General features: G+C 36.2%; 17 protein-coding genes and 1 non-coding gene across 31 annotated transcripts in view; 7 read left to right on the top strand and 11 right to left on the bottom strand.

Annotated features, from left to right (window-relative positions):
- The window catches only part of LOC130992058 (cation/H(+) antiporter 24), a 3,026-nt gene extending 540 nt beyond the window's left edge, over positions 1–2,486 (bottom strand). The window contains exons 1-4 of one of the 5 annotated variants that reach the window (XM_057916528.1): positions 2,063–2,486; positions 931–1,935; positions 365–821; positions 1–289 (exon numbers count right to left, since the gene is read on the bottom strand). The exon at positions 1–289 is cut by the window's left edge and continues 540 nt beyond it. In XM_057916528.1, coding sequence (XP_057772511.1) covers positions 1–289; positions 365–821; positions 931–1,935; positions 2,063–2,353 — 2,042 coding nt within the window. In that variant the 5' untranslated portion in view covers positions 2,354–2,486. Of the gene's footprint in view, positions 822–930; positions 1,936–2,062 lie in introns of all 5 variants that reach the window. The other 4 variants (XM_057916530.1, XM_057916527.1, XM_057916529.1 and 1 more) reach the window with 4 other exon arrangements.
- A 20,419-nt stretch (positions 2,487–22,905) lies between these two features.
- On the top strand, positions 22,906–26,852 carry LOC130992057 (uncharacterized). The gene is made up of 10 exons (XM_057916526.1): positions 22,906–23,325; positions 23,983–24,068; positions 24,564–24,630; positions 24,980–25,122; positions 25,275–25,323; positions 25,412–25,549; positions 25,874–25,954; positions 26,030–26,206; positions 26,299–26,385; positions 26,479–26,852. The coding sequence occupies exons 1-10, from the start codon at positions 22,993–22,995 to the stop codon at positions 26,539–26,541; spliced, it is 1,224 nt and encodes a 407-aa protein (XP_057772509.1). The 5' UTR covers positions 22,906–22,992; the 3' UTR covers positions 26,542–26,852.
- Positions 26,853–27,074: 222 nt separating this feature from the next.
- Positions 27,075–27,584, bottom strand: LOC130993758 (uncharacterized). The gene has a single exon (XM_057918795.1). The coding sequence runs from the start codon at positions 27,582–27,584 to the stop codon at positions 27,075–27,077; it is 510 nt and encodes a 169-aa protein (XP_057774778.1).
- Positions 27,585–45,454: 17,870 nt separating this feature from the next.
- TRNAG-GCC (transfer RNA glycine (anticodon GCC)) lies at positions 45,455–45,525 on the bottom strand. Its single transcript has one exon. It is a non-coding gene; the product is annotated as a tRNA-Gly (tRNA).
- A 103-nt stretch (positions 45,526–45,628) lies between these two features.
- Positions 45,629–47,751, bottom strand: LOC130992056 (uncharacterized). Its single transcript, XM_057916525.1, has 2 exons — positions 46,712–47,751; positions 45,629–45,931 (listed from the first exon to the last, which is right to left on the bottom strand). The coding sequence occupies exons 1-2, from the start codon at positions 47,477–47,479 to the stop codon at positions 45,728–45,730; spliced, it is 972 nt and encodes a 323-aa protein (XP_057772508.1). The 5' UTR covers positions 47,480–47,751; the 3' UTR covers positions 45,629–45,727.
- Positions 47,752–49,330: 1,579 nt separating this feature from the next.
- On the bottom strand, positions 49,331–52,998 carry LOC130992055 (DNA-directed RNA polymerase II subunit RPB7). Of its 2 annotated transcripts, XM_057916522.1 has the most exons (8): positions 52,607–52,966; positions 51,656–51,697; positions 51,425–51,569; positions 51,169–51,334; positions 51,028–51,078; positions 50,243–50,308; positions 50,056–50,124; positions 49,331–49,643 (listed from the first exon to the last, which is right to left on the bottom strand). In XM_057916522.1, the coding sequence occupies exons 3-8, from the start codon at positions 51,538–51,540 to the stop codon at positions 49,578–49,580; spliced, it is 534 nt and encodes a 177-aa protein (XP_057772505.1). In that variant the 5' UTR covers positions 51,541–51,569; positions 51,656–51,697; positions 52,607–52,966; the 3' UTR covers positions 49,331–49,577. The 2 variants fall into 2 exon arrangements, with proteins under 2 accessions (XP_057772505.1, XP_057772506.1); XM_057916523.1 differs by lacking the exon at positions 51,656–51,697 and having other exon boundaries at positions 52,607–52,998.
- A 7,523-nt stretch (positions 52,999–60,521) lies between these two features.
- LOC130992054 (LOB domain-containing protein 12) lies at positions 60,522–61,561 on the bottom strand. Its single transcript, XM_057916521.1, has 2 exons — positions 61,126–61,561; positions 60,522–61,024 (listed from the first exon to the last, which is right to left on the bottom strand). Exons 1-2 carry the CDS (start codon positions 61,282–61,284, stop codon positions 60,671–60,673), a joined length of 513 nt encoding a protein of 170 aa, XP_057772504.1. The 5' UTR covers positions 61,285–61,561; the 3' UTR covers positions 60,522–60,670.
- Positions 61,562–66,037: 4,476 nt separating this feature from the next.
- Positions 66,038–70,049, bottom strand: LOC130992052 (protein DOUBLE-STRAND BREAK FORMATION). Of its 3 annotated transcripts, none has more exons than XM_057916518.1 (6): positions 69,956–70,049; positions 69,648–69,855; positions 69,032–69,175; positions 68,147–68,279; positions 67,132–67,306; positions 66,038–66,345 (listed from the first exon to the last, which is right to left on the bottom strand). In XM_057916518.1, exons 1-5 carry the CDS (start codon positions 70,018–70,020, stop codon positions 67,134–67,136), a joined length of 723 nt encoding a protein of 240 aa, XP_057772501.1. In that variant the 5' UTR covers positions 70,021–70,049; the 3' UTR covers positions 66,038–66,345; positions 67,132–67,133. The 3 variants fall into 3 exon arrangements, with proteins under 3 accessions (XP_057772501.1, XP_057772502.1, XP_057772503.1); XM_057916519.1 differs by having other exon boundaries at positions 69,925–70,041; XM_057916520.1 differs by lacking the exon at positions 67,132–67,306.
- A 2,749-nt stretch (positions 70,050–72,798) lies between these two features.
- LOC130992051 (transcription initiation factor TFIID subunit 15b) lies at positions 72,799–77,228 on the top strand. 5 transcript variants are annotated; one of them, XR_009091238.1, is made up of 8 exons: positions 72,799–73,187; positions 73,303–73,444; positions 74,223–74,871; positions 75,174–75,324; positions 75,414–75,492; positions 75,797–76,011; positions 76,121–76,172; positions 76,748–77,228. XR_009091238.1 is itself a non-coding variant. In XM_057916517.1 (6 exons), exons 1-6 carry the CDS (start codon positions 72,974–72,976, stop codon positions 75,912–75,914), a joined length of 1,344 nt encoding a protein of 447 aa, XP_057772500.1. In that variant the 5' UTR covers positions 72,799–72,973; the 3' UTR covers positions 75,915–76,323. The 5 variants fall into 5 exon arrangements, 2 of the variants coding, with proteins under 2 accessions (XP_057772500.1, XP_057772499.1); XR_009091239.1 differs by having other exon boundaries at positions 75,797–76,172; XR_009091237.1 differs by lacking the exon at positions 76,748–77,228 and having other exon boundaries at positions 76,121–76,323.
- Positions 77,229–77,701: 473 nt separating this feature from the next.
- On the bottom strand, positions 77,702–80,222 carry LOC130992050 (glucan endo-1,3-beta-glucosidase 9). The gene is made up of 2 exons (XM_057916515.1): positions 79,634–80,222; positions 77,702–79,107 (listed from the first exon to the last, which is right to left on the bottom strand). The coding sequence occupies exons 1-2, from the start codon at positions 79,990–79,992 to the stop codon at positions 77,991–77,993; spliced, it is 1,476 nt and encodes a 491-aa protein (XP_057772498.1). The 5' UTR covers positions 79,993–80,222; the 3' UTR covers positions 77,702–77,990.
- Positions 80,223–81,357: 1,135 nt separating this feature from the next.
- On the top strand, positions 81,358–87,611 carry LOC130992049 (ubiquitin-activating enzyme E1 1). Of its 3 annotated transcripts, none has more exons than XM_057916513.1 (7): positions 81,358–81,538; positions 81,811–82,148; positions 82,678–82,895; positions 83,938–84,732; positions 85,254–86,122; positions 86,225–86,657; positions 86,743–87,611. In XM_057916513.1, exons 2-7 carry the CDS (start codon positions 81,824–81,826, stop codon positions 87,337–87,339), a joined length of 3,237 nt encoding a protein of 1,078 aa, XP_057772496.1. In that variant the 5' UTR covers positions 81,358–81,538; positions 81,811–81,823; the 3' UTR covers positions 87,340–87,611. The 3 variants fall into 3 exon arrangements, with proteins under 3 accessions (XP_057772496.1, XP_057772497.1, XP_057772494.1); XM_057916514.1 differs by having other exon boundaries at positions 81,369–81,538; positions 81,808–82,148; XM_057916511.1 differs by lacking the exon at positions 81,358–81,538 and having other exon boundaries at positions 81,564–82,148.
- Positions 87,612–89,792: 2,181 nt separating this feature from the next.
- On the top strand, positions 89,793–90,809 carry LOC130992048 (uncharacterized protein At5g39865). The gene has a single exon (XM_057916510.1). It carries the CDS (start codon positions 90,118–90,120, stop codon positions 90,799–90,801), a length of 684 nt encoding a protein of 227 aa, XP_057772493.1. The 5' UTR covers positions 89,793–90,117; the 3' UTR covers positions 90,802–90,809.
- A 3,426-nt stretch (positions 90,810–94,235) lies between these two features.
- Positions 94,236–97,237, bottom strand: LOC130992047 (uncharacterized). The gene is made up of 3 exons (XM_057916509.1): positions 96,546–97,237; positions 95,355–96,429; positions 94,236–94,668 (listed from the first exon to the last, which is right to left on the bottom strand). The coding sequence occupies exons 1-3, from the start codon at positions 96,968–96,970 to the stop codon at positions 94,366–94,368; spliced, it is 1,803 nt and encodes a 600-aa protein (XP_057772492.1). The 5' UTR covers positions 96,971–97,237; the 3' UTR covers positions 94,236–94,365.
- A 743-nt stretch (positions 97,238–97,980) lies between these two features.
- On the top strand, positions 97,981–101,710 carry LOC130992045 (pentatricopeptide repeat-containing protein At2g30100, chloroplastic). Its single transcript, XM_057916508.1, has 2 exons — positions 97,981–99,171; positions 100,683–101,710. The coding sequence occupies exons 1-2, from the start codon at positions 98,455–98,457 to the stop codon at positions 101,454–101,456; spliced, it is 1,491 nt and encodes a 496-aa protein (XP_057772491.1). The 5' UTR covers positions 97,981–98,454; the 3' UTR covers positions 101,457–101,710.
- A 1,960-nt stretch (positions 101,711–103,670) lies between these two features.
- Positions 103,671–104,971, bottom strand: LOC130993757 (uncharacterized). Its single transcript, XM_057918794.1, has 2 exons — positions 104,648–104,971; positions 103,671–104,420 (listed from the first exon to the last, which is right to left on the bottom strand). The coding sequence occupies exons 1-2, from the start codon at positions 104,969–104,971 to the stop codon at positions 103,671–103,673; spliced, it is 1,074 nt and encodes a 357-aa protein (XP_057774777.1).
- A 7,616-nt stretch (positions 104,972–112,587) lies between these two features.
- LOC130993756 (cytochrome P450 711A1-like) lies at positions 112,588–113,226 on the top strand. The gene is made up of 2 exons (XM_057918792.1): positions 112,588–112,614; positions 112,945–113,226. Exons 1-2 carry the CDS (start codon positions 112,588–112,590, stop codon positions 113,224–113,226), a joined length of 309 nt encoding a protein of 102 aa, XP_057774775.1.
- A 5,518-nt stretch (positions 113,227–118,744) lies between these two features.
- Positions 118,745–120,207, top strand: LOC130992044 (F-box/kelch-repeat protein At3g23880-like). Its single transcript, XM_057916507.1, has one exon. It carries the CDS (start codon positions 118,881–118,883, stop codon positions 119,982–119,984), a length of 1,104 nt encoding a protein of 367 aa, XP_057772490.1. The 5' UTR covers positions 118,745–118,880; the 3' UTR covers positions 119,985–120,207.
- Positions 120,208–126,755: 6,548 nt separating this feature from the next.
- Positions 126,756–128,303, bottom strand: LOC130993755 (probable disease resistance protein At4g27220). The gene has a single exon (XM_057918791.1). The coding sequence runs from the start codon at positions 128,301–128,303 to the stop codon at positions 126,756–126,758; it is 1,548 nt and encodes a 515-aa protein (XP_057774774.1).
- Between the last annotated feature and the right edge of the window lie 13,164 nt (positions 128,304–141,467).

Genomic DNA, 141,467 nt, shown 5'->3' with positions numbered 1-141,467 from the left:
TCATCAAGCTTCTTTTCCATCTCGATATCACCCTCATTTTCATGTGAAAGAAACCTGACGACAGTGAGTGATGTATCCGGACATCCAGCAGCACGGTCTGCATAAGAAAGCGCCTCTCTAGAATCCGCTCCACCCAAGAATAGAAGGATAAAGTGATGCATTGAGCTTCTCAAACCAGAAACAAGATTTGGGTACTCCTTCTTGCTCACTAGAACTCCTACCGAGCAAGGCGCATGTTTCAACACGTTAGAACTCAGGGATTGAGAGGCTGACTTCCTAGCCGGCGTCCCTGCCATGTTATCCATTATTCTCTGTGGAATTGGTACTATGATCAAACAAGCTTGCTTAGAAAGAGCTAGCTCACAGATGTCTTGATGCATGCTTCTCTTAGGGGTGATTGCTGTATATGAAAGTATCCTTACGTAATCACCTCTAGCCTCAGCAAAAATCTTTAGAGCATTATGTAACGAACTGAATCTGCATCCTTCAGCTCCCTTATCTTCTTCAGTTTCATGGTCAATGAACACCGGGTTGGCACGACCAACGAGCTCAATTAGGCGTAAAGCATGAACAGAGATAGGAGTGCTAGCAGTTGGATTAAAGAGCTCAAGTAATTTCATTAGTCCATACAAATTCTCTTCCTCATCGATACATGCTACAATATGGAGCTCATTGTTAGGAGCGGTGTGTTGAATTGTGCGTCTCGTGTTCAGCATATAAGGCCTCGTAGGATCATGGAGTATGCTGATCAAGGGCGCAGCTACAGCAGTCACAGAAACTGTCAACAGGACCAGCAATGTGAATTCCGGTACTCCCACCATCTGCATATGCCACAAGAGAGATCGTATGCATCATGAGAGAGAGGGGGAGGGAGCAAATTTGCACCAAAAATTGATAAGTGATAACACCATATTAAAGACAGGAAGTTACCTTAAAATCTACCCAATGGATAAACAACAAAAACTCTATTTCACCCCTCAAGCTCATTATCAGGCTGAGAGTGAGGCTATCTCTAATGGTCATGTCTAAGAAACGGGCAGCAATGAGAGTGAAAACCATTTTCATGATGTATCCGGTTAAAACCACATAAAGCAGCGGCTGCAAATGATACCAATGGCCGCTCATGGATGATAGATCCGTAATCATGCCTACATACATATACGAGAATGGCATGAAAATGTTGGTAATAATGGTCTCACTTTTCTCCACAAGAATGGCTCCTAATGGAGGGCCATCTGGCACGGCCAACCCAAGCCACAACGGCCCGTTGGCAACAGCAAGGCCCAACATGTCAGCAACAAAAGCAACAACAAAAACACCCAACAACAAGGCAATCACATAAACTTGATCCACCGGCTTCCCTACAGGGGTTGTCCGGATAATCCATATCATGAACTGTCTTACACCACCAAATATAGATGCTAGAACCACAGTCAACGAGACAATGTACCACAAAGCAGCTATAGGCTTCCCTTCGCCTTGCTTGGAGGCCTCGAATATAACCACACCGTTCATTCCTATCACATCACCGATTACTGCAATGGATAGGGCCACCCTCCCAATTTCAGAGCTAAGTAAGTTGAGCTCCTTCATGATTGGATAAAGAACAGGGAAAGCCGTCATTGCCAGAGACGAGGTTATCCCCCAAATCGAAGAAGCCTTCACCATCTTCGTATCCATAGACTTCCTCCAAGAAAATGCAACAGCTATGCTACAACAGAGTGGCCCCATCACCCCGACTAGCGCAATGTACCAATGCTTTTTGTCCGCTTTCCTTACTGCAAATATGTCCATTTTCACACCAGATATGAAGAGAAAATACATGAATCCTATTAGCCCCATATTCTGGATCACATAAAACGCATTATCAGGGAACATATACATACGAAACTTCTCGCTACGGCATAACACAGATGGCCCAAGTATAATGCCACCCTACACATCAATCACAAGAAAAACAACATATATTAAAAAAAAAACGATTCAATAGCTCACACAAACATTTCTACAAACAATAATCTGCAACCAATAAAACACAAAATGAATGCCAGAATTAACTCACGATGATCTCCGAGATAACTTTAGGCTGCCCGAAGGGCTTGAGGAGAAGCCGGACGACGCGAGAAACACATATGAGAAACGTCAACTCCAACAGAACAAGGGGAAAAGATGATTTTAATGGATTTTGGCCAAAGAAAACGCCGAAGAGATTATCGTTAAATTTCTTCCGACATATAAAAAGTCCGTTCTCCATCGACATTTTGAAGGTTTCTTGCCTTTTACAATTCTTCCATAGATTTACAGTAAAGGAATTTCTTTTACTGCACAATGAGGATTGAGGGGGATCATGCATGGACGTTGCAAGAAACTAATTAACGGTCTGCCGTAACTTCAGTTTTGTTGTTTGGAAAAGCTGCAAATGTCACCTTTCGTTTATGCTCAAGTGTAAATATGTGTGTATAATTTGACACTTGATCAATATATATATAAATTATGTGTATGACATGAAATGATTATTAATTATGTGAAATATAAATATATTAAGTATTATAAAGAGGCCAAATACAAAGTACTAAAAAATAAGAAAACACAGCAAAGATATTACTATGATTTTGTGGTTTAATTTAAATGCATGATGTATTTTTTTTTTTAAACGGTAAATGCATGATGTAATTAGTGTTATTATACATACGACATTCATAAAACTAGAACTAGGGAGTTATAATTGGTTACAAAATGTCACAATATCATTGATCTTTACGTAAATTTTTTAACATATTTTTACTAGAAGTCAATATTTTTACATGTGCATTATTAAATGAGCATCTTAATTTTCATCCGTACGTAACTCTATACTCCAGCTGCAAAATAGAGAGCGATTGGAGGGCATTATCTCATATACTCTAGTTTAGAATAAAATTGTAGTCCTTCTGTAATACTATTCCATTTGGTATAGTTTTTTTTATACCTTTATTTAAAAGAAAAAGATTCCAATGTAAAGTGTGTGTGGTCATATTTATTATAATGAAAATTAATTATTCAAAAAAAAAAATAGATCAAATCAAATGAGATAATCCAAAAAAAAAAATATAGGTAGAATCAAATGGAAAGAGAAATATTACCTCCGTCCACATAAAATTAATGATTATTATATTAGTATTTATAATGATAATTAATTATATTGTGAGTGGAAAATAAGGCTCATCATATCATAAATAGTTTTCAAAAATGGAAAAAAACAAATTTTTGCAGACATCTCAAAATGACAAAAATGAATTATTTTTTGTAGAGAGACTGAGTAGAATATACTTTCCAATTACATATGCAAACCAAAAAGTAAATTTAATTACAAGCATAAAGGTACTTTAATGAAGCCGCGCCACTGTGTGAGACTAGTCTCAGTGTCTCACCATGCGGTCACCTTAATTATTTGATAGTAATATAAGTATAATTTCAATAATGAACTAATATATTGTAATCGTATATTTACTATAAATTCTAGCTAATTTATATCCCAAATATTCTTAAATTGGTCTTAATTAATCAAGTTAAACATATTTAAAATGCCAATTAACCAGCCGGTAGAGTATTTATTAGGTAGGTGTTTATGTGGAAGTGGAAGCACATTGTGCACCAACCAGCAAAATAAATCCCCATTACACAAACACAAAATTTTGCTGTCGCCTGCAAATAAAACACTATTAGTTGGTTTCTTTATTCCCTAGCTCACGCCAATACGCAGATGAGATGAGATGTCACTTCTCTATAAACTCTAGTCCTCACCATCGCCAGGTTAATTACACGTGGCATTTTGGGCCCATTCTTCCCCGTCTCCTACCTCCGCTGGCTATGCATTGTTGAGTGTACGTATTTAAATAAGCGATGAATGACTCAAACCCAAGACCTCAAGTCTTGGACATTAATCTCTGTACCACTAGCTAGGTCAACATATATGTACCATTGTCGAGTGTCGGGTGTATTATTTGTAGAGTGCATGCATCAAGTGTAGCATCTACCAAAATAATATAGATATGTATAGCTACAAATTTATTTTAAAATAGAGACTATAAAGTCCGGACTAGGACATGCATTACGACGAATTTCGTGAGTAATACACCATCCGTCTCACAAAAACATGAACATTTCTATTTTGGTACATTACTCTACCACAATTCCTTTACTTTTTATCTCTACTTTTCATAAAGTGAGACTCATTTCCAACTCATAAGAGCATCTCCAGTGGGGTGTGTCTTAGGGGTGTCTTAGATGGTGGTCCCCACCTAAGACACACTCCTCTCCAGTGCATCGTGTCTTAAAGAGTGTCTTAGATCTCCATTTCCACAAAATTCATATTTCTACACTTTTATTTTTAAATTTCCAATTTCATTGAAAATAAAATTAAACAGTACAATAATTAAAATAAAATTTAAAAAAAATAAAATACGATAATAAAATAAAAAATAACAATAATTGAATAATTTAAATAAGCCCTCGACGCTTGAGCACTTCTTGGACTAGGTGGTTGTGCAAGGCCAATTGTGCCTCCGTCATACCCGTCGTGTCCTTGTTCAAGAGTTTCATATCCATATCCTCCTGTTTCATCTCGGTTTGCATTTTTTTGACCTCGGTGATTTCTCCCGTTTTGAGAGCATGCTCCCTCATGCTTTCGACCACCTTCTCGAGGGCGTTGGCTTTCGGCTTCACCGCCTCCGGCTCTTCTTAGACATTGGCGTTCGCTGCCGGCGTGGGAAGATTTCCCGTAGCCAAGACATTGGAGGCTTGTGAAAATGGAGCAAACCCCATCATTGGAAGCCTCGAACCGCCTTGTTGCTCGAGGTATTCATCGAATTCACGATCCATTTAAAAATGTAGAAGAGAGAATTATTGTTGGGAAAAATTTTAAAGAGAGAATTGTAGTTGAGAAAGTGGTGAATTTGATATTGTGGAAGAGTGGTATTTATAGAAGGGAAAAAAGAAAAAAAAAATGATTTCCGATTTTTTTTTAATTGGGCGCGTCCGAAGGACGCGCCATACACCATCGCCGCTCGCCCCGGGTCGCTGCTTCGCCACGGCCTCGCATCAAATCGCGTCTCCAGTGCGGCGCCCCCTCCTCGACACCAGCGCTGGAGGTGCTCCAATACATTTTTATCTAATATTTCTTAAAACTCGTGCCACTTACAATTGTTCATATTTTTGTGAGACGGAGGGAGTATAATAAATTCGCTGAATTCAAAAAAAAAAAAAGGCCGCCTCGTAAACTATTTGAATTCATAATTATGAAACTGTTTAACAAAATAATAAATCAATTGTAGATCTTCACGATTAAGGCCTGAAAATAATTTTTAATTTGTATATATATTTTAATATAAATTTTAATTTAACCTAACCCAAATAGAGAGTGTAACTTCAACATATTTGAGATTTTCATATTATTGTGCGGGAGAATCAGTTATCAAATAGCTCATTTTATACGAGAGTTTAACTTCAATATATTTGAGATTTTCATATTATAAGTACGGTGTGCTGGTGCAGAACATATATTATAGTACAATAAAATAATTAAACACAAATACATATCTATTATTTTGAATATACTAATTAATAATTAACTATAGATGTTGCTGGTGAAAAGTAGGAAGATGTGACCTAAATGAAATTAATTGGAAAAAGGAGTCAACATCCACAGCTATAGAAATTCATGGGGGGCCATTATTAAAAAGCCTGCAAAGAATTTAAGTCAAAAGGCCTAACAATATAAACCCTAACCCATAACTCCTTAAATTCTCCTCTGTACAGAAACAAATGGCTGAGCACTGCATTAATTTTCTCTCTCTCTCTCCACACACACACACACACATCAAATGCCTCACCTGCAAATTCAATTTCTTCTCTCATCATATATTCCTCAGATTTCTGCATAGAAATTAATGCAGTTGTCTATAAAAAGAATAGAAGAAATTTAATTCTCTGTGAGGAATTTATGGATACATGTACAAAAATCCCCAATTCATGATGATCAAGAACATGCATATCTCAGTTAGTAGTTAATACAAGAGGGAGAGAGAAAGGAAGACAATCATGAGTTTCTTGCTATGTACATTTTTGTCATTTTAACGTGAATAGTTAAATATATATACATAGGATATATCTATATGTGTGTGTGTGTGTGGAATAACATTATTTGATCAAATTTGTGGGGAAAAAATCCAATAATTTTTTAGATTATGGTAGTAGTGGAAGATGAAAATATATTAAAGGCTCCAATGTAATATATATATATATATATATATATATATATATATATATTTAAATTTACATCTATATATAGTATATAATCGGTGTCAAAATTTGCCGTCGAATCGGCGACTCGATCTATACGAATTAAAATAAAACTAAAAATGGGAACTTCACCCCACCCTTCACTATGGTGGTGATAGTAGTAATTATTCATCAAACCTAATTAAGAAATACAAAACATAAATGGAGATCGATTGGAGAAAACCAAAAGTTTCACAAACAATCTCCAAAATCATAATCATAGACCACCAGAATAACTATTTAAATTATTCACTACATGATATGAATATATATGTGTGTGTTTTCTGCAGCTGTAATCTCTAGATTCTTGCAACTTATAAATCCCAGCAAAAACACCCACGCATTATGCTTACACAGAGGGAAGAAAAAGTGAGTGAGAGAACATGAAATAGGCATAGAAAAGGAAATATATCTTAATTTTGTTTGATTTTTGGCAAAATATAATGTAGAAAAATCCAAAGAGAAAAAGAAAGTGCAGAGAAACGTGCAAAAGGCCCTCATCTCTTGTCTGGACTGGTCACCCCACAATGATCACAAAAAGGCTGCAAACAAAGTAGGAAGAAATTAAATAAAATCAGTATTAATTAGAAATTAACAAATTAAAGAGAGATGGAGAGACCTGAGTTTTTCTTGAATTTGATCCATAATAAAGGCTTGTTAGTTTTGACGAAACTTGTAGGTAGAAGGAACCATGAAACTCAGGATGGATAGCGCCATCACCTACTCCACCCCGCCCGGCCGGCTACGGCGCTATCCCTCCTGAGCTTTACAGTTTCCTCCTCTACTCATAAACAAATTTCTCTCTCTCTCTCATAAGTTTTTGGTCGTTTTCAGCATTTACATATGGATGGTATAACTGAGAGAGTGTTAGCTGTTAGGAAGTGTATTTATAGGAGGAAAGCTCTTCTTTTTTGAAAAAAAAAACTGTTTTTTTTTTTCAAAATTTAATTAGGTATTAGTATTATCCTCATCATACATTCCATTGTATTGATTTCCTTTTTATTTTAAGAAATAATTGCATAAAAAATAACTATTTTACCTTTACGTATACGTTGACTTGACACTACTTTCTTCATAAACTAGTATACACCCATTCGTGCGATGCACGACAGACATTGAAATTAAACGCTAAATTTAAATAAATAAATATAAATAATAAAAAATCATAATATAAACAAATACAAAATATGTTCTAATAAAATATAATAATTCACATCAATTACTCAATAAAATCCTGAATTTAAAAATATAAATTTTCAATTTATACAAAGTGTAATGATAATTATAGTTATTAAATAAATTTAAAAATTATTTGATAATGAAAATATTCACTATGCATTTATTATTCATCATAATAAATATTTTTATACACAAACATAAATAAAAAGTTATAAATTTTTAATGAAGAGAAAGAAAATAAAATAATTTAAATGTTTCATAACTTATTTATTTTATATGATTTTTATACTATATTAAATTTAAGATGCATATTGATTATTTTTTCATGAACAAATTTGATGACGTTTAGAAATTAATTACAATATAAAAAAAAGTAAAAAGAAAAAAAATAGTGAAAATTTTGGTGGAAGATTAGAGAGAAAAAGAAAGGGAAAAAACTCATCTTTTATATATTATATAGATAAGCATGATCATTTTCTTCATTGGCATAATTTGTAGTATTAAGTTGTATATTAATTAATTGAATTTTTGTTTTAAAAATTTTCAATCTACCCCATATTTGCATGCCATTATTGACTAGGCGAAAGGTTTTTCAAGGACAAATTCATATTTTGTCTTACAATTAAACTCACAAATATGTAGTTATATGCTAATTAATATCATTTGATTAATTATTTGTAATTATTAATTAATAAAGTTACATATTCCGCTGTACATTACTTAGTCATCGATCGTATGATTCAATGCTGCTTAATAGTATTTGTGCACAATATAATATACTTGAATGTGAGATATTTGGTGAAATATAGCGTACATGTCACGTACAATTTAATTGACTACTTAGCATATTTATTTGTATATATATTCATTCTTTATTAGTATGATTTTTACATATTAGTTGTTGGCTATTTGACCATCGAATTGTTGAAGTCGCTAGATTTGTCGTTAATCGTCTATCTTTTTTTATGTGTACGACCTATAAACTAAAGTATTAATTGAAGTGGATTATATAATTTTCTTTATTGTTGGATCGAATTGTGAGAATTATTCTACTTTCATGATGATGGTTACGCATTCTTTTTGGCTCAACCAATTGGAAGTAGGGAAATGAGAAGCTTCTTATTTAAGTCCCATCTATCATGTTAACATGTTTGTTAGGTTCATTATTATCGTATTAATATTGTTGTCTTGTCTGAGAATTAGAAGTTAACGAGAATAGTTTATATCACTTGTTTAAGATATGTCTACTTTAATCTTGACGAAAGATTGGTTTGTTATAATTAAATACTAGATTAATTAATTAAGAGTTTTTAATAGTAATAATGATGATTAGTGAATCTAATTTACCGTATTTAGACAAGGTGATCAAAGTAGCAATAAAGATAAAACAATAGTAATTAGAGTCTATATATCTCGTCTAGAAAGAAGAATAGCTAGTCTATGTGTCTTGGTATCTCAAAAATGAATAAAAGGAAAAACAATACTAGTAGAAAAGTAATTAATATAGTGCTATATATGTAGTCTTTGTTTAACATTTTTTTTATAATTTTCTTTTATCTCATAAATTACAACTAAAATCATCAAATTTATGAGTTATACGAATATTCAAAATAATTTCATGAACTATATATCAACTATGGAATAAACCATATTAATTAAATACAATTACGATTTTGCATGCAAGACACGAATTCTTTGAAGTAATCATTCTAACCTTATTAATTTCTCACTATTCCAACATATCACTTTATTTTGGAACTCTAATATACTTCAAGCTAGGAGTAATCATGCTAACCTTATTACTCCGAAATTATGTTGTTTCCTACTCCTAGCTAATCTTGACTATACTTATACATACGCACATATGATATATTCAATTGGAATATGACTTTTATTATGAACGAATGCAATTACATTACCATATTTTAGTTTTTTTGCATACACGGTATCTTCATTTTGAATTAAGACGATGTTTGTCTGATATAAACTACTAATGTCGTTCTATTGATAAAATGATGTAGTTTTACAATTTAAAAAAAAATGAGATATCCTAATTATAATTTCAAATTTTCAAAATTGCAATATGTATAGAGAGAGAACCTGCTGATGAACGTTGAGAGGGCAGACGCCGGCGTAGTGCGACTCCGGCAGGAGGCGAGCGGCGACAGACTTTAACTAGGGCTTATAATTTTAGGGCAATTGATTTTGGGGAGGAGATAGATCTACAAATAATCGAAGATTAATGATGGCGTGTTGACGGAGAAGCCCATCGGTAGTTCAAACTAACAATTGTTGACAGATTGACTATGGAAAATAAATATTAAAAATAATTACTTTTATAATTTACATTTCTTGACGGGCTAATGACGGGAATTGTTTTTTTTTTTAATATTTTTACGACGAGTTAGTACTATCGGAGTGAACAAAATAAAAATAATGTTTTAATAATTTAAAATTTAACAGTGGAGTATTGACGGATTGTCAATTGGAGTAAGATTGTCGTCGTTAACGCTGCAATTTTATCGACGGGAAAGTTACGTCCGCCATTGTTCACGTCATTTTTTATAGTGATAATTACACATTAGAGTACTTTTTGTGTTAATTTTTACAATTATCTCTTTGAATTAGCGTGTGATCATTTATAATTCTTGAAATCGAACTTCACCCTCAAAATTGAGACTAAGATCTCCCCAAGCAACAATTAGGCAAAAAAAAAATTAAAATCTGTCGACATTAGTTGATCATTCGTATTCGTCAGATTGTATTAGCTGTCAACATCATTGTGTCCCCATCCTAATTCCTGCAAAATAAATAAAATATAAGAGCTGTAAAACGTGATTAATTGAACTTTATGTTTTGAAGCTTGAGCAAAAATGGTCAAGCCATGATTCCTCTTTGCATGATCGAGGCGTGAGGCTTTTCCTCGATTTAGATCATTTAATTAAGTTATAGGAGTAGCTCTCAAAAAAAATTAAGTTACAAGAATATTTTTTTTCCTCTAAACAAATAAAATATACTAAGAAGGAAGAAGCTATAACTTTTTTTGGGAGTTTTGTCTGGCCTAACTACAGTTGAACTCAAGCGGGCCCAGTCCGGCCCGGCCCGATCCTTCACTCTAAGCTTCTTCCCGTTTTATGCATATAAGTAATTAATTAAGATTGATTGTTTAATTTCTTCCATGGTATAAAACGATCGATGAAATCCCCATGCTAAATGTAAATCAACGAAACGTCAATGTTCGATCTTAAAATCCAATCTATAGTTATGAAAACCTTCGATAAATACTTCTCAAGTAATACCTAGCTCCAAAATCAAATACAACCATAAATTATACTCATATTTCGAATAAATGAAACATTAAAGGTTTTTTAAAATTGGGTTAATAGCCGCTAAATTCATGGGGAATTTTCATTTTCTGGTTTATACCATGACCCTAAAATTTGACTTTCAAATACATTAATTTATAATTTAGTTGCTTTTTTTTTCCACGGCAAGAACCTCCAGCCAAATTAAAGTTGACGTGTCTCCTATGTGGCAAAATCGAAACTAACGTGTCAATTTCTTAGATGAAACGACGTAGTTTCTGTTAAAAATTTAAAATAAATTATATTTAATTAAGAATAATTAAAAGTTAAAAATAAATTAACAATCCTAATCTTACACGTCACTACCACCAACCTTCTTCCCCATCCCCCGACGGAGCCCCCAGACGTGTCCTTCCCCAACCTTCGCCGTCGCTTCCCCCGCCACCGCCAACCATGCCTTTCACCGCCACCAGACATCCCCTTCCCCAACTTCCCAGTGCCCCCCATTCTCTCTTCACCGTAGATCTTTCCACAATCTTCCCAGTAGCCACTGTCAAACATCCTCCCCCATCGTCCCAGCAGCTCCCACCACCACAACAAAAGAAATCGAACCCCAATTCAGAGGGAGGTCGATAAATCGAGAAATAGCCAAAACAAAAGAAATGTTAAAAATCGAAGAAAAATTCAAAGGGAGGTCGAGAAATTGAGAATCGAACCCCAATTTTTGGAGAAATCGAACCCCAATTTTTGGAGCGCCAGTTGGTGCGGCGGAGGCGCAGAGTCTGGTGGAGGAGGGCTACGGAGGAGGAGAAGGGATTGCTGGGGGTAGGCGGCATAGGCCGTGGAGGAAGGAGCAGGCGAGAAATGAGATGAAAGATGAGAAGAGGCGTAAGAGAAGGCGACGGATCTGGTGATGGTGATGGGGAAGGGCAATGGAGGAAGAGGTGTGGTGGTGGTGGTGGGGGGAGGGTGGTGGACGTCGCCAACCACCAAAATAATTCCTGCAGAATTATCAAAATATATTAGTATCGTGATAAGCAGGGTCGATCCCACAGAGAGCAGATAAAATCATTCAATTCCCTAAATCTATTAAATTTTGGTGATGCCACCACGCCTTAACTTGGAGAAAATATTAATTAACTAAGAAAAGCAAATTAAATCAAATAAAATAGCTCTTGAAATAAATTAATAGAAAGGTAATTCGGCTCAAATAAATCCACTCTAATTCAACTCTGATCCTCGACGCAATAATTAATTAATCCCTATCAACCAACCAGTTATAGGATACCGTGAAACGCAACGGACGTACCCCAATTCCTACTTACTGTGTCGATAAACAGCTGGAGACGCCAGACCTGCTTATTTCCCTTATTAAAATATAACCTAGCTGGAGACGCCAGACCTAGATTTAATATTCTAATAGCATTAAGATGAAGGAACCCAATTTATACCAATTATCCTAGATACGCTAGTAATAATTAATATACCAATTAACTCCCCCTACGAACACGGTAGTTGTATCACTAATTAGTCCAATTCCAACAATTACGGATTGGCAGGAACTAATTGACTGTAATCCAATTAAACTTAAGTTGATCAGGCTTAAATAAAATCAGAATTATCGTGGAACTTAGGAATTAATCGGAATCAATAGGAATCAATTTTAATACAATTAGGTCTCACAGATCATTAAATTAGAGTTTCATTATTCTCGCCGAATTAAAAGAATTAGCTACTCATGCTTAAATTAAAAACAATCAAAGAAATAAAATAAAACATAATAAATAATAAAAGCAAATTAACGAAAATAATTTTGCAAGAAATTAAATCAACTTGAACCGAATTGAAGAGAATTCGTCTGCCTCCTTGATCAATCCAGCCGCAATTCCAGAATAAGAGAACAAGAAATTAATCTAAACAACTATGAAATCAAGGTGCTAAAAATAAAACTACTGAACCGAAAATTGCATGAAGAGAAAAAGTTGCATGAAAAATATAAAACAAAGTCAACTCCTCTATTAGAAATCAAAAAAATGCGGCTGAGTGTTCAAAAGTGAATGTGTAGAAAAAATATAAAACCTAACTATTATATATATGTCTAACTATGCGTGCGGCCCCCATCAAGAAGTTTAGGAAATAAATCCCTAAAAGGGCGCCGCCTAATCCAACGCATGGGCTTCGGCCTTTAAACAAATAAAGCCTAAAAAATAATTAAAACATGAGTTTTGGGCCTAATTAAATGTATGATAATTAATCTAAGCCCAATCTCTAAACTCTTCCAAAAATCCATGCTAATCTTCATCAATTCTCGACTTTCACCGACATCTTCCATCCACGAGCATCCATCTTCAATCTCTCTAATTCCTGCGCCATACATCACCAACTTGGGTAATATTAAGGAAAAATCAACGGCAAAACGTCACGAAAATAGATAACTAAATCACACACATCAAATCCCCTCACACTTGAATCATACTTGCCCTCAAGTATGAAGTGAAGAAAAGACTCAATAGAGGACATAGCTATCTAGACAAAACTTCCCCCCTCGACACGACACTAAAGACTCCAAAAGAAAAAGGAAGGAACAAACTAACAAGCATACGAAAAAGAAACAAAACAAAGAAACTAAACAACGACAAACTCAACTAAAACAACAACCAAGTAATCATCAAAACACTAGTAACGTAACATACTGCCAAATCGAACCATGCAACTCACAATTAATTCTCAACTCTCAAATCAAGAAAAGGAAATGCCAAACAAGTGTTTTCATTGTCTATCTAGTCCAAATCAAGCAACAACAAGTTCCTCACAAGATTCACTCTTCTCTCAAAGATGTATTTTGGAAATTCACACTCAAGAAGGAAGATTCAATCAGTCGTGATATGTCGTGGTCACATAGTAACTCAAAAAGGACTTTTCTCATTGGTTGTAATGGGGCTAAGGACTATCAATGATGTAGGCAAGATCCTAGGGGTCCTAAGCTCAAACATTGAAGATCAAATATCGTGCATGCTCGAATCAAATCACACCCAAAGAATTCTAACATATGAAGAGCAACTTCCAACTCAACTATGGGCAACAACCATCAAACAACTCAATGCATGTATACTAATTCAATCTTGGTGCAACCTTTATTTTCTCTTTTTTTTTCTTTTTTTCTTTTTTCTTTTTTTTTTTCTTCTTTTTTTCTCTTCTTTTTTTTCTTTTTTATTTTTTTTATTTTTTCTGCACCACTTCATTAAAACAACACAATCATGCAAAGAGTACATCAAAAACAATCTGCCCATCTGTCAACATCCTCCTCTGTTCGGCCAAACAGACCATTCGTCTAGATTCAGAATGTAGTTTTAGCTAGGGTTCTGTTTGGGCAAACACGCATCCTTATGCACATTCCTCCAAAAGCTCAATTAGTATGTAATTCAATTCTAACATGCACAATAGGGCCCAAGAGAAGGTTCACAAAAACAGGCCTTGGCTATATATATATAGTGACTATTAAGAACAAAAAGGTTCAAGGCTTCAAACGAGGTTCACTAGGGGTTAATGTTCAGGTAGGAATTCAAAAGCAGGCCAAAAGGCTACCCTAGTGCCTTCTATCATGCATCACCAATGACTCACAACATATCACAACTTCATGAATAACAAACCACTCAAAAAGAAAATTAGTAGAGAGTGCTCTACTCTAATAAGCTCAATTCTCACTTATATGTGGCTTTTTACTCATTGTTGCTCTTATTTGTCATCCCAAATTTCATCCAACAAAAACACAAAATTTTCAATCTCAAAATCCCAATTCTCAAGTATCAAATCTCAAGTTCATCACATAACTCAACCGGGCAGCATGCTTATCACTAATATTTCAACAACACAAAGCTCAAGACTCACAAAACGACATAAAACAGACTCAACAGAAAATAAATTGAAAGACGCCCCCCTCACACTTAGATTTTGCTTGCCCTCAAGCAAACAAAATAGAGTATAAGCAAAGGAGCAACAAGACACACAACGGAAAGAGAAAGACAAAGACATAAACGAAACAAGACAAGAGACAAAATACGAAACAAGACAAGATAAGGAAGGAAGTCACCGTGTACGCTGCCGCCTCATCTCCTGTCGAATGGTGGCGCTCAAGTTCGCAATGCTCTCCTGTAGGGCTGCCACGTTTTTTTTTTTTTTTTTTTTTTTTTTTTTTTTTTTTTTTTAATATCTGAAACATAACAAAAATAAAAATTGAGGAAGGGAAACTGATAGAAAAACTTAACGAAAATAAAGGAAGAGAAAGGCAAAACAGGAAAATAAAAGAGAAAGAAAATCGGGTTGCCTCCCGATAAGCGCCATTATTTAACGTCGTCGGCTCGACTGTTGATGCAATCAGAATCTCGTCTGAGGTGACAATGGAATTTCTTCCACTGTTGTCATATGAGATGCATCGCAATATGGCTCCAACTTGTGATAGTTGACTACAAACGTCTTTGCCGTAGCCAAACTCTTAATCTCCACTGGTCCGCCTGGCCAAACAGACTGTATCTCAAAAGGACCTATCCATTGCCTTCCAAGCATGAATCGAACCTTTTCACCGACTTCAAATGTTCTCCAGAATCGATGCTTGTGATAAGCTATCGCTATTAGATCTGCATACCCCATGTTGGTATTATAGGCTTCCAAACGGAGCTCTTCCTCACACTTATCTTTTAAGTCGGGTGGTTCCACATTAAAATGCAGAGTTCTATAACGTGGCTTCCGTCTGGGCAAACGAACCGTATGTCCAGAACCTGTGAATTTCGGGTCATCATGAAGAATTTTGTCCTGTTTGGGCAAACAGAACGTATTTCCAGAATCTGCCAATTTCGAGTGAGCATGAAGAGATTTGGTAGATTCTTTGACTTCTTCATTGTTCATCCCACGAGCATCAAGACCAGTTGCTCTTTTGATCAAGGTCGGTTCCAACTTGTCCTGCACAGATTTAGTCTCAAGATGTTCTTGGACAGAAGGGTCAGTAATGTTAGTGGCACAAACAGTTTTAACAACAAGAGGATTTTTCATGGTATCATCAATATTGAAAGTGAACTTCTCTCCATGATAATCCAAACAAATAGTACCACTATAAACATCAATGAGTGCCCTAGTGGTCCTTAAGAAAGGACGGCCTAACAGAACACCAGCTGACTCTTTCGATTGCATACCACTCATCTTCACCACATAAAAGTCAGCAGGATAAACAAAATCATGCACCTTTACAAGAACGTTCTCTAGAAGACCCACAGGATGAACATATGACCCATCAGCTAACTGAATGACCACTCTAGTGTCTACCAATTCTACACCCGACAATCTATTATAAATAGTGAGAGGCATAACATTGATAGACACTCCTAAGTCACACATAGCATGCTCGATCCTAGTATCACCAATGTAAATGGGAAGAGAAAACATACCAGGATCTTTGCACTTGGCTGGTAACTCCTTCTTGAGTGCAGCTGAAACGTTCTCGCCCATCACAATCTTTCCAGTTGCCTTGGACTTTCCAGCTATGAAGTCCTTCACAAATTTCCCAAAGGGAGGAATTTTCAGTGCTTGCAAGAATGGAAGATTCACTTCAAGTTTGCCGAAGATCTTCACAAAATCGATGAGTTCCTCTTCCGGCTTCTTCCTCGCCAATCTTCCTGGAAAAGGGAATGATGTTGCAACATTGGGATCATGTAAGCTCAACGGTTTAGAGACCTTGGTCTGCTCCTCTTCGTTGGATTCAATTGCTGCTCCCTTTCCTTTCTGCTCAACTGTCGGCTCACTGTTCTGTTTGGCCAAACCGGACTATTCTGCATTCTGGATTGCAGAATCCACCTCGGCTCCAGAATTTTCGAATTTTTCCAAGCTGAATTCGACTCCAGAATCCTTGCTCGGACACCCCTTTGAATTCTGGGTTGTGGGCTCACTCAACTCCTTTCCACTCCTCAAAGTAATCATGCTAACGTTCTCCATTGGATTCAATTGGACTTGTGATGGTAATTTACCTTGATAGCCCTTGAGTTGGTTCACGGATGTCGCAAGCTGAGACATCTGACGGGCTAGCCCCTCAATCTGCACCTTTTGCTCGGCTTGGGATTGTTGAAGCTGTTGCACATTATTTTGCAGAAATTGCTGGTTGCCGATCAAATCCGCCATCATCTCCTCAAGCGACTTGCCTTGCTTCTCGGGAGGATGTTGCTGAGCTTGTGGAGCTTGATACCCCGTCCTTTGATGTGGAGGCCGGTAGTTTTGCTGCTGTGGCTGCTGCATCGCTGGCGGCTGCATCGGCTCGGGATCTCTCCATCGGAAATTGGGATGGTTTCTCCATGGAGCATTATGATTGTTCGCGTACTGGTCCCGTTTGGGCAAATGGGGCAGTGGCGCGTCACAGCTGTAAAAATTATGGGAAGAATTCGCTTGAGCTTGATATTCTTCCTCACCCCCTGTGCACTGCAAGCTCGTATGGCCAAAGTTTCCACACGCTCCACATAGTTTTTCCGTCGGTTGTCCAGCGCTCGCCACTTTCTCCACCACAGTGCTTAGCATTCTCTCTATCCTTCCCAATCTCTCTTCGAACTTGTCATCCAAATTTGGGGAGCTTGCTTGCGCAGCTTTCTTAAGCATTTGAATGCGTGGCTCATCATACTCCCTCGTTGCATCCACCAAGTGCTGAATCAATCGTTTGGCTTCACTCACAGTATTCTGGGAAAACCCTCCTCCACTCGATGAATTCACAAGGTTTTTAGTATCCACGGTCATCCCCTGATAGAAGTACTGCAGCAAATCCCCATCCGAAAACTTATGGTTGGGGCAACTGTCCACCAATCTCCTGAATCGAGTCCAGTAGGTGCTCAATGACTCGTCGTACTCCTGCTTCACTCCACTAATTTCTTTCTTCAGCGCATTCGTCTTGGTGGGCGGAAAAAAATGTTCCAAGAATAGCTTTTTCATCTCTGCCCACGTAGTGATAGAATTGGGAGGAAGACTCGCGAACCAAGAGTTCGCCTCTGCTGTCATGGTGAAGGGGAATGCCGCCAATCTAAAGTGCTCCTCCGTAATCCCCGTGGGGCGTTTCTGGACTTTGCAAATCTTGATGAATTCGCTCAAAAAATTGTACGGGTCTTCTCCCTTCTTGCCATAGTATTTCGGGAGAACATTAAGCAGTCCAAGCTTGATCTCAATACCGGTAGCAGCTGCCGGCATCTGAATGGGAGTGGGTGGGTCATCGGCCTCGTGGCTGGAGAGATCACACAATCTAGGATCGTCAGCCATGTCGCTCTCTGTACTTGCAACCGAAATTGAGTCGGTTTCTTCTTCACAGTCTGATTCTGTCTCTGAGTCGTGGTCTGTTTGGGCAAACAGAACCTCTGTAGCAGCAACAGTACTGGGCTTCTCCTCGACGAACTGTTCTGGTCGAACGGGAAGGTCAGACTGCGAATCCAGCAGATCCAGTAGCTTCCTTGCCTTTGCCTCCTTCCTTAGCTTCTTCGCGGTCTTCTCAATTTCACTATCGAAGAGGAGGTTCGGCTGGGACGATCTGCTCATAAACAAAGAAAATAAAAAAAAACAAAAAATAGACAAAGGGAAAATAATTAATTAACACCGCTCCCCGGCAACGGCGCCAATTTGGTGGACGTCGCCAACCACCAAAATAATTCCTGCAGAATTATCAAAATATATTAGTATCGTGATAAGCAGGGTCGATCCCACAGAGAGCAGATAAAATCATTCAATTCCCTAAATCTATTAAATTTTGGTGATGCCACCACGCCTTAACTTGGAGAAAATATTAATTAACTAAGAAAAGCAAATTAAATCAAATAAAATAGCTCTTGAAATAAATTAATAGAAAGGTATTTCGGCTCAAATAAATCCACTCTAATTCAACTCTGATCCTCGACGCAATAATTAATTAATCCCTATCAACCAACCAGTTATAGGATACCGTGAAACGCAACGGACGTACCCCAATTCCTACTTACTGTGTCGATAAACAGCTGGAGACGCCAGACCTGCTTATTTCCCTTATTAAAATATAACCTAGCTGGAGACGCCAGACCTAGATTTAATATTCTAATAGCATTAAGATGAAGGAACCCAATTTATACCAATTATCCTAGATACGCTAGTAATAATTAATATACCAATTAACTCCCCCTACGAACACGGTAGTTGTATCACTAATTAGTCCAATTCCAACAATTACGGATTGGCAGGAACTAATTGACTGTAATCCAATTAAACTTAAGTTGATCAGGCTTAAATAAAATCAGAATTATCGTGGAACTTAGGAATTAATCGGAATCAATAGGAATCAATTTTAATACAATTAGGTCTCACAGATCATTAAATTAGAGTTTCATTATTCTCGCCGAATTAAAAGAATTAGCTACTCATGCTTAAATTAAAAACAATCAAAGAAATAAAATAAAACATAATAAATAATAAAAGCAAATTAACGAAAATAATTTTGCAAGAAATTAAATCAACTTGAACCGAATTGAAGAGAATTCGTCTGCCTCCTTGATCAATCCAGCCGCAATTCCAGAATAAGAGAACAAGAAATTAATCTAAACAACTATGAAATCAAGGTGCTAAAAATAAAACTACTGAACCGAAAATTGCATGAAGAGAAAAAGTTGCATGAAAAATATAAAACAAAGTCAACTCCTCTATTAGAAATCAAAAAAATGCGGCTGAGTGTTCAAAAGTGAATGTGTAGAAAAAATATAAAACCTAACTATTATATATATGTCTAACTATGCGTGCGGCCCCCATCAAGAAGTTTAGGAAATAAATCCCTAAAAGGGCGCCGCCTAATCCAACGCATGGGCTTCGGCCTTTAAACAAATAAAGCCTAAAAAATAATTAAAACATGAGTTTTGGGCCTAATTAAATGTATGATAATTAATCTAAGCCCAATCTCTAAACTCTTCCAAAAATCCATGCTAATCTTCATCAATTCTCGACTTTCACCGACATCTTCCATCCACGAGCATCCATCTTCAATCTCTCTAATTCCTGCGCCATACATCACCAACTTGGGTAATATTAAGGAAAAATCAACGGCAAAACGTCACGAAAATAGATAACTAAATCACACACATCAGAGGGCAGTGAAGGCGGCGACGGAGGGAGCTGGAGAAGATGCGGGGGAGGACGGTGGAGGAAGGCGGCGGATCTGTGATGATGGTGGGGGAAGGCGGTGGAGGAAGAGGTGTGGTGGTGGGGGAGGGCAGATGAGGGAGCTGAAGAAGACGCGGGGGAGGGCGGTGGAGGAAAGGCGGTGGATCTGTGATGGTTAGGGATGTCAATCTAGCCCGATTAACCCGCTATCCGAGAGGGTTAGGGTTGAATATTTTTAACCCGATAAAAGTTACAACCCGATTAGCCCGTAACCGAATGGCCCGGCACCTGATAGGTCGGCCCGACTAACCCGATGGGCTAACCCAAAACCCGAATACGTAATATTAAATATTTAGATATAAAAATAAAAAAATGACAAAATATTATAAAGTCTCATCATTTCACTTTTCTGTATTTTTTAGATACTTTGATTCTATGAATTCAAACTATTGTTGAATATTTTATTATTTTTTCGTTAACAAAGTTGAACATTTTATTGTTACCAACTTATTTTATATGTTATGTAATCTTGATATTTTTTTTTCAATATCTTATATTTTTACATTTCATTCTTGCTATATAATTTATATCTTTGATTTCTATGTATATTTTATACATTATACATTAGATCATTAAAAATGATAAAATATAAATGATTATTTTATCTTTACGCATTTAAGTCGACTAGCCCAAAACCCGAACGTTTAGGGTTAGGGTTGAAAATTTATAACCCGACAAAATCTCCAGCCCGATTAGCCCGCACCCATTTAATCTGAAACCCGATACGGCTGGCCCCCGAAGCTCGGTGGGTTGACCCGATTGACATCCCTAGTGATGGTGGTCAGCGAAGGCGGTGGAGGAAGAGGTGTGGTGGTGGCCGGTGGGGGAGGGCAGCGGAGGGAGCTAGAGAAGACGCGGGGGCAGGTAGTGGAGGAAAGGCAGCGGATCTGTGATGGTGGTCGGGGAAGGCGGTGGAAGAAGAGGTGTGGTGGTGGCCGGTGGGGGAGGGCAGGGGCGGCGAAGGTATCTCTGCTGGGTGGGGGTGTGTGTGTGTGAGAGAGAGAGAGAGAGAGAGAGAAGTGTGTGTGTGTGTGTGTGTGTGTGTGTGTGTGTGTGTGTGTGTGTGTGATTTGGCTATTTTAATTGCCACATCGGCAATTCCTATTGCTTTGTTGGCAATTTCGACTGCCACCTTAGATTTAATTTGGGGAAAATTGTAAATTATGGACAATTAAGAACAAATTAAAAATTGATGTATTTGAAAGTCAAATTTTAGGGTCATGGTATAAACCAAAAAATGGAAATTCCTCATGGATTTAACGGCTATTAACCCTTTAAAATTTGATTTAATATCTTAGTCAAAATAAATTAAACTAATGTATTAATATACTAACACTTTCAATTATACTTCCAATTTTAAAAAATATTGAGAAATATATATATAAAGTGTAAAAATTGATGAAGAGTAAAATATGCATATATCCGGAACGCAACAAAGGTCAAGGGGCAGAGCTGGAGTCGAAAAGAGTAGAATCATCTCAAATAATGCTCTTTGAAGAGCGGTCACCCAGTGAAAACATATGCGGACTTTCAACGATGTTTCTGCTAAGAAGGCGAGCAGCACTTATGCACTTCTGCGCTGCTGGGGGCGGCAGCGCTGCGCAGTAGACAAAATCCGACAGATCACTGACACATCTGGTGGTCATTAATGCAAAGCCTTCTCTTTAGCTAACCTAGTGGTTGTACGAAAAGGTGAAATGACCTCTTTGTCCTCCATGTATATCTCTATAAATAGGAATCTCACCTCTCATTGTAAGGTTACACAACATGAAATACAACACCTCTTCTCTCTTTTTTAACATCTTTGTTTAAAACTACCGACGATCATCACTAACAGGTGAAATATCCTATTCTTAACCCTACAACACGATTAATGAACTCATCAAAAATGAACTCACCAAGTTGATTTGTTAGATACCAATGAGGCTTAGCTCAAGTGACAAAGCTGAGGCACCCAAAGACTTTCCTTTGTGAGAGGTGTTGGGTTCAATCCGACCTGCGTGCTATTAATTTTTACACTTTTGTGTGGATAGTGGTCCTCGCCTATGTGCAAGTAGTTTTTTCACCTTTGTGTGGTGTAGAAGTCCCGCCTGCGTGCATGTTGCTTATTTGATTACCTCTTGTAATTCTTTTAAAAAAAATTGATTTGTTAGATAATTAATAAATTATTTGTGAGATAATTTTTTTTATAAATTTTGTGTGTAAATGAGGTAAAAATATAAAAACTCATTTAAAATATAAACTATAAATAATTTTCAATTCTTAACAATATTAGGATATTGATATTTTAGACCAAGTTTATCGGTGAAAAAAAATCAACCTAGTCGCATGTCATCTAGATAAAGGAAAAAAAAAACAATTGATAGTCTCCAACCAAACATGGTCGACCATGTTAAAATATAGACCAGGTTCCGTCTCTCTCTCCTCAAAAATGGATGAATGGTGTCATGACGCTTGGTGTCCCCTTGGGGACATATTATAGTAAAATTCTAAAGTCGGAGTTATATTTGATTTTCGAATGAAATATTTAAAATCTTAGTTATTTCTTTTACTTAAGTTAATTTTACTTGATTCATATCTCATAAATTTCATAAATTGATATTGAATGAATTCTATTATTGACAATAAAAATATTCAATCATATAAATTAAACGCTTTTCGTTTGGACTTATACAATAAAAGGTAAGGAAAATAGACGTTCAAAATATTGATATCAAAAATAATTTTCATCCCATTTTTATAAATTCGATGAAAAGGATTGAATATATATAAATATATATATATATATATATATATAATATAATATAATTAACTCGGAAAAAATATAATTATTTCAACGTTATTTTATTATATATTTTTTAAAAAAACAATTTTTACCGCAGAAAACTACCTTAATGGTTAATGAGTGCAAAAGGATAGCCGTTGGCCTAATTCCGCTTGACGGCATTTCTGAAGCTGCTTCTTCGTTTACTCCGCCAAACACTCCCTTATTTTGATGCATGCGCTTCTCCTCCACCACAACCACCGTTTCCCACTTCATCTCATTCGCTACACTCCTTCCTCAGCATTTTCCTCTCGCTCCGCCGCTATGAGTTCCGCAGTCACGCTCCCCTCGATTTCTCTCTCCAAATCCGCTTTCGGCGACCCCGATTCCTTCAGGAGCTCCGTCTCTCTGGGGTTCAGAAATGAGATTCGGACGGTTTCACGGTTGAATTTGGAGAAATCTAGGGTTTTCATGAGCGTCGCCGTCGGATCACAAACGGCGGTCGTTGATGACGCGCTGTTTAAGGACTACAAGCCTTCTACTGCTTTCCTCTTCCCGGGTCAGGTCAGTGTCTGATTTGAGCTTTTGTAGTTTGGTATTAGGTATGCCGTTTACAGCTTTGATTCGCCGATTGGATTGAGGATTAGTACTTCAATTGTAGCACCATTATTGCAACGATGAACTGCAGAAAAGTGTTTCTTGAGCTCCATTAAGTTTAATTTTTGCAGTTGATACAGCTTAATGTTGATGATCAAGTTGCTTGTATTTATTTTCAACAATTATTTTGTTGAAACGAAGTTCTTTTGTATTTTTCAACAATTATTGGCTTCTAAATCGCATATTTTCAGGTCTTGTGTTTTGAAAAATGGCGTTAATTTGTTGAAGGTTTTAATACTTCTAACAATGTATTCTGTATTTTGGCGGTCTCAAACTTTACTGATTGTTAAATTGGTTCCATTGGAAATCATATGCAGTGAACTTTTTACTGGTATACTAAAATGATCTGATATGTTTATTGATCTCTGATCTACGATAGAAACCAAAAGGGACCTAATTAAGTTCAGCTATACTTATAGATGTGTAGAGCTGAAAACTGTCATTGTTTTGTAAGGACACTTTTAGGATATTTCTTCTTATGCATCTCTTGATGCTTCATTGAAAATATATGTTGGCTGTTGTAGTCATATTTGTGTTATTTATCGTTTCTGTACTTCTTTGAAGGGTGCACAAGCTGTTGGAATGGGAGTGGAGGCTCAAAAGGTGCCTGCTGCAGCTGAATTGTACAAGAGAGCTAATGATATTTTAGGGTAGGTTCAATGGGGTCATTTTTTGCTTTTCCAAATATTGTCCATGCTCTACTTTTCCCTCTAAATTGGCAACAGTAATCTGCTGTCGAACTTTGACATTTTTATGTTGCAGAAATTGATATTAGTCAAATATGTGAAATAATTAAAGAAGTTAAAACTTAAACATGTTCCCACATAGTGCTCCCTCAAAATGTGTTAACGTTTGCTACATTACCTATCTTTGAGCGTCCAATTGTCTGTTAGCAGCGGCTATTCTTGACAATGTTGAAATATGACGGTGTGAGAGATTTAGGTGTTGGTAATGGTTTTATCATGACATGAGGAGATCGCTTGGGATTGTCCAGCTTATGACTGTGGCATGTTCAGATGATGGGTTCAATTGTGGTTTTACTTCTAATATATTACCATTCGAACTGGTTTTGTGGATATTTTTGGCTTTTCTCTCTAAAATTAGAAGTTCAATATCTTACACCATTTCCTTTTAATTGAATCAAGATTCGACCTTTTGGATATTTGCATTAGTGGGCCAAAAGAGAAGCTTGATTCCACTGTCCTAAGCCAGGTATACTGTCATTTCATGAGTTGTGACGTATTTCTCATTACATAATTCTGAAGTCAGAATTTGTTACTAAAGGAAGATGTGTCACTATTTCACATGACACATAATTTTGAAATACCATTCTTATCAAAGTTATATAATTGCATTTGTGAATTGTATATAAGTCTTGAAAGAGCATATACGGTAAAGACACTTTCTTGGTATGATCCAGGACAATAGTGCTTCATCAGTAGACACACATAATCATATTTCAAACATACATTCTCAATATACATTTCTAATTCGAAGGACACATATTCTTGTTGAAAAAAGGTATTTATGAACTTATATATTTCCTGAATCAATTTTCCAGCCAGCTATCTATGTTACAAGTTTAGCTGCAGTTGAGGTGCTTCGAGCTCGTGATGGAGGTCAGCAAATAATTGACTCTGTCGATGTAACATGTGGTCTAAGCTTAGGAGAATACACAGCCCTTGCATTTGCTGGAGCATTCAGGTATACTGCCAAGTGCCAACTGAGTCAGGTGTTTTGTTTAGATAGCATTATTGAAATCGTTACAGTGGGCATAATTTCATACATTCATATGCATGCTGCTTGCCTGCGTCAAGTAAATCTCATCTCTGATGATCTTCATTTTGTTGGTCCAGCTTTGAGGATGGGCTTAAGCTAGTCAAGTTAAGGGGTGAGGCAATGCAGGTACATGCACATTCAGCTCAATGATAGTTATGTGAATTATCGGCATGTCTACTTAATAGTATTAAACTTATTCTCTTTCTACCACCAGGATGCCGCTGATGCTGCTCAAAGTGCCATGGTTAGTGTTATTGGACTAGACTCTGATAAAGTGCAGACGCTCTGTGATGCTGCGAATGAAGATGTAGATGAAGCAGATAAAGTTCAAATTGCAAATTTCTTGTGCACTGTAAGTTTGTTTATACTGGATTCCATATTTGACTAGGGTGGCAGGTCAGATTCGGGTAGTATTTCACACTCTGCGTCTGCATCCCCACTCCAGACAGAGGAGGGTATGGTATTGTTGCCAAATGCGGAAATGGGATGTTTTAAGTGTATTAACATGTATTCACTATAATTTTATTGGGTAAATGGCTCACGGTGGGTGTGGATAGGAAGGATACCCTCTATCGCCATTCCCTTTTATCCCCATTTATTTAATTGGGCCAAAAGAGTTTCTACATGCCCTCCATTCTGGTTGCCGTACTCATACAAACTATTTGTTCTCTCATAGGGAAACTATGCTGTCTCCGGAGGCGTTAAAGGAATTGAAGCAGTTGAAGCAAAGGCGAAAGCATTTAAAGCTCGAATGACAGTAATCCCCTCCTCCTCTTGGCATTGCTCTTCGTCATTTTGTGTATCATATTTTTGATCTCAAATATGAACTTAGGTCCGGTTAGCTGTAGCTGGAGCTTTCCATACTGGTTTCATGGAGCCTGCTGTATCAAGATTGGAAGCTGCTTTGGCATCAACAGTAATCAGAAAACCCAGAATACCAGTCATATCCAACGTTGATGCAGAACCACATGCGGACCCAGAAACGATCAAGAAAATACTTGCTCGCCAGGTAAACATCAGTTTCCATTAATCCTCTTTAGGAACCAGATTACATCCTGTTCAGGACCAAGATTACATCCAATCATTCACGTACAATCTCAGGTGACTTCACCAGTCCAATGGGAGACAACCGTGAAGACCTTATTGAGCAGAGGATTGAAAAAGGGCTATGAATTAGGACCTGGGAAGGTAGAATCCGCGAACTTGGTTTTCTAGGTCTTGAGAAACGTATCACGAATTTGGTTTTCCTATATACTGAGCCAATCTTGTTCGATGTTTTAGGTCATAGCTGGCATTGTGAAAAGGATGGATAGAGGTGCTGACATTGAGAATATTGGTGCCTAAAACTTAATCCCAAGCTGCTTCTTCAAGCCTTTCAGACAATGCTTTGTCAAAATCTCTCCCCGTGGACAAACGGGACGATTTTGAGCTTACAAGAGTTTGAAGATCGTCGTGTCGTTGTTTAGGGTTATCGCCAGTAACAGATCACTCAGATTTATCTATAGTTTCAATTTTTAGCCCCAATCAAAACCAGAGCAGAAGGAATCAATAAATGGTAGTAATATTAACAAATTCATGCGACAATATTGTGAGCTTGATATACTATTAGGCTTAAATTTTTTGTTTTTACTGAATTGGAAGAATAGCTTGTTACATTTTTGAAGGCACGCACATCCTTTCCTTTCTACCTAAAAAAGATGAATAAGATGAGAACTCCCACGATCATATAACTTTTTATAACTGCAACCGATCACGAATTCTACATTGGAATATTCTGAAGTCTTAACAAGGCATTTCATCAAATAGCAATCGGTAAAAATCCATCAAACTCATACAATATCTTGTAAATCCACAACAAACATTCAGTGCCTTCAAAATCAGTGATCAAATGGTGCAGAAGTGGCGGAGGACGGCGGCCGCAACCTCCGTAGCCGATCGATCCACTGATCTTCGGGGATCTGACCCGTCCAGTCCGGAGCGCCGCCGCCGAACGAGATCCGACGCATCGCGTCCATCACCCTGCCGGAGTTCTCCGCCGTCAGAGGAGCGTTCCGCCGCGCCTCGTCCTCTCTGAAAGCTCGCTCTATCGCCCTCTCCGATTCGGTGGCCTCCTCGACCTCCTTCTCCACATCTTCATCGGCGTCCTCATCGCTTATTATATCAAGCGATGATACTCCGTTCTCCACCCAGCCATTCGGTTGTTGATGGAAAGTAGAGTTGGGATCTTGATCGGAGAAATCTCCTCCGCCGCCGTCGTCTGAGTCTTCGCCGCCGTTGTGGTCGACGGAGGAAATCGGCTGGTAGTAGTCGGTTGAGTCGTCGGGATTGGAGTCCGAATCGCTTCCACAGATGCCGTTATCCTCCTGCAAGGTAGCTGATGCATTCATTGTTGCAGCGCCACCACCAAAACCCCAAATTCACACTACGCAAAAAGGGCTATACTAGTACTATATATATTTCTTTTTATAGAAAAAAAAGCTATTCATATTTTTTTTTTTTTATCAAAAAGAACAATGTCTATACTAAAATAATACCGATGATAATGTAGTGTTGTAAATATATCTATAAGATATATCTTATGTGTGTTACAAGAAATCTCCCTAAAATCCTAGCTTCCTACTTGTATAAATAAAGGTCTTTGGCCCTCATATTGAATACGCTCATTACATATTCTCTTCTCTTTTCTCTCGTTTCTCTCTAGTTTATAATACGTTATCAGCACGATAGTTCTAATTCTCTCATCATCTCCCTTCGATCGTAAAAGGTAATTTTATTTTAATCTTTGTATCGATTTTATGTGAATCATATAAGAGTATAGCTAATTAAATAACTTCATCTTTATTTGATTTCACGAAATTCATACATTTATATTTGATTCAAAAAGTTTGATTTTTCGATCTGTATAATATTTGTATAACAATTTTTTTTATGAAAATCACGCATCAATCCATGTGTAGACAATTAAATTGTCGTCGAATTAAATCATGCCACGTGTAAATTCATGAATTAAATATTCAATTATATTTTCTATTTTATTAAATGGGATTTTATTCCTAAATTAAATAGATATATAATTAATATTTAATATAAATGAATTAATGGGCTCATGGACACCTAAAGCCCTAAGGCCCATGCATGAAGGCCCAAAGCCCATAAAGTCCACGAAGCCCATCTCTAAAATCTATAAATAGAGGTGTTGGGGTGCTCATTACAACAACGTGAAGGAGTAGAAGATCGAAGAGCACAAAGAATTCTCTCTAGTATCACAAGTAGAAGAGGCGGAGAATTGGAGAGTTCAAGTATTCTTCCAAGTATTCAAGTATCTTGAAGAATTCTATCTAGCATTCAAGTCTCCTTCGAATCTTCAAGTATTTGAGCATTCAAATCTTCAAGTATCCTTCGAATCTTCAAGTATTTGAGCATTCAAAATCTTCAAGTATTCAATTATCTTCAAATCTTCAAGTATTTCTTCAAATCTTCAAGTGATCAAGGCGTTCTTACAAATTCCAAGAACGATCTTCCTCAAATCAAATCAACCAAATCCCAAAGCTTCAAGGCGTTCTTACAAATTCCAAGAACGATCTTCCTCAAATCAAATCAACCAAGTCCCAAAGCTTCAAGGCGTTCTTACAAATTCTAAGGACGTTCTTCAAATCAAATCAAATCAAGTTCGAAAGCTTCAAGGCGTTCTTACAAAATTCTAAGGACGTTCTTCTCAAATCAAATCAAGTTCAACGTTCAATCCAAAATCACGACTTAAGTCCCTTGGATTGGCGTCATCAAATCAAGTATTTCAATAACCTTCGAGCTTGTTCAAGAATCAAATGGAAGAGAAGAATCAGAGGATTAACTAGAGATTGCAACTCGCATAAATCTATCTTCAAATCTATCAAATTATCTTTGTAACGCGTTTTTGTATTTTATCAAATTGAAATATAAAAATTTGTGTTTACAAATTTTGGCACGCCCGGTGGGACATCTCTACCTCTCATCTCTACTCTTCACCAAAAATCTTGAACTATGTCTACTCAATCAAATGCAGCTGCTCCAGCTTCATCCAAAGCTTCTTCGGCAAACGTTGGTATGATCACGCGAAGCAAATCGAAATCATTGCAAGGAGTGTCCAAGCCGATCTTTCATCTTCCATCTATCCATGAAGAAGATGACAACTTTGAGAGAAGCTTCACATTCCCCACTGAAAATTATCAACTCCATGCAAGTGTCATGATGACAAACACTTCCACCATGGAGGAACAACTCTTGAACTTGACAAAGATGGTTGAATCTCTAACCAAGCACATCCAAGAGCAAGATGCCCAGATTGCAAAGCTCAAAGGAGAAAAAGGAGATTCAAGCCACGCCAACAACGATAAGGAAGGCGAAGAAAGCGAAGAAGATGGAGAGAATAACGATGAAGAAATCTCCAAAGACAAGCCAAAGAGTGATGGAAAAAGGCCTTCAGGAAATGATACTCTCTTCTCGTCTGGTGGCCTCATTCCCATCGACCAACTCAAAGAGTTCATCGAAGCAACAATGAAGAATAACTCCGGTGGAAGCTCCAAATCATCGTTGACTTACTCCAAGCCATATACTCGGCGAATTGACAATATGAGGATGCCTCTTGGCTATCAACCACCAAAATTTCAACAGTTTGATGGCAAAGGAAATCCAAGACAACATGTGGCTCACTTCATTGAGACGTGCAACAATGCTGGTACTTATGGAGATCACCTAGCTAAGCAGTTTGTTCGCTCATTGAAGGGAAATGCTTTTGATTGGTACACCGACTTGGAGCCAAACTCAATTGACAGCTGGGAGCAATTGGAGCATGAATTTCTCAACCGTTTCTACAGCACTAGAAGAACTGTTAGCATGGTGGAGCTCACAAGTTCACGTCAATTCAAAGAAGAGCCAGTCATTGACTACATCAACCGATGGAGAAACCTTTGTCTCAACTGCAAGGATCGATTGTCTGAATCATCTGCTATTGAAATGTGTATCCAGGGAATGCATTGGGGATTGCAATATATTCTGCGAGGAATCCAGCCAAAAACATTCGAGGAACTGGCCACTAGAGCTCATGATATGGAGTTGAGCATGATGGCAAGCGGGATCGAAGGACCACCCATCCGAGAACCTCGCAAATTCAAGCCAGAATTCAAGAAAGGAAGCAAATCATCTGATGAAGCACCAAATAAGGAGTCTATGGCGATTAAGGCAACTTCGGTGAAATTCTTAAAGAGAGAAGCTGGACAAGAAGGCAACCAGAACACTCTACGAGACAATCAGAACTCTTCCCGGGACTTGGGGCAAAGAAGACCTACCTTGAAAGAAATGCAACAAAAACAATATCCATTCTTAGACTCTGATGTTTCAGGAATTTTTGATGACCTACTCAAAGAAAAGCTTATCGAGTTACCAGAAATAAAGCGACCAAATGAAGCAGGGAGGACAGACGATCCAAGTTACTGCAAATACCATCGTCTGGTTGGGCACCCCATACATGATTGCTTCATCTTCAAAGACAGGGTCATGCGGTTAGCTCGAGAAGGGAAAATATCTCTTGAAGAAGACGCTACTGCTGTAAATATGGTGTCCACCGACTTGAATGACATAATAGAAGGCATTGGAACTCTGTATGATACATCCAACCAAGTAGATGAAGAACCTGAGCTAAATATGGATGAAGACGATGATGCATTGGCAATCACATTCTCCAATGAAGACTTGCAGCTTGGATCTGAACCTCATAACAGGCCATTGTTCGTGAGTTGTTATGCACAGGAGCAGAAGGTCAATCGAATTCTCATTGATGGAGGCTCGGCGGTCAATATTTTGCCACTAAGGACTTTGAAGCAATTGGGAATCCAAGTAGATGAGCTGTCAAACAGTCGATTGATGATCTAAGGTTTCAATCATGAAGGGCAAAGAGCTCTTGGAACTATAAAGTTGCGATTGCTGATGCAGGACATGGACTCCACGGCGTTGCTTCATGTGATTGATGCAAGGACATCCTACAACATGCTTCTAGGGCGACCGTGGCTTCATGAAAACGGTGTCATTCCTTCTACATTGCATCAATGCTTCAAGTATTATCAAAATGGCGTCGTGAGAAAAGTGGTTGGTGATCAAAAGCCGTTTACGGAAGCAGAGTCACATTTTGCTGATGCTAAGTTCTATTCGGAAAGAACCAAAGTCTCAATGGTGAAAGATGATACATCACATGACGAGTCGGGATCTTGCCAAGAGAAAAAGAAAAAAGAATCTTTTCTTAAGATGGAAGGATTCACCATGCCTTTAACGAAGATTGATGCCAAGAAGCCAATTCTCCAACCATTTGAAGGGTTTGTCCGACCAAAGCGAAGATGCACCACAGAACATGGAGATCTCTCAGACAAAGAACTCTCAAAACACTTTGGTCCGAAGGCATACAAACTCCTTGTGAATGCTGGATACAATCCCCAAGAAAGCTCCACGTCAAAGTCTCATGTGAGAAAAACTACTAATACAAGCCAAAATCCCAAGGCAGGCTTGGGATACATGGTGCAAAGCCCCATTCGTATTGCCATCAAGAGAGCCACTGCTAACTATGCTAGCACCAAGCAAATCCCGAAATCTTCAAGCAATCGGAGAACCCAAAGGGTTTCTGTTTTCAAAAGATTGGATGAAAGAAAAGCTCAACGAATATCTGTCTTTAAAAGGCTTGGCAAAGGCAAGTCATGGAAAAAGGACGTGACAAAAAGGGCCAATGAATTGGACATAACAGAAAAGCTAAGGAGCTCGATTCCTTCTCGTATGAAGAGGTGTACCACTTTGCTCATATCATGTGGAAAAGAATTGAAGGCCAAAATGAAGACAACCATCTTCACACGAGATGCCATAGATCAAGAAGATAGAGAAAGTGTGGCTTCCTCTTACTACACTACTAATAGTGCTAGTAATCCAGTTCCTCTTCCTCATACTACTCAAAGTCAAGTGCGCCGTGAAATTGTAAGTCTCGTTAGAAGTGGCGTTATCACAACAAGCGTTGCAGAGAATATAGCCTTCATACGCCAGAGAAATAAAAGCATAAAGACGTGTTTTGATTGCAAAGATCCTCGCCAAAAAGATGAAGACGTTGTCACAGCAAACCATATCACTTCCTGCGAGAAAATGGTCGTTGGAGAAGAGAATTCGCACTTGAGCCCCAAAGAACTGGAAACTCTGGATGAAAAGAGACTAGAAGTCCAGCAAAAATCGGAATACTATCAAGCTCTTCCTTCAAGATCCTTCAACAAAGCAGTGCGAGCGCCCTCTTTTCAAATTGGAGACATGGCCCTCGCTGCAAGGAGGCCAATTGTTATCACTCTCAAAGGAAAGTTCTTGAAGTACTACTATCCTTGAAGGGTGGTAGAAGTTGAAGCATGTACATATGTATATAGTTCAAAAAAAAAAAAAGCAAAAAAAATAGAAAAGCAGAAAAGCAAAAAAAAAAAAAAATAGAAAAACAGAAAAGCCAAAAAGATGAGTCAGATGAAAAACCAGAAATGGAGAAAAGCAAACAAAATGGAGTGTATGAAGACAGCTCCTTGACGCACGAGCCTAAACTGCATGTTACTCCTGGCCCGCATGAGTATAAACTGTGCACGGCACCCAATCTCAAACACTTGTTGATCCTATGAACTACGTTTTGACTTGATCCCTTTCAAAAGGGTACGTAGGCAGCTTAGATAATTTCTAGGTTCAGTCATGAATTGTGTTTGACTCTTTTCAATTTATATCATCAAAGTTATGATTTAAGTTGATTATGTGAAGCCGAATATGTCTCAAATTGGGAAGAAAATCAAGCCATCAAAAGAAGCACAAGCATTTGGAGAAGATGTCAAAATATCCATCACAAACCAAATAAGAATCATCAAGAGAGAAATTATAGAAACTGCGGTTTGCACCAATACTAAGCAAATGGGTCTTGATCCTCCAAAGCTCTCTGAGCAGAGATCAAAAGTGACTCTGAAGTCTTCAAAATTCCTCAGCATTTCCTCATCAATAAGTGCAGCTTTATGTTTGTCAAACTCTCTTTTGGATTCTTGGATTGCACCTCAGACGGTATGAAAGGAGGCACTATCTTGCTTGAAGAACAACGTCATCTCCATCTCCCACATCTCTATCATAGCAAGCTCTTCTTTGATCAAAGCAATTCTGACGATGGCTTCATTCTCCTTGGCTTAAGCATCAAGAAGAGAAGACTCAATCTTCTCGAGTCGCTGTACAGAATTCTCCCAACTTCGTGAGATGCCAAACATAACAACCTCACTCAAACCAGACTCGAACAATCCCAGGTCCGAGCGCACCCAAGACCTGTCAAAGAATTGAGTCATCTGGCGTTGAGGTCAGCTATGCATCGCCAACTTCACTTCTCTCCAAGCTAAAGTTGAAACTATTTGTGGAGTGGAAATACACGTTCACACCATTGAGTCACCTGGCCTGCTTAGATGCACGCAAATAAAAGATGTAACCAGCAGTCTTCAAATGGTGTACTCACAATGGCCCAGATCCGAGCGCACCCGAAATCTGATTAAAAGCCAATTGAGCCACCTGAAGTGCAAAGTAAGCATCACTCAAGAAAGGTGTTGGAAGGAAACGGGTGGACTGCTACCAAACTTTTGGATGAATTCTTCAGGCATGGTCTTCAGTCGAGTTGGTGGCGTGTCAAGACTAAAAAATGATAAGAGATTCAGAACTTTGCAAATATCCAAAACATCTCGTTTGGGGCAAAATCTGTCATGGTGTTGGTTAATGAGACTACGCAAATCTTGAACATAACCCTTCAAGCTTTCATCGAGGCCAAAAAAAAAATCAGATTTGAGAATTTACTTGCTTGCATCAAAGTAAAAAAAAAAAAAAATGTGAATGGTAATAAATTGGAAGAAACACAGTGGCTCTCGTCTAGCTGATTGATTCAAAAATTTGGGCCTAATTGTTTTTTGTGCTTCACTTATAGAAATGGATTTGATGTCTAAAGTAACTTAAAAATTGGGCCTGAACTATGAATAGAAGGTTGACAAAATGGGCCCACTGAGGGATTAGACTCTTTTCTCTCTGCACCTCTCAAAACATACGGCAAATTCTTCTTCCTTTCAAATATCGCCGCCTGCCTCAGACTTTAGCCGGATTACGCCTCTCCACCATCGCAGATGCCGGAGATCCCACCGTCCAGCCAATCGTTCTGGAGAAGAACTGGCCATGGCGGCGCATCCTATCATGGAAGTATTGAAGCCCCTCGTAGATGCAATTCTCCCACTCAAAAATAAAATCACCGCCGCTACTGCCTTGGCTAACCGCCGCGCAGACGCCTTGGTTCACTGTTGGTGCTGGAGTATTCATGTCGCCTCTGCCCAAACCCGCCGCTGACCACCTTTGTCGACAGCAAGAGTTTCAGCAGCAGCGCTGCTCTCTTCCGCTCAACAACCTCTCCAAAACGAAATCGCCAACTCTGAAAATGGTGAGGCGAACACCGTCATCGGCTCCGGAGTCTCCACGTTAAACCGTCGCCATCAACTGCAAGACCTTACGTTGCCGCAGCTGCTGCCTCGGTTAAACGCTGCATCGACCCTTGGCTCACCATCAGTGCTAGAGTATTCAGGCCGCCGCGCCATTACTCGATGCTGCTGCTTTGAAATCAATAAGGACTACCGTTTAAACACCATCTCTTTCTCTCTCTGGAAGTCGCCGCTTCGTGTAGCCATCGCCACCGAACTTTGCCACGTCTCGCCGGAGAATATGTCGCAAAAAAGGGCAGCAATAAGGAGCCACTCACACCGCCGTTTCTCTCCATGCTCGACGCGATCAAAGAACTTCCTCACCGAGGACAACCCCAACTCAACCTCCATTTGCTGCACAACCTTCCCCGCAGCAGCTAATAACAACTCGTCTCTCCTCGCGCTGAAAAGGAAACACCCATACATAGAAGTACAACACATCGCCGCTGAATCATGGAACCTATTCGCCAGTGTTGTTGCTCTGAAATTGGTGAAGCCGATGTTTCGAATCTCCATGAATAGATGGCCACCGCCTTCTCTTTCTCTCGCACATAGATAAAAAAAATTGTGTCCAAATTTGAAGCAGAGCTTGACAAAATTGGTTGTGGCTGCACTCGACGCCGCCGTGGCTTGTGAAGACCCGTTCTGCCTCAAAGCCTTTCCGATGACAAGCGCTCCTCACTGCTCACAAATACTACTGTCGGCTGCCGGAACTTCTGCTTCAATACGAAATGAAGCTCGACGAAATCAGCCGCCTCTGAATTGAAGGCGTTGCTCGCAAACACTCGTTCCGCCTTAGACAATAACGTCATCGCGTCCAGACCCGATCTTCTCCATCCCTCCACCAAACAGAAGATCGAAGACAAACAAAAATGAGAGCTTTGAAGTCAAATCTAATATAACAAAGTACGTGGATTCTTCGAAAACTGAACTGAAATGTACCAAGCTAAATGCATTTGTTCAAGTTGAGATCAAAACCAAGTCATTTTGAGAACGGTGAAAGAAACAAGTAGACGAGCATGAACAAGCAAGATGTCTAAGAAGTAATATTATAAAGAAAAAGCAAAGAGCTCGCTGCTAAATTAGAGGAAACTCAAAAGAAGAAAGGTGGTGCCAAAATGAAAAGTGCTTTAACTGACTACATCTAAGCATGGGGCAGTACACAACATACCTTTGCTAAAGCTAGTCGAGGACAGCAACGACACGAAGGGAACGAAACTATGGCGCTGTCAAATTCCTTGCCGGAGCTCCGCTACAGCCAAGCAATCCCTCGGCTCATAGGAGAATGGAGCATTCTGACAGCCGCACCCTCGCGCCAAGTGGTTCCTGAAATCTGGTGAGAAGTCGTCTCCATCACTCTAAAATGCCGTCGCCGTTGAACGCCTTTGTCGACAGCAAGAGCTTCAGTAGATGGTTCCTCATTCTCCGACGAGGTCGACGCCTCAACGATTGGCACCATCGCCATTGACTCGCTCCTTCCATCTCTAACTGTAATCTCGATAGGAACCAAGCTGCTAGTGATCCATCGACAAGAATACACAGATGAAGCAAAATACTCTATTACAGCAGCCAAAGACAGAAGCTCGTAATGAAATATAAATGGTAAAAAGGGATAAACCTCGACGTAGCATGGTTTCTTCGTCGTTGATAAAGCTCTTTCTCCGCTCGAAAACTTACGACTTCTCCACCGGCGCTCAGCGAAATCGGCAACAAGCCAAGTTCTTGTCCTCCGACCACCTTCAACCCTCCGTCGGCACTCCGCGAGAACTAGAAGCAAGCCGAGCTTTGTTTTGAGAACTATAGCTATAGCTATCAAAAGATACTACAGCTATCAAATGAAAACTCCTAGAACAAACTACTGTAGGCAGCCGAGAAAGAGGAAGCTGCGTTTGTTTTGAGATGCAATACATAGGGAGGGTCTACTCTATTTATAGAAAAAAAAAAGGAAGAAGCAGAAGCAAAACCAGAAGAAAAGAAAGAAATAAAAAAGGGAAGAAGAAAAGAAATCCTAGCCGCTAGTGTGTACGAAGAAAAGGTGGAATTCCAGCTCTTCTTTGCAATTTTCAGTGGGCTATGAACAACCCTTCAAAGCAGGCTGTCAAAGTTTCAAAAGGACTGCCTTTATTGTTGCAAGGACTTTTGTTTTCAGATTATTAAAGTGGATGGGGTTGGCTACGGTTAAAGGATAATAGCTGAAACCTTGCACAAAATAGGTTGAGTTGCATTTAATGCACTGAAAGATACACAACAAAAAGGAGTAATGTTATTAAAAAAAAAAAAAGGGTGGGCTGCCAATCCTTCAAAAAGTTCAAGAAATTCAAGCACTCCTAAATACGAGTATAAACTATTTAAAATTTCAAAATCAAATAAAGAACTCCTAAATACGAGTATAAACTATAAAAAAAAATCAAAATTCAAATGAAGAACTCCTAAATACGAGTATAAACTATTTAAAATTTCAAAATCAAATGAAGAACTCCTAAATACGAGTATAAACTATTTAAAATTTCAAAATCAAATGAAGAACTCCTAAATACGAGTATAAACTATTTACAAAATTCAAAGAAATTCAAAAAACTCCTAAATACGAGTATAAACTATTTACAAAATTCAAAGAAATTCAAAAAACTCCTAAATACGAGTATAAACTATTTAAAATTTCAAAATCAAATGAAAAACTCCTAAATACGAGTATAAACTATTTAAAATTCCAAAATCAAATGAAGAACTCCTAAATACGAGTATAAACTATTTAAAATTTCAAAATTCAAATGAAGAACTCCTAAATACGAGTATAAACTATTTAAAATTTCAAAATCAAATGAAGGACTCCTAAATACGAGTATAAACTATTTACAAATTCAAATTCAAATTGAAGAACTCCTAAATACGAGTATAAACTATTTACAAATTCAAAGAAATTGAAGAACTCCTAAATACGAGTATAAACTATTTACAAATTCAAAGAAATTCAAGGACTCCTAAATACGAGTATAAACTATTTACAAATTCAAAGAAATTCAAGAACTCCTAAATACGAGTATAAACTATTTATAAATCCAAAGAAATTCAGGAACTCCTAAATACGAGTATAAACTATTTACAAAATTCAAGAAATTCAAGAACTCCTAAATACAAGTATAAACTATTTACGAAATTCAAAGAAATTCAAGAACTCCTAAATACGAGTATAAACTATTTAAAATTTCAAAATCAAATGAAGAACTCCTAAATACGAGTATAAACTATTTACAAAATTCAAGAAATTCAAGAACTCCTAAATACGAGTATAAACTATTTACAAAATTCAAGAAATTCAAGAACTCCTAAATACGAGTATAAACTATTTATAAATCCAAAGAAATTCAAGAACTCCTAAATACGAGTATAAACTATTTATAAATTCAAAGAAATTCAAGAACTCCTAAATATGAGTATAAACTATTTATAAAATTCAAATCCAAATCAAGAACTCCTCGATAAGAGTTTAAATTATCAAAAAATAAATTTCGAGACTCGTCTATTACCAAAGACATTTTGTCCATAAACAAGTCTCGATGGGGCAATTTGTAGACAATTAAATTGTCGTCGAATTAAATCATGCCACGTGTAAATTCATGAATTAAATATTCAATTATATTTTCTATTTTATTAAATGGGATTTTATTCCTAAATTAAATAGATATATAATTAATATTTAATATAAATGAATTAATGGGCTCATGGACACCTAAAGCCCTAAGGCCCATGCATGAAGGCCCAAAGCCCATAAAGCCCACGAAGCCCATCTCTAAAATCTATAAATAGAGGTGTTGGGGTGCTCATTACAACAACGTGAAGGAGTAGAAGATCGAAGAGCACAAAGAATTCTCTCTAGTATCACAAGTAGAAGAGGCGGAGAATTGGAGAGTTCAAGTATTCTTCCAAGTATTCAAGTATCTTGAAGAATTCTATCTAGCATTCAAGTCTCCTTCGAATCTTCAAGTATTTGAGCATTCAAATCTTCAAGTATCCTTCGAATCTTCAAGTATTTGAGCATTCAAAATCTTCAAGTATTCAATTATCTTCAAATCTTCAAGTATTTCTTCAAATCTTCAAGTGATCAAGGCGTTCTTACAAATTCCAAGAACGATCTTCCTCAAATCAAATCAACCAAATCCCAAAGCTTCAAGGCGTTCTTACAAATTCCAAGAACGATCTTCCTCAAATCAAATCAACCAAGTCCCAAAGCTTCAAGGCGTTCTTACAAATTCTAAGGACGTTCTTCAAATCAAATCAAATCAAGTTCGAAAGCTTCAAGGCGTTCTTACAAAATTCTAAGGACGTTCTTCTCAAATCAAATCAAGTTCAACGTTCAATCCAAAATCACGACTTAAGTCCCTTGGATTGGCGTCATCAAATCAAGTATTTCAATAACCTTCGAGCTTGTTCAAGAATCAAATGGAAGAGAAGAATCAGAGGATTAACTAGAGATTGCAACTCGCATAAATCTATCTTCAAATCTATCAAATTATCTTTGTAACGCGTTTTTGTATTTTATCAAATTGAAATATAAAAATTTGTGTTTACACCATGTATGTTAATATACTCAATTATTTTTTTTAGAATGAAAATACCATTGGATTAGATGTGTGGAATATACGATTTGTAAGAATGAGATCTTAATTTATATCTAAATAAGTTTACGTTTGATGATGTGTATGTCAAAAGCGTGTTGTCGCCATATATATTGCCCCCATATATATCTAGTGTTATGCAATGCATTTAATCAATGTATTAATCAATTTTTCTGTTTTTTTATTAATGAATTGATTACCTCTGTATAGTATATGTTCAATTGCTTTCTTACAATTAAAATTTTATTCGACTGAATTAAGTTAAAAATTAAATTCTTATTATTTGTTATGAGTATTGATTTAGATACAATAGTTATGCCTATGTTATTTCGATGGAGCTAGTATATATCATTGAACTTTATATGGGATATTATTTAATTAATATGATTTTTCGGCAAAATAATTTAATGTTATGACTTTTATGGCTTGATTGGGGATGCATGTTAGTAATGAATAAAATCTTATATTTAACCTTATTAGAACTCTCGAGTCAATTATTTTTTTCTCTCTCAATACCTATTAATTTATTTTGCAATTGATGATATCAATAATATATAAGATATCACGCAATGATGTACTATAAAATATCAGTTGCTTTAATGTTTGATCAAGAAATTTGTTTTTGAGTGATGTTAGTTGATTAGTAGTAAACTAATATTGAGTTTAATTATGCTTTCTGTACTATTTGAAACTTATAAGGATTGCTACATTAATCTTATTATGTGATCTTACAACTGATGATTGCTGTCATTCGAAAATTGTAATGAACTTTATAAGATTGTGATCTTGTTTTGATATATGATGCCAATAGATTTAATCTCAATATTTTTGTGCACTCTTTCGATATGATGGCAAACATGTATAATTGAGTTTTAATTTATTTTGTTTGTTAAGAGTGCAAAATTTGATTGGATCTTATTCTAACAAATCTTGAATATGATATACTACCTGGCAATTCATCTTTTGTATTATTTTATATAATTAGTGAACATCGATGCTTTACTACTTGAATCAGTATTCATACTATCATATATTGGGGTATTTTTCTAATACATAATGGATATATATTGTGAATATTATATATATAATCTATTTTTTTTTCAAAATGATCTTGAAAATTAATTGATGCTATTTAAATAGCACAAGTAGTATTTTTAAAGAATATTACATTCAAAATCTTAAACTGATGCTATTAAAGTAGCACAGGTAATATTCCTGAAGAATATTACATGCTCTAAGAGCAAGTAAATTAAATATTTGGATATTATATCCTTGAATGTTTATCTATTTGATTCATATTGTTGCTCCCGATGTAGCACAATCAATATTCCATGAACAATATTACATACTCTTCAAGAGCAATCCATATTACATGCTCTTGAAAATTAGACCTTGAAGGTCAAACGGCCCTAAAGGCCGAATGATTGTACTCTTTTTCCCTTACTAAGTTTTTTCCTACGAGGTTTTCTTAGTTAAGGTTTTTAACGAGGCAACTAGTGTAATATATGAGTAAATATATATGTCTTGCACTCTTTTCCTCTACCGAATTTTTCCCATGGGGTTTTTACGGAGAGGTTTTTAACAAGGCATGAACATTTATACACTAACATCATATGGAATCCTATGATATGTGTCTTGGTGAAATAATTACACATATTATTCTTCAAAAGAAGAAGCAGTGTTTCATTGAGTTGACATTAGATGAGAATAATGTTAACACAATATCAGGTGCATCAAACATCATTGAAGGCTCCGGAAGAGCTTGTATCATTTTGTCAAATGATACTAAATTAGATATTGAAAATGCCCTGTACTCTAGTACGTTTAAAAGGAACTTACTAAGTTTCAAGAATGTCCGTAATAATGGATACCACATCGAGACAATTGTGTGGAAGGTAAAAAATGAATATCTTTGCATAAATTCTTTTGTTTCAAGCTATAAGCTGACAAAAGAAAAATTAGCATCACTACCTTCTGGAATGTATTATACATTCATAAAAGCAATTGAGACAAACCATGTCATGAACGTGAAGTTCAATGACACAAAAGCTTTAAGCTTTGGCATGATAGATTTGGACATCCTGGAGCAACTATAATGCGCTGAATAATCAATAATTCATATGGGCACAACATAAGAATCAAAAAGTTCTTTCTACAAATGAATTATAATGTGATGCTTGTGCGCAAGGCAAGTTAGTCATTAGACCTTCATATACGAAGGATAATACTGAATCTCCATCTTTCTTAGAAAGACTTAAAGGAGACATTTATGGACCTATACATCCACCTTGTGGAACTTTTCGATATTTTATGGTATTAATTGATGCCTTTTATAGATGGTCACATGTATGCTTGCTTTCTACTAGAAATGCAACATTTGCTAGACTACTTGCTCAAATCATAAAATTAAGAGCTCAATTCCCAGATAATTCAATTAAAAGAATTCGTCTTGATAATGCTGGTGAGTTTACATCTCAAGCATTTGATAACTATTGTATGGCTATTGGAATTGAGATTGAACATCCAATAGCTCATGTCCATACTCAAAATGGTTTAGTGAAATCATTTATTAAACGTCTTCAAATTATTGCTAGACCATTACTTATGAAATCAAAACTCCCAACTACTGCTTGGGGTCATGCCATATTACATGCTGCAACATTAATTCGACTAAGGCCATCAGCCAATCATGAATACTCCCCAATGCAGATTATTTTTTGCCGAGAACCTGATGTTTCTCACTTACGAATTTTTGGCTGCGCGGTTCAAGTCTCAATTGCACCCCCACGACGAACAAAAATGGGTCCCCAACAAAGACTTGGGATATATGTTGGATTTGATTCACCCTCGGTTATAAGGTATATAGAACCTTTAACAGGTGATTTATTTACTGCACGTTTTGCAGATTGTCATTTTGACGAAATGACATTTCCAACATTACGAGGAATAAATCTACATCCAGAAAAGCACAAGGAGCTCTCTTGAAATGAGAAAAACTTATCACATTTTGATTATAGAACAAATCAATGTGAACAAGAAATTGAAAAGATCAATGATTTGCAAAATATTGCAAATCAAATTCCTGATGCTTTTGTAGATACAAGAAAAGTGACACAATCTCACATACATGCTGCAAATACTCCAGCTAAAATTGATGTCCTTGAAGGACAAATAAATTTGGCAGCAAATGAGTCTAAAATTCGTCAAAAATGTGGTCGACCAGTTGGTTCCAAAGATTCTATGCCTAGAAAAAGAAAGGGGCAAGATGGAAACCAAACAATGACGAAAATGACTAATCAACCAATGAAAGCGTTGTAATTCCTAAAGAATTACAAGTATCTGAAAATCATGAGATCTCAATAAATTATTTACATCAGATACTAGAGAGAGAAAATATCATTGTTGATGATTTATTTGCCTTTCATATAGCTCTTCATGTTTTAAATGAGGATCCTCAACTAAAATCTGTTGCAAAATGCAAACAGAGACTTGATTGGCCAAAGTGAAAAGAAGCTATAGAAAGGGAATTAAATTCATGTGATAACCGGAAAGTATTTGAATACATAGCCCTAACTCCGAAATCTAAAATCCATGTTGAATACAAGTGGATCTTTGTTAGAAAGAGAACCGAGAAAAATGAAGTTACGAGATATAGAGCAAAACTCGTAGCACAAGGTTTCTCACAAAAACCAGGAATTGATTATGAGGAAATATACTCTCCCGTAATGAACGCTATTACTTTCAGATTTTGATTAGTCTGGTTGTGTCACAAAGGCTTGATATGCGCCTTATGGATGTAGTAACTGCTTATCTATATGGGTCATTACATAATGACATATATATGAAAATTCCTGAAGGATTTAACAAATGCCTGAAGGATTGCAGTCAAAACCCAAAAGCATGTATTCAATTAAACTGCAAAAATCGTTGTATGGGCTGAAACAGTCTAGTCGTATGTGGTACAATAGACTGAACGAGTATCTTTTGAAAGAGGATACAAAAATAAAGATATCCGCCCTTGTGTTTTCATTAAGAAAACAGAAAGTGGATTTGCAATCATAGCAGTTTATGTTGAGGATTTAAATTTAATTGGGACTCCTGAAGAGCTCAATAAAACTGCTGAATATTTGAAGAAAGAATTGAGATGAAAGATTTGGGAAAGACAAAGTTTTGTCTTGGTTTGCAAATAGAACGTATCAGTGGAGGAACGTTTATCCATCAATCCACATATACAGAAAAAGTATTAAAACGCTTTTACATGGATAATGCACATTCATCACCAATGGTCGTTAGATCTATTGATACTAAGAAATATCCATTTCGACCAATTGAAGAGGGTGAAACAATACATGGTCCTAAAGTACCATATCTAAGTGCAATTGGAGCGTTGACTTATCTGGCTAATAATACTAGACCAGTTATAACTTTTCTGTCAATCTTCTAGCAAGATTTAGCGTTGTACCCACTTTGAGACATTGGAATGGTGTTAAGCACATTCTACATTATCTAAAGGGGTACCATTGACCTTGAATTATATTATCAAGAAAAATTTGATAATACTCTAGTGGGGTACTCGGATGCAGGATTTTTATCCGATCCACATGAAGCTAAGTCACAAACTAGATACGTTTCACATGTGGTGGAACTGCTACATCATGAAAATCTGTGAAGCAAACCTTGACTGCAACATCCTCAAATCGTTCTGAAATCATTGCAATCCACGAAACAAGTCGAGAAATGTGTATGGTTGAGAAATGTGACGAGTCATATCCAAGAGTCGTGCGGGTTAGCTTCATCAAAGGCCAAACCAATCATTTTATATGAAGACAATATTGCTTGCATCGCGCAACTCAAGGAAGGATACATCAAAGGCGATTGGACGAAGCATATTTCTCCCAAGCTCTTCTACACACACGACCTTCAAAAGAATGGCGATATCGACGTTCAACAAATTCGCTCAAGTGATAATCTGGCGGACTTATTCACCAAGGCATTACCAACATCGACATTCAGAAAGTTGGTACATGAAATCGGCATACGTCGACTCAAAGATCTTCTATGATCTCAAGTTCAGGGGAAGCAGTTGTACTCTTTTTCCTTCGACTAGGTTTTGTCCCATTGGGTTTTCCTAGCAAGGTTTTAATGAGGCAACAACTTTTGTTTTAGGGATTGGTCAATCAAGGGGAAGTGTTGTAAATATATCTATAAGATATATCTTATGTGTGTTGACCAAGAAATCTCCCTAAAACCCTAGCTTCCTACTTATATAAACAAAGGCCTTTGGCCCTCATATTGAATACGCTCATTACATATTCTCTTCTCTTTTCTCTCGTTTCTCTCTAGTTTATAATAGTGCGCATATATACAAAAATTTCTTTTCCTTTTTTTTGACGAAGGGGGAAAATTTTCTGGTCATTCGAATTAATTATATATGTAGACGGAGGGAGGAACTTGTATGTCTTGTAGAGAATGACAATGGTGGTAAACCATAGTACCATACACCATTGCAACAGTCAGTGAATTTTCAAGAAAGTTAAATCATACACAGATGAGATCTGGCGGCAGGAAGAAGGCCGCCGGGATAGTGTTGGGGAAATTGGGGAATTTTATTTTATTTTCCTTTTTTTAAATTATTTTTAATGATATGACATTTATATCAAAAATACTATTGGATTGAGACGTTTCTTTTGGGCGCGAGAATTAATGAACTATTATTTAAGTATGTTTGTAAATTTGTTGCTAACTAGTTATTTATATAATCAATTATTTTAAACTATTTTTTAATATAAAATTTAAATAATTAAATCTGAATTAATCATTAATTAGTTTTTTGTTTGAGTGAGATAAAGTGAAAATTGGTTGGAAAATAACTAAATAAGGATGAAATTAGTAGCTTTAATTAGGATATTAACTTTTCTAATATTTATCAAAGAAGGAAACGACTCAAGCTTGATTGGACAGCCCAAAAAGGAATACGACTCAAGCTCGGCCGGACGAAGGGAATAGTAATTTAATTTCAGTGGTAATAAGAGGTTTATTTTGGCAATTTCAGAGTATAAATGAGTATTATATTATTAAAAATAATTAAAAAAAAAACAAAAGAATAGAATTGGAAAAAGAAAATGCACCAGCCGGGAATCGAACCCGGGTCTGTACCGTGGCAGGGTACTATTCTACCACTAGACCACTGGTGCTTCTTGTTAAATTTAATACATAACTTTTCTTATGAATAGAATAGTTGCTTTTCACTTCTAAGGAACAATAGAGCTCAGACGACAGTCCTGAAAGTCACAATAGTTGAAACCTATAAACTGTTGTTATTGACTATAAATAATATCTCTTGGTGTATGTTATGTACATTAGGCGCGGAAAATTAAATGGAGAAAATTTGAGTATCTATAACAACCTATCTTGGTTGTTTTGTTGGAAGAAGGTTTTGGCAGCTTCATATGTAGACCAGCAAATTGCGGCAGCTGGAGCATGGAAGAGCATCCTCGGCATCCATCCCCTCATTAGCCCTCTGTACCCATCTTTCTTCACTATTGTTCGACACACATCTTCGATTGAACCACTCACGAATCTATCGCATCCACATACACCCTGCCAACATAACTCAACTCATTCAGAACAACCCAAGTTGAAATGCAAAATACATACTTCCATTCTTCAAAGATGCAAACACAACTAGAACGAATAATTAAGTGCAATGGATGAAAAGATTAAACAAGTCGACTTAAACTACCAACTTCTCACATTTGAGCCTGGATATCATCTTGGAAGTGCATTCACACCCCACATTACCAACTCTGCAACTAGTCTTGCTGCTCAAAACAGCAATACACTCTTGCCCTCTGCTACACTTACAACTTTTACCCAATTCAAAAAACATAGGACCCAACTCTAACTCATTTTAACAGGGACTCAAGTTCTATATATTTGTGTTTTTTTCATAATGCGTTAGGATTTCGCTAAGATCTCAAACTAGTCAATCAAACTTCTTTGTAATTCTTCTTTGGAAAGACGTTTCCTACTATTCAATCTTTCCACTCTGCAAATGAGATCAAATATCTTACTTGAAAGAAACAAAAGACAACCGCATAATACTAAATTGATAGAATTCAAGACCATATTCAACCATAAAATCACAAGCTCACCGCACTATGGCATAAAAATGAAAATAAAAGCTCATACCCAATTCAAGATCATATTCAATCAGAATTCAAGGATTGCATCATAAAGAATACAACTTTCTTCTGTAAAATGAATTAACATCATCCCTTTTCCATCATTCATATTTTCCGACCAAAAAGGCAGCTTCTATGAACCTAAATATTCAATTCATAATGAAAATTGTAAACAGCTAATTGACCAATTAAGTACCTGACACTGCAATTGAGTCTTAACCACATCTAGCGGCGTCGTCACAACAGCAGCCAAAGCCCCCGCCGCCGCTCCAGCCGTAGCATGAACCAAGAACCTCTCATCAGCCGCGTTCTCCGGTGACACCTCCATCAACGCTCTCTTGGCCGCCTCGTACGTCGCAAAATGCACCGCCGTGAAAGGCGCATTCATCACCACAGTAGTCCTGTAAGAGGCGAAAAACGCCCTAATTCCTTCCTCCCTCGTCACCCTCCTCATGCAATCCCACACCCCGCCGTACGGAGTGCCCCGCAGCTGGAGCCTCTGCTTCACCACATCCATCGGCGTCAGCACCGCGTCGCTCGCCACGGTGGCGCACACCCCCGCAGCGGCGTGCGCGGCCGAGTTGTTAGGGTTCCCGCCGGAGAAACTCCTCTTGCACGCCTCGTAGACGGAGAAGTAGACGGCGTGCGCGGGGCCGGCGCCGATCCCCATGGCGGCGATGCCGCGGTAGAGGCCGCGGGCTCCGTCGGATTTCAGGATGGATCGGACCGCCTGATTGACCGTGGCGGATTTGATCGGGCAGGAACTTAGGGCTTGCATCTGCGTTTTGATCGTGTCGACCGGGAACATCGCCATGTGCTCCGCCATGCCGGCGACGGAGCCGGCAATCATGAACTGCCAGAATTTCAGCCCGTCGTGCGCCGCCGCCGCGGAAACATCTGGCTGGTACTCCGGCGTCGAAATTATGTTGCTTTTCTGGAGTTCAGCGGAGGTGTCGGCGGCCATCGATGGTGGAATGGAAGCGGAGAGTATTAATCGGAGATCGGGTGTTGATCGGAGATCGAATTGAGGGTGTCGCCATACAAGGGTTTAGCGGTTTGGATAATTTATAAGCAGCGAGCAGAGGCGTGATAAGGGAGAAGACCATAAGCTGAGAGGAGTAGAAGATTCCAACTCTGGTATGAAGGTATGATATCATATGGCGGTTCTCTAATTCAAGACTTGGCGGGTCTGGGTCGGGCCCATATTTTTCGTTTGGGTTGGTTTTATTAAATTTTGAATTGGATTACAACTTTGTTAGGTTCCACATAATTTTGAGCTAGTCGACTTTGGATTTCACTTGATAATTCATGCTTTAGTGCGTCACTTGTTTAAACAATTCAGAATTTACAGTTGGATTGGGTTCTATATCTTTTTAGATAAAATTTTCACCCAGTCCCAATTATTAAGCTCGACTATGTTACATTGGATGTCGAAGATCCTTCATCATGATATAGCGGATCAACTTCCTCAAGTTCTTCAAGTTCAGAATAACGAAGAGCCTGCACAAATGCAACGTCGTATAAGTTCTAAAGAACGTAAACCAACTAAAGAATGTATCTATTGATCTAGGATCAAGATGATAAAGAATTTGGAATTGGTGATGAACTTAAAACCTATGCGAAACTATGATAGTCATAGGTTCCATGATGGTCATATATTCTTAGAAGTGGCAAAAAGCCATAAAATCTAAAATGGATTGGTTAGACCTTAACTGAGTCATCATCTGGGGTAATATCCATTTGATGAGATATGACATTGGATGTCGAAGATCCTTCATCATGATATAGCGGATCAACTTCCTCAAGTTCTTCAAGTTCAGAATAACGAAGAGCCTGCACAAATGCAACGTCGTATAAGTTCTAAAGAACGTAAACCAACTAAAGAATGTATCTATTGATCTAGGATCAAGATGATAAAGAATTTGGAATTGGTGATGAACTTAGAACCTATGCGAAACTATGATAGTCATAGATTCTTAGAAGTGGCAAGAAGCCATAAAATCTGAATGGACCGGTTAGACCATAAATAAGTTATCATTTGGGGTAATACCTAATTGATGCTAATGATAATGTGCAAACCTGCAAGGCAAGGTTAGTGGCAAAAGATTATAGTCAGTGCGAGAGCATTGATTATGATGAAATCTTTTCGCCAATTGCAAAAGTCAAGTCCATTGAGATGTTACTTGTTGTTATGAACTAAAACAAGCTTCTAGAATATGGAACAAATGTTTGACAAAGAAATCAAATCGTTTGATTTTGGTCAAAAGTAAAGAAAGTATTGTGTTTATAGGAAACACAAGAATGAGAACACAATTTTCATCATCATTTATGTATGACATATTGAAAATGAAAATTATTGTACTCATGATGCAATCCATGAAAGACTAGTTGTAAATTTCCTTCATGGTGAAGGATTTGAGTAAAGCCTATTATATCCTTGGGATCAAGATCTATTGAGTTTGAGCTAATAGACTGTTAGGCTATCAAAATCCACTTACATAGACAAAAAGATGCCATATTCCATTGGTAGATGTCCTTTCGGACTTCTTCATGGAGTATTAATATTCAAATGTATGGGATTTGAACCAAAGACCTAATTGTTCACACACAGGAGATCGCACTGCTTGGTATCCCTTGAAACCATATTCAAATGTTTGTTAGAAAATCAGTTGTCCAACTAAATATGCTGCATATCTATATGCAGCACATTTAGTTGGACAACTGATTTTCATACACCGTCAATAGTTTCCCATTTCGGCAAGTCTCTTACGTTAGCTGCCAACAACCAAGTTTAAAGGTAGATTTTAAAATATAATTTGCAGTAAGGAAATTCTTAGAAATATCAAGAGAAAATGAATACAAAAGCATTACAATTTTACATTTCACAATCTTGACACCATGTTCCATAAACATAAAACGATCATACTCATCACTCAACTATTAAGGCAAATTTTCGGGAGATACACTCCAACAATTCAGCTGTAACAGTACAAAGCAGACGGAGTACGAAATTTGGAGAAAAAAATGCAGATGGAGTCGAGTTTCCCGGCCTACACGACACATCATGAGGTTGCGCCCGGATCACTGATCACACCAAGAAAGTCATCTTTTATGGTGCCGATGCAGAACTGCAAAAACAAACCAAAATATCAAAGCTTGTGGCGCCTCAGGTAGACCCGGAAAAGACATAACATCAATCAAAAACTCTACAACTCCAAACAAACAATTTCAACTTTCAATCAAAGAGAAACCATTCATAAAAACTGGGCACTGCTGAGAATTACATAGATTTATTATGTAGATTCAGGAAACAAGAGGAAGCAGAACAGCTTTTATTTTAGTGCAGAAAATTTTACAAACATATGCTATCATTTGAGTAAGACTTAACCAACCAAGAATGTTACTTGGACTTAACTGCACAAGTAATAAAGAATGTTGACAAATATAAGCTATCAAAGTTCCGACACAACCAAGAAAAATGAAACACAACAAAGTTTAAAAGTACTCTCTCAGGTGCTAATAAAAAAACAGAGGGCGTACAATTTCAGTAGCATCAACTCGAGTTCCAATTATCTTCAGCCTAACTTCACTTTCTTTCTGTACTTTGACCTGTCAATGATTTGAAGAAACAATGAAAGGGCTTACTGATTACAATGATAGAAGATCAACAGACACATTCTCGTGACAGGAAAAAAATAAAAAAGACAAAGGAGGAAGGACGACATACAGATCCATCAGAAGTAGTGTAATTTGGGATATCACCAGGTTGGAATTCCATATCATCAGGTATCAACTACAGAGAAAAAGGATTTCAAATTATTCAATACAAGATGGATTTGATATCAACTCAAATCAGACCAAAAATAGTTTAAAATAAAAGTCATGGACTTCAATCTCATCGCATAGAGAATCCAAAAAACTTTTTTTTTTTTTGGTTACAACTTCAATCGACTCTAAATCCTCCAGTTCATAGTACAACCTGAGATCAAATGTTTTGATGATTGAATGCCAACATTCAGGAATGCTTGAAAAAAGGAAAACCTTACATGAAAAATATTACGAGCAAAAAAATATGTTGGTGAGTTAGTTCAATAAAAGCAAAGCCCACAAAAACTTCTTGCTATAGGAGAAGCATATATACCGGTAAGGATCATTGAATCACAGAAATTACTAATGTCCTTGAGAATGTGATGTATTAAGAGAAAAAAAGAGAAATATATATATATATATATATATATATATATATATATATATCATGAAACTGGATAGAAGATCTTGTCCATGAGGGGTGAAATCCCCCAATAAACCGACAGTCTTGTCCCTGAGAAGTATGATTTCCAATATGCCGACTCTTTTTGTTGCTACTGCTCATATTTAAATTGAACTATATTCAACAATGCCAATAAACTAGTACAAGATGATATCATCTTAAGCAATGTAAAGTAGTGATGATGATGATGATGATGATGATGATGATGATGATGATAAGAAGGCTAAAATAAAACCACTAACATGATTGGACACGAAGATTTGGACAGGACCTGCCTCAGCGAAAAATCCCATCTGAAAAAATTAGAGCAAAGCTTATGCATTAGAAGAAATGCATAAACATACAGCATAACATCAAAATGGTACAACAATCACAAATATTACCTTGTTAACCATTGTAACAACAGCTTCCAAAATCTCTCCCTTAAAAGGTCGAAATACAACACACTGGTACTTAACCGGAAAAACAACAAATCCGGTCCCATCACGAATCCGACCTTTCCCGACACTTTCAATCCCAGTTATTGCAATAACAAACCCATGGTGACCACTGTAACAACACAACAGATGAACCGTGATTACCTCTCTTTCCATATCAATTTTAAAAGAAAATGTGAATGTAGAATCACGATTCAGTAACCTGCAAGTGCCTTCAACATCTTTCATGAGTTTGGCTACAAGCTTATCCCGGAGATCACGGCCAAAGTGACGAGGGTGTAGTTGCATGTTTCTCTCCAATACCATGTGGAAAAACATCTCTTTTCTCCCCTTGTTGAACTTATGTTCTGATAAGCAATAGTATCTTCAAGTATCTTATTGAATAATTTAAACTCCAAAAAATTAATCATGCAACTTGGAAGTTGGAACTTACTTCTTAAAAAAGCCTCCACTACATCCTTTCCCAATTCGCATACTAAAAAGAATTATATCACGCATTTCAAAGTTCAAAACAAGCCACTTCATGTATTTAACGATGGTAGTGTTTTGGATAGGAGAAAATGTATTTTGCTATTCCAACACCTTGGTTGATTCTTAGCAAGATGTCTACCAAATTCACCTGGTTTTACTTTCATCAAAAGGTGGAAAACTAAGTACTAAAAAAATTCATGAGTCATTTTTTGATTGCTTCCATCTCCAAACTTATAACTATGGGTGGTGGGATTTACTTTTTCTCCTCCTATCAACGAAAATCACATAATTTCAAAAGGCTCCAGCAGTTCTGACAGATCAAGCTCAGTGGGTGGGCTTGTGACACACCTATAGTCTTTGTCTCTTTCCAACCCATTCACTATAATCATATTGATACCAACATATGAGCTCTATAAAGCCAAAAGAAATAAAAATGCATAGTTGAGCTTGCCTACATTTATGTATAATGGCATCGTCCTCTGAAAAAGCAACAAGACACGTTCACATCCAAAATTATCCACAACACGGTAGATTATCTATATACACATATAAAAGCTCAATACGTCCACACCAATCCATTTTCCCGCCAAAACGAACCCATCTTTTAACCAATGTGTAATCTGAAAATTGGCTAAATTTTAGCTAATACCCATTGTTAACATTATCCATGAATTAAAGCAATGAATATCAATACTTTGGCTCCAAGAAAAATAAAGCAAGTCTCGAATTTGTTGGCCAAATATCACTTCATTTATACAGATTCTACAGCAATATATATACATATATATATCATTTCTCAACCTGAAGCTTCTGAAACATAATAAGGAAATTAAGTTAATGTTTACGGTAAATAATTTAAATGGTGGTGGATCTAAAATAACTTCTAAAACACCCAAATAGCCTACCATCTTACCTTTTGTTGGAAACGGCTGCTGCAGCGGAGTAGCCGGATGGAGGCACCGAGGCCAAAGGAGGCGGGGCGCGGGAAAGAATAGGTGAGGGCGGCGCTGCGCAGTCTCACTGCAGCTGTCAATCGAAGGAGACAGGGCGGGGCGAGGGCTGGGCGGCTCACTGCTGCTGTGCTGCCTGCTTGGCGCTTGCAAATCGCAGCGCTTAACAGAGATGTCCGAGGCGGTGAGGCCGTGGCCACGGGCGACCGGAGGAGGCGGGGGCGGCAGCGACCGGCGGCTGCAGAGAGAGTGAAAAGGAAGAGGGCGGAGAGAGAGAGAGAGAGAGAGAGAGAGAGCGAACGGTGGTGAGAAGAGAAATCAGAAACCTAATTTTTTCTGTTTTTCTAATAGTACTAATAGCATCTCCAATGCATTGTTGACACACATCTCTCTTATGCATTGTGTCTTAGATGGGTGCTTAGATCTCAATTTCTACAAAATTCATGTTTCTACATCTTTATTTTTAAAATTTATATTTTATTAAAATTAAAATTCTACATTACAATAATTTAAATACAATAAAAAAAATAAAAATTACAATAATTTCTTAGGGCTCAATCGAACCAAAACGAGATCAAATGTGCTCCTTCAAGTCCAAAGTGAGGCGAGCATGCATCTCCGCGTCTCGCATGGATGCTTGTCGTGCAACAAATGCACGAAAATCCGACGGAGCACCGGCACGAGGTTGAGATGCGGCGCTACTCGAAGATTCGTCGGCGTCTTCTTCCCACTGTGTTGCGTGCTTGCCTTCGTCTTCGATGATCATGTTGTGCAAAATGATGCACGTGAACATGATGTCGCTCATTTCCTCCTTGCTCCAAAGACGCGATGGGCCTTTGACGATTGCCCAACAAGCTTGAAGGATTGGAATTAAGTTGGGATATATGGGGAGATGATTTGTAGGTAATAAAATTATTTGAATTAAGTTGGGATATATATAGGTAAAGTGAAAAAAAAAATTATTAAAATCTCACAATACTGTTGAAAGCCAACGGTCGAATTAAAAAAAAAAATTCAAACGACTCAATATTTCAAAAAAATCGAATTTCGATTTTTTTTTTCTAATGGGGCGCGTTCGCCCCGGGTCTCCTCCAAGACACGGCTTCGAATCAGGGCGCCACTCCAGCGCGGCCACCACCTTGGCGACCCGGATTGACCCTCCATTCCCCCCCCCCCCCCCCCCCCCCGCGGTGGAGATGCTCTAATAAATTGTATTTTAATTATTTATTTTATTAAAAATAATTTACTTGTAAAGTCCACAACGATTTATATACTTTTTATTTGCAATTAAATTTTGATACAAAAATGCAAGCATATTTTTTTTATTTTTTATATAAAAGTTTGTGACATTGGATTAAATTAATTAATATTCAAACTAATATTACTTTTTATTTTAAATTAAATTAATAATTTGATTATATGTGATACCTTTTTTAGGGCCGATTATATGTGATACCGATACCTGATAACACTACAAAACTCTTCTTTAATTTCGATTTTTTGATAATCGGGTACCTTATTATTGGTTCAACATCACCTGATACCTATTTTTATATCCCGTAATAAAAAAAAAATTGTTCAGCTTTTAATTTCTAATTTTATATTTCTATTCTATTTTTTTTCTTTAATTAATAAATTAACTATAAAAATAAGAAAATAAAATTGGATATACCCTGATGAATCAAAAATCAACATCTAACTATAAAACGATAAACGACTCGAGGATTTACGTGGTTCGATCGTTAGATCTACATTCACGGGTAGGGTTTTGGGTGTTTCACTATACTTTGTGTGTTTACATTTTACATTGTGAGAAATGAATTGAAAGTCCCCTAAACTAATAGTAATAAAATGTTATATTTATAGCCTTAAGAGTAAAACTAGGGCACTTGGGCCCATTTGACCCCTAAGGCCCATTAATTTAAATAATTGGGCCTAAGCCCTTATTACATGAGTCTTGAGCTTGGAGTTGAGTCGTTGAGCTGCCAAGATAATTCTCGATTGATAAGGTCAGCCCTGTCAAATCAACGCTGCACAAAATATTTGAAATAATAATAATATAGAATAAATATTTCATGTTAATTGCACAACATTGATGCATAGTTTACTCCTCATCATACCCGATACGCAATACCCGATATCCCTATAAAAATAATACTCTTTATACCGACAAGTAATAATTTTTTTGAGAATTGAGTCCGTATCAGGTATAACTGATATCCAATTCGTCGTCTCTACCAAATTTAATTTGTTAATTAATTATTTTAAAATTGATTTAATGTAATTTTAAAATAGTTATATAGGACTAAATGAGATTTAATGTAATTTAAAGTCTTTAATGTGATTTTTTTTTATTAAATTAAGGTTTTCTTTAAAACAATTATTTATTCCTATTAGATTTCTTTGACATTGGATTGTTATGCTTCAATAGTTATACTATTCGTATCATACATCAATATTTTAAAATTATAGTACAAATTTATGGTCTATAATTATAATATTGAGATATTGTGATAATATTGTAATTCCTTTATTTTATCATTTATTTGCAATGATTATTAATGAGATTGTCAATCAGAACAATCCACTCATATTGAGTTGTCAGACTATTCGCTTATGCGCCATTTAAACTTCTTTTTTGGGACTAGAAATTGTTGATCACAACTCTAAACTTTTGGATTTCTAACTTATCCATCGGGCCATGAAGTTTTTTTCAAAAAACAAAAAAAAAACTCTATCTATATTGTTTTTGATGGTCAAATAAAATCATATCACTGAAAGCTACAATTTCCAACACACCATTACATTAAAAGAAGAAATTACCCATGATGGTGAAAAAACCACGCACCAATTTATAAAAATAAGATCCCCGCATTCAATTATTTTATCAGTATCGACTATGTTGTATTTTAGCTTTCAATAAGTTAATTTAAATTTCACAATTGCATGTGGTATGGAGAAAATTATTAAAATATTGAAATCAATCAGTATACATATTTTTAGGTAGGATCAAAAGATTAATTTTGTGCAACTTCACTTAGAAATAGTTGATGTGGATTTAATTTAATAAACAGAAGAAAAAAAATCATGATCATTCATTCACTTGAATAATTTATTTCATTTTCATTCATATCCATTGCAAGATTAAATAACTTAAAAATGAAACAAATCATGATATTTTTAATGTTTATTGGGATACTTAGTCTTGTTTTATTTAAAAAAACAATCAATAAAAAGTGGAGGAACACAAAATCGATCACCTACCCACCGTGGGCAAGCATAATGTGCCCACCATTGATGTGGCAATCTTAATTAGAGTAAGATAATTTTAATTAGAGTAAGATATGTTAATTCTCTTTCCAAATTAAAATTGCCACATCAGTGGTGGGCACATTATGCTTGCCCACGGTGGGTAGGTGATCGGTTCTGGTGGAGGAACATTGTGAATTAACTAAGGATCCGTTTGGTAGGTTAGATTAGCCCAAATTACATTGTTCATACTCATTTTTTCTTATTATATCCCCTAGTTAATAAACTAATAAAAATATTACTAAGGGTCTGTTTGGTAGGTTAGATTAGCCCAAATTATTTATTTCTTCTGTGTCTTTCGTTCATTTGGTAGCTAAGTTTAATTAACACTAAGGCCCGATGTAGAGGCAAGTCCCGCCGTTATTTACTGTTTAGGCTCGGCAGTGTGTCTGGCAAAATTGAGTTTCAGTGTGTATATCTCAGACGCATGCTTCAAAATTTCAACCATGAATAAGGATGATATAGGATGCAACTTTGAGTACTGGAATTCATCATTTGGTTTCCCCAGCCTCCATTTTTTACTATCTCCTGAAAAATGGAATAGAACTCAATGATGTCTATTGTCTTTTTTGTATTGAATCCCAAAGAACTATTCGTGCTTTCACTTCTCTGTGAGGATAAAATGCCAGCATAAAAGAAATCTTTGTTGTATCCAGTACATCACTTTATTCTTAAATCATACAACCTCTTAAATCAAGAGTTGTCCCCCAATGCATACATGTTTTATAAATAACACTATTATGTTACTCCATCCGTCCCACCGAAAGTGGTGCGTATTCCTTTTTGGGCTGTCCCACCAAAAGTGGTGCATTTCCTTGTTTAGTAATAATTTTACATTACAAACAATGTGGCCCCACACACATTTACACACCTTTACACTACAATCTTATTCTCCTTAAATCCCGTGCCCAAAAGAAGTGCACCACTTTCGGTGGGACGGAGGGAGTAATATAAATGACACTGAATCTTTATCTAAATCACACTATATAGACTTTACAAGAACACTTTCAAGCATAAATCACAAACAAAGTAGGGTAAATATCACTTTTTGGCCCATCGTTTAGGCGTTTTTTCAAATATATCCCACCCTAAGCATATTTACAAAACAATACTCATCGTTTTATTTTTTTCTTATTTGTGGCCCGCAAAAATAATCCGCCGACCGGTATTTGACATGTTCCGGCCAAGTTCCATGTAGCTATTACACGTCAGCATTAAAAAAAAAGTAAGAAGTAATAGAAGTGTGTCTGACTTCTCAAAACATAAGATTCAAACCCGTTTCCTCAGAAAAAAAGAAAAAAGAAAAAAAAAAGACGTAGATGGCTTTATTAATAAAGACGTAGAAAAGGGTGGATCATTCGGGAAATAAGTTTCACGTGACATCGGAAGTTATCTTCACAGCTCTGCTTCAGTCTTGTCAGTTCAATCCTGCTCCCGCCTTGGCAGCTCAGCTTTGCTTTGGTCTTGACATTCTATCTATGTCAAGCACCAGCTCTGACAACTCAACTCTAAGACGTAGATTATTGTAATAAGGCTTGGACTTAATTGCTCGAGTTAATGGGGCCAAATGCTAGGTTCGCTTTGATGCTTATAAGTATGACGTACTTTCATTATTAAACTTAGGGGCATTCTCTTTAGAGAGACTCTCTAAATCTTGTAAAATGTAATCACTCGCCAAATGTAGTGAAAAACTCCGGCAATCTCCTGTGGATGTCATTATGATCGAAACACTTAAATTTATATATTATTTTTCTATTTTTATTTATTTTGTTGTTGAGATTCAAACCCGATTCAACAACTGACGCCGTATGTGAGAAATCGGGCTAAGACGTAAGTTTGTTCCCTATTGCAATTCACCGAATTTAGTTCATAATTCCGATTCAAAAAAAGGTTCATCTATGAAAATTTCTAAAAATTCTACAAAAAAATCGTTTCAAAATAAATAAAATTTTGGGTTAATTTTATTTATTTATTTGTTGAGATTCAAACTTGATTCAACAACTAACGTCGTTTATGGAAAAATCGGGCTAAGACGTGAGTTTGTTCTTTTCCGATGACAATTCATCGATTTTAGTTCATAATTCCGATTCAAAAAAAGGTTCATCTGTGAAAATTTCTGAAAATTCTACAAAAAAATTGTTTCAAAAATTTCAAAAAAATCTGGGTTAATCCTTAGTTTCGCTATCTGATATTTAAGAAATTAGATGTGAGAGAGATAAAATGGCAGAATAAATATGCCCAATTCAATTAGTTAAAGGATTTAACGATTAACATTCCCTTATTTTTCCTATTTTTTTTTCATATAAGGAAATAACTCAATTTCGAACGACTCAAAGATGAATACTACTCAAGCTAATTGGGACGAAGGGAGTAATAAACTACTTCCTCATTCCAAAAAAATGTAGTGAGATATGAAGGGCACAACTTTTTGTAACAGTCCGGCTCCAGACTTGATGATTGTCCCCACAGACCAACACGAGTCTTTTTTAGCGTGTTTTGTCCTCACTCGCACGCTCCCCGAGAAACTTTTTTAGGGGGTCACCCATCCTGAAATTGCTCCAAGTCAAACACGCTTAACCTTGGAGTTTCTTTCATGTGGGCACCAGAAAAGAAAATGCATCTTGTTGGTATAAGTAGTCTAATCAAATTCTTTAAGCTCTCCTTGAATATGTCGTCGTATTCCAACATATTCTCGGAATCCCTCTCGTTCGGGTGTATTCTGGTTCATCCCTGCGCCCTTCCGCTTGAAAGTCTTAATCGAAGCCGTTCATTGTACGTGTGTCTTTTGCACCGGCGATCACTCCGCACTTCGTCCCCGGACGTCACATTTTTAATAAATAGTTGCTAGATGTGCATAAAGTGAAGAGAAAAAAAAGGAAAGATCACAATTTTGGTGGACAAATGAAAGTAATAATAAGACATCAATTTTTGTGGATGAAAGGAGTATAAATTAAGAGATTTATCATAATATTTATTATAGTGATTTTTAAAAAAACAATAATTTTCAGAGCAATTACGCAACTATCTATGAATGTGATTTAATGATGTATTTTGAAAAGATAAAAATATTAAATTTACGTTGAAAGGGAATTGATCGATAGATATATTTGAAGAGTTAAAAAAAAAAAATTACCATTGCACAATTATGAGTTAATGGGGTCTTATTTTTATCAGAAGCCTGTCTCATTGGCCAACTGGTCCTCACACAGGCTTATTTGACGACGAATTAATGGGTCGAACATTGTCAAATTTAAATTTTCCGTGATTCATTGCTATATAAAACTTCGCTCAAAAGGTGTTTTTTATTTATTTTTTGTGAGATGGTTTATGACTTTATGTCAAAAGATGTTTATGTCAATTTGAAATGTAGTGTTTTAATATATTAGTACTATTGTTCCCACAAGTGTAAACTAGAGTTTTCAAGAAAACCATATATTTGCTTAAAAGTTAGGACGTGACATCTCCAATTCCCATCAATAATATTGAGCATATATTTCAGAATAATGAAACCTTTTACTTTCTTTTTTTCCCCAAAAGCCAGATGAAACGCAAAGGATGAAAATATCCACGTACCTTTAAGCTTGTAAAAGTTTGTTTTTGTTTATTTTAACATGAGGAGGGGGTTTGTTTGTACGTTAATTATAGTGTAATCAATGAACTTGTCAGCATTTATTCTACTTATTTAAGAACACTTGCTCAAATTAATTAAAGTATACTTATTTAAGTACTCCATAAATCATAGATTTATTGATAAATATATACTAAATTACTAATGTACGATGGAAGTAAAATTGTCACCGACAGCTCTTAAATTCAACCAAGCTGCTGAATATGAGAGTCTTTCGAATTGACATGCAAATTCCAAATTCCAAAGGTTAATGTAAATTAGCAAGTGAACGATGAAAAAAAAAATACTACTACCATGTACCGTTTTAATTAGAGTATGAAGTAATGTCATATTATTTATTTTACAATAAAAAAAATCATATTATTTATTATTACATCGCAATAAGTAAGTTTTTTATGTGTATTTGACTAAATTAGATTATGCCTAGGATTTTCAACATATATATATATATATACATAGCGATATTAAATACTAGATTTCTTCGACTTTTTTCTGTTATTTTTTTGGGAGTTGGCTTAGAATCTTAATTAATTAGTTCACGCATATATATAGCAATATAATATAGCATATATATGTCTACACGCACACACATTTCCTTCATTCATACTCAAAGTGTATTTCAAATTTTGTACGAATTAAATGTCTGAGCACAGAAGCCTGCATACAAATCAAACATAAAAATTCCTCAGTTTAAGGGAATGTGTTTTCTAAGCAAGACCCAACAAATATCGAAGCTACTCTTCGAAACTCTATACTATTAATTACACAAGCCCATGTGGGAGTTGCATTTTTGAAGGAAGACCATGCCGTCACTTAATTATACTATCATCTTAATTATTTCCAAAACACAAATACGCATATTCACCACACAAGGAAATTAATTAATTAAGGGGGAGGGGAAAAGTCAAAAGTAGTAGTTGAGAATATTGAGAAGTAGCAAGGGAGAGGAAACTTTGATTATAATTAATTAAGCTAGTTAGATGTTCAAAACTAATACACACAAAAGCTAGCTAGTTCCCTCTAAAATACGTGCTGATGAAACAAAATACGTACCAAATTAATTAGGAAAACATTAACCCTAGCTAATTAATTAAGTCCAAAGGGACTCTCTCTTGAGAGGATCTTGCATCACATTATTGGTAGAACTAGTTGAAGCAAAGCTAAGGTATTGTTGGAGGCTACTAAAATTAACAAGGGACTTCTCATCTTGAGCACTATCATTGTTATTAGGCATGAATGGTGGCTGCTGCTGCTGCTGCTCTTGCTGCATCTGAATGCAAAGTATCTCTGCTTGAGCCACTGCTAGCTGCATCTGCAGCTGCGAAACTTGATTCTGCAAATACGAAATCGCGCCCACGCAGCCGTACACAGGGTCCCTCATCCTAGCATTAGCTTCATACACTAAGCTGCTCACTGCATCTCCTCTTTGATGAAATGGAAGCTCCTGCACATATAGTGTACCCAAAAAATAATTACTCCATGTATTTATACATAAAACCCTCAAAATATATAAGTGTTTTAATTTAACAAGAAAAGTCATCGAACCTGCAGCATCTTGCTCACATTGCTAGCACCAAAAACCTTGTGAACAATGGCGAACTTGTGAGGATCATCTGGGGGGAAATAAGGGGAGAAGACACAGTCTTTTGCGCAGCGTCGTCGGAGCAGTTTGCAGGAGGCACAGGGTGAAGTTCCTCCTCCCATTTTTGGATTTGTGTAGTGATGAAATTTTTTGATGGAATTTTTTTTTAAGGTTTTCTTGAGGTATAGAAAAGAGTTTTAAGTGGTATAGTAAGGAAGGTTGTGAGATGGGGGAAAGGTATTTATAAATGGTGGTGGTGGTGGTGTTATAGTCCACCATGGAAATGGATCCTGATTAAAATATATGTGTGTGTTTATCTTTTTCAAATCTATATATGTGAATTTTTTCAAGATAATAAAAGATTGGTTGAGTACTACATGCTAGGGAAGATTGAATGTCACAGCTCCTTCCATATATGTATGGTCATGTGGCAATATCTAACAACCGAGCTATAACATTTAAAATTACATAATTAATTAAATAGCTTGCTACTTGATATTTTTTTATAATTTAATTTTAATTTGTTCTTTATTGTCTACGACAAGAATTGTACATGGGAGTTGAAATAGTAGTTGCTTAAAACGAATAAGATATATATGGTGAGTGTATTGAACCAATTTATGGCAATGGGATCTTCTATTTCATATAAATTGATGACACTATATATATATATATATATGAGATTAAAATATGTTAAATAATAGTGTTATATACCGATAACATAACTAATCACATGAGTTTTCAAGAAATTAAATGGGTGTGACTTATAAATTTTTTTAATTTCATGCCATATATATATGGATTAATTAGTGAATATTAATTTAAGACGTTCGAAGATCTTCAACTTAATGGTCGTGAATTATCCCTCGAAAAATATGGTAAAAGACAACATGTTATCTCTCCATCATGGGCATCTTAGTCATTTTAAAGATGTGACATCGGTTAGATCATGAGAGGTTGACCACCGCCATGAGAAAGTTTAGTCGTCCATGCAAAATTGTATAATTTGCTGGGTTTTTTCCACATTGCCCTAAATTGACTTTTTTCTTTTTTTGGCATTTTTTTCCTTTTTTTCTCTTTGGACTATTTTATATTTGGTTAAGCATAGGCAGGATTAATTAGTCAATAGCTTGATGGGGAGAACAAAGAAAAACAAAATGAATTGGAATTGGGAACAATAATTGTTTAAAGATTAGGGAAAGACAAAAGCAATAAATTGGTGAGAAGAAGTAGGGTTAGGGTTTAGCACATTATGAGTAGCATGAAACGAGGGAAGACCGGTCACCGGACCGAGGGAGAGATGGGTTCGACGTGAATGTTTGTTGGGAGGGCATTCAATTCACATCAAACACAACTAATTATGGATTTTCGTCTTTTTCTTTTTTCTTTTTTTGTTATCAAAAACATTTTTCTATTCACTTTAATTTTCTTGATTTTGTTATAGCTAGTGTTATTAAGAAATATACACAAAAAATTGTGTGAGACCGTCGTCTCATCGGGTGGCGTATCAAGATTTGATTCAAGGTGGGTCAAGATTATTGATTTTAATCCATATCTAATATCATATTTATAATTACAAATATCACTACAAAAAAAGTTTCTATTAGTGATGTGGGGCTTTGTAACTAATATTCGTGTCATAAAAATTAGTAAAGTTTAAAAATAATTATAGTGATTAGCTACATCGTCAAATATCACTAATTTTTATGACACAAATAATAGCTACGTATCAAGTTTCATGTCACTAATGAATTTTTTCTTTTGTAGTGGATGTTACTAAGATATTGCTTGGATGGGCTTGAGTTTGACCCACCTAATGGTGAGACGGTCTCACACAAAATTCTCCTAATAAAATACCAATTTTTCTTAGGTAATAAAATAACAATTAATAAAGTGAAATTCTGAAAAATGTATGACTAATTAAGTATACCTGAAACAATTATGTAATTTTATTTATTTATTAAATTGAAGGATGTAGGCTTTGAGATTCGTATTCTAGTCTTCCACTTTTACAAGTAATTAGCAAAGGGATAAATATATAACATTGATTTATAATTAATGCTCGATCGTGTTATTAGTATTATAACAATAATAATAATAATTTACGTAAACAAACAAATCGTGCGTTTTTTCGTAAGTAGAGAAATAAATAATTTTTCTAAATATAGAAATGACCTTGCCCTTTTCACCATTATTAATGGAAAAAATATAGTAATTTCATTTAACAGATATCCAGATTTGGAAGGTAAATTAAGTTATAGTACTTAATAACATGATATATACAAAATCAATCAGAATATTGCTATTCGTGCATCATAATAAGTTTATAGTGTCGGTGTTATCATTAGCAAATTTAAATTTATATATTAAATCTAATAATAATGATGGAATATATTGTACACATGAATTTATTCGTGAATTAATAAGCTCGGGGTTGTAAATGAAGGGCATAATAATAAATTAGTGAAGCAGCACGATGAAAAACATATGCATTCACTCTACGCTCACACATATAATCAAATAACAATAAATGATGAATTTAATATATCCGACATGAGACTGAAATCTAAGACTAGTACAAACTTTCAAACAAAGAGACCATACATTAATGCAGAAAACTAATATACCAGTGATTGATCACATGGATTAAGCTATAATGAAATCTAACTATAGTCATGACTGTTGTTTTTCATTTTCTTTGTTCCCTATGATAAAATAAATATATGCCGTTGTTATTCAACTAATTTGCAAGCCAGGGAAGAAAAATAATAATAGAAATTGTATTCTGAAAATATTGTGCCACAATCACTTAGAATCTTTTATGTATATATAATAAGCTACAGCAACCCCTAATTAATACCTATATATATATATATTGAGAGAGAGAGAGAGAGAGAGAGAGAGAGGTGGTCTTACATATAAGATCTTTGAATCGATTCAAAACATACACTATCGCAGAACATTTTTTTAATATATGGTATAGTACATGAAATGATAATAATAAATAATATGTTAAGTAGTAATAAGTAAATGAAATTATTGGTGATCATTAATTGAAATTGTCATCATCTTGTGGTAGTGTATGATCACGAGGGGGGTATTCTGAAAACTCTACTTCTAAATTAAAATGGATTCCCTCAGCCTCGTATTTAATGCTCATCACATGATTCCAAGCTTCTAATCTGCCATTCCGAGGAAAACAGCTCTCCTTCCCGACCTCTTTTCTTGACAGTTTTTAAATATAATCTCTACATTATATTTTCAATTATACATTAATTATATACTGACCTATAATTTATTCATTCTCTATGACACCCTTTATTGCTAGTTGAAAGAAATGTTAGTAGCGTAGAACGGGGGAATTAAAAAATAACTATTCAATTGGGACTAAAGATTAAGTAATCTAATCGACGAATACTATAAATCACAAAATTATTCATTCGTTTAAGAAGGATATTTTTGTTTTTGACCGTATACACTTTATATTCAATTCGTTTCCTTTTAGGGACATTTAGTTTTGAGAATTAGTCTAGATAAATAAAAATAATATAGCCCAATCCATCGTTTATTAAGATAAATTAATTGAAATTTTGAAATATCTAAAAGTCCTTGATAATTTCTATTATGTGAACTAATTTTGCTTTATTCGCATTCCATTATATTAAAGAGTAGGATCAAATAAATTCTAATAATGAAAATAATAATACACAATATGTATCTTACCAACTATGCCAGCCATTCTTGATAATAGCATTCATACTAATCAAATTCTAAGATCGATTTTGTACCACAAATAATCAGCCCGTAATCTGCATATCTATACTACGTATGAACGTGTAACTAATTGTCCTCAAAAGTGAAAAAAATGGGTATAAAATAAGTTACAAAAATCATCTAGGAACACAAAATTTAAAGAATATCAATTGAATGTATGTGAGATCGTAAATTTCAACAATATTACAAATACGCTACTAAATATGAAGTAAGATCATTTTAAATATGATGCACGAGACGGTCTAATACAATTCTTTTTATAGTAATAAGATCAGTATCGTCCCATAATGAAATTGAAGTGTGGAGGTCCTGATAAATCATCCATGTTTATTTTAGAGTAATGACGGGGCAAAGACTCGTCAAGATTAGACTAATTAGGAGAAGGAAATATGGGGCAAATTTGTTGAAATATTTACATACATACACACACTATTTAGCTCGAATTTTCAAAAAAAAACTCAAGTTTCAAGCAGCGCCTACAAAGGGAGGAGCGACGGTGTGTAGCGTAGAGAGACAGGATGAGAACCTTGTAATCTTAGTTTAATGCGTGTGGAAGCGTGTTTCCCTTGTTTTGTTTCGATTAAAGTATGGGAAAAAACAGACATCTTCACCGTCTTAGAGGAAATAAAAAAAAACGTGGTGACCTTCGATGCGACACCCATTTAATGCGCGCTTTGTGATATGGAAGATTCGATTTTCGGGATGTGGATGTTTTTCAAACACTTGAAACGGTGCTCTCTTTTTTTAAAAAGCTTTTTACTACTCACTATTTTTCGAATTTTTCTTGAGTTTGAGGGTGGGAATTCCAGCCACATGTTATTTTTAGATGCTTCAAGGACCATCAACCACCGCACGATCTGGTTAGGGAACCCGATCTAACGGCTCCTAATATGATACTATTACTGTACACTTAGTTCTAGCTAGGGATGACACTGACATTTTTTAGTGAGGACTTATCGTGTCAAAACAAAAATTACCGTGTAGAGATCTTATGATTCTCTTATCATATAAGAATTGTGTTTCTTTGTGTATTTATATAACATAGTTTCATTTAATAAATATTCGTTTGTATTTTATTGTTTCATCATATTCGTCGTTTTAGATGAGATGAGATCTTATTGTGGCAACATGATAACACAAATGTCGATCCAAAGGGTCTCATGGTTCTAGTTCTTCATGGGTTTCGTTCAAGCTAGCTATTTTTTTTAGCAGAGTAATTAAAATAATTTCTTATGCATCATTCTTGATTTAACGCTACCGTTAAATCACATACCTAGAATCCCAAGTGGAAGAAGGGAAATTAACTAGTTGAGCAGGATAGCATAGGCACGTGACCGAGTGGACTTCCATCACAAGCCAATGCCTAGCTGCATTGTGACATTACCAACTCGGAATTAATTGCAGATTCCCTGTGACAATTACAAACAGAATATTAAAAAGTTGGTGCGTTAAGACAGACAGACTGGTCTGATCCTCTAAAGTGCACATCACCATGCTGTATTGCTGTGCACCAAAACTAGCTTACGCATTTCTTTTTCATTTCACGTATTTCTCTCTTGTTTTGGTGCACAGCATGGTGTAGCGCACAGCAGAGGATCTTTTTCCCAAGTTGTAGGATAAAATATTCAGCCTGCCTCTTCTGCAAACTAGTTAAAGTGGCTAGCAAGTGTATGACAATAATCCATTGAAATAGCAACTTAACCAACTGTTTTCTAGCGAATCAAGACGATTACTTATCAAGGTCATCCAGATTTATAAATATGGACAACAATTTTGAGCTGTCATATGATCTGGTAGTTGAAAACTGCTAGTAATGATGCCTCGTTCATGTGATATTGCTTGTCTGAAAACTACTTAAATGGCACGTTGCTAAGGCGCTAACTAACAATAACTTAGATGAGGACAAAGGCATAATCTAAATTTCAGTTGGAGAATTATTTAGGTGTGTGATGAAAGCCACGTGAAGAAAGTAACTATAGATACTAAGTTGATCCGTTAATCGTATAACTGTCTTATTTTTCCATGATAAGCAGTGGATCTAAAAGAGGCACTTTTTCTGTTAATATAGAGTTTTTCTAAGGGTTCTATGTGGCCTATCCATAATCAATGTAGAAGCCCATACTCCAAATTAATCAAGAAAAAACTGACCAAATGAGAAGGGGATGGGGTACAAGGGGCCTCAAGGTTCAACTTGCCTTCATCCGGATAACATTCTAAGGCATCGATATTCATGCAATTTCCGCAAATTATGCTTTTTGATCCCACTTCTAAACAGAGAGCTTCCTTTTTGTGTTTCAGTAGAGATAACTAACTGTTGTGTACTCTCCTTAACTTTTTTCTGCTTTGAGTATGCTTTAGCCTGTGCCTGGACTATTCATTACAAACATCAAGACAACAAGCAGAGAAGATAACATAGATGTCAGGTAGCTAAACCAGCTAAATAGTCAACTAAAGTGTAATTTTAGGGAAGAATCGCCACAATAGAATTGTACACACTAATTTTATTGAGGTAGAGAAGTATAAAATTCTGCAACATTTTGATGAAACCCATCTATGCACAGTAATCTAAGAGGTAGACAAGTGTAAATCTGAAAAAAATTATAATTGCAACCTGTGCTCTGTTGCTAATGCTCATCCCTATGATTTTAATGTGTGACTAGTCTAGTTTCGCCCAATCCAAAATGAAACAATAAGTTGAATGTTTCAGGTAAGCTCCAGGAGTGATATGACCCTCAAGAATGTATTTTCCAATTTGAGAAACTATAGCATTTTGCGAAAACTAAATTCTAAGATATCAAGACTTTCAAATCCGTATTTTTGGTATCCTTACTTCAGAAACTTCCCTCAATCAGGAGTCACTACCAGAATATGCACATTCTTATCTTCTTCGGTTCTTCCTATAAATTTTTCAGTACTAATTCTTTCTTGACCAGGACCATGCTCCCACCTCTCATACCAAGGAAAGTACATGATATCTTTCAATATTTTAATACTATCAGTTATCTTTAAGGCTAAAGACAGATATGCATGCATATCAATCGGACCGTATAATTGACCTGCATAAATTGAACTGCAGTAGTCGTTTGTGTTACCTCTTGTTATTTTACCATGATCGTGCATCAAATCACTAGCAAAACAGCTTGAAAATTTAAAAAGAAAAATGAAAAAAAAATAGTGCGGTTTTCAGGAACCAGGGGATCAAATACATACCAGATTGTGAAGAAATTTTGAGCAAAGCACTATCCTTCAACCTATCGATTTTTTCCATAACATGCACATCATGGAGGAAGTCATCTGATTCCAGGTGAATTGCACCTGAGCACATACGTGCCTTTTCACATGCCTTCAATAAGAAAGTAATAAAAGAAACTACTATTAGTAGTAGCAGTCAATCCCAGTTATACCAATGTTGATCCACTCGATCAATGCAATATGACTTGAGAAAAGTATACAGGATCACTGTAAAAACATATCCAGCTAGAAGAAGAAGATGCAATCAGCAAACCTCGAACTGCAAACTTCATTATCAATAATTGGCTTCACTTAGAGATAAAGAGCTTATAGCTGTACAATATTGATACAAGTTCCCAGATTGAAAACATTGTTTTTCTCCTGTACAATATTGATACGAGTTCCCAGATTGAAAACGATAATCTTGGTTAGGTTTTTAGTTCAAGGAGACACTAGAGCTGAAACATAATTCTGTTGCGAATCATTACTAATAAACTTGTGCAGTAGTTGCTTGGCATCAATTCAGATTAGCACAATAACCATATAACCCAAATATCCAGCTGTATAAGATGTATGTCGTGTTATTAACTCCTGAAGATTATTTCAATAAGTACAGCACTTGTTTCAGACTGATACATAGAATATCATTCATTATATATAAAGTAGAACTGCCGAACACAAACACATCCAAATATACAAACAATTTATCTTAATAATGGATCTGGTTCAAAGTCAGCCGTAGAAACTTTGATTGGAGGATGACTGAGATTTGTTTTATCCATATCTGCCTAGGAGATCTAAAGACAACCAACATGATACAAGTGGAATATCCAAATCAATCGTCACTGGAATTTCAAAATTTACCTGGTTTGCAATGGAATGGAATCCATTTTCAAGTGAATGCTCAGCAAAGGTGAGCCATTCTTTACAAGTGACTTGAAGCTCAGGGTGTACAGCAGCCATCTCGTCTCGCAGAACCAATGCTTCATATCTCAAGGCCAAGCAACTCTGACAAAATTCCGATTGCTCAATCCCAAAGGGAAAGAATCATGATACCGGTCAAGAGTCCAAACTAATATCTTTTGTGATTATGAATTTCTGAGGATCTTTTTATCAGAACAGTCTATTATTGACAACGAATTTAGGTGAATCAAGGCAACAATTAGAATGGCACGTACACACAATACTCTCTTTGGATGAAAAAGAATTGTAGAACTTGTTCCTAACAGCGATCGAGAATTTCCTAGTTACAGAAGCATAAGCATTGCCAAGTACTTTAGAAGAGAGTTGGACACTTGGACTTGAATACGAAAACAGAAAGTGTAAATATTACTACAAATTTCCTCAGTCTACAGTAAATATCAATAATCCAATAATTTCTAATTTCGAGCGAGAATTGTCCGATCACAGGTGAATTCTCAGAGCAATATGTCTTTAATCAGAAGAATTAAACAATAGAAACAGTGATTAGATCTAATACCTCGACGTCGCCAATCATAGCAAAAACACGAACCAGAAACTCAGCACATGTAAGCTTAATCTCGACTGATTCTTCCGCGATTTCACCAAATATAAGAAGAGATTCATCTCTCATGAACAGTTTCAAAACCGATTTGAATTCAATCGATGACTGCACATCTTTGGAAACTAAAATCGATTCGAGAACTCGAATGGTCACATCATCAATCCTGAGACAAAATTATCAGATTTCAAACGCTAGCCTTCGATTAGATTAAGGATGACGAGTTACATCGTACATATATTCCATAAATATACGATCATTCCAACCATCGATTTTGAATCCGAGAGCGAAAGAGGGAAATTTCCTGGGCGACTGAAGCTGGGTGCGTCATTTCCTAAGATATTGGCGGTTGGAGTTTTGAATGGCGTCAATTTATATAGGCCTCACGCGGTCAATAATCCAATATACATGAACTAGCCAATTGATCATCTACTCGGTTGCTTTTGGGCCCAATAAAGTGTTTGAGTGAGTTTATTTTAAAGAGCTTATAAAATGTTTTAAAATATTATAGTTGTAGTTTTTTAAGAGTTTATAAATTATCAAAATATTTAAATAATTGAGCTTATAAATTAGAGAGATAATTTTTTTTGTTAGAAAGAAAAAATATATTTTTAGAGATGAATATAAGATGCAGCAAATGAAAAATGGATAGATTTGATACATATTTTTATAAAGTTGGATGGTTTAAAAAATCTCACAATCATAATTGATTGTGGTGATATTTTCTTGGTTGATGCTTTTCATTTTATTAAAAAAAAGTTCAGACAAATAAACTGACACTATTGGGAGGATAAAAAAGAACAAATGAATAGTCGGAAATAAAGGCATAGAGAAAGCCCGAAAAGATTAAATATTTTAAAAAGGCCCGAGTAGAACAAAGTAGACAATGCATTTTAATAAAAAATAAAAAATACTAATACTCTATCCGTCCCACGAAGGGTGGTTCTATTCATAGCCCCCATTTTAGTCCTTATAGCCTCTCTTTTAAAATATTAATAACAATTAGTTAAGGATTCACTATTCTACCATATATTTTATAGCCCCAAATTTTATTAAACTTTAAATTAATTATCACTTCAATTTCATAACCCTCATTTTCATATTGAAGAATTCATTGCCTCCCTTCCCCCACTTATCCGTTCATAGCCCCCCATAAAAGAAATCATAATTCATCAAAGATTTAATCAAATCATTCGTCCCTTTTCTCTCACCATTCGTGTCATTGCTTTGTTTCTTCATCAGAGAAGAAGTGAGATTCTTGGGCACACCCTTTTCCGCAATTCCCTTTTAACTATTTGCAGAGATGTTTTTGGCTCCAGAGGTTGATTCCGACGATGAATTTAGAAACACACAACGACGACGACGAGATGATACTGATGACTAATGATGATTGCTATATATATATATATATATATATATATATATTGAGATAATTACAATAATCAGAGTAGCAGTAACAACAGAAGCACACAATATATAATAACAGCCGCAATGATGATGAAGCAAAATCCTGATTATATTGAGGGGGAGACTATATATAAGAAAAGGTAAAAGGTTAAACTTTAGTTGACAATCAACAATTGCGGCTATTAACAATTAGCTAGTTTCAAATCTTCACGAAACAATAATTGATTTTAGAATCACCGCTTCTCACATTAAAGGCGCCGCCTCAACAACACTTAATTAAGCACAATACGTAATATTAAAAATCAAACTGCAGTTATAAAGAATCAAAATAACATACGTATATTTCTAAATATATTCTGGAGAAATACCTGTATATCACGTTTGATTTAAGAATTTTCGTCCAATATTTTCATCGTAGAATTCTAAAGAAGTTTTAGAATAATCGAACTTGATGTTTGCATCGATTATTTTATGTGATTATCAGAATTTTGAATTGAGGGGCTATACAAATTTTTTCCGAGTTTATATATAGGGGCTATAAATATTTTCAGATTACGATAGAGGCTATACGTGTTTATTCTTTTAAGTTTATTTAATATTTAAAATTTAAAATTAGTTTAATTTAGAGGCTATAAAATATAGGGTAGAATAGTAAATTCTTAATTAATTATTATTAATATTTTAAAAGAGGGGCTGTAAAGAGTAAAACGGGGGCTATGAATAGAACCACCCTCCCACGAATCTTGACACGTTTTCCTTTTTGGGTCGTCTCACGAATCTTGACACATTTTCAAATAAGGTAATAATTCTATCTCATACTTTATCACTTTTATACTTTATTAACTACACACTAATCTATAGCTTCTTAATTCTCATGCCGAAACCAAACGTGTCTAGATTCGTGGAACGGAAGCAGTACTACTTAATTTTGCAAGTAATGACGCAATGACACTACAAGTACACATGTCACATATAGATATTTGGGCTACAAAATTCGGGCCGTGCTCGACACTTCGACTCATTATTATGGTACACATATTCTTCGCAAAAAATAAAATAAAAATGATACACATATGACATTATACATTTTAAGGCTTTTAAAATTATAACAATTTATTAAATTATTCACTGGCGCCTTAATTCTAAAGTACTGTATTGTTTTGTGTTGGAGCAAATACTTTTTTATTTTAATTAATACGGATAACAGACTTTTCCTTTTAAAATGTTCAGGGCACGTTTAATTTTAAATTCATTTTCAAATTCAAATTGTCATATTTGAAATAGTTAACAAAAAAATGGTGTTTCTAAAAAAATTATTTTGTGTTTTGTATTACTTAATATCGTCGATTATAATTTCAAAAATAATTTTTTTTGTAAATTTCACTAGTTTTCTTAATATCTTTTGTGCAACTCACATTGTATAATGAAACAAAATAAATGCTTTTATGGTTATTATGAAAAGGAAAATATTTAAATAGTAAATTTCGTTGTGTGAAGTGTTATTGATGAAATATCGTGAAATAAAAAATTGAATAAAATAAATAAATAAATCATGTTTTACTATTTTTCATACTCGCATTTGATTTCAAACGATTTCAGAAAAGAAAATGCCTTTTGGTTTAGGGCGAGAATCGAAATAAACCGCCATGATTGGCTAATAGCATCGCATATATACGCCTGACCGCAGTGGATTGCATGCTCTAATCCAAATCCAAAACAAAAATATCTGTATACCTTTAAAGAGTCTTCTGAGAGTGATTCCCTTAACCCTAGCTCATCTTCTTCAAGCCCCCTTTTTTCTGTGCTCTCACGCGAGGAATAAGCGGTCTGTTAATTTTAGGGAAATTTGATTTGGTTATCTCAGTTGACCTAGGAAGATGTCTGGTATGTACGGCCAAGAAGGCGACGGATCTGGCGCGCCGCCCATGGGCGGAAGCGGAGGTTATGGCGGTGGTGGATATGGCGGTTCTGAAGGCGGAGGAGGCTACGGAGGTTATGGCGGCGGTGGAGGTGGAGGCTACGGGAATCGAGGAAGCGGTGGTGGAGGCTACGGTGGAAGAGGCGGAGGCGGTGGATACGGAGGTAATAGAGGTATACTATTAATTGTTTTTCCGCGTTAGTTTTCTTATGTAAAAGATTTGAGTTGGTTGCTATTTTAATTGTTGGTTTAAACTTTTCTGATATGAGATCTGTTAATTGATTGTAGGGGGTGGAGGAGGTGGATACCCGGGTGATCGTGGCGGTGGGTACCAAGGGGATCGTGGGGGACGCGGTGGCGGTGGTGGTAGGGGAGGTGGTCGTGGTGGAGGAAGCGGCAGGGAAGGTGATTGGCGTTGTCCCAATCAAAGGTAATCGAGCTGCTTGTATATCTCAACAATTTCAATAAACTTTTCTGATAATTTTATTTACTTTGGGGCGACGACTTTGTGATAAAGTAGAGTTTACCTGAAGAAACCATGTCATTTACCATGTTCATTGTTAGCATCTGATTACATTTATGTGCACCATATTCCTAGCATCTTTCTTGGATGGGTGAAATAATGAAATAAAATACACTTTAAAGAATGTTTCTTTTTAGATGAAGTAAGCATGAGATCCAGGTCAAATATAGTGCGCATTGTAGTTTCTGGATTCGTTATGGGTGGTAATATGGTGGCTTTTCTGCTTATATTTTCTCTAGTGTCTTGTTTTGTTGATGCTTTGTTTTAAATTGAAAAGGAATCGATTCCAATATGATTAATCATGAATTTTCTTATGGTCTGAACTTTTTACCAGTTCTTCAATTCAGATGGTGCTTGATTATAGAAAATCCAGTTTCCTCTACTGTATAACCTTGAAGCAGATTATCCCAATTGTTAAAAGTTCAAGTTCAATGATTGGATTCTGTGTATGTTCTTTTGGGTGGTAACTTCCAAAGGTTCCTCTATGCTTTATATCCTTGTTGTGTTTCTTTGGGAGATGTATCTGCTTATATCAAAATTTGTAAGATTCAATGACTTCTGTAGAATGGATATTTACTTAATAGATGTTTGGGTATGATAAGATGTTTGACATCAACAAGTGGCTATGATATCTGAGTTTCCTTTATCTGCTGGTGGTAATTGATAATGGCATCTATGGATGTAGCTGCGGGAATGTGAACTTTGCCCGAAGAACTGAGTGTAACAAATGTGGTACACAGTCTCCTGCTGGCGGTGATGACCGTGGCGGTAGAGGTGGTGGTGGTGGTGGTCAAAGTAGAGGTGGAAGAGGTGGAGGTTATGAAAACAGCAGAGGTGGAAGAGGTAACTACTATGATGGTGGCAGTGGTCGCAGTGGCAACGGTTACGATGGTGGTAGTCAAGGAAGGGATGATGGTGGTTATGGGCAGAGTCCTCCCATTGCTCCCCCTTCTTATGGGGGTGCTGGTGGATTTGCTCCTCCGAATGCATATGGTGGAAACCCTAATTATGCTCCTGATGCGGTCCCTCCACCTACAAGTTACACTGGGGGACCTACTTCGCACCCTCCTTCATATGGTGCCCCTGTTGGTTATGGTGGTGATGGTCAAGGTGGTAGCCGTGGAGGTGGACGAGGGGGTTCATCTGGTGGATATGGGGGAGGTCCTCGAAACCCAGGAGGTTATAGCAGTGCTCCAGCAGAGGTTACTGAAAAGGTCAAGCAATGTGATGAAAATTGTGGGGATTCCTGTGATAACTCAAGAATTTACATATCAAATTTGCCTCCAGATGTCACCACTGACGAGCTCAGAGAACTGTTTGGAAGTATCGGCCAAGTAAATGCAAATTTTATGTCTTATTTTCATTAAAAGTTGCAGTTATGTATATTTTGAAGAATTGTGTACTTATGTACATTTTGTGTTGAACCATCTATGATATCTCTAGAATCTAGCCCTTTTTGCTGCATTAGGACTTTGATGTTTTGATTATGGTTGAGAATATGGTAACAATACTAAGGTTTGGGGGTATACTGAAAAGACATGAATGTCTTAATAGAATTTGTTTCTCAGATCAAAGAGTCTTCTAATTTGGATAGTCTTGAGTTGGATTAACTTAGTTGTATTTTTCCGACTTTCAGGTTGCAAGAATCAAGCAAAAGCGAGGGTACAAAGATCAATGGCCCTGGAGCATAAAATTATACACAGATGAACAAGGAAAAAATAAAGGCGATGCAGTTTTATCGTATGAAGACCCATCTGCAGCACATTCAGCTGGAGGTTTCTTCAACAGTATGTTACTTTGCTTAAAGATTTGCCTCCCTTGAATATGATATATTTCTCTCTCCTAATCAGTTACAATGTTTTTTTTGTATTAACAGTGCATGACATGAGAGGACACAAAATTAGCGTCACAATGGCCGAGAAATCTGCTCCAAAAGCTCAATCATATGGTGGCGGGTAAGTGAATGTTCTCACAAATACATTTTTAGTTGCATTTAGGGTGTACCAAAAATTATCTTGAGAGTGGAATCTTTCTGATTTGAACCTTTGGATAACAAATTTTCAAGAATCAAATTGTAGAATGATTCTTTGGGGTCTGATGGAGATTATAAGTGCTATAATTCATCTGCTCTTTTGTAGTGGTTCAGTCTTGTTTTTGTAAATATATTGTTCTGTTTTGATGGTTGCAATGAACTTGAAGTAAATGCTTTGATGTGCATTGAGGAGCTTTCTTGTATTTGATGAATTTCTTTATCTACAGTGGTGGTGGTGGTAGAGGCAACTATGGAGGTGATAGACGGAGAGACAATTATCGAGATGGTGGTTCATCTGGTCCAGATAGAAATTATCATGGCGGAAATCGTTCACGTCCATACTAGACACTACAGAAGGGATATTAATGTAGTAGTCTTAATGGTGGGAAGGGGTTTTATTTTTATTCCGTAAGCGGATTTGTTCTCTAACTGGAGATCAAAGGTAGGTTGTTCATTGCTCTGAGCAATATACCTTTTCTCCCTTCTACATCTCTTGTTAGCACCTTGGTGGGGAGTAAGGATTGATATGAGCTGTGTGAATGTTTTTATAGAGGGAAGTGGATATTCTCCAAATTGCTGCTAAAGGTAGGTTGAAATTATCAGGTGAGTGTTGCTTACTAAGTTACACTTTTATTTTTGTTCTGATGCATATGTGCATTTGTGGCGTAGATTTCTCGTATCTGCATCATTGCTAAAAACAAGTATGTTGTGGAAGTTTTGCACAAAAATGCTTTGAGCTCCCATTTCTTGTTCATTTTGCTTTCTTTTTTTTGGTGTTGGCTCGTGCACATACACCATTGTTAAGATTATGGATGGAACACTGCAGGACGTTTATAAGGGATGATATTCGTATTATCCCATTATCTCTTGGTACTAGTGCTTAGAATATGATGTCTGGCTTAAGTATAAACCTCGTTCATTTGCAGTTTGTCTTCTTATTCTTAGCCCATTTATTTTCTTGGATGTGCCTCATCTCCAGTGTCCGATCTCTTAGGTTCGTTCAACATTCTGTTTAATTGGTTTAGATTAGTTGTTTCATGGCATAATATGAGGATACTCAGGCTATCTTAAAACCCAATCTTGTTAGTCATGGAAGTGTGTGCAAGAGGCAGAAAATTGGGCTGCTATATAATTGTGTACGTTCCGTCATTTGCTTTCTAAGGCTGCTTCTGTCTTAGCTGAATGGAGCACTAGTCGTGTCTTCTGGAGCTTCTGCAGTTGCACTGTCAAACTCGGGACTGTGAGCTTATGCAGTGGCACTGTCAAAGTTGGGACTGTTTGATGCTCTGATATCCAGTTTGTGCAAACTTTGCTTGAAGGGAGTAGCACTGCCCAATTCTTCAAAAACATTCCCCTCCTGTGTTTGATGCTCGATTTTGCTCCCATGGATTTCCATATTAGACAGACTGCTTGAGAATACTTTCCATATAAAATGGTTTGTCCTCGTCCTTACTGTGAAAAAAGACCCCTCCAGTTTTCCTTTTCGTGATAGTCTTTGCTTGCCTTGGTGTTTTTGGGTTTGCAATCTTTTTTAGGTTACTGTTATCTTTCTCAGTTTTCTGTTTGTTTTGTGGGAGTAAAATAGATTTAGAAAATAGTTATGTGTAAACACTGGAGAATGAGTTCTTTTGATGAATGAAATATAGGTTTATGGTAGCATTTTGATATTGCGATTCTGAATTATTTTGTGTAGTTGAATCGCCCAGTTGCCCACGTGAATTAACTTTTGAAGCATAATTCATTATGTCTTTTCATGAAAATGGGATGTATAAATTTAATGTAGTATAAGACATCTACTATGTCGGAAACTATCCAAATTATATTTTAGCATTACCAACATAACCCAAGCTGAAATAACGATTGTCGTATAACTCGTCTTCAACAACTAAAATCTGCAATCAATGATGCTCAAAAAATCAGAATGACTTGTTTTGAAATGACTACTTGGAAGAAGTGAAATACCCTTTCTTCTTGGTACATCGAAGTGGATACGAATGAGGTATTTGTATAATGTTCAATATTGTATACTAAGTTATGTTGAATTTATTTTCTTCTTAAAATTACAAATTAATGCCAGTGTACAATGTAGTAAGTTAAGTTCGGTCGAACTTAGCAATCCGTCTAATCAACAATGACAAAAACGTGAATCCTATTATATATCCATTGTTAGTACAATATCTGCTCACCAATAATAAAATTCCATTCCCAAAATCAGAATTGAGTCCTAAGACAACCAACGTTGCCTCTTGCACTAAAAATGGCATTAATCACCTCAAAATTTTCACCATTTTTGAGATATTACACGAAAATGATGCAACCTGATCAGTAGAAAGCAGAATATAGATACAAGTGAAAATTTGGTCGCACACAAAAATGATGAAAGATATTAACCATGAAACCTCAAGGAACATCAACCAACATCTACGGCCATATTTCAGCAAGCAACCACAGCAAAACAGTTACCGTTGGCGATATAAACCGACAGAGAAATGCAGATTCTTGTAGGGAGATCGAAAGCGACGTCTTGAGTCCGACTGGAAACCTGCAGGCATCAACGGACGGATCGACGGTGGTGATCAATCCCAAGCCTGAGAACGCACAGCTATCTGCATTTTGATCGTGCTGCTGATAGTAACTGTTGAACGCGTAAGAGATATTGCCGGGCCAGCTAAGGTTGAAGCACGAACCACCTAGCGACGCTGCAGTGCAGTCGGCAGCACACGCCACCGAGGCGAGTGCAGTCGCGTTTGACAAGTCCTTGTTGTTGTTCACCACACACCATCTGGGAGAGAGGTACTGCACGCCCTGAGCATTCACCAGTTTTCTCGAGCCCTGCCCAAGATCGGCTTGATACTTAGCTTGGCCGTCGAATGTGAACACGCCCCAGTGCCTCTCAAAATTCCCGGTAGCTATGCCTCTCTTATCTTCGTCTAAAAGGCTAAATATGTATATTTCCGTTGGCAAAGCTTGGCCCTTGGAAGATTTTGCTGCATTGCTCTGGAGGTGGTTGATCAAGCCTTTAGTGAATTCTTCGGCTAAAGACGAGGTGGCATTTGGAGCACCGTCAGTGGGCCAACCGACTCGCCCAATGACTACGTCCGTCTGGGGAAATCCAGCACCGGATAGGGCTGAGATGATGGTATCATAGCTCAAGTCGAAGCTGTTTTTGTAGGTCTTGTGACTATCATTCCGAGGCCGTGCTCTTTCTCTGAAAAGAGAAAAGTCAAGTGAAATGTTCTTGTTATCATGGTAGCTCTGGAAGGGGGTTATGGATACGAAAAATGGAGATCTATGTCTGTTCAAAAACATGAGGAGCTCAATCATGGTTCTATTGACTGATGGCCTAAAACGCGCTTTTGATGGCAAACCAGTTTCTGATACAAAAGCATCGAAACTGCAGGTTCCTACGACTTTCACCTTTTCAGCCAAGTTAGCCTTGAGCAACGCTGTTTGGACGTTGGCAGCTGCTCCAACGACATAGGGGTGGAACTGGTCGCCATAGCTTTGGAGGAAAGGCTCGTCTCCGACAGCAACATACCTACAAACGTATATGTTAGAGCATTATCAGCCAAAACGCACAATTCGCGGGGGTATAAAACAACACATCAATGAAACTCAACCATCAAAAGCAGCAGAGCTTTTCCCTATACAACGATGCAATGATCTCAAATGCACCATTATTCTATCAGTCATGCCCTCTTCTTGATCATTCATGAACTTAGTTATGCATCAATAAGGGTATGTATGAATCTACTGTTCGAGCTTCGTTGAAATTTCATTCAAATGTTATAAAGTTTAAACGAGCTTTGAGCTTTAACGAAATTCATCACAAATCAGTATCAAGCAGCTTATTTCTATATCGAGTATGCAGTTTCATCTCTCAAAATTCAGTATCAAGCGTCTCTCTCTCTCTCTCTCTCTCTCAAACATCTAGCAATTAGGTTTTACTTATCGAGAGAAATAATACTGCGATTTGCTAACACTAATAATGAAGCAACCAACTGAAACATGCTCATCCAAAATCAGAACTGAAGAATATAAATTGAAATAATGAGAATACGCACTCAATGAGGACCCTGGAGGCGCCGTCGGAAACGAAGCGGGTGAGATTATCGTGCACCCAGCTCTCGGCGGCCTTTAATGAAGCGTTGAGGCTGCGAAGCATAGAATTCGGAATGCTGACGGTGACGCGGATTTTGGAGCCAGAGAGCGACTGGAGGACGAGCGGGTCGGCGTCGAACAGCTTCACTTTACCGATGCCGTTGGCCTTGAGAAGCTCCACCACCTTCGCCGGCGGCAAAGGGTGCGACGCCGCCGTGCCCCAGTTGACGCCGATGCACCCGACATTTGAGGGGATGGAAAGTAGTAGCAAGAGGGAGAATGAGAGGGAAATGAGCGAGGGCTTGGAGTTCGGTAGAGGCATTTTCGAGTTCCGCCACCGCCGCCGCCGCTGCTGCCGGTTTTAGCTAGCTGTTGCGCGCTACCTGTTTGATGTTTTGATAGCACATAAAAAGTTGCTCTTTTTACGGACACAGATTTTCATTAGATTACAGAATTTTTGTCTGGTCAACAATATGAGTGGAAATTAATGTGAGCTAGTTTGAAATTGCGTTATTGTGATGCTTTATTTTCGATAATTGTTTATACTTATAATTTTTTTACAGATGATTTCTGTAATTGCAATGTCATTACTACAATTATATACTAACACCTAACCCATTAGACGACAAAGTTTGGTTAGATAAATGTTGGGAATAATTTTAATTAATTTTGATTCAATGTGGAACTTTGAAACGTAGTTAACAATTACGTCAACTTTAAAAATTTTGCAAGTAAAACTTAGTCAATTTTGTTTAACTAAAATTTTAATTTTCATGGGTAGAGCTATTGGTATACAAGTTGTATTCTACCACCATTTCTTTTAAAGAAAATTCTTTTGGTATACAAATAGTTTAATTAAGTTAATATTGGACTTAAACATAATTAAGTAGATTGGATTATTTTGTATGGTTCTTCTTTGTCTAGGTTTTGCTTCCTCTATTGGTCTCTTTTGAGCGTTGCCACTTTTGAGCAACGTCATGTATAAGATATTGATTGATGTTTACTTACAGATAAATGATTTGCCTAACCCTCCATCTCCCCTTGAGTGTTCTAAAAAAATAAATAAGTAGAATGGATTATTTATAAAAGGACCAAGAAGGTTTAGGGCTTTAACAAAAAAGTATAATATAAATATATCCCAATGCTCCATAATTTATACACAAGACTCTCTGGAAGTTTGAATTATAATAATTCCTAACACTTATTAGAGGCACAGCTACAACGCATACACTTATATATGCATAAAAGCGTATCAAAATTTATTGGTGAAAATAAAACTTACATTTAATTTTGGTTGCTCTCGTGATAATAATAATTAAAAAAAACCTAAAAATGACTTGAAAACTTTATGGTCCGACCGTCCGAGTTTGCACTAGAGAAAAAGCATCATCTAAGGACGGAAATCATCAAGTTATCATTTTTCTTTATTTTCATGATAAACTTACACTAAAGAAAAAGCATCATCTACATATTATGATAAATTTGCACTAGAAAAAAGCACAATCCACGTATTGAATGGTAAAATAAATTGATACAGATAAATTATACAAAGAGAAACTTAATTTTAATTTGGAATATAACTGTATTTTTACATAATAGATCGGACAAATGCGTATATAAACATCCCTAAACACTTAAACACAGAGAAAAATGTATAGTAAAATGATTCTGTTATCGGGTAGAAAAGTACAACGTTACCCCTTACCGTGATTGCATAAGAAACCTTTTTCAAGTCTTCTCACAGAAAACCCTCTGTTGTATCTCGAATCATCCTTCTCATTTCCTCTCTCTCTCTCTCTCTACATCTCTCTATATCTCTCGAACATTCCGTCTCTGGTTCCATTCTTTCCTCTCCGAAGCTGTAACCGGTAAATTCATTCTTTACTTAATCTATTGTGTTTGGAATCGATTTACTGTTTATATTCTTCGATCGATTTCGAATGGCTTCACAATACCTAGGAAGAGGGCTTATTATTTTTTCCGTAATTTTCATTACGATTGCGGTAGTGCTACAATCTCCGATCTCGGCCAGATTGTTGTTATACTTGAAGAACCATCTCGATTCTGAATTTCCCAAATATTTTATATATTCTGTGCTGATTTTGGTGGTTTCGATGGGGATTCGGCGTGTTTTTAGCAGCTTGTTGCACTATATGCTTCCTAGAAAGAGAGCAGGGGAAGGCGAGGCTGATAACGTAAGTGATTCCGAAAGCGTCAAGAGGCAGCGCGTCATTTCCTCCACCGAAAACTCCAACAATCAGGCGAAGAACAGCAGCGACGGTGTAGGGAACAGCAACAGCAGCGGAAACTGCAGCGAACCAACAGTCACCGATATGGCGTTTGATGATGGAACCCCGCGCGATATTGACGAGGATCTCCACAGCCGGCAGCTGGCCGTCTACGGGCGAGAGACTATGCGGCGGCTGTTTGCTTCTAATGTTCTTGTGTCTGGAATGCAGGGCCTCGGAGTTGAGATTGGTATATTTTTTTCTAACTCTCTCAGAGATACTTGGATCGTATATTATAGTACGTGATTGTTTGATGCTGTATATGCATGTGCTGTTACAAACTTTACTTTGTGAAAGCTCAGTGTGTTTGATCTCGGAATCAACACTAATTGTGAGTAACACTGAAGCCATATTTAGCAACAAGTGGAGCATGCGTATCTGTTACTGTCTATATTCAATTTCTGATTGGGATTTTTTCCTGAGGTTATCCCTTTATAGCTTTTGATTTACTTATTGCTAGAGATGCTCATTATGTGGCTGACCTCATGTTCCTGGTGACCTGGGAGAAGATGTCAAAGAAATAATTTATAGAGAATTCATGCCATTTATGCAGAGGCTCTGATTTATTATTTGTGTTTGCTTGTGAAAGTGCTTATTTCTAGATAATACTTGTATTACAACATGACTTGAGTCTGATTGCTTGTTTAATGAATAAAGTGGGAGAATGACTTCTGGGGCTTGAATCTTATCATAACTCGATGCTTTTTAACACTTTTCAGCTAAGAACCTTGTCCTTGCTGGTGTGAAGTCTGTTACATTGCACGATGAAGGAACAGTGGAGTTGTGGGATATGTCTAGTAACTTTGTTTTCTCAGAAAAAGATTTGGGTAAGAACAGGGCACTCGCTTCAGTTCAGAAGCTACAGGAATTAAATAATGCTGTAACTGTCTTGACTTTGACTACAAAATTGACTAAAGAACAGCTTTCGGATTTTCAGGTAATCCTTTTAATATACTTTCTTCCTTTCTGAATTGCCCACACTTTTCATCATTGATTCCGTGCGTCCCCAGTCCCCCTCTCCCTCTGCCCCCCTCTCTTTGTTTCTATTTTTCATTTTGTTACTTACCATCCAAGCATAAGAACTGTGCCTTTCTGCTTGCTTTGGAACATGCATAAGATACAGTACGCATTGATGTTAGTTATTGCATGTGTCACTCCATCTGGTCGAGGCTTCAGTAGAATAAGTTCAAATACCCTGTAGCCTTGTTGGTTTTATTCAGAATTTTTCATCTGCTGATGATTCTAATTTCTGTTAAGTTAAAATCTTTAAAATAAATTCATGTGACTGAAATATTTGATCACATACATGATATTCAAGTGCGTATCTACAAACACCCTCTGTTACTTTGATCTTCCTGACATGTGTACTCTTTAAAATTTATCTATTCGTGAAATATGAAATGTGGATTCCCTTTGTCTTTTGCTATGCATATTGTTTCAGTGCAGTTACTCTTCTTCTACTTTTTTAATATACGACTGTCACATTTACTTAAACAATCTATTAATAAAAAAAAAATTTAAATGTTTTAGGGAAACATTTACTGTCATAGTGTAACATCCTTACCCAATAGCTACAAGCCTGCAATGTTAGAGAATGCATTGTTTTATGCACATATATCATAAACATAAGCTTGAGCTTGGCCACCACTGCTATCATAACATAATAGGGGTTAAGTATGTCTATATGAATTACCCCAACATTCAGAAGAACTGAAGGAATGTTTTTTTTCCTCCTATGCCACCTATGTTGTGCTGTTAGATCTACTAATTCTAAGCTTGTTTTTTCTCAATTGGAGGCAATGGGTCTTATCCATGTCCTGACAAACCAACTATTGCGTGTTCAGCATTTACTTTATTATATGCATTTAATGAATTTTGGAATAAGATCTTTCATTTACTTTTCAACTATCCTGCACTCCATCACTGCCAAGCATATATGTTTCAGCTATTTCTAATAAGGATATGTGTCACCTATGCAGGCTGTGGTTTTTACTGATATCAATTTAGATAGTGCAATCGAGTTCAGTGACTACTGTCACAATCATCAGCCACCTATTGCATTCATTAAAACAGAAGTTAGAGGTCTTTTTGGTAGTGCTTTTTGTGATTTCGGACCTGCATTCACTGTATTCGATGTCGACGGTGAGGAGCCTCACACAGGAATTATTGCATCTATCAGTAACGACAACCCTGCTCTTGTGGCATGCGTGGATGATGAAAGGCTTGAGTTTCAGGATGGGGATCTGGTTGTGTTCTCAGAAGTCCGAGGAATGACAGAACTAAATGATGGAAAGCCAAGAAAAGTAAAAAATGCACGTCCATACTCCTTCACCCTTGAAGAAGATACAACTAATTATGGTGCATATGAGAGAGGTGGTATTGTAACTCAGGTGAAACAGCCCAAGGTTTTGAACTTCAAGCCGCTAAAGGAGGCATTAAAGGATACTGGTGATTTCCTTCTTTCTGATTTCTCCAAGTTTGACAGGCCACCTCTTCTGCATTTGGCATTCCAAGCATTAGATAAGTTTGTGTCTGAAATGGGGCGCTACCCAGTTGCTGGTTCTGAAGAGGATGCCCAGAAGTTGATATCTATAACCAGTAACATGAACGAAAGCCTAGGAGATGGCAAATTGGATGATATTAATCCTAAACTCCTGAGACACTTTGCTTTTGGTGCTAGAGCTGTCCTGAATCCTATGGCTGCCATGTTCGGTGGCATTGTCGGGCAGGAGGTTATGAAGGCATGCTCGGGGAAGTTTCATCCTCTTTTCCAGGTTATTAATTTCTCTCTTGCTTAAAAGCCTTTCTCAACTTGTTTCTTATTATTTTCCTTCTTTTTCCCCTTTTTTGAGTGGATGAGAAAGTGGAACTATTGCTACCTACTACTCAGATCTGTAAATCAGTCCACATTTGAGGTTTTTTAAAACAATAGAGAGTGTAGAAGACTTATCGCCAGTTTCTGATTAACACAAATTTGCTCCCTATGGCCAGAGTTTTTGTAAAATCCTGGTCTTGCTTATTTAAATTACGACTTGGCCACTATATAGGCTAAAACTGCAGGGTTCACCTCTTGGATGTTATGGTGTGGTTTGATGTTATTGTTTTGCTTTATCTTTGTTCTCTTTTTAGGCGCTTTGAGTCTATTTTTTGATGAATTATATAATTGATAACTTCTATCAAAAATTAGGTCCGCACAACTGCCATCACTCCTTGCTGCTGTAGTTGTATTCTTGGAAGAGCTGGTGCAAAAATTATACAATACAACTAAACTTTTTATGTTGCGATGTCTTTGCAGTTCTTTTACTTTGACTCTGTAGAATCACTTCCTACCGAGCCTATTGATCCCAGCGACTTCAGACCTTTGAATAGCCGTTATGATGCCCAGATTTCAGTGTTTGGGTCTAAGCTTCAAAAGAAACTAGAAGATGCAAAAACTTTTGTTGTTGGATCTGGTGCTCTAGGCTGTGAATTTCTTAAGAATTTGGCTCTAATGGGAGTTTCATGTGGATCATCTGGAAAATTGACTATTACTGATGACGATGTGATAGAGAAGAGTAACCTAAGTAGGCAATTCCTCTTCCGAGATTGGAACATTGGGCAGCCGAAATCCACTGTTGCTGCTTCTGCTGCTTTGGCAATTAATTCCCAGCTTCATATAGAAGCTTTACAGAATCGTGTTGGTTCGGAGACCGAGAATGTTTTTCATGATGCTTTCTGGGAGAATCTCGATGTTGTGATTAATGCACTTGACAATGTAAACGCCAGGCTCTATGTTGACCAGCGATGCTTATATTTCCAGAAACCACTTCTGGAGTCTGGAACTTTGGGTGCCAAATGCAATACTCAAATGGTCGTTCCCCACCTGACGGAAAACTATGGTGCCTCTCGTGATCCCCCTGAGAAACAAGCACCAATGTGTACTGTCCACTCCTTCCCGCACAATATTGATCACTGTTTGACATGGGCCCGGTCAGAATTTGAGGGATTGCTTGAAAAGACACCGGCTGAAGTGAATGCCTATCTTTCTAATCCTGGTGAGTATGCATCTGCAATGAGAAATGCTGGGGATGCTCAAGCAAGGGACAATTTGGAACGTGTAATTGAGTGTCTTGACAAGGAGCGATGTGAATCATTCCAAGATTGTATTTTGTGGGCTCGTCAAAAGTAAATCTCTTTCAACTCCCCCATATGTTCTCTTTTTGGGTTGGATTTTTGTTGCTAGCTCCCCTGTTGGTATGATTTTATAATTTTTCTGTCCATTGGCAGGTTTGAAGACTATTTTGCGAACAGGGTGAAACAGTTAGCTTTCACCTTCCCTGAGGATGCTGCAACCAGCACTGGTGCACCTTTCTGGTCAGCCCCAAAGAGGTTCCCTCGTCCTCTGCAGTTTTCTACCTCCGATCCCAGCCATCTTCACTTTATTATGGCTGGATCCATACTGCGAGCTGAGACATTTGGCATCCCTATACCAGACTGGGTGAAGAACCCAAAGAGACTGGCTGAGGCTGTTGATCAAGTCATTGTCCCTGATTTCCAACCGAGAAAGGATGCGAAAATTGTAACTGATGAGAAAGCTACTAGTCTTGCTACTGCTTCCGTGGATGATGCGGCTGTTATCAATGATTTAATTCTGAAGCTTGAGCAATGTCGCCAGACATTACCACCTAACTTCAGGATGAGACCAATCCAGTTTGAGAAGGTTTGCATCTCATCTCTTACAAATTTAACATGCAAAGAATGACTTAATTTTTAACTGTCCGTGATGTTGCTGTGTAATTGTGTAGGACGACGACACCAACTATCACATGGACCTGATTGCGGCACTTGCAAACATGAGGGCAAGAAATTACAGCATTCCTGAAGTGGACAAGCTGAAAGCCAAATTCATTGCTGGGAGGATCATTCCAGCCATTGCAACTTCCACAGCAATGGCTACCGGCTTGGTTTGCCTTGAGCTTTATAAAGTAATCGATGGGTCCCACAAGGTAGAAGATTATCGCAACACATTTGCCAACCTTGCTCTTCCACTATTCTCCATTGCCGAACCAGTGGCTCCCAAGGTTATCAAGCACCAGAACATGATCTGGACTGTGTGGGACAGATGGATTATAAGGAACAATCCAACTTTGAGGGAGCTGCTCAAATGGCTTTCTGACAAAGGACTGAACGCGTACAGCATTTCTTTCGGAAGTTGCCTGCTCTACAACAGCATGTTCCCTCGACACAAGGACCGGATGGACAAGAAGATTGTGGACCTCGTACGGGATGTAGCCAAGGTAGAGCTGCCACCATACCGCAACCATGTGGATGTTGTTGTAGCGTGTGAGGATGAAGAGGACAATGATGTCGATATTCCGCAAATATCCATTTACTTCCGCTGATCGTTCACAAGACTAGGTCCTTTATCCTTTAAACTTCCTTCCATTCTAATATTCAGTTCTATGAGAGACGCATAGCAAGACGATTTAGACTGTGTCATAAATCAAGTGGATTTGAGCACTGAGTATTTGTGTTCTCTGTCACGGTTCTTCATTTTGGGTGCTAAATTTGATTTCTGCATTTTCTTATTAGATGCCTTCTTCCAATGCTTGATTGGCCGGTTTCATAATGTTGGAACATGATCATTTGAATACAGGATTTGCAACTTTGCATATATCAATTTCTTTTCCACAAATTATGTTGCCTTCTATTTTGAATATACCAATCTAGTGTGGCATAGTTTTATGGGGGTTATAACATTTACATTTTTTCTATTGATAAAATAGCATCACTTCAACATTTTGTGATAACCATTTTTTGTCATCAATTTTGATTTGTACCATGATTTTATATACTCAATTGTGTCTTTAAATGAGTGTCATATTGTCAAATTTATTTCATCTGTTGAGAAAAATATTTTAAAAGTTATTAAGAGTATATATGTAAAGTTATCCTTTTTTCTTATATATATATGCGGATTTTTGTGTCTTATGATGCTTATTTATTTAAAGGAAAATAATTTTTAATAATTGTGAAGAATTGGTTGAATTTGGATTTGGTCCTTACAAAAACACTGTATCATATCTCTATTCTCTGTTATTCACGACCTGATTAGAGGCAAGAATTTACGCATGCCATTGCCTTGCTTTCTAGATCTTCTTCCTCTTTAAATAAATATAAAATATTTTCCTTGTCGGTGAAAATTAGGAGTAATTTTTAGTGCTACTTTTGTTTGATTAAGAAAATTGTATTTTTTTTTGGGAAATTATCATTTATATTTTAAATCTCATTCACACTCAATATTTACAAAAAAAAATTCAACTATTTAATACATTAATGTTGGCAGATCCCTATCTCCATTCAATTTTGGTGGATTATTTCTCCATTTTGTACACATCTTCCAACTATTTATTAAAAGTTATGCTCTTCAAGTCATACTATAATTTTCACGGCGGAAGGAGTATTATATTAAAAAGTTTGGTTTATCTTCAAATATTTGAAGAAATTATAGCTGAAGTATATTGATAACTACTAAACGGATTCACATTTATTCCAAATATCATATGGCAAACGTATTCACCCATTTTCAAAACATAAATTGCGGTTACCCTTTATTAATTAATGACAATAAGTTCAATATTTTTTTTGAAGGGGTATATGTTCAATATTAGTATGTATTTAAAAAACAATCATAAATATCTTTTATGCACATAAACCAAATCCATTATGCAGCCTTCGCGCCTGAATCTAGAACCTTCTTCTCGTTTTATGTTTATACTCCTGAAAATAGTGGTTTTATCTGTTTCAATAATAATAAAATGGCAACACAAAAAACGTAAAGGTTAAACAACAAAATGAAGTCCAGTTAGTTGCAAATAGATATTTTATCATCCATTCTAAATTTCTAACAAGTGAATTGTCAAATTGTCATTATGCGCACGCATCTAGAACTTTCTCCTCGTTTTATGTTTATACTACATCTTATTTGTTTTAAGGGTTATCGTTCAAAAATATCTAAAATATTTTAATTTTTTATTTATATCATGTTTTTTTTTTTTCATTAGAAAATACATGAATTTAAGTTTGATTCTGAATCGTTTCACAATGGACAATTTCACCCAAATCTAATCTAATGTAACAGTGAGAAAATAGCAAGTTGTGAGATCATTCACATTGAATTTGGACAAAATTTGTTGGGCGAAATTGCTCGCCATGAGACGATTCAGAATCAATCTTAACCCCTTTTTTAACAGGAAAAAAGGTAATGATATAAATAACAAAATTGGCAAATTTTGGTTATTTTCCTGCAATAACCCCTTTTTATGGTATTATAAGCAACAATTAATTTATTAAAATAATTCTATTATAATTTGTAATCTTCAACTCATAATAAATTAATAAATTATTTTTTTAATAGTAAAAAAAACTAACTACTAACATAAATTATAAAAAATAATTACTCCAAATAGTTCACTTCTTAATTCACGACTACCATGGATATATTTATTGTGAATTTCTTTCTAAATACAACAATTCACAACCATGAATAGGTTTGTTTAATTAACAATTTAAATAGGACAATTCATGACTTAGAATAGGTGAATTTAATTTTCAATTCGTCAATTACGGGCAAAATAATAGATTCATCGGTCCAAAAATGATTATTTTTTAGCTTTACAATATGAAAATGTATATTAACTCTTCGAACATATACCCTTCTAATTTAATTTATATTTTTTCACTAACTCATAATTCTCTTTTTAGTTTATAAGTTTAATTATTCAAATATTTTGATTATTCGTGAATTATTGAAACATGTGTTAAAACTTGTAAAATATCTAAATAAATCGAGTTGCAATTTTACTACTAGAAATTTAGGATTCGAAGTTCACCAAAACTAGGTACTTACAAATAAATAATCCGAAAAAAAAAAGAAAGAAAAAAGTAAAGTGGAAAAGGGCGTTAGCGTAGCGCAGATAAAAAAGTGATAAAAACATGTGGAGTGAAAAAAAAGCTGTGAATCGCCAAACCCAAACCCTCACCTTATTCCTCCATTTTCCCATCACCCTTTTCATCTGCATTGCCCTAATTTCTTCCCCAAAAACCTGCATTGCTTCGCTGAACATTCGGTTGATTTCCGAGTTCCGGCATTGCGTTGTTCGATCGGAGTTTCGGAATCCATGTGGCTGAGGCGAACCAAAACGAGGAGCCGTGTCCACAACGCGCCGACGCTCAAATTCGCATGCTCGTCGTTCAAGGACGTCCACAGCCTCCTCTACGACGGCGGCGGAGGAGGAGACTCCCCCTCATCCCCGTCGATCTACCACCGTAACCGCAGCGCGAAGGAGCTCATCCGCTCCCTATCCAACCCCGCGGATCGGGAAATCCGGATCCGCGGCGCCGAGAAATCGGTGGTGCTGTACTTCACGAGCCTGCGGGTGATCCGCCGCACGTTCGACGACTGCAGCGCCGTGCGATCGATACTGCGGGCGTTCCGCGTGCCGATCGACGAGCGGGATCTGTCGATGGACTCGGGATTCATGGACGAACTGCAGAGGATCCTCGGGGAGTCGGAGAAGTCGAAGCTCACCCTGCCGAGGGTGTTCACAGGCGGTAGGTACCTCGGCGGGGCGGAGGAGGTGCGGCGCCTGCACGAGAGCGGCGAGCTGAAGAAGTATTTGGAGGGGCTGCCGCCGGCGGACCCGGGCACGTGCGAGGCTTGCGGGGGTTACAGTTTCGTGCTGTGCCAGGAATGCAATGGGAGCCATAAGTGCTATAGAGGGAAAGCCGGAATCGGGAGTTGTACCTCGTGCAATGAGAATGGTCTCGTCAGGTGCCCTTCTTGTTCGCCTGCGCCTTTATGAGCCGTTTCTATTGCCAGATGGGATCCTCTGTACCACAATATTATGTGTACCACGTGTACCACTCTTCATTTCTTTGTTTTATAAATTGTTTTTTATAAAAATAAAAAGTATTATTATATTATAAACTCTAATTAGTATTTATCATTGAAAAATTAAAATTTAAAAAATTATATACCCCAAATTTGAATTAATGAACCCAAATAATCTATTATTAATTCAAATAAATATAAAAAAAATAATTATAAACCCTAAATGAATGAGTGAACCTTTGTTAATTATCTTTATATTATATAAAAGCATAATAAATTAAAATTGAATAAAAAATAATTTATAAATATAAAGAAATGAAAAGTGGTACACGTGGTACACACTATATTTTGGGACAGAGGATCCCATTTGTTCTATTGCTGAAATAAAAAACTAAACTTTCCTCACTTGGTTTTTAATTATGTGACAAGAATGTTATGGCTTTTTGTGACATTGACATTTTTTTTTTTTTTGAGATAAACATTGACATCCTTAATTCACCTTCAATTTTGTGGTTTTTTAATCTAGATTTTGGTGTAATTGTATGTTGATTTCCATGTATGTTTTCTTCTCTGGTTTGGTTTTTGATGTACACAAAAATAAAATAAAATGAAAGATTGTACTTTTTGGCACGTTTTATTGGCACGTTTACAAAGATGATTTTTTTAAAAAAATCCCATTGCCCTTTTATTTCACCAACAATGATGATTTAATTCAAATTATCATCTTAATCTTAATATATATGAAAATAATGGATTTAATAAAGATGAAAAACAGCATGGGAATAAAAAAATTTATCTCTTCCCCTTTGGATTCTTTTTGTTGATTTTCTATTAATAATTATCATTGTTGGTTTTAAGAAAAAACAAATATTTATCATTGTTGTTATTTGTATTCGATCATGGTATCTATCATTTATAAATATATCGTAACTTTGCTTCCAAGAATTGTAAAGTTATGTTTTAGGGTGGATTCTAGACGAGACGTACGAATTAATATTGTGAAGATATTTGTGAATGTTATAATTTGTCAACTGCAACTGAATTTAATAGATTGAATCTTTCAACATGTATGAATCAAATTGTGTGGATGTGCGCGTGTGTGTAATCGACTTTGCATGCATCATACCTGGTGCAACATACATGAATGTGTCAAATCATAGATTGTAAATTAAAAATCTTCAAACTAAATAACTTTTAAATCATTACAACTGTTTTATCTAATTTTTCCCCCTTCAATTTTTTTAATCCCTCATTCTAAAATTCGAATTCTTTTTCTTTTTAATATTTCAAATTTTTCTTCAACTTTTTTCTTTTAATACAAAGACTCGCTAAAAATATTACTACTATTATATTACCGTTTTCGTTCTAGCATCATTTTCGCATTCAAATTCTTTCGTGTGGTTGCAAGTAAAGCAACTTTCAGAAAAATTTAATTATTTACAGTCAATAAGTCTAATTTTAGTCCCCTTCAAAAAAAAGTCTAAGTTTAGATTACTAATAAATAATTTACACTATTTAGTAAAAAATTTAATTCCCCTCAAAAAACAAAGGAATGAAAAAAAGATGACACCTTCATTACTTTGATGTGGGCTTATAATTTATCGATACACTTTTAGGCCCGCCTACTCTTTGTATGGGCTTTAGCTTAATTTAGTTATAGAAGATGGAGTTGGGTAACAGTGATCCATGAGAAATGAAGATTGATTTTAATTTTCATCAGAAATGTGAATTTGAGAGTTGTACAATTCAAATATTTAAATTATGTTGGTCTTTTGGGTGCGTCGTGAGGTGATAAATAGAATTTTCAGCATTAATAGATGATACATTCCACAATAGGCAATTTTTCTTTAATAGCACATGATCAATGTATTCCATTTTATAATAGTGGACGAATTCATTAGCGTTTGATTATATATGTAAATAAATTAATTGGGAGAGATTATACGAGCTATATATATGTAGGGGTAGAAGTGTCAAAGAGGACTGGAATAATTTTTTAAAAACTTATGATGATGCTTATATGGACAATGGAATTAAATGTTTTATTGTTACTAATGATGTTTTAAGCTTTTGGCAGTCTCTTTTTATGAGCCACATGCTAGGTCATGGGCCATACAATAATGATGCTTCATGATTAAATATACAAATCAATTTAATGTAAGTGGGGATTAAGATGTACATTTCATTGTCGTTTTTTAATGAGTAGAAAAACATAAATGTTACTATCATTAAATAGTACGACAGCTTTTTACTATTTATGTATTTTCATTCTATATTTTGCTTTGTCGATTGTTGTTCGTCACATTATATCATTGGTGAAATTTAACTATGTTGATAATTGGTAATTCGTCATCTACTTAATATAATCTTTATGATAGACCCACAATTCTACTGATATAGAAGATGGAATGGAAGAAATAGCTAGGTTTATCAAAAGTGTTATATATTTCAGAGGGTGGGGAAATTAAAAACTCGATTTTCTCCTACTATTTTTCAGTATTTGTTTCGTTTGGAATTTTCTTCATTTAATTTATAATTCAAGCATTGGAGAAATATACAAACACAAAACACAAAACACAGTAAACAATTATGAGAAAACACCCACATGATGGCATGTGCACCATCTGCATCATGATTAAGCTGATTAATTCTTATATACTAGTCACTTTTAGCTTTCCAAATTTTTTAATACGGTTTCTTAAATTCATGTAATTGTACGCATACTAATAAGTCAGCTTATGCTGCTGCTTGTCAGAATATTTCCTTTTCATTGTCTAAAAATGCTTAAACGAATCTTGGACATATTTAAACAAAGTTTGCTCAATACTTTGTCATCATAAAACACGATGTCGTTCAAATTTAATTGATTCTCATTCATTTGTTTAATTTTTTCAATCGAACTTTGAGAATTGCGTTTGACTCACTAAATTCTGTTCACACACTAGATAAAATGTCAAAACTAGCTTGAAAAAATAGCTTTGATTGAATTGAACAATCAAGAACTTGTATCCAATGTTTTCCCATATCCCATCAATACATGTTACTATGTGTATAATAACGAAGTCATTAATTTGCTCTCGACTCCACCGACGCAATAATTAAACACATGGAACCGGGATCATGTAAACAAGGGAGGAAAAAAACATCAAAAGCTAAAAGCTAAACCAAATTGTGACATAAAGCCCTAAAGGGAGGGGGGTGGGTTAGGTTCAACTATATTGGCAGACACAAGCAATTAAAAGGAACCAAATTTTATCCCCTTCAACTACCCCCAATCTAGACATAAATCAGAACCTAAGCATATAATTCCTTAAAAACATTAGACATGCTGGTCCATAAAGTAGTTCACAATGTCAACAATCATCCCTTTGGGTAATTTGTTTCTGCCACATGTCTGTATTGTGATTTCGTGAAGTATTTTCATTTATGTTGGGGGTGATTTTTTTTTTTTTTTTGATTTTGCAGTGTCCATGAGCTTTGTTTAGTACAAGACCACGTAGGATCACCTAACTAGGAAAGGTGAAAGCCTTGAGACTTACTGCTTCGATGTATTTGCGGTGTTGTTGAAGCGCGATAAGGTTGATATGATGTCTGAGAACTGTGGACGTTTTGAGGGGCAGTTGTTCCAGCACTTGACCATCAGTGACCGGAGGAGCTGAGGGCAGGAGTCGGGGATGTCGGGCCTCAGCCCGCACGCGGCTATCCCGACTGCAGCCTGCACCGGTGAATAAGCAGAGTATGCTATCTCACCCGTCACCATCTCCCATATGATCATCCCAAAACTATATGCATTACTCATCCAAGTTTCTGTCACGTTTTCTGGATCACCAGAAATGATCTGTTTGCAAGTAAGGGAAAGACCAATTAGATATGAAATCTTGCATATGTGATTAATCAGTATCAAATTTCGAACAAGATGGTTCAAGAAATTCATAGATTCATCATTAGTAATTATGCTTTGAACTAAAGTAGTATAAAATAAATCAGTACAACAATGGCCATCAACTCATGTAGTTGCTAAAAACATCATGGAACAACTCAAACATCCGATACCAACTCCACCCTATCAAGAAAGGAAAATTTATTCATCTTGGAATAAACAATGACATAGACTCAAGCTAAACTAGGTACATCTATCTGCCTACACACGGGTAGAATTCCAAAAGCTTCTTCTATGTTATAATAAAAAATGCATATGATTACCTACTACAATCATCAACTGTATTATAATAGCTAGTGCAGAAATTATGAGAAAATCTTGTCACGTTAATACAAGAAATGATAGGCCTAATCAAGCTTCACTTTCTAAAGATCGTCTGTAAAGGCTATATCTGCTTCATCTTTTGAATGTAGGGTGGTGCCTATTCTTCTAACAATTAGTAAGATCATAGGTTTCATTGAGAAAGACAGTTTCACCAAGAAATATTGTTAATTCAATCTTATGCCACTCAGTATATAAGAACATGCATAAACAATTACGAGGCAAACATAATAACCACACACTGGAATATAGTAAAAACCGACCTCTGGAGCAAGCCACCTATAACCATCAGTTTCATACTCCATAGCCTCACCAACACTCTTGCAGGCAGAGACTATTCCCATATCACCCAAGCAAGCATTCCCGCGTTTATCTAACAAGATCCTCTGTGTATTCAAGTCTCTATATGCAATTCCATGATCATTCATGAACTTAATTCCCTCAGCAACATCAGTGACAATGCGCAGAATCTCTTTGATCTGAATCTTCTTGCTCTTCATAATCAAGTCATGGACAGTTCCTCCTTCCATCAACTTAGTCACGATGCACAAACCGTGATTCTCGTCTACACAAACTCCATGAAACTGCAGGATGTTCTTGTGCCCGCATGTCATCAACTCCAACAAATCCTTCCTACACTCAAACTCATAGGCATTTCCTTTGTCACACCCCTTGAGCTTCTCAATCCCAACTTTCTTGCCCTTATACACCCCCTTGAACGTGCTCAGCCCAACCTGATCTCCAATCTCAACAGCGTCGTAGTTCAGAAACCACCTCCCAATCTCATCACGGCCAGAAACCACAGTCTGCCATTCATCCACAGAAACCACAATCGAATCATCAGGTAATGGCAGCCGCAGCTGAAGTTTCGAGTCCGAATTCTCTCCTCCATTCCCACCACAATCCTCTTCGATTTCTCCGAACTCTCTCCCCCTAGTGCTCTCCTCTTGGCATCCACAGAGACCGAAAGGGAGCTTTATCGGGTTATTTTTAGGCTTCTTCGAGGCCAATCTAAGTGCATTCTCGATCCGAGTTTTGAACATTTTCTCCTGCCCTGTTTGAACAATCAGCACAACAATCCCCAAAGTGCACCCTTTCTTCTCAAAGATCTGCAACTTTTTACAGCAAATCGACAAACTGTCGAGCGCTCCAGACATCGCCGGCCACGAAATAGCGGAGTTACATGCAAATGTAAGCTTGAAAGCAGCGCCATCAGCACTCGTATCTTCATCGGAAACGTCTTGAATGATAATTGCCGGATTGTCTTCCGCCGCAGCCTGCTCAATCAACTTGATGTGCAGAAACACATCCTTCATTTCAAAACCAGCTTGCGCATAGCTATCAATCAAACGAAATCGCAATTCATTTTCAACCTAATCTGCAAAACCTACTTCGATCGTGAAACGGAAACGAAATCGAAGACGAAAAAATACAAGAAGGCGAATCAATTTCACCTGAGCGGCAGAGAATCGTAATGCTTCCTCAGATTCGATACCAATTTCTCCGGCAGCTGGCTGCCGGGGTACAACTGCGTCAGGCTCCGCACGACACTTCCCCACACTTGCCTCCGGCAGGTCGCCGGCGGCTCGCGAGCCGAGTCGATGTTTAGAGTGTTCTTCAGGGAGGCAATGGCCTCCGACACGTTGCGGCTCAGCCTCTGGAACCGCTTCTGAAAGGCGGAGGAGTCGCGCACGGCGGCGGAGGCGGAGGCGGCGGCGGAGGAAGAAGGGGTCGACGAAGAGGCGGAGGAGGAGGAGGAAGAAGAAGAGTTGTTTTCCGGCAGGCATTCTGATCTATCGTGTGTACGCATCAGAACTTGCTCCACCATGTCCTCGTCCGTGCTTGTTCGGCTCGACCAGCACTCCAGAGCTGCTGCCATGGCTGCTAGCGGAGGAGAGAGAAAGACAGAGTGAGAGAGAGAGAGTCGGATTAGCTTGAATCGCGCAGATTAGTACATGTGAGAGACTTGAAACGGTGCTTCAATTTCTCCTTTTCGGTCTGACATGAATCATATGCTGCTATACTTATATTTATTGAATCAAAAAGATAGAAAATACTACTACTAAAATACTCCACCTTTTAACGATTATCACCAAGTTTTAAATATAGCGATGACTGTAGAAGAATACTTGGCATACATTACTATGATTGGAAACGTAACGTTTCGGCTCATATTATATTTTTCTTTCAATCGGAAAATGGACGAACTCCATTACTTTTTTATTTCTTTTATTTGAAGAATGATCCATTATTTAATTTTTAAAGCTTCGTAAATGTGATATATCATGGGATTCATTGAGAGCGAGCCATGACTTTGATAAATTCCAAGTTACAGCACCAGTGTAATTTCTCTAGTAAACATGCAAGCTTAAAATTGAGTTCCATTTTGTATAAGTCGTATCATTAAAAGACTTGACTTAGCAGAAGTAAAAATCTTTTACATTGAATTTTCTGAGTGCATAGTGTAAAAAAGGCGATGATTGGTTATGAATATCAGCAGGACCGTACCCCTATAATAATTTATTGTTGTTGGACCAGTCTTTATTTCAACACCAAACACACGATGCATATTTTGGGCCCAACTGCAATGTATTTAAAGTCGGGTCAGCCCATATAATAGTTTAATGGTTTCTATTATAATTCTGACATTACTAAAAATTTCAAATTTAATGGAGTTGTACATATTTCATATTTAAAAATCAATTTTTGTTCGCCTATAAAAAATCAATTTTTTGTGGAATAATTCCGAAACTAAACGAATTTAAGGTATTGAAATCTAATCCACAAAATGACCACTTTGGTTATCAATGTATATCACAAAGTTTGAATTATTTAGCAACCTACCCAAACTTATATTTATTCATTTCTTGAATACTATTCCCACAGTTTCACACACACTAAACGAGACAAGACATGATTTAGTGCGTGTGTGTATAAAATTACTGTTTTGTAGGCGTATTTTAAGTTTATCCATTGCTGTTCGGTTCTTTACATTTGTTTGCTTCTTTTATTCGTTGAATCGTGTCTCAAAATTAAGCACGCTGCCGATGTCAAGCACCTATTCATCTCCGCAGTCGCTTTCTCTTCACTCCATCACACACATTTTTAACTCAACATTTCATCCCTTATAATCCCAATGTTTGGCTGATTTCTCGTTGAAAAATTCAAAATTATGATAATCTATGTTATTGGCCAAATGTTTGGCCTCAATCCGCGGTGGACAGGACGGAAATCGGAGCTGAGCATCTGAATTCCCTTGAAAAAAAAATCAGAAATTTAATTTCAAGAACGCCGCAGTTTCCCCCTTTTTTCCCCAAAAATTTCAGGGTTGAAAATCATATTTTTCGCTGGAGCGAGTAATAGATGGCATCTATTTATGGAATTGCCGCAGTGAGCAACCTGGGTTTGACCCACTGCCCCTCTTCGAAAAACTGCGTCTTTCTCGCGACCCATCATCAGCCCGACAAGCTGAAGCTCCAATCTTGCTCAAGAATCTCATTATTCAAGAGAAGAAGCAATTCTCACGATTCGGGGTTGTTCAAATCTGTTCAATTGGACGTGTACATCACGAGCGACGACGAGAACGAGATGGGCGAAGGGTTCTTCGAGGCGATCGAGGAGCTCGAGCGCATGGCTCGGGAGCCCTCCGACGTGCTGGAGGAGATGAACGATAGGTTATCGGCCCGCGAATTGCAGCTGGTGCTGGTGTACTTCGCTCAGGAAGGGAGGGATTCTTGGTGCGCTTTGGAGGTTTTCGAGTGGCTGAAGAAGGAGAACAAAGTGGATAAGGAGACGATGGAGTTGATGGTGTCGATAATGTGCACGTGGGTGAAGAAGTTGATCGAGGAGAGGAGCAAGGTGGAGGATGTGGTGGATCTTTTGGTGGACATGGACTGCGTTGGTTTGAAGACGAGCTTTAGTATGATCGAGAAGGTGATCTCGTTGTATTGGGAGGCAGGGGAGAGGGAGGAGGCTGTGTTGTTTGTTAAGGAGGTGTTGAGGAGAGGGATTTCGAATTTGGATGGGGATAAGGAGGGGAATAAGGGGGGTCCGGCTGGATACCTCGCGTGGAAGATGATGGTAAGCGCCCTATTACTCGGTGGCTTCACTCGTGATCATTTGATTCATATGTGTTTTGTGCTGATTGTTATGTTCTCTGTGTTCTTGAAAGTTAATGGGTGCAGTTAGGATGTCTTTTTAGGTTCCCTGTCTTGTCATTTTGAGTGCAATTGCTTATTAATTGATTCTGTATTTGAAGGAGACTTCATTAACTTCTGTGTATTTTAGTAATTAGATGAAGCCTCAATAGTTCTAATAGGAAATGAATAATGGCAAAAACTTGTGTGCAACTGTGCATCCACCGTAATCAAAACCATTTAGGGTTTATAAATCCCTAATTAGGATTTATGAATCACAATATATAACTTAATTAGGGCTGATCTTGTTTTAACCATGCCCTGGCTTGGACTGTATCCTGCATTCTGCGAACGAAACTTCATATTGCCGTAGGAGGAACATGGGTTCTTGCTCTGTGCAAATTGTTATAAGTGTTCCTTCGTAGATTCTGCAATCCGTTATATGCAATTTCAATGATTGTTTCATCACCTCAACGTGAGTTTATTGTTGAGGTGCTTCGTGTTTCTTTTCTAATGACCCACTATTACCAGTTTATCTAAGCCATCGTAGCTTTTCCTTTTCCTGTCATTGTTTTCCTGCCTTCTTTCGTATTCGAGGTTTATAATGCATCACTTTCCTTGATATGTTAGCTTCAGAAGAAGTCGATGCTTTGTATTATCCAAGATAGTCTATGGGTCAAAAATATACATGAGAATTATATATAGATGTGTATGTGAGAGGTGGACTCGTAAATTTCTGAATCTACAAAATGAGACTTCTATAGGAAGCACTTCATTGCAGGGGTGGACTATTGTAAAATTAACAAACCAATGTCCAGATCATTGACGATGTGTCCTCCATATCACGAGTAATATTAGTAGTTTATGATTTCCTGCGTACCCCACCTATTGGCAGGGGAATCAAAATTGACTGAAGAGTTGGAACATCATTACACATAGAAAACTTTAGCAGAGTGTTTAAACTTTCTGTCACTACAAAGCTTTTATCGTACTCATCAGTTATGTCGATACATTTGCCTTTCAGTCAATGAGTATGAACTTTTGCAGAAATTAGCATTTGTGGATACCAGTATAGTGTTTTGCCAATCTGTCAACGAGACAACGAGTATGAATTTTCTGTGACTGTGAAGAGATTTAGTTCTGTAGGAAGTCTACAATTCAATTTTGTCATATGCAGAGATATATTTCTGGAGCTGAGATTTGGGTATAATTCTTGGTTTTGAAGTGTCCAAGTATGGCAACAAATAGTGCAGAGTCTAAATAAACTTAGGATGAACTAGTTACTGAGCTCTGTTTCTACAACCAACTTTTCCTCCATTCTGTTGTTCATGACATCATGTAGTCTTTGGTCACTCCCATTCAATATGTTCGAAAACACGCACACATAGCGATGGCAGATCTTGGTTGTTGAGGCGACGTCTCTTTCTTACTCTTTGTTTTTGCTATGTCATTTAGGAAGAGGGGAACTACAGAGATGCTGCCAAGTTTGTGATTCACCTCAGAGAGTGTGGGTTGAAGCCAGAAGTATACAGCTATCTAATCGCGATGACAGCAGTGGTCAAAGAGCTCAACGAATTCGCAAAAGCATTACGAAAGTTGAAAGGCTTCACCAAGTCCGGTCTCATTGCTGAACTCGATGCAGACAACGTTCTCCTCATCGAAAACTACCAAGAAGATCTTCTGACTTCCGGGCGCCGACTCTCCAACTGGGTAATCGAGGAGGGGGGTCTGTCACTCCATGGCGTGGTCCACGAGAGACTTCTGGCTATGTACGTCTGCGCTGGACGAGGGAGCGAGGCCGAGAGACAGCTGTGGCAAATGAAGCTTGCCGGTAAGCAGGCTGATGGGGATCTGTACGACATTGTGTTGGCTATATGCGCTTCGCAGAAGGAGAGCAGCTCGGTTGGGAGACTCCTCACCCGGATGGACATTGCGAGCTCGTTCCAGCGGAAGAAGACTCTGTCGTGGCTGCTGAGAGGCTACATCAAAGGCGGCCACTTCAAGAACGCGGCGGAGACAGTGGTCAAGATGCTGGACATGGGATTGCATCCGGAGTTCCTCGACCGAGTTGCGGTGCTGCAGGGGCTGAGCCGGAGAATTCAGCAGGGTGGAAATGTTGATGCCTACCTCGCCCTGTGCAAACGCCTCTCCGATGCTAGCCTGATCGGGCCGACTCTCGTCTACCTTCATGTGAGGAAACACAAGCTTTGGATCATCAAGATGCTTTGAGGGCTGTGTTCGGATCTCGCGACGGGAAGGTAGTAAGGATTTAACTGATCTGATCTATATATATATATATATATATGAATGAGCATGTAGAGATTTGTGTATAGATCAAATGTTTTTGGGAACAAATATGTTGTATATAGAGTATAAAATCATGAAATTGCATGTCATGGATCTGTTATATACTGTTGTTTATATATTTATTCCTTGTTATAAAAACAAGGCTGCATATATAAATATATTTTATTTCCTTACTATATCGTTCAGTCATCCTTGAGGCTCTCCATATTTAATTTTGGCAAAAATTTGGATGCATTCAGTTTCACCCATAAAACGGGTTTGACCCGCATCCCGATCCGCACGCTCTTCGTCCCTTAAAGGAGTGAAGTGAACCCAAGCTAGTGAAGTATTCTTTCCCAGTCTCTTTTTTAACGTGGATCTATTTACAGGGAGTGCATCTTCAGCTTCATATATTCTGGACTTTGTGAAGACATTCCTAAGACACTTTGGTTGTCAGTAAGTGCTTAATTCATATAAATAAATTTTAGAATGCATTCAGATTCTCAGAATACAAGATATACATCAAACAACATTCAAAGAAATATAAGCTCAATCAAGAAATTCGCAGCAACATCAGGAATATACAAGATATGGGCTTTAATCAAGAAATTCATGAACAAATTCATATGGGCATAATAAGATAGTTTCGTTGATTTATTTTATAATTTATTGAAAAAGTGAGAATGAATAAATCTTAATCTTAAATACAAAAATAATCAATTATATATTTTTTCGTTTATGCGAAGTAAACCTCTGTTGTAGATATGTTGCCAGTAAGTTTTGCTTTAGAAATATGATAAGTAGAATTCAGGATGCAAATGTATATTTGCCCATAAAAGAAAATACTCCGTAAGTAAGAATGAAATACTCTTAAAAACGATTGTTCAATGGAAGACGACAGAAGATTTCTAAAAACTAAAATAAAAGACGACAGAAGTAAGGTGGGACATTAGCTAAGAGATGGAATTGCGACCAAAATGACGCATTGATGACAATAAAACTCTTGAAGTTTTTTTTTTGAATATTAAAACTCTTGAAGTTGATCACGTCGATACGAAACTATATATACAGTACAGAAAATAAGAAAAAAAAAATGCCACATAATGACGCGTATATGGTAGAGGTCCACGACACGTGGACGGCTTCTCCCCTTGTTGACTTGCTTCCTTCTCCTTGCCCAAATCCCAATTCCAAGCCCTAATTTTCCATCCACAATAAAAATACATATTACTCATACATACATATACTGCAGATAAATGAAATGAAAAAAATAATTCCAACAGAAGAAGGCAGTTTCACTTACAGTTTGATTATCCAACTCCTCCGAATTATTCGGCCATCGAAGTCGAACTTTTTGATTCAAACTTGAGACAAGCATGAACACTGATTTTTTCCTCTGGGAGACGAACACCACAACCAAGACTAACCAGCTCCGGTAGATAGCGAAGTACGAGTTTCCTTAAGTTGGGAAGGGCATCATCGTCTCTGTACTTGGCTTTCTTGCCTTTCCCTTTGATTATATTCTTCATGCCTTCACAGTCGTCGACAACAAGTTCCTCCAGGTTGGCAAGACATTGAAGCATTGATTCCCGAAATACAAATTGTAGCCTCGGGCATGTCTGAATCACAAGATATTTAAGAGCTTCAAAGTGTCGGCAAGGCTTAGGCGTCCTCAACACTCTCTTCAATTTCCTTGCTCGTGAGGGTCTAGGGGGCTTCCAGATTTCACGCAGCTCACACAGAAAGTAGATTCCCAAATATTCTAGACATGGAAATGCACATCCTGCCTTTTCCCCATCCAACACCACCTGCATTTTTGGACAATCTCGTACGAGACAGAATTTCAGTGCCCGGAAACTCGAAATGTTGAATTCAGAGAAATTTTGGAGCTCATAGTGATGATCCAAGTAGAATGCCGTGGCATGAATGATAACAGTGTTAACCAATGGCGATGTCTATCTCCATCAATATACCTCAAGCATCTCTTTTCTCCATTGAACAATGCTTCCACCTCTTTTGGTACCCGAGATATGATATACTTCACATGTTCGCCTACAGTAAAGTTGAACCTCTTCAAGCACTGGTTCTTCCACGAAGGGCTTGTTTCAATGAAATACTCAAAGTCTTCCACTTGTGGAAAGTAGAAGTGGAGATAGCTCAATCCCTCCAACTTGCTGATATCCACGCGACAGTTTCTCCTGACCACCGGTGATCTTCAGGGTGCACAGCAATGCTTAGCGACTGTATCCCTTTGATCCCTGATAGAAAATTGGGATAAACCAATCGAGATGGCAAATGTTTGTATTCACTTTCATCATCCGGTCCATAAAAGGATAGCTTCATGATCTTCACAAGTTGAAGCTGTCCAATCTCATCAGGGAGTTGGTAGAGCTCGGTGCCTGAAAGATCTAATACTTCCAACGTCTTGAGCTCTCCTATTTCAGGCGGAAGTGTTTCAAGACAATCGCAGTTCCTCACCAACAACACAGTAAGCTTTGCAAGTTTGAAAAGCGAACTAGGTAAGGTACTGACTTTTGTATCTGATAAGTCTACAAAACACAAGTCCGGCATGATGTCGAAAAACAACGGATGGATGCCAGTTAAACGGTTGTTTCTTTGTAGGAATAAAGCCAATGCATTACGGTATTCTGGTTTCCAAGATATCTTACGCAAGTCTTGCTCTACCAAATTCAGGATAGCGTTCGGAGGTGATGGTGATGGATAATCTCCGATCACCATGATCAGGTAATCCAGATCTAGCCACAGATGTTCATCCTCTGCAAAAACCGAATAAAGCATCTTCTCTTTGAAAGGAAGAAGTGCCATATTATTGCTTATTTCGGCATTTGATGAACTGGATTCGCTTACTTGACGAACCAGATTTGTTGAAGCTGCAACTTTGCGCATCTGCAAAAGTTGCAACATAAACAAAAATTGACTATCATTTTATTATACCAAGGAAAGTACAATCTTGTTGGGGTTTACAGTTTTAACCACTATTATTTATTTTGTTATTTCTTCACAAATTATAATTTTGTAGGAATAATACATACTTAAGACTAGGTCAAAGTTGCATAGTTGTTATAAAGTAGTGGGAGTTGAGGAGCATGTTTTTAACAAGCTATAACTCTCACACTTTGTATTTGATCTTGGAGACTACATTTCAAGGTTTTCAAACGTCTATAAGAGGATCCTTGTTTTAGACTTGAAGATAGAGTGCAAAGAAAACAAAGCAAGTTGTTTGGCTGTTTGACACCACCAAAGGCCATGGATAAAGATGGTGACAGCCTGACAGGATCACAAAGCCCGAAGAAGAATGGATGCGACATGAAGTTGATTTCTCCAATTTCAATGAGAAAGCTCTCAACGCTATTCTCACAACAATTGACATGAACATGTTCGTGATCGTGAAGAATTGTACTTCTGTCAAAGATGCTTGGGAGATTCTCCAACACCATTGTGAAGGAGACGAAGTGTTCGTGAATTAAGGATTCGTATTGTGATAACAAGGTTCGAAACATTGCGAATGGAGAAAGATGAATCCATATCATCATATTTTGGTAATTTTATTTTATTTTATCTTGGTAATGAGTTTCAAGATCTTGGAGATCCTATTAGTAATAAGAGACTTCTCTCTAAAGCTCTTCGTTCACTTCCGGAATGTTTTAATGTTAAGATTTCACTTATTGATAAGTCATAATACATATATATGCGATGAATCTTGAGCATAAACAAGTATAGGTGTTGAACTTATTGAAGAGGTGGGTCCTTTATTAAAGAAGCTTAATTATATTTCAAAAAGTTTATTTATATTAATTGGGGATCTTATCCACCACGTAAAGAATTCATATTAATTAAGATATGGGATCATTTGAAATTGAGTAGTATAATTAGAAGAAAAAATAGCAATATATAAGGGACCTATTACAAAGTGAAAAAATAGGCATTAGATATTTTTTTTAGGGGAAATATGCATTACTAAGTAATATCTAGGCATTAGATATAAAAAGTGATCAATGTACGTATTACTAAATTTTGTTACTTTGAATATTTATTAATACTAGGAGAGAATGCGTGCGTTGCATGCAATTTCACTAATTAATAAATTTATGTTGTTGCACAGTGTGTAGTTTATGTAGTTGCACGTTTTAGCATTTGTTGTTGCACGAATAGTGTAACTATGCAACAACATAAAGTATTAAAAAAATCAATTTTTTTTAAGAATACTTATTACATTTCATGATATTTGTAGTTGCACATTCTATTTTATGTTGTTGCACAATATATATAGTGCATGTAGTTGTACAGTGTAGTGTATGTAGTTGCACAAAAAATTTAAACAAAAAATCATCTATTGAGAAGCTGGAGATGAAATTAATGAACATATCAATAAATTCATTGAACATACCAATATAACTGATGAACATATGAATCTATCTAATTTGTTAAAAAACACGTCACCGCCAGGTTTCGAACCCCAGACCAAATGCGCGTTCATAAAAATTAATTGACAGGTTCATCAAAATGTACTAACTTGTTCACACCTATTTAGATTGCTTCTCACTTCTCAACACATTTGTGCTTCTCAATTGAACCTTTCCCTATATATATATATATGGTTGCATTCTATGACAACCACTCCCCTAGATAGATAATAAAGACAAAATCAAAGTCATTTATTGAATCTCAATCAACGATCTAGATTGCATCCAGATTTATTTTTTCATGTAATTAAAAATTGGTGATTAGCATTTATTTAATTGAAAAATGTCAAATGTGTAAAAAACAAATTGACCGAATTCATCCCGTTGAACAAATTCCGAAAATTTCTCTCTTCCCATTATGGGACCTGATCTATTTCGACGAACATATCGATGAAGATTGGTATGTTCATTTGTTTTTATACGAACATATCGACGAACATGTCAACGAACATTAGCATGTTCATTTATTTTTATACGAACATATCGACGAACATTAATATGTTCATTTGTTAGGTGTGACTGAAACATATACAAAAACGGTTGATACACAATATTTAACTAATTTTTAGGGATTTAGTATATCTTGCCAAATATAAAATAGTGTTGCATTTACTTATTTGACCTTTACAGATTTAAATACAAGAAAAATCTACATTTTTTTGGTCCGTTAGATTAAGCAAAATCGACGCACATGATTTGGTCTTTATTCTTTATCTAAGAGAATGGTCTCCATTGAACTCTCAATGCACTCTACAAGCAGTACAATGCAAATAAAAGAAAATATTTTGGTTATAGACTTATAGTCTAAATTATAACATCATTTAACGTGAAACTTGCTAGTTATACGTTTATGTGTTGGCCTAGTTATAGTGTGGTTAATGCCTCAAGCTAAATGTCTTAAATTCAAGTCGATTTTTTAAAATATTTATTTCTCTTACCATTTTTTTTTACTATAAATGCTTGGATTATTACAATATTGATGTAAGACTTAGTAAGCACGAACCTTACAAGGGTGGGTGCTTGTATATGTTTTTACTATAAATGCTTGGATTATTACAATATTTGATGTAAGACTTAGTAAGCACGAACCTTACAAGGGTGCATGTACATATACAAAAATGTATTGCTTTAAAAAATTTATTTATCTATTAGACTCGCACGTAAAAGTAACTTCTTAAATATTGATGGACTCCTCATTTTTTTATTCTAGCGTTTATTTTTTGTCATATCTTTGTGTGAATCAATAGTTATACAATTAACAAGTTTTGAAGATTGGAAGTAGCCAAATTATTTTATCATAAACCTTGCAGTTTCAACTATTATTATTATTATTATTATTATTATTATTATTATTATTATTATTATTATTATTATTATTATTATTATTATTATTATTATTATTATTATTATTATTATTATTATTATTATTATTATTATTATTATTATTATTATTATTATTATTATTTTGATCTTCCAATTAAGTCTAAACAAAAGTAGTATAAGGTTCTCATAAAAATTTGCATTTGAATCCAATTATTTCTTCTCTTTGTGATGAAGAAAACTGACGGCTGATACTATTATTTATAAAGAATTAGCTGGGCCCAACGAGCGTTGGCTTGTCCGTGCTAGGAGCCCAGCGATCGCGCAACACCAGCGAGCGCTGGCTTGTCCGAGGGCAGAGCCCAGCGAGCGCTGCATGCCAGCGACCGCTGGCTTATCCGATTGCGGAAGCCTAGCGCGCGCGCAAGACCAGCGAGCGCTGGCTTCGTCAGGCTCGAGCGCTGGGTCCAGCGGCCGCTGGCTTCTTTGCCGCGGGCGCTAGAACCCAGCGAGCGCGTGATTTTGGCAGATTTGTGAATTTTCGTGGTGTTTGGTCGGATTTGTTGATGCCTATTTTTTGAACGAAATCAATGAAAGTCATTCCAACTTAAAAGTTCGTAGATTAACGAATACAACCAGATTTTCATAGACTTTTAAAAGTATTGAACGAATACACACCCAGATTTTAAAAGACTTTTAAAAGTTTTTTAAAGTCTGGGTGTATTAGTTCAAGACTTTAAAAGACTTTTAAAAGTCTGCAGAAATCTATAAAAATCCTGAACAAATACACCCCCCTAAGAGTGAGATGAAAAAACTTTTCTAAATTTACTAATTATCTAACAAAAGTCAAACTTATGTAAATGTTGATCCCATACACTCTATCTTATCATACCAATTAGAGTTAGTCTTGTATGGGGTCCGATTCGTCTTTGAAGGCCTAATTAATCAGCCAAGAAATAGATGGAATTTGATCACTCCTTCATTTACTGTCAAACCTTGCGGGCTGGGCCAGCCCGGCCCATCCCAGCGGGCCTAGGCAATTTTTTGGGTCGGGTTGGGCCGGCCCAAAATTTTAGCAGGCCTCGAAAAATGAAGCCCAGCCCAGTCCTATATGGGCCGTCGGGCGGGTCGGGCTAAAATGGGCCAACAAATTGATAAATTAATATATATATATATATATATATATATATATATATATTACTTTCAAAAATTAATAAATTAAATCAAATTTAAAGAAAAAAAAATTGAAGACAAATTCGATGAAACAAAAAACAACAACCAAAATAATAATACAAAAATATTACTCCCTTTCAAGTCGAAATAAAGTAAAATGACTACCAAAATGTTTGAAAACTTAATCATGTTCGTAAGATGCTGAATTAGAAAAGAATCTATTTTTATAATAATTAGTAGACTAAGAGTCTAAGACTAGCAGATTAGGGAAATATAATTAAATGATGATTTAAAAATCCAAATTGACTAATTATTACTTATTAGACTTATTTTAGTTATTATATTGGAAAAAAACACCTATTTTCTATAAACTAACCGACCGGGCCAATTTGGCCCAAAAGTCCGGCGGGCTTTTTGGCCCACGAGTCGCGTGGCCCGACGGACTGCATGGGTCGGGCCAGATAGGCCCAGTTTTTTTTGGGCCTAAAAAATCCTAGCCCAGCCCAGTTAAAACTACGGGCGGGCCGAGCCACTTTCGGCCCATTTTAACAGCTCTTTCTACCCATGGAAAAATAGGAAGAGAGAGTGTCAAGTGTGAAGTGTGAGAATTATACGAATATTAATGATGATCAGATCTCACACATCACCACATTTCTTGCGTGCACCAGATTTATTGTATTGCACCTCTTACTTTTAGCTTCCTTCTATAATTGTAAACATATATGTTATTTTAAATCCACTCCAAGAGCGATAATAAGAAAATCGTATAGCCTATTACAAATGATTTGAGAGGATACGAAAATATCGGTGATAGAGACAACGTCTACCTCTCACTTTTAGCTTCCTTCTATAATTGTAAACATGTTATTTAAATCTGATTATGAACACATTTAGAGAAACAATATTTCTTTTTTCTTTTTTTTCATAAACTAACAGTATTAAATAAAGAAACTTAAAGTCGCGCCACAGAGGACTCGAACCCAAGACCTTTGGTTGAACACGTAGAAAGCAGAGGGCATTCAAAATATTTTTGTACACACAAACACAAGGCTATGGCTGCACTCGCATTATTGAAATATTGTGAAGCGCATTGTACCGTCTAAGTCAGTGGCAGGGATGTCAATCCAATTCGAAATTTATGGACTCCACGATTAATCCGCTAATCCGAAAGGATTAGGGCTAAAAAATTTTAACCCTATAAAATTACAGCTCAAACAATAGTCTGTAACCGAATAGTCCGACACCTCATAGAGTTGGCCCAAATATAGCTTATTATTTTTTTTAAAGTAAAATATAAGGTTTTATAATCAATTTGTGATTTTAGGGTCCTCATCTTTTTTCTTTCTTAATAACAAAATTGATTACTATATCTCTAAACAAACTCAACAAATTTAATATTAAGGGCCGTCAATTTTTTTTTTCTTTCTTAATAACAAAATTGATTATTATATCTCTAAACAAACTCAACAAATTTAATATTAATTAAAAGGCGGTATTATATAAAAAGAGAAAAGAGAAGCCCATGAAGGCACAGAAAAGCCAACTATGGGCCGAGCCTCGTTAAAACCTTTTTACGAGAAAGAAATCGCAAAAAGGAAAAAGAGTACTCGACAAGAGCAAGACAAAGCGAGCGGAAGGAATTGCTTCAGTAACTCCGGCCTGACCATCGTCCCTAAGTAATTCCGGCTCAAAAAAGAACAAAAAACGAAAGAAAACTCGGAGAAGGGCCAAGTCAGCCACGGACTCGAAACCAGCAGGTCACAACAGCCCCCACGGCCGGGACTAGATGCGTCGAGTGTGACTATGGCTAGCAATGTCTCAGATGACCGCTTCCTCAATGGCCTCTATACCATTATTCCACCACCCCTCTTGTCTAGCAGGATTTGCCATAATGTCCGCCACTGCGTTCCCTTCTCGATAAATATGTGAGACACGAAAAGTGATCTCCTACAGACGAGCTAACGTTTCCTTCCAATAGTTGATGAAACGCCAAGGAACCTCCATCGTGCGCTGCTGAAGAAGCCCAACCACGTACAAAGATCAACAAATTTAATATTAACAATATTAAACATAAGTTATAATATAAAGCTTAAAAAAATTAAATTAGAATAAATTGTTCTTTTCTAAGAAGGGATTATAATTAATTGTTCTAAAAAGAAAAAATTACAAAATAAATCATGAATTTATACTCATTTTATAATTTTGATCTCACTTTTAAACCTTTCTAAATATATATAGAATGTTTGTAAATTTCACAATTGAGACTTCTCCAATTTTTCCTACGATCGAATGATGATGCGAATACCACCACTAACTAAGATTCGATAGAGAAGAAATATTTTGACTTAGTTTAGTGTGAAATTAAATAGAAAACTGATAATATTAGAGTACTATATATTTTTATTTTGTACTGGGAAATATCAATTGCAAAAAGTATAAGAATTTAATTTTTACTCCCTTCGTCCCTGAAATGGCTTCCTCTTTGGGGACGGCACGAGTTTTAATAAAAAGTTGTAAAGTGTATTGATAGTGGAGAAAAAGTGATATAATTATTATTGGAAGTTGTGAAAAGTGTTATAATTAGTATTGGGAGTGGTGAAAAGTAAGAATAAATAAAGTATTATTAGTGGTGGGGTAGGTTTCCAAAAATGGAAAGAAAGAAAGAGGAAGTTATTTGGGGGACGTCCCAAAATGGAAAAAAATGAAGTTATTTAAGGACGGAGGGAGTATTAGCAAAGCTTTAAAATTGAGGTAGAATTTCAAAATAAGTATAAGTTCGTGATTTATTTTACAATTAATCATTTTAATGCACAATTGATTTATTCAGAATTATTTTTATTTTCTAATGCATGCTTTTTATATGAGAAAAATTATTTTGATGTGTATTAAAACAAGTTTCAATATTTTGTGATTATTGATATTTCAAAATTATCTAGATTGATCTCACTAATTTTTTTGATATGTTTGTTTTTTGTTATTTATTAGTATTATTTTAAATTTATAAATATTAAATTTATTTTTAATATTATTATATAGAATTAATATTTATAAGTTATTTCATATATATTGTGTGAGGTATTGTGATACTTTTAGAGCATGCAAATGATACTTTTAATAACAAAAATGATTTTTTAAGGGAAATCGTATTTCTTAAATGCAAATGATATTTTGTATAAAAAATAATGATATATTACATATAATTTTAATGCATACAAATGACACTTTTAGTAACAAATGATAATTTGTCCGATTGATTCTCTAGATCCACCATGGACACAAGTTTGTTCCAACCGCATAGTTAATTCTCTCCATGAGAAAGTTTTTTCAAAATTAAATATAAAGAAATTTTGGTAAACAAAATCACGAACTATTTCTTAATTGTAACATAACTTTTGAAATGTGGCGAATTAAATCACATCCTCTTCAATTTTTGCAATTATGTTCCCCCTTTCACCAATTTTTTCAAATGAGAATCAAACCAAATTACTGCAAATTGGCCTAAGAATTAATGACATGTCAAAACAGTCAAGAAGAAGGCCACAACAAAAGAACATGTAAAATTGCATGTCCTAGATACCACTCCGACGAACGAAAAAAAAAATAAAAAAATGGAGAGACGAAATTGCAAAAATTGAACAGGTGGTGATTTAATTCGCCACACTTCAAAATTCACTCTATAAATACATTTTAGAAATAGTTCGTGATTTTATTTACCAAAAACCCAAATATAAAGCTCCAAAAATCTATATATTGATGTATTCGTATAATTTATTGACTTATTCATTATCAATTCTCATTTTCATAACATTTTTGAATTCTCAATGGAACTTTTCTCTACATTTATATTTTTAAAATTCTCACATATTATTATTGTTTAATAAAAGTAACAAATATGAATTTTTTTATATTTATTAATAAAATATTAAAATTACACTATATACAATATTTCCGCGATGCACGGGAGATGTACTAGTAAATAAAAAATGAATGCTTACATTATACTCCATATAAAATGCATGCATGCAAGTATACGATTCTATGTTTTATTTTACATTTTCTTATTTTAATTTGTAGTTTTTTCATATTTTTAATCAGACATGGTTATATTGACGGCTGGACCGAAAGTGAGAAAAAGAAAAGGTCAAGAAAAATAGAAGAATGATAATTTTATGGACGAAAGTTTTTAGAAGAGATCGATCTCATCACCAGATGCCCAGTGCCCATGATCTTCAACACAGATTCCCTTAGGTAGTTTTCATGACACTATTCTTGAAAAATATATGAATCTATCTATCTAATTTCATTGCAATTTTCTTGATTACTAACTAAAAGATAGGTCATCAAAGAATGAATGAGATTCTACACAGTTTCTCCATTGGTTGCTAGAGAAACATCAGCCCAAGTGTAGACGGATTCATGGCTAAACTCGCCCGTGTTTGGTTTATGGCACGTAGGTGTGGCTGGAACTCGGGGTTCTTGCAAAAGATCCGGTGAACTTCCCAGAGCTGGAGAAGTTCAGGCCAGAGAGGTTCAACCCCGAAGGCGAAGAGGAGAGGAGAAGGCATCCTTACGCCTACATTCCCTTTGGGATCGGGCAGAAGTTCTCATTGCAAGAGATCAAGCTCTCCATGATTCATCTATACAGGAAGTATGTGTTCAGACACTCTCCTCGAGATCTCATGGAGAATCCTCTGCAGCTCGACTACGGCATAGTCCTTAATTTCAGACATGCATGAATGATACGAGAATAGAAGATCAAATAATCATCTTTTTTCATTTTATTTTTCATGGCAAAACTCATAAACAAGTACTACTATATTACAGAATGCACAAGTGAATTTCAAACAATCAAGCTGTTGTAAGTTTCCAATCCCACATTTAGAAATTCCCCTTCCTTATTCGTGTCGGGAGGCAAAGGGGTCGAGACAGGGGCACGGTGAATTATGTGAATAAACGTTGCTGCGGAAAGTACCTTCCGGTGGATTAAGCTAGCACGATTTAACATGACGTTGATGAGTTGGATCTCCAAAGAAAAGATTGAAGTGTAGGATTACATCCTATTTTGGAATTTCCTTCCAAGCCTAGGTGCAAAACTTGAGTCATTTAGTATAGGGCTAATAGCCGCTAAATCCCATAACTATTTGCGTTTTCGCGTTTTGCATCGTTTTCAGAAATTCTACCTCAATATATCACAACTAATTAAGGAGTCGCGATTTGCATCCGGCAAAGTTTTCCGACAACATAAATTAATCTACTTGGCATTTTATTTGCTGACAAGGGTGATTATCATCTACATGACAATTAGTTGTTATTTTTTTTTTAAATGACGTGTCTCACCCTCTCGATTTCTCTCTCTCACTCTCGATCTCTCTCTCTCTCACAGAAACCCTCTCCCTCTCTCCCCCTTGCTTCGCCGCCTCCATCTCCAGCGAGGGCCGCCATTGGCAGCCACTTCGGGGCGGCCGTCACCGTTACTTCCTCAGCCCGGCGCCCCCCCTTTCTCCGCTTCTATTTCTTCTTAGACCCTCCACCCTAATTTCCCCAAATTCCAGAAACCCTTTCCCCCTTAATCTCAGCCCAAAATCTCTCTGAAATTCACTCCCTTTCCTATCATACGACAACGCCCAACGGCTGCTGCCGCTTCACCCTCGATTCACGGCGAGAATCGCCGCCCACTCACATCCGGCGACAACAGCATCAGCCCCCCAGGCTCACTGTCACCGCCGCCCAGCCGCCCTCCACTGCCTCTATTTCCCTCGCTCTCTCATCGGAACGGGCAGCAGCCACCTCCGTTGTCCCGAATCCAAAGGAATTCGCCATTTCAGTTGGATTGCTAGGAGGACGATGAATTCGCCATTTCACCCAATCTTATGAACCCTAATTTCAACTCGAAAATTATGAGATTCAATTCAAAATAAACCCTAATTATACGATTAAAGTTGTTAATTCTAAGAAGAACAAAAACGACGACGTTTTGATATTAATAAAATTAAATAAACGTAAGGCAAAACAACGTCGCTTTGCCTATCGGAATTCTATGCCACGTAGAATAGTCCGGCTGCCAAGTCATCTTCAATTTTGTCGGAAAACTCCGTATGATGCAAATCGCGACTCCTTAATTAGTTGTGATATACTGAGACAAAATTTTTGAAAACGATGCAAAACGCAAAAACACAAATAGTTATAGAATTTAGCGGCTATTAGCCCTTTAGTATATATGAACAAACTTTATGGAGAAATTATTTAAATTTCTCTGCATATATAACTATTTAAATTTTGTGGGGAAATTACATTGATATAGATAAAGGTTATTTATCAATCCGGAACTTAAAGAAAAATACTACTATTAGATAGAGTGTCAATAACTCGAATTATCAATCAAATCCACCAAAAAAAATATATCATATATTCCAATATCTTTATCTATTTGTTCAAATTAACTTGCAGTAATTACAATTGAATTATGTCCAATCTATTAAAACTTACCAACATAATTATATATAATCTAAACAAAATCATCAAAATATGCGATTTTTGAATATAAAGATCAATAGTTTTAAGTGGTGGTCTTGGGTACAATTAGGTTGCACCTTCACTTAGATCATGATCTGCATCCTGATATTTTCATCTGAATCGTATAAATGACATTATTTTGAGTGCGAGTAACTCGATTGTACTCAAATTTTTGTGTAGTTTTAATTATTTGTATTTCAAATTGATAACAATTAAATATTTTATTTCGGATCTCAAATGAAGAATAGAAATCTTAATTGCTGAACTTAACATTATACAGACAAAACTTAACAAGAATTTCTTTAAATGTTAAGATAAGGAGAAATTAACAAATTTAAAATGTCATCTATCTATTATTAAATAGGATACATGTTGAAGCTACCACAATAATTCTCACTCCTAGGTGGCATCCTCATATTCTCTCATTCTCATTTTTCTAAATTCTACATTTTATTGATTTTTTTTTCATATTTTTAATGATAATTATCTTACCATAACTTCCACACCATTAAAAAATGACGTTACAAAATAATCATTAATGACATTTAATTTATTTCCTAATCTATCTATTATTAAATAGAATACAAGCACCTTGCATTTAAAATATAATTAACTATTAATTATTCATTATGATATTTCAATCAACACATTAAAAAATGACGTTACAAAATAATCATTAATGACATTTAATTTATTTCCTAATCTATCTATTATTAAATCTATCTATTATTAAATAGGATACATGTTGAAGCTACCACAATAATTCTCACTCCTAGGTGGCATCCTCATATTCTCTCATTCTCATTTTTCTAAATTCTACATTTTATTGATTTTTTTTTTTCATATTTTTAATGATAATTATCTTACCATAACTTCCACCCTAATACAAGCACCTTGCATTTAAAATATAATTAACTATTAATTATTCATTAAGATATTTCAATCAACACATTAAAAAATGACGTTACAAAATAATCATTAATGACATTTAATTTATTTCCTAATTTTATAATTGTTTTCTGCCTATATATATTTCACAAATCTGCAATTAAAATCATTAATGCACTTCATCTTTATTTTGCTCATTCATTTCGATATTCCCGATTAAAGGAAGCACAATTTTGATATAAAAGGTGTTACGGCACTAAGAGTATTGCCATCCAGATTGGAGAAGTGATTGTGGAGTAAAGATACAAAAGCCAATCTAACGATCAAAATAATATGCGCAGATCTTGATATTGGAGAACTAAGTGATTGAGCCGATGGCGAAGTACGGTATCGTAATAAGCGTCGGACAAGATGATTTAACGATTGTTACAATTTTCTACAGCAACTTTCTTACACAATTTGATGATACTGATTCAATGGTATACTACTCTAATCATATTCAGCTTATATCATGTTTGATTTTTTTTAGAATTATGTATCAACGTTTATGTAATTTGCTATTTACCATTAAGGAAATTGATATTCGTTTGATATATGGTTAAATAAAGTGTGTTAGCTATTCAACATCAAATTCTTCAACTAATAGGAGAATATTCAATTCCAATATTTTTTTTATCATAACAAGTAATTCCACTATTAACACAATATGTGATGCATTACCATGAATTGAGATTCCCGATTTCTTCTTATTTCACTCTCCTATGTAGCTTTATTACAAAATTTTATTTTTATTTATTAACAATTCTACAGTTCTTTGTTTTAACAATATACAATTATACATCCTGCCTGATTCATTTTATTTTAATTTTAAAACACAAAAGAAATATTTCTTTCTCCCATATCCAATTTCCCTTTTTATGTCCAAGCCAAAATCATTAAAATTAATTAAATAATTAAAATTTGAGACTTCTAATTGCTATTTACTAATATTATTCATTTAAATCTAATGAAAATTTATGTGATTTTTAATTAATATCACTAGATTTCTCTAATTTGCTATGGATCATGAGGTTGAATTTTCTATTTATAAACAATTCAAAAATTGGATCGTCTTTGTAAAAATAATGACCCAAAACTAAAAACTAAATGTTAGTATATAGATTATTATCTCAGTGATGGAATTTACTAACAATAACAACAACACCAATCACAACAATAACAACCAGAATGATGATGATGAGATGATGATGTACTATGATATTTTTAATTTGGATAATAATTTAGAACAGTGGAAAAAAATTATCTAAAAGTCTAAGGAGTTTTATATTTGTATAATATCCAAATATATATTTTGAATTTAATTTTTTATATTATTTACTATATCATAATTGTTACAAGTTATATTTGCAATTGTGTAGATTGTAATAACTTTTAAATCGGTTTAATGAATTAACATGTATTACTATATGAGTCGATAATGGGTAGTAAAATTACTTACTACACGAGGCTTGGACGAATAAAATTACATATATAAATGAAATATCTAAATTGTTTAAAGTTATGTTTTCTAGAGAGCTGACAATTGGAGTTATGATTGAAATAATAATTTCACATTTGATCAAACTCAAGACGAGATATTGCTCAAAACACAATTATGGTATTTCAAGTTTCAGACGAGATGATGCTCAGAAGTTAGAGGTGGTCTATCAAACTCTAGATGAGATGATGCCCGAAACTCGGTGGACTTTTCAAATTCCAAATGATATGATGTTCGATAACTCAATTATGATTTTTTAACTCCGACGAGATGATTATCGTAAGTTAGTTTATAATCTTACAAGCTTGATCATATATATATATATATATATATATATATATATATATATATATATATATATATAATACTCCCTCCATTCGCGATATCATTTTCACATTGTGGACGGCGTAGGTTTTAAGAAAAACGATGGACAGTAGTAGATATATAAGAGCATCCACAGTAGGGTGACTTGATAGCTGACCTTATAGAAGGGGGACCATATTGAGTAAAGAGGTCGCAGTGGAGCGACTTCATAGCTGACTTGATCTTTTTAATTTTGATTTAAGTAATTGTGTTATTTAAATTTAATTGCACAAATTTAAATAACACAATTACTTAAAATAAAAATTGCATTAATACTAATTACTAAATATTTATATATAAATTTTAAATTGAAAAAAAATTACAATAAAAAATACAAGCCTAAATATTTTCAATTTTTCTTTACTACTTTATAATTTTAAATTAAAACTAATTAAAAATAAAAGCCCAAATATTAAAACCCCAATTCTAATTTAAAACCCTAAACTATTCATATAATGGCGCCGCTTGATCTGCGCTTCATTATCACTTCTTCATCTCCTTCATTTGCGCCGAGTCCCCTATATTAATCGGTTTTTTCGTTATTTTATTTTATTTTATTTTCTACGCGTGTTAAACACGCGCTCGACTTTAAAGGGATCAGGTTGTACCCGATAAATCGGGGCACCATTGAGACTTCGCCGTTTGCAGTGGAAAACCTGATTGGGTGACTCGAGTCACCCCCATCGAACCACCCACTGTAGGTGCTATAAGTGTGGATATTGTAGTGAGTGGAGTTTGGACCCCACAATAAAGACATTTTTTGATGAAATTATAAGGTTAAATTAATAAAGTGTTACATGGACCTTACAATTATAAATAGTGAAAACGATATCGCGAATGGAGAGAGTATATGATACTTACAATTTAATATATTCAATTTCTCGTCGAATTTCGACGGGTTATTCACTAGTTAAGTAAATAAACAAACGTGCCCCAAAATTTTTCCCAGAATTTTAACGATTTCTTCTTCTTTCACGATTTCTAATTCTAACCAGTGCTAAGCCGTTTCACTCAAATCCGTCTATCATTTCCTCTCTTAAATCCTACCACCAGCATCCTCTCTCTCTCTCTCTCTCTCTCTCTCTCGAAATGGCACAATCTCAGGGAACAAGTGTCTCCCTCAACACTGAAATCGTGCTACCGAACGACGTTATCATCGAGATTCTCAGCTGGCTCCCAGTAAAATCCCTCTTGAAATTCAAATGCGTCTGCAGATCATGGCGAGCCCTAATTTCCAGCCGACGCTTCATCAAAGCCCAACTCGAGAGCTCAAAATCAGCCCCAAATTTAGCCCGCGATATGCTCGCTATTCCCTGTGAAGATGAAATACGTAATCTTAAGGTGTGTTCGGTTAGTTCGATGCTGCATGAATCTGTTTCTCAAGTATACGATTTCAGTTATCCATTCGATTCATCATCTTGTGTGGTGGAAAGTTCGCGTGATGGTTTACTACTACTGTCGTCGTCAGACGAAATGATTCTGTGGAACCCATCTACGAGAACTTGGAAAACTCTTCCTGATTTCGACCAGGAATTCGTTCATGGGTATGAATTATGTTATGATAAATCGAGTGATGACTATAAAGTGGTGGCGTTTTCCGATTCTTCAAATTCAATAGTAACAGTTTATAGTTTGGGGAATGATGAGTGGAAAAGGATCAAGGATATAAGTAGTCTGGTGATGGGAGGTAGTTTGGTGATGACTTGCAATGCGTTTGCAAATGGGAAGTTGTATTGTTTGATTGAGCCGGACTTTGGATCCTATTCGGATATTCTCTCCCTTGATTTGGAGGAGGAGGAGTTTGAGATACTGCAAATGCCAAGCTATGTGAAGGTTATTAATGGTTCATCTTTGGCAGTGTCTGAGGGGTCGCTGTTCTTGCTCTGCCCTCATCTGAATATGACTCGTGCAGATGTGTGGATCTTGGATGGTTGTAGTGTGGGAACCAGGAATTGGACTAAGGTCGTTACTATGCCCTGTTGCCCTGATGGTCGTTGGACGTATGCTACATATTCAAGGTTATTGTATGTGTTGAAGAATGGTCTGGTAATGTTCTGTATTGTTGATACTATTGTGGTGTACAATACAAAGGATGGCTCGTTTAGGTATCATCATATTGGAGACACTGATGGTATAGAATATACTTATGTTGAAAGTTTAGTTTCACCGTTGGGATGTTGTGATACTGAATGAAGAAGGTGCATCTTTGTTTGTGCTGTTTGCTAATTTCCGATGTTGGAACTATATCTTTTGTATTTGCATGGTGACGAAGGGATTTTTCCTCAGCCGCTATAGGGTTCTCGTACCACTCGTGTTAGCCCTCCATTTCTCCATTGGAGGTTTTCCCCTAATTATTTTCCTTTTTAAAAATCTCTGTATCTGCATTTGGTGGTTTTTATATTTACTTATTTTCTTGTCTCTCTGTGTGTGTGTGAACGGAGGGCGGTGGGTTTTAAAAATCACCCTTTATGGAGAGGAACCATGCAGATACTGTAGTGGTCTCTTTTCCGACAGTGAGGCTGTGTGATGGCACATCAACGAGAAAGAGTTCTACGCAGTTAGAAAGACGTTTAAAAAATGACCGTTATTTCTGGTTGCTAAAAAATTTGTCTTGAAAGTCGATAACACTAACGTTAAGGCTTTCTTATCCAAGAAAATTGAATCTAAACCTGAAAATGTTATATTACTAAGATGGCAGGCTGAATGTCAATATTATGATTTCGATATTGTCATTTTGAAATCTGATGATAATTATGTTCTTGCAGATTTCCTAATAAGGGATGGAGCCAACTGAGGTTGACGCCATCATTATAAACCAAAGGCAACTCCAGGATAACATGGATATGCTACAACAGGAATGACAAGAGTGTACTCTATGCCAAACAAGCTGGAAGGATACAGTCGGCTGATGAAGCCAAAGTGTCTGACCGTATACAAGAATGCCTTAAGAAGATGATAAATCTTCATAAAGCAACCCAAGGACCGCTCTTGCGCGGAATCATGGAACCCTTGATTAAAGTAGGCATTACCGTATCGACCGGATTACCGGTAGCAGGGGATTCAAGTACCCCTTGCACAAGTCTTGAGGCTAAGGTTACAAAATCGGACCCTCAAGGAAAAGATGTTGCTAAGGAATCACTTCCTAAACCAACATGTCAACCCTCCACCTCTGGGGAAAAAGAGGGAGAGATCAGCCTTAGGCCGTTGACTGACAAATCTAAGGTTGATACTAATTTTGTTGAAATGTCTCATTCTTGGCAGCTGTACCAGAGCAGATGGGAGAAACTCAACACGAGAAAGGGCATTAATCCAGGAAATTTCCAGGTTGATGTCGGAGAAAAATATCCGCGGGTGTGGATGACCACCGACGCCCATCCACAGAATGTTAAGGAATGGTATGAGTTTGGAGCGCTGACTTCGGTTTATACCATATCCCCAGCATTCACCGAAATTAAAGGTCTACCAACAGGGACAGAGCCAGGAATTAAGTTCGGGAGGGGCTGAACCTATACGGGGGTTCGGGGGCGGTAGCCCCAGAGAAAATTTTTTTGGGCATTCCGTATATTTAAGACATTTTTTAATTAAAATATGAGCATAATAGTAATAATAACAAACAATATTTTTATAGATTATATAGTTTCAATATATTACAAATTAGTTTCAAACACTGCAAATTTTTTTTGAACATTTCGTATATTTTAGGTATTTTTTTATTAAAAGACAAGTATAATCTAAATAACAAACAAATTTTTTTTTGGGCATTTCATACAGTTTCTATTACAAGACAAGCATAATAATAATAATGAACAATATTTTAATAGATTATATAGTTTTAAATAACACGATTATCCTTAAATTAAGTATATACGGGTGAATATAACAAGCAAATCAACTTTTGTATAACAAAGTTAAGACATATATCTATATATATTTTCGAAAAAAAAATCTCAAAATTTGGGAGGGGGCTTCAGCCTCCCCGGGCACCCCCCTGGCTCTGTCCCTGTCTACCAAGATGGATCCAAGAAACGGTGTATGACGCCTGGGAAAATAACGAGTCCCTCAAACGAGGGGATGTTTTGGAGCTATACTTTTTCAGTGCAGCGCTAGAACCTGCAGCCTGCAGGGAAGAGGATTCATGAAGCTTTCCATTTCATAAAGCTTCGAAGACCCGACAACCAGGCCTTAAACCGAATCAAGGCCCCTGATTATCAGTCCTCAATCGTTGCTACATTCAAGGAGGATCAAATCTCCACCAGACGAGCATGGGGATTGTGGGTCTGTCTCACAGAGATGGACAAAGTCAAGTCCAGATTTAAGTTCTTCCAGAATCAAGTCTGGGATCGTTCCTGTTAAACACTATGACCGGAACCACCACCAAATTTGCCGAAAAGGCCTTTGAAGAAAAAAGGCTAACACTTTGGCAAAATAAGATCGCGGGGAGCAAGGAGACTCGTCGCAAGTTCTGTAATATGGCTCACTTGAGCCATTGGAGCGAGCATATCTACGCGGAATGTCCAACGCAGAAGGAACCGGAGTTCGAAAGGGTTTTCTCCCGAAACCTGACCGAAGAAGATTTCGGTCTGATGAACATAAGGAGCACAAAGATCCACGTGGACGAGCACCTCGGGCACAAAAAAAGTAAGATACCCGACAGAGAAAAGGGAGTCATGTGACTCACAACTGGAATCCCACTCGCCAAAAAAAAAACGACAAAAGGGAGTGGGTCATCATACATGCGGACAACTCACCAAAAGCAGTCGACAGAAGTGAGTGGAGGAAAAAAGTAGCCGGCCCCTACCAGCATTATCACAAGATAATAAAGAAATGGTCCAGCCTCACGTGAGGGCACTAACAAGTGTCGGCAATCACATGGCCGACAAAAGAAAATGGCTATCACATTCAACACAAGCTAGCCACTCGGAAAGAGAATCCAAGGCCAATCATCAAGGAAGGTAGAGGGTATCAGACCTCTATATAAACCAAGCTCTGGAGATGAAGAGATCATCGAAAAATCATCACAACTTCACACAACACACTCTCTCTCTAGAAATCTATCTTTGTAACATTTAAATTTTAGTTTTCAAAGTTTTAGTTTAAAGTTTTAGTTCTTTTAATTTTATGTACACAAGTGTTAAGCTACTAATGAGTAGCTAAACAAGTTTGTCTCATCCCTTAGGGAGATTTTATGAAATAAATTAAATATTTTATAATTCATCTTTAAACGCTTTGTTTTTGCTCAACTTTACGGTTTAGTAAAAAAAATTCTTTCATTTTCCAACAAAGTACTATACGTCGGAACTTAGTGAAGGAGAAAGGTTGCAACCATTCCTTGCGAGCGCGTGGTTGGACGGAGCCTTGGGGGCAGACGGTCCGTAAAACGCAATAAGTACTGACTCTTGAAGAAGACCATTCGACTAAAGGTATAATGTTGGTTTATGTTTAGATTAATTTTGAATTGTTACGGAAGCATGTTGAGCCTGATAAGTCTTCACCGACTATTTCTGATTTGAACATGGAATTGTATTATAATGAATTACTAGAGTATTTGTTAAAGGGTAGTTTTGTCATTAATTGTGAGTTGGGTAAGTTTGATATATGTTTTATGAAAATGGGTATATTTTAAATTTTGACCCATATTTTAATACTAATAAGAACATTGTCGAATATCGATCTTAAAATGTATGTATCATTCAACAAATATAATAGCGCATAAATTAGCTAAATTTTATGTGTTCACTAATTTTATATAGTACATATTTTTTTATTTTCTTTCAGACACTCCAACAATTTCATCATTCAACCATATTTCAATCTACAATCGAGTTAACACATCGAGATTGATTGTTATATTTTCGCAAATTAAAGAAAACTTGAACTATTTGCTACATAAGTATATCATGTCACATTCTTAGGTACCACCTAGTTATGTCTTAATCTTTTTTTATTTTTGTCTTTATGAGCACACACGTGCACGGCACATGATGAAATATTTAAGATATATATTGCGAGTCAGGTCCACTGCTATTATTGAGTGTCGGTGATTTTTTTATTCTTATGCCTTTCGCGTTCTTCTTCTTTTTTAGAATTTTTTCGTGGAAAAAATAAAGAATTTTTTCGTGGAAAGAATTAACAATAATTTTTATATTTTTCCATGATAATTCAAATTGTAGAATGGGGGGTTAACTGTAGTGAGCAAAATCCGTCAACTTGGTCTTCTATATAAACATCCAGACTGGATCATAAAGGCACACGAAAAATCCTACTTGCTCTCTACTTCTGAATTCTCTCTACTCTGCCACCACGCTGATTGCTCTTCCGAGTCGAAAATAGCCAACTTGGCCTATCTCTGCCTCCCACCTTCCATCATCACAACCCGCTGTCACCGTTTCCATCCTCCGACGCCGCTGACACCTTGGAATAACCTCTCATTCCAACCTATCTTTCTCTCTTATTTCAATTTGCTTATCATTCTATTTTGATATTCCGTTATTGACTTGAGCGTCGAGGCTCTACGGTCGACACCCCTTCCCGGTGTTCAACCTAGGGCTCTTATGTGTTCTTGTGTTGACAGGTTGCTAGTGCCCAATCTATCCGGACGTCTAGATGTCAACTTCAATTGTAGATTTTAGCCTCTACAATCATGCTTTAAATTAAATGATAACAACCCAACTAAATAAATAAAATGGGCCCAACACTTATCAAAAACGGCCCAAGACCCGGCCCAACCTTCCACCCCTTTTTCTTCAACCACAGAACACACGCACACACTCCCAGCTCTCCTTCTCTCCCTCTCGGTTCACGCTAGAACCCACCCCTTCACCATTGCAAATCCATTGCCGCCGGAGCAACAACGACAACCACTGATACCCCCGGAAGAAACCCACCTCCCCCTCACTTGCCCTCTGTCTCACCGAACCCGGCGAAAACAACCTCCACGCCGCCTCCACGTTCCTCCTCCTTGGCGACAGCGAGGCGCCGCCGTCTCCCTCTATCCGATTGACAGCAACCCAGCCGCCACCAGAATCCTGCCTCCCTCTGCTCTCTCAACTCTCTCCTCATCTCTGCATACACCAGCGACAACCGCGCCCTAGATCCCCATATAACTCTTCTCCCCTATTGAAATTTCGGCGACCACAGCGGCTCCTCGCTGCCGTTGTGCCTCTCCCTCTTACTACGACCCAGATCTACATCACCGTCTCCCTCTACTCTCTCCATAATCCGGCGACAGACGGCGAGGTCGCCGCCAACAGCAACAACCACCGTCTGCCGCCTCCATCTACTCAACTCAGCAGAATCAAGGCCTTCCCCCACTTCTCAGATCAACCCAAACAGTGACGTCACCCCTCCGACTCGACACCAACAACGTCCCCGGTTCAGAGCACAAATCAAAGTCAAGTCTCTACTTGCTAAATTGTTATTCTTGTGTAAATCACCATTTCTGTACTAAGTTCTTGCAAATGTAAAAGTTTGCATTTTTAAAATTTATACAGTTTCGTATATTTTGCAAAATCTTGACAATATCAAAGTACATATATGAATGATATGCGTGAATGAGTTGTGGTCAGGGTGTTTGCAAAAGAATCGAAATAGAGGAGGAAACTAAGAGGTTAATGTGAAACCTTGGAGAATGTAGTTGATGTTTGGGGTTTGCTTTGCTGCTGTATAACTTGACTTCAGTGTATAGGAGTATAGGACTTTGCACTTTGAGTTTCCTTGCTTGCGAAATAATATGTGTGAAATGTGAGAGAGCTTTGGCCCTTGAGAACCCTTTATTCTTCCTCTTTTTTTTTAGAGTTAAGTGTTATGAATGTAAAAAGGGCTAGCTGATGTTATGGTGAATGAGGAAGAGGAAGGTTGGTCCTTACGTGAAGCAGGGGATTTAATCACTATTGGAATAGTAAATTGTACTTACAAAGGATGACAAAGGTGGAGTAAAGCGTGGAAAAGTAGTATGGTTGTTGATAGGTGTTGTTGGAAAATTTGATGTGATTATACTACAATCTTTTTAATGCAGTGAACAGATCTCTAATATTTCTTCAATGTTTTGCTAAATAAGAAGTTCGTCGAATTCTCAAATACTCAAATAAATAAATAAAAATATGCAATGCACACGAAGTTCGTGACCTCTATTCCACAATACGATTTTTGTGTCGATAGAACTTCTTAAGAGGGAGTGACACATGTTTTAAGACTAAATTGTTGAGTGTATTGAGAGTGGTGAAAATGTGAAAAAATAAGAATAAATATGGTATTATTAGTGGTGGGTATAGTAAATAGAAGTTTTTTTTGTGAACGTCCCAAAAAGAAAATTTGGGAAGTTTAATTAATTAATTTATGTTTTAATAACTAATAATTAATTTTTTTTTAATTCCAATCCTACCCTATTTAACATTAATTCATCATTGGTCGGAAAAAAGGTGACTAGTCATTTATGTTTTTCTACTCTTGAAATTAAATTTAGTATAATATTAAATTAATTTCAATGCATAAATGAAGATATAAATATACATACAAGTGTATTTTATTGATTAAAATATAGTATAATAGAATACATAAATTAAATCAATAACATATACTCCCTCCGTCCCAATAAAAGTGGCTACATTTCCTTTTTGGGTATCCCATTAAAAGTGGCTACTTTCTAAAAATGACAAAAGTTTACTTTAATTAAGTCAACAATTACTCACTAATTTGGTCAACAATTGTAGGCCACTTTCTAAAAATTAGTACTCACTAATTTTGGTGGGTCACACTAAATTAAAACATAACAATCCCCTTCTTAATCTCCGTGCCAAAAAAAAATGGCCACTTTTATTGGGACGGAGGGAGTATATATATATATAGTTGGACTTATACTAAAATATTTTTCTAGATTTATTGTTGCAAAGGCAGGTCTATAAAAGTACCCTTGAAAGTCCACCTTGTATCTCTTGAAAGTTTGGTAATTGTTTTCTGCAATCAAACTCAGTTTGAAGGATTAAGGGAGTCTGAATCAAAATAGGGACACCTATAAACACTGATATTTTGTTGCAACAGACGAACAGGACAGCCAAAAGTATGCAGCCTCGGTAGTTGGCTAAATGTTACTTTCCATAACCTAGGAAGGGCATCATCGTCTTTGTACTTGACTTTCTTGCCTTCTTCTTTGATTGTTATCTCCAGGAATTTACAGTCACGGACTTCAAGTTCCTCTAAGTTGGCAAGACACCGAACAACTGATTCCAAAAATACGAATTGTAGCTTCGGGCATGCATCAATCACAAGATACTTAAGAGCTCCAAAGTTTGTCCATGGCGCAGGCCTCTTGAAGGTTCTCTTCAACCACCCTGCCTGTCGGGGTGGCGTCCAGATTCGCCTCAGTTGAGGTAGTGAGTACATTCCCAAAAATTCTAGACATGGAAATGCATCTCCACCACTTTTCTCATCCAGAATCTCTTGCAATTCCCGACAATCTATTACGAGACAGAACTCCAATGCCTTGAAACTAGAAATGTTGAATTCAGATAAACTCCGGAGCTCAACGTGATGATCCAAGTAGAATGATGTGGCACGGTTGAGAACAGTGTTAACAATTCGGGATGCCACATGATCTCCATCAATATATTTCAAGCATTTGTTTCCTCGATGGAACAATTTCTCCACCTCTTTTGATACCGGAATTACTGTAGACCTCATCACACCTACACCTTGGGTCACAGTAAAAAAGAACCTCTTCAAGCGCTGCTTCTTCCACGAAGGGCTTGATACAATGAAATTCGCAAACGCTTCCACTTGTGGAAATTTGAGTTCAAGAAAGGTGAGCCCCTCCAACTTGGTGATATCGTTTATTATGCACTCCACACCTTCTCCCGACCACCGACGATCTCCAAGCTTCACCCAAATGCTAAGCGACTGCATTCCTCTCATATTTGCTACAAAAGAAGGAGTAGCATATTGAGATGGGAAATATAGTTTGTGTTCGCTTTCAAGCGGTGAATAAAAGGTTAGCTTCATGATCTTCATTCGTTGAAGCAGGCAGATCTCATTGGGGAGTCCGCGGAGGCAAGTGCCGGAAAGATCTAATACCTCCAATGTCTTGAGGTGTCGTATTTCAGGCGAAAGCGTTTCAAGATTTCTGCAGTTCCTCAACAGCAGCACTGCGAGCTTCGGAAGGTTGAAAAGCGAATAAGGTAAGGTTTTAAGTTCGGAATCTGATAAGTCTAGAAAGCACAAATCCGGCATCGTGTCGAAGAAGTTTGGATGAATGGAAGTTAAACGTGTGTTTCTCTGTAGGAATAAGGCCAGTGAATTAGGGTAGTTCGCGTGTAGCTTGCACAAGTCCTGCTCCACCAGATTCAGGATAGCATTCAGTGGTGATGCTGATGGATAATCTCCGATCACTATGAACAGGTTATGCATATTTAGCCATAGATGCTCATCCTCTACATAAACTGAATAAATTGGATCTTCTTTGAAACATTGAATAGGATTAGAGACTGCACTATTCTTGCTTCTTTCCGCATTTGATTGCATGTTTACTGCATCAAATAAACTTTCATATCATAATCACAATCCAAACCACGTTCAACATAAAAATATTTCACAAGCACAATCCTGTGTTAGATCCACGCACCATGATCTGATTAAACATACTCCTCACTCCCATACCTTGTTTAATTTCCTTTTTCATATATGTTCCATATATATATAGGCTTTTTTTTTTACTCATTTACTAATTTATTCCTATTTAATTTTGTAATTTTCTCCAACTTTAATTCTTCATTAAATAATACGAAATATGGACATATATATTAGAAAGTTTACTTATATATTTTTATTTTAAATTATTCTTCTTAATTCTTGTGTAAATTTCACTCAGCCTCAGCCTAGCTATATAAATGGGATGAAGGGTGTATTTTTACAAGTTGAAGAGTGTTTTGCCCACATTAAGCTGTAAATCTTCAACCTTCGCTAATGAATGTCTCATCGGAAAGAGAGAGAACGAAAAAAATAATCATAAACTCCCATAAAAACTATCGCCAAAAGAAAAAGAAAACTAATTAATGCCTCATAATCTCCTCAGGCTGTACTGTAGCAGCCAGGCCCGCCACTAGAATATATATAAAAGAAAATAATATATTAAGGCGTGATATATTTTATTGAAATATCTCTTATAATATATAATATATTAATAATAGTATCTCCTAATCACGGTAGATTTAAATTCAATTTTAATAACCGTATTTTCGTCGGTCAATTAATTGTCTCATGCACTTCACTCAAAATCCCTTTTATATTCCCGCCTCAATCCACTAATTCGTAATCTTTGCATTGATTATATATATATATTGATAAATTTATAATATTAAATAAATTAATTAAAAGATCGCGCCACATGAGACTCCGAACCCAAGACCTTTTGGCCTTAGAATTTTAGAATCAGTTATGCATTGATTATATTTTAGAATTTATATTATGCATTGATTATATTTTAGAATTAGTTATGTTAATGAATTGATTATGGAAATTTTGGGCAAAAAAATTGGGTTAATTTCATATAAATACACTAATTTTGATCAAAATCTATTTTTGACATGTACTTAGAAAAGTTCAATAAAATATACAAACTTTATTAATTGTTCAATTTTCACTTTAATGAGTCATGTAGATGCTACATAGACGCCATGTAGACGTCATGCCATATCCGATGAGTCATGTAGACGTGATGTCATTTGTTGTGAGTCATGTAGACATCATTTATGGAGTTAAAATTGAACAACTAATAAAATTCGTGTATTTTATTAAACATTTTTAATTACGCATTAAAAATAAATTTTAGCCAAAGCTAATGTATTTATATGCTATCATCCCAAAAAAATTATAGTATCTATATATCAAAGCTCAATTTGAAGATTTGGTGTTTGTCAAATTGTTTCACAATTTTAAAACACACGTCACTATACCATCCCGTTTCATGGTTCTCTTCTCTGTCCTAAACACTCCATCATCCTTGCAAATTTATATAAATATAGATATTAAACATAACTTTTAATTAAGAAAAATTAAATTTCCAATAATTTAATAAAAGAAAAATAAAAACAAAGATATAAAATTATGTACTTTGTAATATTTTCTTATATACAATGCTTGTCATTTCTATCATCTACAAAATTAAAATTATTTGTTGCGATCTCAAATTCATTATGCAAATACATACTTCCTGAGTCTCATTGATGACTTTCATTCCTTTTTTATCTGTATCATTGATAATGACCTGATCTAAAAATAGCACTTAGTTTACACTATAAACTTACTTTACACATCATCTTTACAAATGATCCCTACTTTACACTCTAAACACCTCCTCCGTGCTTTTCTTGTCTAGATAAAATGAGTCATTATCAATGAAACAGAGAGAATAAGTAAAAAATCATATAACCAATGCACTGAAATGGCTCCAAATTACTAGTTCATATTGCCAATGTCTAATCGATACTATTTTCGTTCATAATAAGTGTGACACTTTGTGTTCAATACGAATTTTAATAAAACTTTTGATAGATATTTTTTTAATGGGTCCCAATCATATAGATAATGGTTGATTGAGATTGAATTATAAAGATGGAGTGTGGATTAAGGACTTATATATATAACTAAGTGATGTTTAAAAAATTGAATTATAATTAGAATAGAGTCATCATGAGATGTGTTTGGCATCATCATTTATTTTGATTGTCATGTTTCCACATTTTGTTTATGTAAATAAGATGTGTTGGCATGATGGCATCATTGACCACCAGATAGGGGTGAGCAAAATACCCGAAATCCGAATATCCGATCCGAAATTTAAATTTTGGTTCGGATTAATCGGATCTGCGGATCGGATCGGATCAAATTTTAAGAAAAATTCGGATTTTCGGATCGGATCGGATCAGTACTTTTCAAATCCGAACTAATCCGAATTGTATTTAATATATATATATATATATATATATATAATTATATATAATATAAAATTTTGAATTATTGAATATACTAAAAAGTAAAACCTAAACCCTAATTCCCTAAACTAAATCAGCGATCCGGCGCCGCACAGCTCCAAACCTCCACCACCACGCCTTCTCTGACTCTCATCGTTCTCTCCAGTCTCCACCACCGCGCGGACCGCGCCGTCCCACCCCGCCGGCCGCCACCCCACCTACTCTGCGCTTGCAATCCCCCAGAGCAGCTCGAGGCTCGAGCACTGCAAATCTGCGCCTCTCTCCCCGAGTCCCCGACGGCCGACGCCCTCCACCTCTGACCTCAGAGTTTCAGACGCCCTCCACCTCTGACCTCAATGGCGCGTCATTCCTTCAGGCTGCCAGGTAGGTTCGATTTTAGCTTTTTAGTGAACCTCAAGAATGTTGAAAATTGATGCTTAATTATGACTTATGATTGTGTTCGAATTTTGTTGATTCTTATTTTGATTTGAAATTCTGAAATGATGCAGCTGTACCAGGCAAAAATCGGATTTGAAATTCTGAAATGGATGCTTAATTATGGATTCTTGTATTTCGGATTTTTTCGGTTTGGATCGGATTTCATCTGAAAACTTCGGATTTTCGGATTCGGATCCACGGATTATATGGTTCGGATTGGATTTTATTTTCTTCAAACTTCGGATTTTCGGATCGGATCGGATCAGGCAAAAATCCGATTCGTAATCCGAATGCTCACCCCTACCACCAGATATGCATGTCAAGATCTCAAATCGAAATAATTTGCTCCCTTAGGATGGCAACGGATACTTGACCTAGTTTAGATTCATGGACCCATTTTTTTTTTTTAAATTTAAATCTTATAAAAATTGGTTTTAATGGATCTAGATTTGATATTGGACTACTCCTGAAATTTTCGAATCTTGATTTGGAGTAGGTTCCATCCAAATTCAACCCACTGATCAGCTGAAATAGAAATTTTATTAAAAAGTAAAAGAAAAAAGAAAGACCAGAGACAAAAGGAAACAAGCAGAAGCACCCGCAAGAAACCCCGGGTAACCAAAAAAGAAACCAAGACTAAGAGAACATTTTAAGAGGGTCTTCCTCGTCTAAAACTTCGTCATCTTCATCGTCCAACATATCGCCCCATTTTTTCTTCTTTTTTGAAGAGGCCACAACCGACATAGCATGGACTGCATCGGTAGAGTTGGAGGAGTTCAGGAACTCCACAGGCGAAGAATCACGGCCTGCTGAGTTGTGGAAATCCGAAGACATGCCATTTTTTATTATACGACGGAGCCGGTGCTTGATAGAAGAATCAGACACTCTCCCCTTCTTGGTGATAGCCCCTTTCGGACGCCCTCGGCTACGAGAAATGGGTCCTGTCGTCCCAGTCAAAGTTAGCACAGCGTTGTTGTCAGGCTTAACAGCAAGCGGCTGAACAACCAGAGGTGCAGAAGTCCTCTCGTGTTCCTGCTCAACTATCTCTATTTGGCTCTTTTCGTCATCTGACCCAGGCTGCTCCATATCCTCTCTACCCTGACTGTCCTGAGAGATGCAAGCAGCTGAAGCCCGGCCTCCATCAGAAGGCGGCTTGTCCATGTCATCATCACCAACTTGTTTCTGTTCATCTTGCAACTCTAGAGAGACCAACACAGCAAAGGGATTGGACGAGGAAGGAGAGTCTGAAGAAGAGTTCAGTTTCTGTCCAACCTCAGCTAAAGCCTGTCCAGCCTTTGCTGGAGAATCCTGATTTCCGGTGTAGGGACGAGGATCAACCCTGTGATCATCTACCTTGGACTGACCATGTTCCCGGCCCTGATGTTCCGTAAAGCCCTCCTCGATCGTGGTCGTTTTACTCTTTCTGCATTGGTGAGAAGTATGTCCCACAACATTGCAAACGGAGCAGTAAAAAGGCAAATTCTCATATCCAAACTTGACAGTAAAACCAATGTCGCCATACTTAATATCTAAAGCCACAGGAATATCAGCCGAAACATCTAACTCAACAAGAATTCTAGCAAAGTGACCCACATGAGCCTGTGCAGACTGACCATCAATCAAGATAGGCGTACCCACTTCTCGTGCGACCCCGGAAAGAACCTCTGGGTGCCAATATTCATGCGGCAAGTTAAAGATTCTGATCCATACCTGAACAAGGGTAGAAGGCGCTTTGTAGGGATCAAAATTCGGCACCCAAGCCTGGAGATGTAGTATACCTGAGCGTAGACGCCAAGTCGTTTTAGCGAAAGCCGCTGCCTTATCCTCGTCGGTGGTGAAATTAAAAGTGAAGAAACCTTTTCCGAGAGGATGAATCGACCAACCAGCAGACGGTTTCCAAAGCTGCTGAAGTTCCTCCCAAAGATCCGCTGCAAACCAAGGTGAATCACCTTTGCGGAGGATCAGCCGGCCGTGAACCGCATGGGCGAAACGCCGGACTTGTCGTTGGTGGAAAGAAGGGTCCAAAACAAGGCAACGCTTGAGATCCACCAACTCCGGCCGGAGGATAGTATAGTCATGAGCGGGGACGTCCCTAGGTTTGGAAATTTGCTCGGTCGGACTGCCATCCCTAGCCTTCAGCTTATCTGCAAAAGAGGCATTCGGCCGAGGAGGAGGCGACACCTTCGGAGCAGACGTGGGGGCCATCGTAGGGTTTGGTAGAGAAGTAAAAGATTGAGGCTGCTTAGATTGTTTGGTGAAGATCCGCTCCGCAGGCAACGCACCAGCAGACGGAGCAGCAACACCCGAACTTCGATCCAGAGAAGCGGTCTCGGAGTGCTCTCCTACAACCAAGGAGGAACGAGGAGTATTTGGAAGAAAATTGGTAGAGACGACCGGCAGATTGAGCGCACCTCTGTCGCCCGGTGAACTAAGCCCACCGAAAGCCAAAGACGGCGGCGGGAACCAACCAACGCCCGAGGGGCCATTGCCGCCGTTTGACGCCATCGTACGGAAGATCAGCGGCGTGAGGTAGTTTGCGGTGGGGCTAGCAAAAAACAGAAATCATGAGGGTGTGGTGAAGGTGGCGATCGCGAAAAAGATGAATCCCGTGTCGAGTGTGATGATGGCAGAGATTATGGAAATTATTCAAGGCATTATTATTTGTGTTGAACACCAGCTTGCTCCTGTAGAGATTTTTTCTGATTCTATCTTAGCGGTGAGGACGATGGTGAGCGAAGAGGAAGAGACGAGATGTTTGCCGGATGATCTCAAAGATATCTTTGAGGTAGCGCGAGATAATTTTCTTCCTCAATGTTAAACATGTCTATAGAGAGGCTAATATGGTTGCGCATAGGCTCGCTCATTTTGCTAAGATGTGTCTTGATACTGTCAGTTGGACGAAGGACTTTCCCTCATGGTTGAGGGAGATTGTAACTCTTGATATTTCTTAATACAAGGCTACATCTTTTGCTTCAAAAAAAAAAATTTACTCCCTCTGTCCCACTTCAATTGGCACACTTACCTTTTTTTGTTTGTCTCACTTCAATTAACACTTTCCAAATATAGTATGTGGTCCCTACATTCTCTACACACATTAAACAAATGGTCATCACCCATTTTACACACCCAACCATTTATTCTTAATCTCAGTGCTCAAAGTAAAAGTGTCAATTGAAGTGGGACAGAGTGAGTATAATTTTATTTTTTATATAGTCATACCTTGAAACGACATCTGCATCAAAACGAAAAAAATACACAATCAAATACACAAACATGAAACTGTGTACATAAAAACATAAACAATATATACATAAATGCTTGAAATAACATAATAATCAATTAACACCAAACTGTGTACACGTTTTGTGCAACCGTGCACGGGAAAACCCTAGTCGTGCACGGATGAACCCTAATGCTAGAAAACTGATTTAATTTACGTATATAGTGTTTTAGATGATATGATTAAGTCCAAAATATGTAATAAGTCTATATATATATATATATATATATAACATAAATAACTAATATAAGTAAATAACACAGAATCAACAAAATTGCAACCGTGCACTCATGAACACAACCGTGCACGATTTGTGCACAGTTGTGTACACGGTTGCACGCACGATTTTATTTTAATGTTTCAAGTTAGTTGGTTTAGTCCTAAACATTATTATAATGTCCCAAAAAAAATTCACATTAATTAAACACCTATGAAAGCAATCGTGCACAACTATGTATGATAGAACAATAACCGTGTACTAGCAAAATTAAAAATATATATATATTTCACATATCAGGTGTAATATAAGACTTCGGATCAATTTGTTTTTGAATTCAGAGAATCGTCTTGGTCGTGCTCTGGTTTGAAAGAATTTTCTTGCTTACCTTTTCGAATGTACACTATATATAAATGAATTGAATTTCTTGGTATATACTTGCTCCTAATGACACAACAACCTCTCTTTACATGTATCTAATGAACTGAAATTTGCTTAGCGTGTAGTATTGTTTTTTCAGAGTTAATGAACTCAAATGTAAAAGCAGCGTCATCCACTTCTTTCACAATTTTGGGTTATAAAATATATAAAGTCAGCAGCCATAATGCTTTTGTAATAAATGTGAATCATTAAATAAATTTTCGATTTAGTTTACTTAGGTGAGTTGTGCACACAACACCCACTTCTTTTGTTTACATAAGTTTAGGGTTTAGTTTTCAACTTTTCGTTTATTTTTTTAAATAATAGTAATAAATAAGATGTCAACATTATTAACTTTTTTGATTTGTCATAAGGATGATAAAGTTATTTTACTCAAAAGTGGATATTACAAACTCATATTTTTATGAGTAAGTATAAAGAATTTATACACTTTATCATTTTAGCTATTCATATGTAATGTATTGTCACTTTTTTTTAAGAGATTATATTGATTTTATTGAACACAAATGCATGGGGTTGGAGTATATTTTATGACACTCAAGCATTTGCAACGAGGCTTATTGATTGGATCGGATTCGGTTATTCGAATTGAAAATTTCAATTACCCAAAATTGATTTTCGTATATTTTCAATAATCGTTCCCGAACTGATTTGAGTGTTCGGTTACCCAATATCAAGTTCGGTTAATCGATTCGGTTATTTGGATATCTAAACACGAACAAATTGTCCACTGAACTAATACTCATTCTTGTTTTGGTAATAGAAAATAATTTTATTTAACTAAATATCAATTTTTTAGAAAAAAATAATAATTATATTTAATATATATATACATATACATATATTAAATTATTAATTAAATAAAAATCGATTATTCGGTTAACCCAAATCGATTATCGAGTTAATCGATACTCGAAATTTTTGAAAATCTAATAACTGAAACCAATCCAATAACTGAAATGGTTCGATTATTGGATAACCAAACCCAAATGGTTCGATTCGGTTATCGAATTATCCAATACTCGATATTCGTTTAAATAGCCCTAGCTGCAACGCTTGATATGAGCGGTAACAAAGATAGCTTGTTGTAAATATTTTGTTTATTAAAAACACAAAAACTTGGGTACAACCGGGTGTACCATATAACTAGGTTGACCCGCACCCAGACCCTGAATCGCATCATAATCCAAAACCCGCATCCTGACCCAAATCATATAAATGACACTATTCGGTTATACAAATGATACTGCCTATAACTGTCACTGTAATATTTTAATTAAATATTATAGGGTTATCTTCAATCGCATAGTATCATTTAAAATATTATAGTGTCAATTACAGGAAGTGTCATTTATATATCTGAATAGTGCCAATTACACGCAGTGTCATTTATAATGTTATAGTTTCATTGATACGCAATGTCGTTATAACATAATAGTATCAATTACAGACAATGTCATTTGTATAATCAAATAGTGTCATTTACACGATTTGGGTCAGGATGCGGATTTGGATCATTATACGAATCGAGGTCTAGATGTAGGTCAATCCGATAAACTATGAAAGTAGCTGAATGTAAGGCTGACAAATCGTGCATGTCGGATCGTTATCGGGTAGGGTCGACCTGATAAGGCTAAACCTGAACACGACCTGTTAAGGAAGTGCTCGACACGAACACGAACCCGACACAATTCACTCAAACCCGAACACGACACGGATACGATAACAACACGATTTCAATCGTGTTGACATAATACGATAATGACACGATCTGATTAAAACCTTATTAAACACGAAATTCTAAAGGCTAAAGTGTAGAAAGAATTAAAAATTTAAAATAAATATTTAATAAAAATAATAATATTAATTCTATCAGGTGACACGAACCCGACACGAACCCGATACGAAATTATCAGGTCCTTATCAGGTCGACACGATAAGGACACGAACCCGATAAGGCTTGACACTAACCCATTAATTTCGTGCGATTTCGTATCGTGCTTTCGTATCGTGTCAAAAATTATCAGTCCTAGTTGAATGTATCCAAAATCACCTCTATTAAAAATATATACTTCCTCCGTCCGCCAAAAGTATGGCACAATTACTATATTTGGCGTGCGTAAAAAGAATTCCACTTTCCTTCTAAAGCCATGGTCCCACTATCCACCTTTATATTTTATCCTTACAAACACTCTCTATTTACAAAAAATTCACCCCAAATTCAATTTCAACCACACATCTCATAAAGTGGCGGGACCTTTTCTCCACTACATCAACATCATCACCAATTTTATTAAATTTTGTGCCCAACCAAAGTGTCATACTTTTGACGAACGGAAGGAGTATTTTTTATAAACTATGAAAGTAGCTTTCTCACCGCTCAAAGAGAGCCACCTCGTACCTGATATATGTCACAATATAAATCTCCCATGCATACATAGATGAGATCCTCTGTCCCAAAATATAGTGTGTACCACTGTGTACCACTATTAATTTATCTATTTTATAATTATTTTTTATAAAAATAAAAATAGTATTATATTATGAACACTAATCAATATTTATAACTAAAAATTGAAATTAAAAAAAATTATATATCCTAACTTTGAATTAATGAACCCAAATAATCAATTATTAATTCAAATAAATATAAAAAATAATTATAAACCCTAATTGGATGAATGAACCCTTGTTAATTATCTTTTTATAATATTAAAGCATAATAAATTAAAATTGAAGAAAATATAATTAAAAATTATAATAAATTAAGAATGGTACACGGTAGTACACATAAGATAGTGAGACAGAGGATCCCATGTGATGCGTACAATGAGAACAAAAATAATAGTATGATATTAATTAGTTTTATTGACTATTGTGCATGTTGCAAAATTAGAGTATAGTAATATTGTGATGGGATATTTAGTATTCCCAAAAGATTCTTTGACTATGTATTAATTTCGATTATCGTTTGCGTACGGGAAACAATATCTTCACATGTTTACAATTTCTAAATTAATTTACCGAATGAATGTTGTTCCATCATCTATCCAACCACCATTTGATATTTGTCACAATTTATTGATTTTATTATGAAATTCCGAAAAATCTAAACAAATTTCACGTGGTTGACAGCGAAATAAATTTAACATTATCTTATGAATGAACGCGTGTCACTAATTCCAAAGGGTACATGTAATTATTGTAGGGAAATGTGGGTATATGCTTATCTAAAAAATCAAATACGATTCTGAATATAGTATAGTAATGTTTTTATTTGACGTTTATGAAGATTATATTACATTTTTTATAGAATATTATTTCACACTCTTTTTCTTATATTGTAATTTAATCTTACAGACATTTTTTATTACAAAAAAAATGTCTTACATTTAAATCAATTACAATCAGTCATTTCTATATGATAGACATTTTATACAATAAACATACATTTACTAGCTATTTTGTTAAAATACGTAATATTATATAGTTTTATCTGTCCACAAAAAAAGAGTCTTACTTATCCATTTACTTTTGTCTACGAAAAAGAAAATTTAATTTCACTTTTCGAATTATTACATCATATTTTTTCTCTTATATTTAATTATAAATTATACTTTTATTTTATTTTTTAAATAATAATAAACCTTTTTTTTTGGACTAGATATTATTTCTATAAATTCTATTTTTATTTTACTAATAATAGTTTTATTAAAATTTATATCTATCCTTGAATGAGACTCTTTTATGTACACAGAGATAGTATATTTTTTATGGATAGATTCTATATATTATAGCAAAAATAAATCTTATCCTACGTGGCATCGTATAATCACTCCATTCTAATTTTTCTCAATTCTCATTCATTCTTATTTATTTATACATTTCTAATCAATTTTTACATTATAGCAAAATAATTTTCCTCAATTCTCATTCATTCTTATTTATTTATATTCCCTCCGTCCCACGAATCTTGACACGTTTAGTTTCGGCACAGAAATTAAGGAGTTGTAGATTAATGTTTTAAGTGCGTAGGTAATAAAGTATAAAAGTGATAAAGTAGGAGAGAGAATGTAATTAAGACCCCTTATTTTTAGACTAATTATTACCTTATTTGGAAATGTGTCAAGATTCGTGGGACGACCCAAAAAAAAAACGCGTCAAGATTCGTGGGACGGAGGGAGTACATTTCTAATCAATTTTTACAATTAAAAATTATTAAATAATCATATAAATTTATAGATAAATTCTATACTATTAAATAATCGTATAAAATTATTAGATAAATCCAACATATCCATTTAATTATAAATCCTACACATCCATTTGATTATTAGAACCATTATATAACTCCATTAGTACGTGGCATCGTACAATCACTTCATTCTAATTTTCCTCAATTCTCATTCATTCTTATTTATTTATACATTTCTAATCAATTTTTACATTTAAAAACTATGAAATAATCATATAAATTTATAAATAAATTCTATACTATTAAATAATCGTATAAAACTATTAGATAAAGTTTGTACTATTAAATAATCGTATAAAACTATTAGATAAATCCAACATATTCATTTAATTATAAATCCTACATATCCATTTGATTATAGGAACCATTATATAACTCACGACCTTCTAATATATATATATATATATATATATATATATATATATATATATAATAGCAAAATAAGTTATATCCTACGTGGCGCCATATAATCACTCTATTTTAATTTTCCTCAATTTTCATTCATTCTTATTTATTTTTTTATAAATTTTTAATTAATTTTCATATCTAAAAAAGATTTATATTTGTATTTTATTTTATTATATAATATTAGTTTAAGTTTATCACATGATTCACATCATACTCACAAATTAATATGTATATATATAATACGTTTATATATAGATGTATTCACTTAAATAATTAACTATATACTCCCTCCGTCCCTGAAATAAGTTCCTCTTTGGGGACGGCACGGGTTTTAAGGAAAATTGGTAAAGTGTATTGATAGTAGAGAAAAATGTGTTATAAATAGTATTAGGAGTTGTGAAAAGGTGAAAAGTGTTATAATTAGTATTGAGAGGTGAAAAAGTGAAAAGTAAGAATAAATAAAGTATTATTAGTGGTGGGGTAATTGTCCAAAAATGAAAAGAAAGAAAGAGGAATTTATTTGGGGGACGTCCCAAAAAGGAAAAAGATGAACTTATTTCAGGGACGCGGGGAGTACATATGATTTCAAATTTGACGATGTTGTATAAAGTTTGAGACGAGATGATGCTCGTAACTCAGTTTTTCGTCTTTCAAGTTTTAGAGATGATGCTCATAAGTAAGAGGCGAGATTACCAAGACTCAATTATGATCTTTCAAATTCTAGACGAGATGATGCTCACAAGTCAGTTATGGTCTTTCAAACTTCAGACAAGATAATGCTCAAAACTCAGTTATGGCATTTTAAGTTTAAGACAAGATGATGCTCAAAACTAAGTTATGATTTTTCAAGTTCCACATGAGAGGGTGCTCAAAAGTCAGAAATGGCATGTCAAGCTCCAAACAAGATTATTCTCATAACTTAATTATAGTTTCGCAAACTCTAGACAAAATGATACTCACAAGTAAGTTATAATCTTCAAGCTCCATACAAGATGATGCTCAAAATTCAGATGTGGTATTTCAAACTCCAAAATATGATTTTCAAAAATTTGACGTTCAAATGTCATATGCAGTCTTTAGAGCTTCATATGATTATCTGGTCTTAATAGGCCCATATGAGATGATACTTATATGACATATGTTTCATTAAATTATTTCTTATCCGTCAAATTTAAAGAATTTGAACAAACTTAATACTCCCTCCATCCCCCAAACATCTTCATAAGAGAGGATGACACGGGTTTTAATAAAAGTTAGTTATGTATTTGATAAGTGGAGAATGGGTCCCACAAAAAGTGAAATTGTAAGAGTGATAGTTAGTGAAAGTGGAGCACGAGTCCCACAAGTGAAATTGTAAGAATAATAATTAGTTAAATTGTTTCCAAAAATAAGTTAGGAAGATTTTTTGGGGACGAACCAAAATAGAAAGAAAAAAAGGAAAATGTTTGAGGGACGGAGAGAGTAAATATTATCGATATACGATTAATAGCAGATGCGACACATCAATCGTACATCATATCATACTTCAAATTTACATATTTTTTTCTTCTAAAATATTCAATCCCACATCAACTTTTTATAAACTTCATCAAATGAATATTTATATAAAAATGTATTTCTATTATCACAACATACATTTAATTGGCGAAAGTTATTAAGATTAATATTATTTCAAATA

The sequence above is a fragment of the Salvia miltiorrhiza genome, chromosome 7 (genome assembly GCF_028751815.1).
Source record: "Salvia miltiorrhiza cultivar Shanhuang (shh) chromosome 7, IMPLAD_Smil_shh, whole genome shotgun sequence".
Lineage (NCBI taxonomy): Eukaryota > Viridiplantae > Streptophyta > Magnoliopsida > Lamiales > Lamiaceae > Salvia > Salvia miltiorrhiza.
This window is presented reverse-complemented; position numbering and strand designations above follow the sequence as displayed.

What these genes read in the sequence shown, in the direction of transcription:
- LOC130992048 (XM_057916510.1), top strand. Translation starts at nt 90,118, where the DNA reads ATGTGGCTGAGGCGAACCAAAACGAGGAGCCGTGTCCACAACGCGCCG.
- LOC130992057 (XM_057916526.1), top strand. Translation starts at nt 22,993, where the DNA reads ATGCATGCGCTTCTCCTCCACCACAACCACCGTTTCCCACTTCATCTC. An exon ending in TTGCAAATTTCTTGTGCACT is followed by an intron (nt 25,550 to 25,873) that starts GTAAGTTTGTTT and finishes GTTCTCTCATAG; the next exon opens with GGAAACTATGCTGTCTCCGG. An exon ending in ATGAATTAGGACCTGGGAAG is followed by an intron (nt 26,386 to 26,478) that starts GTAGAATCCGCG and finishes TCGATGTTTTAG; the next exon opens with GTCATAGCTGGCATTGTGAA.
- LOC130992056 (XM_057916525.1), bottom strand. Translation starts at nt 47,479, where the DNA reads ATGGCCGCCGACACCTCCGCTGAACTCCAGAAAAGCAACATAATTTCG. An exon ending in AGACTCAATTGCAGTGTCAG is followed by an intron (nt 45,932 to 46,711) that starts GTACTTAATTGG and finishes TTATGTTGGCAG; the next exon opens with GGTGTATGTGGATGCGATAG.
- LOC130993757 (XM_057918794.1), bottom strand. Translation starts at nt 104,971, where the DNA reads ATGGTGTTGGAGAATCTCCCAAGCATCTTTGACAGAAGTACAATTCTT. An exon ending in TCCAAGATCAAATACAAAGT is followed by an intron (nt 104,421 to 104,647) that starts GTGAGAGTTATA and finishes CAACTTTTGCAG; the next exon opens with ATGCGCAAAGTTGCAGCTTC.
- LOC130992052 (XM_057916518.1), bottom strand. Translation starts at nt 70,020, where the DNA reads ATGACGCACCCAGCTTCAGTCGCCCAGGAAATTTCCCTCTTTCGCTCT. An exon ending in TCTCGGATTCAAAATCGATG is followed by an intron (nt 69,856 to 69,955) that starts GTTGGAATGATC and finishes ATTTTGTCTCAG; the next exon opens with GATTGATGATGTGACCATTC. An exon ending in TCCATTCCATTGCAAACCAG is followed by an intron (nt 68,280 to 69,031) that starts GTAAATTTTGAA and finishes TTCTTATTGAAG; the next exon opens with GCATGTGAAAAGGCACGTAT.
- LOC130992044 (XM_057916507.1), top strand. Translation starts at nt 118,881, where the DNA reads ATGGCACAATCTCAGGGAACAAGTGTCTCCCTCAACACTGAAATCGTG.
- LOC130993758 (XM_057918795.1), bottom strand. Translation starts at nt 27,584, where the DNA reads ATGAATGCATCAGCTACCTTGCAGGAGGATAACGGCATCTGTGGAAGC.
- LOC130992045 (XM_057916508.1), top strand. Translation starts at nt 98,455, where the DNA reads ATGGCATCTATTTATGGAATTGCCGCAGTGAGCAACCTGGGTTTGACC. An exon ending in ACCTCGCGTGGAAGATGATG is followed by an intron (nt 99,172 to 100,682) that starts GTAAGCGCCCTA and finishes TATGTCATTTAG; the next exon opens with GAAGAGGGGAACTACAGAGA.
- LOC130992054 (XM_057916521.1), bottom strand. Translation starts at nt 61,284, where the DNA reads ATGGGAGGAGGAACTTCACCCTGTGCCTCCTGCAAACTGCTCCGACGA. An exon ending in ATGTGAGCAAGATGCTGCAG is followed by an intron (nt 61,025 to 61,125) that starts GTTCGATGACTT and finishes CTATATGTGCAG; the next exon opens with GAGCTTCCATTTCATCAAAG.
- LOC130992050 (XM_057916515.1), bottom strand. Translation starts at nt 79,992, where the DNA reads ATGCCTCTACCGAACTCCAAGCCCTCGCTCATTTCCCTCTCATTCTCC. An exon ending in GCCTCCAGGGTCCTCATTGA is followed by an intron (nt 79,108 to 79,633) that starts GTGCGTATTCTC and finishes ATACGTTTGTAG; the next exon opens with GTATGTTGCTGTCGGAGACG.
- LOC130993755 (XM_057918791.1), bottom strand. Translation starts at nt 128,303, where the DNA reads ATGCAATCAAATGCGGAAAGAAGCAAGAATAGTGCAGTCTCTAATCCT.
- LOC130992055 (XM_057916523.1), bottom strand. Translation starts at nt 51,540, where the DNA reads ATGTTTTTCCACATGGTATTGGAGAGAAACATGCAACTACACCCTCGT. An exon ending in GATGTTGAAGGCACTTGCAG is followed by an intron (nt 51,335 to 51,424) that starts GTTACTGAATCG and finishes GTGTTGTTACAG; the next exon opens with TGGTCACCATGGGTTTGTTA. An exon ending in ACACTACTTCTGATGGATCT is followed by an intron (nt 50,125 to 50,242) that starts GTATGTCGTCCT and finishes AATCATTGACAG; the next exon opens with GTCAAAGTACAGAAAGAAAG.
- LOC130992047 (XM_057916509.1), bottom strand. Translation starts at nt 96,970, where the DNA reads ATGGCAGCAGCTCTGGAGTGCTGGTCGAGCCGAACAAGCACGGACGAG. An exon ending in TACGATTCTCTGCCGCTCAG is followed by an intron (nt 96,430 to 96,545) that starts GTGAAATTGATT and finishes TTTGATTGATAG; the next exon opens with CTATGCGCAAGCTGGTTTTG. An exon ending in ATAGGTGGCTTGCTCCAGAG is followed by an intron (nt 94,669 to 95,354) that starts GTCGGTTTTTAC and finishes ACTTGCAAACAG; the next exon opens with ATCATTTCTGGTGATCCAGA.
- LOC130993756 (XM_057918792.1), top strand. Translation starts at nt 112,588, where the DNA reads ATGGTTATATTGACGGCTGGACCGAAA. An exon ending in TATTGACGGCTGGACCGAAA is followed by an intron (nt 112,615 to 112,944) that starts GTGAGAAAAAGA and finishes TATGGCACGTAG; the next exon opens with GTGTGGCTGGAACTCGGGGT.
- LOC130992051 (XM_057916516.1), top strand. Translation starts at nt 72,974, where the DNA reads ATGTCTGGTATGTACGGCCAAGAAGGCGACGGATCTGGCGCGCCGCCC. An exon ending in TGTTTGGAAGTATCGGCCAA is followed by an intron (nt 74,872 to 75,173) that starts GTAAATGCAAAT and finishes TCCGACTTTCAG; the next exon opens with GTTGCAAGAATCAAGCAAAA. An exon ending in GCTCAATCATATGGTGGCGG is followed by an intron (nt 75,493 to 75,796) that starts GTAAGTGAATGT and finishes CTTTATCTACAG; the next exon opens with TGGTGGTGGTGGTAGAGGCA.
- LOC130992049 (XM_057916511.1), top strand. Translation starts at nt 81,611, where the DNA reads ATGGCTTCACAATACCTAGGAAGAGGGCTTATTATTTTTTCCGTAATT. An exon ending in GGGCCTCGGAGTTGAGATTG is followed by an intron (nt 82,149 to 82,677) that starts GTATATTTTTTT and finishes AACACTTTTCAG; the next exon opens with CTAAGAACCTTGTCCTTGCT. An exon ending in ATTTTGTGGGCTCGTCAAAA is followed by an intron (nt 86,123 to 86,224) that starts GTAAATCTCTTT and finishes GTCCATTGGCAG; the next exon opens with GTTTGAAGACTATTTTGCGA.